Raw genomic sequence first — 144179 nt, 5'->3', positions numbered from 1 at the left:
CAGGGGGTGGGGGGATCAGGGGTAGAGGTGGGGCAGGCCAGAGCTGCCTGTCAGGGCAAAAGAGGCCTCCTCCCAGATGTGCAGCACTGAGTCTTCCAGCAGAGACATGCTGGAGCCGACTTCTTCCGCTAGTGGGGCCTGGGCTCTGTGTCCTGCAACAACACCACCCGAGCCCCTTCCTTTCTGCACATGGTAAACTCATTTCCTAGAGAATTACCGGGAAGGCACTCGGTATGGCCCTGCTGCTTTCAGGGGACGCTCGACATCCATAGACACGGGGCTCCTCCTAGATTTTGAGCGTTTTCTAATTGTGTAACCTTCAGTGAAGGAATTGCAAATGGAGAGGTTTGAGGGTTTATTTTTTTTTCTCATTTTTTTAAGGGCATGAGAAATAAGTGATGTAAAAGCAACTAAAGTCAGAGTTCCCCTCTGCCCCTACACACAGTGCTCTTCATCCAATTGCTTGGCAACTTTACAACATTTACAGTTTTGACAGATGTGACGGGCTGTGTTCTGAATAAAACGTTTTAGAAAGTGTTCTCGAGCTTCGAGGATGCAGTGAACATTAGTTACCCCCAAGTCCGAGAGCTTATAAAATATAGCAAGAAAGCCCTTAACCCATAAAATCCCTCCACTTATTTTTCTAAATGATAGCTATATTTTTATTTTAAAGCATTCATAATGCCAGCATAATGTCTCATTATATAGAGTTTTAACCACAAACATTTTGGAGAGATTTGCCACTAAGATAAACAAACAAGAGAAGCGTGTGTTCTGGCGAGCAGTTGGGAGCGGACGGGTGAATGGTTTTCATTTTCTCGGAGTGCAAGCTAAGGCAGCTCTGCCAAGTACAGGTTAAGCTCCTCCAGTTCTCACTTCCTGTACCCCCACTTGTCAATCACTTCCTGTCTGCCACGACAATCTCCATCATTAGAGCCTGGAATTTTTATCTCCTCCAACATGCCTCCCGTAGCTACTGTGAGTTTGAATTCTGATAAATTATTCACCATCTTTGAAAAGTAACCGAAAATTATAGCATCAACTTGAGCCACCTATATCTGGGGAAGATCGCCTTCCTCCTCCCTGTGTGTGCCCCAGAAGCTTCCAGGAGGCCAGCTTCTCCTGCGTTCTCCAGCGTCACGAGAAGGCCTCTGGCCAGCCCCAATTATCTTCTGGTGCACAGAGCGTAATTATTTGCTTCCTGTAAGCATGCGTAACAGAACTCTGAGTTTGGACGGCTTTCCATACGGTAATCCAATTCATCCATGCCGTCCTAACACGATTACAGGCACTGGCTATATCTTTGCTCTTCACCTGATAAGGCTGCGGCAGAGGCGCGGGATGGTCTGCGTCAACATCCCTCCTGGAGTATAGCTTCTGACAGCCCTGCTTCCAGCCCCTCCCTCCAGCCCTGCATTTTCATAGCAATGGGCTGCCTGCTGCCGCCTGCCCCTAACAGGCAGCACCACACAGCTTCAGTCCTTGAAAGAGCTGATGAGAATCTGAGCTGGTTAGGAGTGCTGCGGAAGTCACTGTGGGCCTGTGGCTTATTTTCCAACCCAGCTCTCCACTGGCCTGGTCTGGTCACCCTGTAGGCCTTACCCAGCCAGACCAGGCTGCCATAAATCTCTGCAGGCCTCTTCAGCCTAGAGCAGAGACGTAAACCCTAGGCCTGATGCTGGCCCTGACATTCTACTCACTGTGATACACACCATCAGCTTATACAAAGATGCGCCATGCCTGAGGCACAGTCCTGGGCACAGAAGAATGCACATAAAGTGGGCACTGTTCCTGGTGCCACCCCTCTAAATGAAAGAGTGGCACTGCGACTGTTAAACTGCTCTTCCTTTTCTGTTTATTTTCAGGAGTTTATTAAAAAAAAATGAAAGGATGAATGAACATGGTGAACTTTTTGCCTCTCTCCATTGGCATACCAGGGAATAAAACAGCCATTCACACCTGAGCCTGGCCGAGCCAAATGGGGCTCGTGCCAACCAGAATCAGAATCTTTGTAGCCATTCCATTCATCCAAAGTGCATTTTAATATTGCCAAATATCTAGGCAATATTTTCCCTTCTCTGAAGTCCCCATGTATTAAAATAGACCCAGAACCAAAGAGTGTCACAGCTTCCCAGCCAAGGCCAAGAGGAGAACTCCAGGGTTTCCAGGCCTGTTTGATGATAATTATATTCACTTTCAAGAAAACTGAGAAGGAAAAAATTAACAGCAAACTATGCTGTTCTTGCTGTATTATGCATACAGAATGACAATCCATCATTTCAGAAGTTATCAAACAGGTCTCCATTTTGCGGGTTATCCAAATGCTACTGAATAGAAAACCTTGGGTTCCCTAAATGATGTGTAATTAAAATTATTTTTAAAATCCTCCTTGACAGGCCGAGGCTTAGCCAAAATGTAAATGACATTAAAGAAGACAATGAATTTAATTTTATTTAATGTCCCTTTTTGCAGATCCTCATTTACATAGCATTTTTAACAAAAGCGTTGACCTTATAAACGCTGGCATTTGTACAGCTTCGCCGAGTTGGATTTAATCACGCTCGTGCAAGGCCATGAGGGAGGGAGCTTTAACTTCTCCGCTTGGAGATGGAGTAGGAATAAAAACATCGGGACTGGTCAAATGTTTATCCACCCTGCTTCTGAAAACAACCTGACAAGAAGATGTAAGGGGCTAGGGAATAACCCAGTGCTGTTTGTAAGGCTTGGTAATAATCATACATAATCGTTTGGAAATATAGCTAATAAAAAATATAATGAGTGTTCAGCAAAATCGGCATTAGGCCCAAATTACATGATATTAATACTTGAACAGGTGCAGAAAGGGGCTTTAAATGAGGTAAATGAATAAATTGTCCCAGAGCACAACTGTGTGTGCTGACAAAAAGTCAATCCCATGAATAATTCAACAAGCAGGACTGCCAGCAAAGGTCGGCTCTCTTTGACCTTTGTGACAGGAAGTGAAAGGAAACACTGTTGACTAAAAAAAGGAGAGAGAGGAGAGAGAGAAAGAGAAGGGAAGGAAAAAGAGAAAAAGAAAACCTCCAGTCCTTTCGGGCTACTGTTCTGCAATCACTTTAAAGGTGTAAACTTAAAACACACAGATGAATCAAAGCAAGGCTTTGGAGGGCTGGGAGGGAGCACAGAGCTAAAATCTCTGGTACTTACACCCTCGGACCAGAGACAGTGTGAAATCGCAGACAATGAGAGGTTAAGCAAATAATGTTTTTCTACAACCCAATGTCAATTATGTATAAAAATCTGAGGTCAGCTGAAAAGTATTTTCAGAGCCCACAGGGCTGAAATTCTGTAACAGCTGTTAAATATGAGAAAACTTCATGCACCCCCCCCCCAAAAAAAAAAAGAAAAAAAAGAAAAACTACAGCCATTCCAAACTCTGTATGGAAGAAAATAGGATAAACAGATGTCTGGCTCCCAGACAGGAAAGTAGGGACAGACTTGGAATGATAAGTCTCCCAAACTCTATAGACTAATGCCAGATTTATTGGGGAGGGGGCACTGCCTGCTGCAGAGATGCCAGCAAGCAGGACGCCAGAGACAGTGCCATCTGGAACCGCCCCGCAGAGCATGCTCTCAGCTGCACACAACCCACGGTGTGCAGCCAGTCCGAGTGGGCAGCCGCATTGCCCTGCTCCTGAGTCCTCCACAGGCTGCAACAGTTGGACCCTGTGTTTCAGTGCTCCCCAAGCGGAGGGAGGAAGGGGAGGGTAAAGTGATGTGCCTTCCCCAGGCATTTCCAGAGCTCCTGAGGAAACAGACCCGGATGGCACAGTCGAATAATGTGAGCCCAAGTGTGGTTTTGGTTTAGCAGCTACGCCGACATCCTGTAATCACTTGCAGCCCTTGGAATGTACGGGTGAAACAGGAGAGATTTATCTGCTCATATTTGGGATATGTGGACAATGGGTGTTCCTAATGAAGACCATCTGCTTTTGTGTTTTCCCAGAAAACATTATTTCATGAGGAACATAATATTCCTTTCCTCCTCAGCAATACCATAAAAATTCATGTATGTATATGTGAATATGTATGCATTTGCATACACACACTTGCATATGTGAGGTGCCTTGACTGTGCAGGGCCGTGTGTGTGCACACACGAGCATGCATGTGTGTGTGTGTGTGTGTGTGTGTTATGAGGAGGTAGGCCTGCCTCTTTGTAGTCAATTCAGTATATGCAGATATGTTCTTGTGGTTGCCTCTTACAGGCCATACCTTCAGAATGCTATATTCCTTCTCGACTTGGTAAGTTGCTATAGTATTTTAAATACATGGAACTATAAAAAACTATTTCTCCAACAGCGTTTTATGTGGGAAAAAACAGCTCACATAAGGAAAAGCTTTCTAATAAATGAAAAGATTTCTAATGGGAGACATCCTCCCTAACCCCCCTTACTCTGAAGTGTCTTCCATGCCATTTGTAAGTATCTAATACTTCTGAAAGATAACTAAACTAAATTGTGTAATTAATTGATTTAAGGCATCAGGGCCTATAGAATGTGATTACCCTGCCAGAGCAGGGAGCTTACTTCCCTGTTCTCATAACACACAAAGCAGTCTCAACATGTGGAAGAGGTTGGTGTGAGTTGGAGCAAATGTGGGTCCATTGATCTCAATTCAGGTTGGAATTATTGGTTTATATCCTCAGGACAAATATGCTTTATCTGGTCAGAACCTGCTAAATGTATACAAAGGCCATAAGAAGCCGGCGAAGCACACTATATAGAATTCTTAAGCCAACTAACCAAGTGAGGACAGGACTGTTGGAGACCTGTAAACTCACCGATCTGATGGGACATTTTATTCTGCAATACTCAAGAGGAAACCCAGGCTGAAACTCAACGGGAGCAACTGATTTTCAGAGGCAGTCCACAGCATACAGAAACGATCAACATTATGAAATTGAAGCACATCTCTGTTGCAAATGACCACACTGCTCCAAAGAGATTGCCTCCTGAAGATGAGTCTCTCTCTTTGATTAACACAAGCTGTCCTGGCAAACACTAAATTCATTTTTTTTTCCTCTTCTAGAAATATGCCTTAAACTGGAGATAGTGCCAATACCACAATCAGTTCACGGGGATTTACAGCAAGCAACAAAATACTAATAGTATTTTGTCATTACGAGTGACAGCTCTCTTAAGAACGCTAAAAATGTTCCCTGTATTTGTCAGAACATAAAACTATCCTTACCTTAAAATCCCTAACATGGAAGGTGATTAAAATTCCTATAAAATTGTCATATCTTTGAATTTAGAAGCAGAGCAGATTTTTCATCAATAATTAAGACCTCCGAAGCATTTATGCCAAGCGTAAATGGAGCTTCAATCCTCCTTATTCAAATAAACACGGTAAACCCATTAACCAAATGTTTTTACATTTTCCCCTTCCTCTTGTGCTTCTAGAATATCAATGATCATATACTTCTCTTAGGTTAAAAAGGTATGAGTGGTCCTTGCATACATTTTAATTAAACAAATATAAGAAAGACCCCCTCCGAGGAGAACTAAAAAGTAAATTTTGTAGATCGGAGGAAAGCACTACCCATCATGTGATTAAAAACTGAGTCTCAGATGTTATTCCCTATCAGTGTTCAATAAGTGATTGAACACTGAACAAACCCAAAGTGCTTTTGAAGGGGAAATCATTTTAGATGGGAGTCAAACCAACATGGCCCCTTCCACCATCATGGCATATTTTTTTTTAATTATGATTTAAAACCAAACCACATTTAAAATCTCCAAGTAGAGAGCAGAAGCATTTTCACAATCTTGCAGTAAAGGCTAATGCTTTTCGAGCATCTCCCACTCAGACAAGATTCCAATGGCTATTCCGTACACTTTGAGCCCCTCCAAAAATTAATAATAATAAAGTAAAATAAAATGAGTTCCATCTCAAGACAACAACCCAGAGCTGCATGACTTCCATAGCCACGACACCGAAACAAATATAATTACATTGATTTCTGTAGCTCCAGTTTCGTAAAGTGTTGAACTTGTTCTCAACTGCCTGACTGACGGCCACAACTGGTCAGCCCTATTTGATTACTAATAAGAGAGCTGTCCCTTCTGTCAGATACCAAACATTCTCCACTAAGCAAACAGCTATTCCAGCTAGTTAAACATTAGCAATGCTCCCCACTGGTGCCGCAGACTTCTTTAAGCTTAACTCGTGGGGTTTTCCGGGTTTAATTTTTCAGACCCTGGACAGCAAAGTTCATGATCAAAAGATAACTTTGTAAGGAAAGCTGCTGAAACTCAACCCCTCTTCAAAACAGTCTAACCCTCTGCCTCACAAAACTGGTGTCATATATACACGTCTAACATTTATTCGATTTGGGTACCAATTTCAAAATCTGCAGTCAATCACACACTGGGCCCCTTGCTGCTCCCCATTGTTGGGAAGAAAGAAATCTCCTCTCCTCCTCAGAATAGCCTGGGTGAGTCAGGAGCGGAGAGTGGCAGTGTTTCTGTTGTTTCCACTAAGGCAATGCCAAGTGCACATTAGCACCATTAGGACTAATGATTGGTATCTTAAAAGGATGCCACGTTGCCCAAGGAACATGATAAATGGCAAGATGAGGAACAGCAAACCTAAAGAATGCATATAGCTAATCTAGTTATGGAAATTAATGTTGGAAATGTAACCAGCATGTGTAATTAGTTTCAATTATAACAACTTTGGTTTGTTAGTTACATATTTGCTACTTGACATAAAACGACAGCCACAATTGGAAAAAAATTAGGAGACATTTTGCAACTAATTGAGAGCAGATTAAATTCATTCTACCACTGGGCGATGATTGCAAGAGCACCACCACCCACGCTTCAACTTCAACAACCATCCGAGGTAAAAATAATAATAATAACAATAATAATAATAATGCAGAAAATGAAATACTTGTTAACAAATTAGCAGAAAGCATTTTATGACATATCTCTGGGTTTAAAGCCAGAGACTCTCTAGGCATAAAGTGCTCCTCACAGTGAGAGCAGTGGCAGATGAAACTGCTTCCCTTGACAACTCGCAAGCAATTACTGAATCCCCACAGAGCAAGCCACCGGGTTTCCACGTCAACCCACCTGTGCACGCGGACAAATGGTGCAGTGCACAAGATGAGCCCAACAGCAGCCTCAAAGCTAAGGAGCCACTGGAAACCAAGCAAGGCAGAGAGTTTGGCTTGCTGCTACCATTTTGTTTGGAACATAAAGAAGTCATCCTTACCTGTCGATGATCACGGGGTCTGAGGGCGTCTCGTTCCGATTGCCACAACTCTTCTTGTCGCAGCACCGGCTGTGGGGCAATTGTAAACATGGCTTTTAGTGTTCATCCCAGCTTCCTCTGTCCGACTTGTAATTTTTTTTTTTCAAAGTCTGACAATGAAGCAGTAGGAGTCAAGAAAATAGTTTTCCTACTTAGGCAGCTTGACAAATTTCAGCCTAGTGAGTTAACACGCTCTTCAGCTAAACTTCTGTTGCAACTTCCTGCCAGAAGGAGCAGAGTTAAAAAACGCATCTATTAATACTAGCGGGGTAGCCAGAGCTCCTATACAAATTATGATGCTAAAATGCAGAAAACATGCTGTTGGTGTTTGTCTTTGCAGTGAACTGAGAAGGAAAGGCTGGAGGCTGGGGAATAGCTTTTCACAGCTTCGGCTTTTGTTTACCTCCAATTGTCAAGCTGTTATTTCTGGAAAAGATGCAAGATGCCACCTCTAACCAATATTTCTTTGGGGGCATTTATTAATTATAAGCACAAAAGCATGCATCAATCTATCACAAACGTCTATTGTCGCTTCTTTAAGCCCACCTTAACTCTGTTATTGAAACTTTAATTAAAGCAGAAACGAAACAAAAATGTTATGCTTCTCGCATTTTAAAAAAGCATACTTGTATAATGGTTACATGTCTAAATTAGCTAAATTAACACCATATGGTAGGCAAAGTATATAAAGCCTTTTAAAGCTGACAGCTAAAGTGATTAAAGAAAGTCTACAGTCTTCCACTTAGAGCTTAAATCACATCTGTGCGCTTTCGATGTTAATTGCTGTACATGCAGAAGTGGATAATAAAGAAATTCCACTTTATTGGTTGTAATTTATATTTATTACCTGATATGAGAAAAAGTCAGCTTTTGTATATTGGTGCTGTAACAATACCTCTGCTCAGAAGTGGCATTCAGGCAACAGGCAACCATAGCCGAGGAGAGTATGCCCCTCAGAGTACGGGGCCTGCTACTGTAGGCTGCAAGCCTGCACAACCTTTCCTTATTATTCCTTGCAACTATATTTCACATGCCACACATACAAAGTCAATGATGCGTTTTTATTCGCCATGTAGGGGCGAAACTCTTGTGGTAGTTAGAAAAAAAACAGGTGGGAAATTGCTCTTCTGACAGAGATCTCAAGTAACGGCACGCTATCTAACAACAATATGAACGATGCATCGCTGCTCTAGGGAAGAGGTTAACTGACAGAATCACAATCCAATTCTCACATACACGAGCTCTGTAATAAGTACAAAAGGCTTTCCTTTTTATCAATAACAGACAATTGTACGTCTCAGGATGCGAGCATTGGAGAAGGGAGTAGTCAAATAAGTCCCAGTGAACTCTGGTTCCTGCGCGAGGACAGATGCATCCCCTGGTCTGTTTTTTTTTTTTCCTTTCTCTCTTTCTATCCTTTTTACCTATATTACCACGACATGGTCAATATGTTAATCAGCTCGGCTGAGCAGCGGGTCGCACTGACCATCATCAGTGATGGGGAAATTAGGTAGGAAGCGGCTCTAGCCCAGCCTGGGGCCTCCGGTCTACTACGTTTCAATGGATGCCCTCTCTCCCGCAGTTGGGTGGGGTGGCCAGGCGCCTGCAAGTGCTGCCTGCATAGACTTGGCTGGCGCCGGGGCCGCCCGCCTCCCGGGGGCTCACCTGCACATGATCTCGTGGGTCAGCAGCACGCGGCACATCTCCGGGTTCTTGTCCTGGCCTTCATAAACGATGGCCTGCGTGGGGGACAAGCAGAGGCAGGGGTCACGCAGAGCCCGTGGCTTGGGCGCCAAACCACTACAGGCGCTGCAGGCCTCGCGGGTGGCAGGTGCACTGCCCCCGAGGGGAGGCGACAGACATAACAGGCCACCCTCCCACCCCACCACCCCAGGCACGGGGCCAGGCCTTAGAGGCCTCGCACTGCCCGCTTGCGGAGCTCTTCCCACCGGCGCACGTCCGACCTGGACTCCAGAGGGCTTCGGGGAAAGCTAAGGAGGACCGGCCAAGACCAGGGCTCAGCCTACGAGGGCGGGAGGACTCCCACCGGGCTCCTGGACCGTGGGCCACCGCCTTCTGTTGGGATCCTCCGGCCATTGTCTACACTAAGGCCCGATTCTCTGACGGAAGAAGCCAATCGCAGTACGTTTGGGACTACAGACGCCAAGAGGTCGCGAGGCGCAGAAGCAGCCCTCCTCCCTCCTCGAGCCGGGAGATGCTGCCCAGGCCGGGCTCCGGTCTCCAGCCCCGCGCCCTGCTCGCCGCCACCCCCACCCCCAGCCCGAGCGGAGGCCCGTGCGACTTTTGGCTGCGTGGCTCGGAGTCCCCGACCAGCGGGAAGTAGTGCACAGCAGCCGCACGTGTTCGCACCACGCCGGGGAGCTGGCGGCCCGCAGGAGGGCCCGGGCTCTGGGCGCTCCTGCCTGCGCGGCCACGTGCTCTTCGCCCGATGATATTTGGAAAGAAAGTGCTAATGGCCAATCTGGTGTTTATTTTCAAAGTGCTAACAATGATTTTTCTCGGGTAAAAAGGCAGTGTCTGCGCGCACGCTCGGGTGGGTTTTGAGCAGAGGCTCCACCAGATGGTGCGAAGCCCTAGGTGCGCTCACGCCGGCGCCCAGCCCGGCTCCACCGCCGGGAGCCGCGGCTAGGCCGCCCTCGCCGCCGCCGCCCGCCTCGCCCAAAGAAGAGGAGAAAAGGCCACTGGGGGAGGGGCGGGAGGCGGGGGGCCGCCAGCCTCAGGTTCCGGGCAGAAAATTCCTCCAAGGGGGAGGGCTGCCCTCTCGACAGTTCCCGCCCCCCCACACCCTGGAAATTACTTCCAACCTCCTCCGGCACTTTCCTGCACTTCCAGGCGGACAAAGCCCTTTCTGCTAGGCATCGGGATTGGCTTCCTGGGAAGAGGGAAGAGTCTCCGCCAGCCTCGGTCCGCGGCCTGGAGCTCTGCCCGCTCGGAACCACAGAAGTGGTGAGAGTCACCACAGGCCAACAAGCAGCCTCGGGCTGCTGGACTAGCGGCCTTGGCGACACCAGTACTTCTAAACGAATGACTTGTCCTCCGATGATCCCCGTATTTATATTTGATTTATTTTTTATTTTGTAGCACAAACAGAAATCCATAAACTGTCGGTTCAGCGCCATTGACTCTTTGATCAGTTACTGGGCTATTTCTTTACTTTTCCCCCCCATCCCCGTCAGTGAGGAGATTAAATGCCTCTGTTTTCTGCATCGTCTATACTGCAAGGTACCAGGCGAAACGAACAATAAAAGTGTACTTTAAACGAAGCCTCCTGCTTCACCCATACGTGTGGCACAGAAACTTAGCAGCGCCTGCAAAACCCTCCTAATTAGACTACAACGATTCCGCAAAACCTTCTGCCCGACATACAAAGAAAATAAAAGGCGCCTGACAAACAGCAGCCGAGTTTCAGAGCTTCTGTGAATCGGTGCAAGGCTGGCAAAAGGGTATACCACAGTCTGTAAAAAACAGGTTTACCTGCCAGATCTTTGCTCCGGGAGAAAAACCACACAGCTCTGCGGCTGCAGACATTAAAACCTCATGCTCTTGCTGCCTAGGTAAGGACAAACTTTTTCAAAGAGAAACAAAATGTGCAAACTGTGCTCAGAGAACGGGAGGCATGTGTGCCAGACTGCAGGAGGCTTGGAGGAAGGCTCTTTCCCAGTTGGTGCACAATTCTAAAAGTTAGCATCAAAAATGAAATGGCCACTTTCATTTCAAACTACAACGTGCTGCTTATAAGTATATTTTAATTTCTCAAGGAATCATTGCAGGATGTGTTTAATCTGGAAATTCCATATACAAACACCCAATGCTCTGTTTTAAGAAAGTGGAAACGACGTCCTTAAAACAATAACACATCACCCAAGTACAACATGAGCAGCCAAAGACTGAACACCGTCAAAAAGCAATAAGGCGCTTTTCTGCAGTTAATCACATTACTGATAGCCAATAGTTATCATCAGAAAAGTTGACCAAGACAGGTTAAATAATTTAATAAGGAACTGCTTGTAATTATGTTATTTATAAGGTATGACAGAGGCTGGGAGAGAGAGCAGAGCAGTGGATGGGTTTCGGTGACCCCTGGAGCTCAGACTCTGAATTATGGAGATGGGGGGCTGAGAGGTGAAGATGGACTAGAGGAGAACAAGGTGACTTTTCACCCCTGCACATTTAACTTTTAAATCCAAATGCACGTCTCCTGTTACTAGACCCTGACACTAGCAGGGAGGAGGGAAAATAACTAATCGAGCTTAACTCGAGGAGCTTTGGGACAGACTTAGTTGTCTCTGCAGGGGGGAGGGATCAGTGAAATTATTCTGAACCGAGAAAGAAACGTTTAAAAATAAACAAGGCGGTCTTGAAATTTTTCTGTCAAATATTAATTACCATAATTAATTAAGACAGAGTTTGATTCCAATCGCAAGTCATTTAATAAAGCATATATGTCCTGTTTTAATGACAGCATAAACTATTGTACCAACCGCTCCATTTATTCCAATAAATATGGAATTCTCATTAGCATGTCAAGGAAGCGAAATGAAAAACAAATACAGGAGATCCATTTGTCAGTCTGCTCTCTCAGCCCCAGGACAACCCCAGCTCAGCAGAAAGGAAAAAACAATGAGTACAGAGGCGTAAACTTTCTCACCTGCTTGGTCATTGAATCTATGAGGCGGACGTAGAGATCTTGCTCTGTTCTGACGCCTGTGGCAGGGGGAAAAAAGGACAAATTCTCAGCAAGATTTTAGCCTGAACCTCAGGAGGGACACCCGGGCCTCGGCAAGAGAGTATCTGGGACTACTGCCTCCACTGAGCAGCGAAGCTTTAAGGCGATCCCTACAAAATTGGAAGGGAGACAGAAAACCCCAGTCGCCTCTGACATTTTTCTTTTCTTAATTAAGAGTCTCGGGACTCTTAGGGTTTGCATTTGGAGGTGTAAGAAGTCTACCTGGCGGAGAGCAGGGCCTGCGTGCAGCTCTGGGTCCATATGGTCATTTATTTTTCGAAAAGAGAATGCACCTATGGAAACAGAGTCCAAACTCCTTCCAGCGCCTCTAGAGGGTTCTTCTCTTTCTAAACAGTGCACAGGAAGTAAGTTATGCTCGGTTTACAGAGCTACCCCCATCTCAATAATTAACATTAATTTGCAAAATTGAAAAAAGTCACTTAAAAGTGATGTTCTGCAGGAGCCCTTATCGATCCCCCTTTTACTTTCTACTTCAAGCCCCACCGGTTAATCATGTGAAGTGCCATCGACTTATCGATCGTTTATGTTTTGTTTTCCTTCTATGCCATGAGAAGATTTCGTGTTTACACCCATGTCATTTTAATCTCAAAATCTTTATGTCCTGGAACCATCGCGGGAAGGGAGAGCCAGCACACAGGGCCAGAGGGCAGTCAGCAGGCAGCGGTACTTACCATTGCTGTACAGTAGCTGCAGCTTATAGTGAATGCCATTGTTGGTTTTCTCGTTGTTCGGCTCCTAAAAGCAATGATAAATAATTGCATTTAGCGTGGCCGCATCAGGCGCGGTCACCGCGATCGGTCCCCCTCCAGGATCGAGGCCCCTCAGCCTCACACACTGCAGGCAGGATTCCTGGCTCGCAGCTACGCAGTGATGTCACTTTTCCTGCCGCAAGCCCAGCGTTCCCCTCGCCCCCAGTGAGTCCGAGGGCACAGAGAAGTTGCCCGGCCCTTGGCGGGGCCAGTGCAACCGCACGTGGTGGCGGGGTCGCCGGGCAGAGCACTCCCGTCGCCGAGGGAGGCTATCGGACCCCATGCGCAGGCACTGACTGCCCCCTACTCCTGGAGAGGGAGGGTGCGATCGCCAGTGTACACTTACTTTCTCTTTCTCCACAAAGTCCACAAAAGCGGTCCTTTCGATCTCCACCGGCTGCCCCTGCCTGTCGTAGAGCGCCAGCACGAAGTGGAAGAAATTGGATTTCCGGAGGTTGGAAGGCGGCTGCTTCTCGAAGTGCGCCCGCGCCAGCCCCACGCCGCTGCAGGAGGAAAGGGACAGCGGCCCGGTGAGCAGCGCGGCGCTGGCCGGAGGAGGGGGCCGGGCCGGGCCGGGGCCAGGGCGCGCGGGGGCGGCCGGTACGTACCTCTGGGCGGCCGTGTTGGCGTCCACCACGCCCGCCGTGTGCATCCACGAGCGCACCGGGTTCATGCCGCTGCCCAGCGGCTCTTCCTTCATGGTCGTCCCCCCGCGCGGAATATTCTCCTGAATCCCAAACATGAACACTGCTGGTGGCGGCCGCGGCTCCCGGCCGAAAGCGCGTCCGCAGTCGGCGGCGCTCGGGGCTCGGCGGCAGGAGGCTGCCCTGGCCGCCCTGGCCCTGCTTGGCGCCTGCGGTGCGGCCCGCCGCCGGCTTCAGCCCGTCCCGGGCAGGCGCGGCATACACCGGCGGCCGGGCGCTGCGGACGGCCGGGGACGCGGGCGGGCTACACCGGCGGCGGCGCGGCGCTTCGGAGGAGCAGGGCGCGGTGGACGCAGTGGCCGCGGCTGCGCTTGTTGTTGTTGTTGTTTGCAGACGCACTCAACGTGGTGTCATCCTAGCCAGGCGGCGTCCGCGGCTGCAGGACACTGCGGGATCGCCCGCTTCTGGCGCGGCCCGCCTGCTCCAAAGACAAATAAACGGGGCAGTGAGTGCCGCGGCGCAGTCCCGGGCGCAGGCGGGGCGCGGCGGGGCCTGGAGCGGCGCGCGCAGCGGACGGAGGCGCACAAAACTCAGCCCTCTCTCCCCGAGGAATGGACCCTTTCCCGGGAGCCAAAACTCGAAGCCCCCGGGAGCGGCGCTGTCAGAGGGTGACGTCGGGGGGCGGTGCCTGCGCCATATATGGGAGCGGCCGCCCCTCGCCGCGCCCCTCGCCGCCGCCTCCGCCGCGCTCGCCGACTGACTGCCTGACGGCGCCGCGAGCCGGCCCGAGCCCCGCGAGCCCTGCGAGCCCCGCCGCTGCCGAGCGCCACCGAGCGCCGCCACCGCCCCCGGCCACGCGCCACGGCTCCTCGAGCCCAGTCGCAGCCGAGGAAGTTACCTCCCGTCCCAATAAATCTCGCAAAGAAACGAGCGCAGCTAGCGCATAAGTGCTGCTTGGCCCGTTATACCTGCCCACAAGACCTGCCACACAGTCAAAACACCATGGGCCGGAGGAGGAGCGCCCCAAGTCGCCCATAAGCACACAATAAATGCCAGGGCAGCACTAGCCCTGGGGCGTCCCAAAGGGAACTGGAGGAAGAGGCTGGAAGGGCGTACGGGAGGGATTCCAGGAGAGGGAGGAACAACAACAGACTGGGGAAAGAGGGTGCCTAGACCCCCTCCTGTGGCTGCACACACCCTGCCGCCTCCAGGGCAAGAGGAGCAGCTCAGTATGATTTCTAGGCAGACCTAAGGCTGCTGCAGGGCCAATGTGCCCACATCTGAGCCCGGCTGGGTTTCCCATACTTGCTACCCAGGCAGAGCCTGCTGAATGCGGGGCCCGGGGTCCACGTCGGAGACAGGTTCCTTCAGATGCCCCCTCTCCCTCCGATGGCCAAGAGAGTTTCAGGCCCCTGGCCTGTCCTTGGGCGCGGCAGTGACAAAGAAGGCTGGGCCCACTCTGGGCTGAGGGAAAGAGCGCTTGGCTTCTCCGGCCACCCGGAGCTAGTGTCCAGCCTGTTACGCGCTCTGAGCAGTAGCCAGATCTCCCCAGCTCCAACCGCCTGAAAAGCAGAGCAGATGCGGTAGGCGCCAGGGACCCTGCCCTCTGCGCAGCCCGGCCTGGGTGAGCGCGCGTCTTGCGGCTCCCCGATCTGATTTCGAGGAACCAGAAGGGCAGCTGGGAATCCGGCAGCGGCCCTGATTCGGTTCCCAGACGCCCGACCCGCCCAAAGGAGAACTGTGCGACGAGGGACAGAAACCCAAGGGACGAACTGGAGATGTCCCAGGCTCTTTCCTGCCACGAGAAATAAGGCCCTTCTGGTTTTAAAAGAAGAAGAAAAAGAGAAAAGGTTTCTGGGCGCAAGTGTCGCAGGGCAGCCACTTCCCGCCGGGCCTGGGGTAGCTCTTCCTTTTTTGTGAATTGGTGGCGTGTGTACGTTAATATTTTAATTAATCGGGAAAATCGAAGTCCGATTTACGTTATCTGGGGAGCCCCCACACGCCACTTGGAAGGGGTGAGAGAAAAGATGTGCTGGAAAGCAATCTATTTTGCTGGTGTTGGGGGTTAATGACTATTGCCAAAGATAAGTGAATTATCAAAGCTGTTGCGCCAGTCCCATCTCAAAATCCATTACGGGGCCGGCCGTCTAATTAAATACGTAAGTATAATAAAATCATATTTTATGACTATTTGAGGGTAATGAGATTAGTCTTTAGAAGCGATCGCCACATATTAAAAATGCCACTGTCTATAGAATGTTAATAACCTTAAATCAAAGTGTATGGAAACTCCTCACGATAAATTAAAAGAAAATTTCTGTATTCCTAATAAGCCCGTCGTTTTCCACTCACAGCAGACCCCCATGCAAGAGGCAACACTTTTCTCCTGGAAAGACAACACAGAATAAAGTTGGTCATGGGTGGAGGGTGAGGTTGAGAGAAGCTTTGTCTCTGTGTGTTCCAAGGCTTGGGGGCTCACACAGGGTGATCGACAGGGCCAGCATCAATGACAGAATATGCTAAGTGCCTTTTTAGGCAGAGATGAAGTTGGGAAAGGGATACAATGCTTGCTTTGTAGCACACTTCCTAAAATGTCCAGCCTGAGCTGTAGGTGCCCGTCCTTGCGCTAAGGCAAGTGTCATGCTTAAAATCATTTACAGTATCTTTAATTCAGATTACACGCGCCAAGGCGATTTAAATCTGATTACCAAATTAGAAGGTTTAAAAACAAATCCTTCTAAATCTGATACTGTTGACTAAAGAGGGGGAGAGAAAGTTCCATAAGCCCATCACATAAGGTAACGATCCTGCCCCAGAAAGAAAGGGGGTTTTAAACCTTTTTGACAACAAATGCAGCTGCCCCGCTATTTTGGACGATATTAAGCGAAAATGAATGCAAATCTGTGTTCGGCAGCCATCTGGCCCGAAATGGGGGAATCAGCTGTCTCACAACAGGCTCGGAGGCTGAATCCATTTCAGCTCATTTTCTACATCATCTGGTCGCGCACCCAAAGCGTGGAAAATACGGTCTTTATCATTCACCAACTTTATCTTTTTTGTCACTCTACTGCTGGCTCTGAGCTGTGAGCACAAGGTCTCGCCGTCCAGGCAGGGTCTCCACCCTAGCCTGCTGCAGAGGAGCCTGGGTGGGCAGCCCCCACCCCGTGCCATCCCCAGATTTTCGATTTGATGGGCAGCGAGGGACAGAGCACCTAAGCCAGGCAGTGGGGGAGGGGCTGCCGGTCAAAATCCCCAGAGCCTTCCGAGGTGTTGGGAGCACCTCCCTCAGGAGCCCCGCCCCACACCTCGCAGTTTCTAGAAGACCTAAGAAGCCTGAGTCCAAGAGGAGAGCATCGGAGAACTGACTTGTACTTTGGAAGTTGTGCCGACCCGCGCCGGCCAGTGACCTAACCCATTCTCCCAGGCAGCTCCTAAGGGTCAGACGGGGGCGTCCAGGGACTCAGTTGGGAAGGACCCAACCTTTACCGTGGACCCTGCGGGCCGCGACTGCGGCAGCGATCACTCCGGGCCCCGAGCCCAACGCGATTTGCACGGGTGGCCCTAGAGCTGCCGCCGCGCCGCCGCCTCCTTGGAGGGTGGGAAGTATTCCTTTTGTGCGGATTTACGGGGAGAGGCTTCAATGAGCCCCCTCACATTTGCATTTAAATAGCAGCATCAAGCGCTTCGCGTGCCACACACCAGTGGGCTCCCAGATGTCAAGCCGGAGTCAGTCAGATGGCCAGTGCCCAGCTGTCCTCCCTACGTCGTGCCGGAGCAGGCAGTGACCTTAAAGAGACAGCGCTCACCGCCCCTAGAGCCCGGCTCCGGGTGCCGCTTGAAAGGCAGCTCTTGAGTCACACTGTCTTTTGGGCATCACCTGAAATCTGGAGAATGGTCCAACCTCCCAGGACCTGCATCCAGGCCCACTTGGTGCTGGCTGTCCTGGCCGCTGCGCTCCACTAGGTCCTCATCCCCTGCCCACCGGCGGTTCAGTGTGCACCAGGAAGACACGTCCCATACAACTCTATTTATTCCCTGCCCCCACTTCGGTGTGGGGCAGGACCTGGAAAGGGAGTTGCTGAGGGGGGAGGGGGAGGATGGCCTGGTTCTGGCCTCTGATCCACCCCCTTGAATTTTTCACCAAATTATATCCCAGGGCACTAGGGATACAGGGGACCAGGTGCGGCAGAGGCAGCACCTACCCAGTGCCCAGGGCGCCCTGTCTGTGCCCTCTCTTGCTCTACTAGCCGGCCAGGGTACCCACCAACCTCCCAACCATCCTTCCAAAAGCAATAAACTCAATTTCTAGAGTTGAGAAACCCCAGCCAGAAATTCCTGGAAGCAGAAGGCCCTGGAGTATCAGAGAGTACACAAGCTCCAAGAAGAGCGGCGCCTTCACCGGGTACAGGGCCACAGGCCCAAGCTACCTGGTTATAACTGGAGCCTTCGGTTTTTTGAAAGGGTGAGGAGCAACGAGCCCAAGTCCCGCGGTTTTGTGTCCACACCATCAGGGTTGAATTTCAGGAGCTGCCCACTGCCGTATCCTGCCCCAGGGCCGACTATGCAGTCGCTGGGCCTCCAGCCTTTCCCCAGCCTGGTGGGGTGGGGGTGGGGGGGTCAGGAGCTCATCTCAGGCAGAGTCTTGCAAAGAACTCCAAAAGGGAAAGCAGGGTTGGGGATAGGAGGCCAGAACGGCTGGAAGAGGAGCACCAAGAATATCTCTTGCACCATTGACAGGGTGGAACTGCCACCTGCATCGATCGACTCAAGCTGACTGCCTTGGGTAGGCTAGGCCTTGCAGCCCCTAACGGAGGCTGAAGTTCTACCGTATGGCACAGGGTCACTTTGGCTGGTAAACAGAGGAAGAAGACAAGCAAGGGCTCCTTACATGGGCCATTGCAACCTGTTTAACTAAACAGCAAGAGAAGCTGGCCCAGATTCGGTTCTTTCGGGAATCAGAGAATATTCCTTCGCCTCTCTTCAAGAAAAAAATGCAAGCCAATGGGCCTTTGGCAGTTGGAACCAAGGCCAGGCGGTGCACCCCGCCTGCCTTTGAAGGCAAATAACTGCGCGTCTAGTACCTGGCACATGGGGCACCACTTACACCTCTCCCCTGATCTAGAAGGCAGGGAGCCGGGTGGGGAGTTCATGAGAAAAAAAGCAAAAACTTGAGGGTCGTAGGCTCCTGTTTTCCGTGCCGCCTCCTCCCACAATATTTATTCCGCATAGCTAAGGTTCCCAAATCCCGACCCCGGGTACAGAAGATTTCTCCGAGTGAAAACGTGCAGGCGCCTCCGCAGGAGGCGACCAAGTTTAACAAACAGCGCCTCCTGGGGTGGGGAAAGCGGAGTGCTGCGCAGCTGAGAGGAGAGCCAGAGCGCCCACCCGCCTCGGGACTGGTGGCCCCTTCCGCCTCTGCTGGGGTCCCTGACTCCTGGGCATCCAGCGCACCTAGGCCTTAAAGAACTGATAATCTCGGGGACGTGTAGAAACCACCACGCGCGGGCTAGTCCTAATTGCTGCCCGTGTGCGTCTGCTTTCTGGAGCCACCCGGAGCAGGGCACCTGGCCTGCGCTGGGAGCTTCACGCACACTCCCAAGCTGGAGAGAAAGGTGTACTTCAAGTGATCCTGCGGGGGAGCGGCGGACATGACAATGAACTAGCTCAACCATCTCACTGGAAATTCCCAAGATTCTTCAAATGGGGCCGAAAAGAGCCGGTGTACGCCTGGGCTCCAGCAGCATGCGAAATGAGAAGGCAAACACTTGATTATTGTCTCTCTGTCCTTACTTTTTTCCCCCTGGCTCCTTCGGTCACTTTGGCTGACCCTACAGTTCAGAGTGAGCCCTGGGGGCTCTTCAGTCACACCGAGAATCCCAAATGAAACATGTGCAAGCTTGAGTTTCTCCCATCGCACCTTACAACCTTAAAGGTCGCCTCTCCGCAAAAAATGCTCTGGAGGAGCAACTGAGCTTTGAAAGACAGCTGGTGTGTGATGGGGTCTCTCAGACTCTAAAAGGAGCAGCGATTTAGCAACAAGCTGGGATTTCCCTAGCTCTGTTCAGCTGCGTCCTGAAGGCGGCCCTGCAGGATGCACCAGAATGAGCGCTTGGGTCCACGCTGCCCGCCAACTTACAAAGCAAACTTTCCCCAGAGAAGTTTCTGGATCGAACAGCAGCGTGCAAAGTGCGCCAATCAACACTTAAACAGAACCAAACTGTACAAACACGGATCGATCAGATAATTTCAGATATTATAATTGGCTTTAATTAAACACACTGCGTTCTAATTAACTCTGAAATTTTAGCATGCTTTGGGACACTGGTGTCTGATTTGATATTGTCAGTCCAGATGTCCTAATAAAATTGAATCCTCCACTCAAGACTTCAATACTCACTAAGAACAAAATGCAAATTAAATGTAAAACCTAAAGTATCGCCAAAGGTGTAATCAAGAAAGGTGTCTCAAAACTTTTTACTTTTTATTACGCAGTAGTTTAAAAATGCAGATTACATTCTAACAAGACGTCTCCAGAATGTCATAAATCTTAACGCCTTCCTGGACCTGGTGGGTGCCATGCGTGGCTGAAAGACCCAGACCCTCGAAGTTTGCTAATGGAATTCCTTATTGAAACACGGGTTTGTGAACAGGTTAAAGGCATTGGGGACAAGATGAGGGTAAACCCAGAAGGGTGGCCTTTGACAGTCATTGAGGACTTTCTCTTCCTGGACCCTCTCTCACTCCTAGCCTCACGCACCTGAACTCAGTAGTTACAGTAGTTACACAGCTACACAGCCACCCCAGGACGCAGTTGTGTGCCGTGGGGCTGAGTTAACCAGTGGGTGACCTAATCTGTCGCTGGGACGGCAAAGGATGAAGCAAATTGGGAGGAAAGAGAAAGCTCCCTGCCCCTGGGCAGATATAATCAAGCCCTCCACCTGGCCTGCACAAACGCTTTGGTCAGGGAGCTTCTGAGAGGGAGAGGGGTTGGACAGCGGGCAGCTGGCAGCAACAGGACTGTTCCTCCAGGAAAGCCAGGCGTGGGTCGGACAGCGCGCGCCGTATGTCTGTGGTGACACACGTTCTGTCATGACTAAGATTCTTTATCAACTCCGAGGGTCTGCTAAATTTTACAGACTAGGATGAGTCCAACTGAAAGGAAGCTATTCCCACATTAAACATGTGTATGTTTTCCATACTAATGGAGTCACTTAAAGCTGTTGCTAATTTAACTTTTTTAAAAGGCCACACTGATGTAATTTGCATTTTCTTTAGGATATTGAAATAAAGAGAAAACTGCTGGGCGGCGAGGCTGCCCAGGGCATAGCTAGGGGCCATGCAGAAATAAAAACAGATAAAGAAAAGAAGAAAGAAAGAAACCGACTTCTCTTCTAGACTATTAATAAGCAATTTGTCCCGCTGAAATTTACATTGCAAAGAGAAGAGCGCCCGCAGCCGCAGCGTCGGGGCCTGCACAGGCCGGGGCAGGGAACTCCGCCGCACTGGTGGGGGCAGCCTTTGGGCGACCGAAACCCCCTTCCCTGGCCCCCTTCCCTGGCGATCTACGCGCAGCTTTGAAGTTGGTGTCCTTGCTGCCAATCCACCGATCCCCCCCCCCCTCCCGCCCAAAACACGCGGTATCTCCAGGCCACTGTCAGCAGGGGCTGCTTTGGGGGAAAGAGGGAACTGGGACTTGGGACTAAACCAGCGCCCCCCCCACACACACACACACAACTGGAGCCACAGTGGGTGATGGGGAGGATGTCTCGGGGAATGTCTCTTTGCCCAGGGACCCTTGGACTTGCGGACCCCCATTCCCTACTACTCCTGCCCAGGCCTTAAACTAAAACGACGATAATAAGGATCATTTTGTTTTTCCAGCTTGGCTAAGCTGCGCCCTGGTTCAAGTGAACTGCTAGTGTGAAGCTGTGTCCCACCCCGCCCCCCCTCGTCACTGCCCCGCCCGCGCGCCGCCCGCTGGAGCGGTGGCAGGCGAGCCTAGCGTGGGGCCAGGGCGCCATCTATGGGCGCCGCACGGCTCAGGCCGCCGCCGCCCTCGCCTCAGAGCCGGCTCCACCTCCGCCGCCGACCCGCGCTCTCCCGCGCTTGCACCGCACCGCAAGGCCTGCCACTTATCACAATTATTCGACGCACCTGTGCCTTTTTGCTTATCAAACATTACTTGCGAGTGATGCCAAGTTCTATGCACTAGATTAAAACTTCCCAAATGAAGGCGCGCTCCTGCCTGCGATTTTTAGGCGCGAGATTAATAAAAGACACGAAATGTAAGGATAACACAATTTGATTTGTTAGTCTAACTCTGCGATTTGAGACTTGATGTCCCCAAAGACCAGGCGAGCTTTTCCCCTTTATTTATTTTTATTAAAACATCAATCTGCGCTGGAGCTGGGTGAACTCGGTTTCACCTGGAGAACATAAAATTCTCCATACCCGAGAAATAAGCACCTTTCATAAATCAATGGTATTCCTGACACATCGATCAATTTGGGGTTGTTAATCCGAAAGCAGGAGTTTTAATTGCTTCCCGCGCTCTCATCCAGGCACCGACACGCCCCCTCCTTTCCCCCGCCTCCCCCCAAGGTTCTTACTTTTGCTAGGGTTGGGGGTGGAACGGAGATCGAAAAATCCGGGTACTTCAGCTAAAGCCCCAGAAACCTCGATCTGCCTGCCACGGGGATCCTCCCTTGCCTTCCCAGGATCATGCCGAGAGGCCAAAGGGACCTGCCACCCAAGCCGCTAGGCATTCCCGCAGTCTTCGCCCGCGGCCACTGCGCTCCCGATCACCGCAAAAGTTCCCCGGGAGGCCAGGACCTCGCGCACCGGGGATCAGGCACCGCATCCAGTGCCCGTCGCCCGGCTGCACCGCATAACCCGCCCCTGAACCCTGCGGCCGGCCCTGGAGCTCAAGTCCCACCGCCGCGACGTGCGAAGTTCAACTTTGCGGGCGCCGAGGTCACAGTGGGGCCGAGCTGGGGCTGGAGGCCCCGACGGGATCGCGCGTGTCCGCGCGCTTACCCGAATGGTAGAGCCTCTCCTCCGACGGGCGTGGCGGGCTCCAGGGCCGTGAGGTGTCGGCGTTGCCTGCGGCAGCCTGGAGGTGTGCGGCTCCGCGCCTCCCCACGTTTCCACCTCCTGCCCTCCGGGAAGAGCCCACGGGCCCGGCCGCGGGAACGCAGTACGCACGCGCCGCGCTGCCTTCCACCGCGGGCGGTGGCGGCGACGCGGCGGGCGGGGGGCCGAGCAGGGCGCTAGGAGGTGCCTGAGGCGACCCTGCAGCCCGCCCGCTGAGGTGCCTCGGGGCCACAGCTGCGTCCGCGTTAGCCGCCTGGGGGACAGGCCTCGGGGGAGCCCCCGGGGCCACGCATGGGGCCCCTCTGCCTGGAGGACTCCTTGCGAAGACTGGAGCGGCTCCTTCATGCAGGGCCCTAAGGGCAGTAGTAACCCGCTGTGACCCAGAGAGTGCATCCGGCCTGGAGCAAGCACCAAGTGGGTGGACACTTCTGCACACGAGTCTGGAAGCGGATCCCAGGATCCGAGTTGCTAGAAGCTGTCGATGTAAATGCGTGCTCACTCTCCCTTGGGCAGAAGATGGGTCAGGGTCTCCTGTTCTCTTAGTGTAGGTGAAGACAGCTCCCAACCGTCTATTGCTAATTTAATGAGATGCACTCTACTGAGCTATTAGAGAGTCAAGAGGTTGTTCACAAAGAAAGCAAGACCAGGATTCCCCGGGAAGCCACCAGGAGGAAAAAAAAAAATACCTGGCCAGCTCCAAGGTAGTCCGGCTTCCAGGACAGCTTCTGCTGGCTAGGGCCTTAGCTGCCCTCTGGGGGCCAGACAACCCCACCACTCCCTCCTCCCTCCACCAATGATGTCACTCAGCAAAGGTGGAAACTTTATTAGACATCTGCAGCTCCATCTCCAAGAAAAGAGGTCCAGCATCCCTGACCTGAGGTTGGGTTGGAAGACAGCTAGACACTTGACTCCTCTTCCTCTCTCTAATGTATCCTTCGGCAGGAAATGGGAGCTAATTTCTGCCTGCTCCTTTCAACCAACCCTAAATTCAACACAGACCTCTGAATAAACAGTTTAGGGCACCCAGGTTGATCTTTAACGGAAGCTCACACTTGTTCCTTCATTGCTTTAACCCCCTGTTTTTGGTCCCCAGTCTTGTTCTCTAATCCTTATTTCAACCTTTTGTAGTGAAAGTTGTTGTGCTGAATCATGAGATCTTACTGGAAGAGAAAAGTTATTTTGGGCCATTTATTTAGTAAAAAGCACTCTAGAGAATGCAACCCAGAAAAGTGCTTTATTATGATAGCTTAGTGTAAGACGAGAACTAAATAACGAATATTTCCCCTTTGTCATCTTCACTTGGGAATCATTTTTTAATGCAAGCCAGCATGAAGCCATTTAGGCAATATACAATATTTTAAGACATAAAATTACCCATGTTCTTAATAGCAGCTAACATGCATTGACTGTTATGTGCCAAGCATCCAAGACAGACCCATGTTCTTAGGAAAGGTAAGGGGCGTGGCCTGCCACACTTCCTAGAGGTTGCGGCTCCAAGTCCATTATTTTGGGATCATAATGGCTCTGCCAGTGGCTTCAGAGGCCATGGGGAGAGTGCTTTCACTGTCTCCAAGTTTTAGGGTTTTTAAAAATATAAATTTATTTTTGGATTTGTGTGCGTGTGTGTATGTATGTGTTGGCATGTGTGTGCCATAGTATGCATATGGAGAGTAAAGGACAACTTGCCAGAGCCAATTGTTTCCATCTACATGAGGGTCCCAAGAATGGAACTCGGGTCATCAGTCAAGATTGATGACAAGAATTTTTACCCCTCTGAGGCATCTTGCTGGTCCCTCTAAACTTCTCTCCAAGAGTTTGATGAGATGGGACAGAATAACCAGGGAAACTCAGTTCCCCTCATGGTGAATTGGGGACATCTCCTTCCCCACCCTCCTCCTTCCTGCTTCTCCATAGCTAGCCTGGCCACCCCTCTGTTTAGTCTTTCCCACTCACCTCTCTTCGAGTCTGCAGTCCTTGGGCTCTTCTCCTATAAACTGACCCTACCCCATCTTTTTATCTTTGTCTTAGTGCCTAGAAAAGGAAACTAAGGCTATACTCTTGGCTGGTCCTCAAGTAATATTGCTTCCAACTAGCCTTGTGGACAGTAACCTCTGCTTGCTCTCCTCTCCCATACCCACCCCCCAAGAGGTATTAGTCACTTGGGCACATAAAGGAGGCCACAGATTCCTCTTCAAGTGCAAACAAGCACCAAGGTGTCTGTTAATCTAAACAAGAATAGTCAATCCCTGTAAACTGGACGCTATTGCCCCTCCTTCCTTGCTCAGGAATATTCAACTATGCCATGAAGCCCTGTGAGCTGTGGCAGTGTTGAAGAAGGGCTGTGCCCTCAAGGAGTTTGCGATTTAGAAGAGTCCTTGTTATTATACACAGATAAAGGAAAAGTGCTTTTGTATTACTAAAAACCTCAAAAGAACTGACAGCTTAAGCCAAATTCTCTTCGGCTTGTCAAAATCAATGTCCCTGTCATCTGTCATCATTCGAATGTGTATTCTTTGTCATTGGCCACTGTACCTAGAAACAGACACTCAAGATGTCAATATTCAAACTTGCTTCAATATTTGCCTAGAGCTCTATGCCCATGAGAAGCAAGTCTGCTGTAGCCACTTTCTCAGCATCAAGAATGTGATGAGCGAGAGGAGGTAAGGACCTTGTGCCCGGCAACAGCTCACAGAAGGCCAAAGACTTGGAGAAAACACCGGCACCCAGTCTGGAAATAAGAACTCCACGCCTGGGACTTTTAAGAAACAGTACTTGGGGAAGTATTTAGGCTCTCTGCAATGTGTCTCCTAGGAGGCCTGCCTTCAGGAGGTCTGGCCTAGTTGTCCCTCTCTAGACCTGTTGGCTCACACATGTGCGCTTCTGCAGAATAACTTGTTTGTATTAAAGCATGGAATTCAGTTTCTGAATGCACTTCTAGCCATTTTCAACCGCAGGCAAAATTAAACAGAATGCATCACAGACCTTGCCCCCATCCCTACCCACAGCGATGCTTATTGTTTGACCATCTTGCAACTACTTAACACACACAGTGTATACACACACACATACACACACACATGTATACACACACCCAATTTGTAAAGCCATTCACTGACCTATCAGAGACAACACTCTTAGAGAAAATTTACTCTCCCTCCCCCAGAAGCTGCCAACTGTCAATAGTTAGGCTCAGTTAGGCTTAGAGACCCATGGGCACCTCCCCTCTGCATGCTGGAATGTTGCCTGGATTGCTGTTGTGCAGGTCTTACGCAAGCAACTCCAGCTGCTGTGAGTTCATAACTGCATGGTCTTGTCATGTCCAGAAGATGTTGCTTCACTCTGGTCCTCCCTGACCTCTGATTTTTATAATCTTTTAGCTCTCTCTTCTTCTAAGGAGGGGTGATATCGATGTCACATTTGGCTTTGTCTGTCTGTTTGTGACAGGGTTTTGTGTAGCTAGCCTGCGATGGAGAATTCATGCCGTCAGGGGTGAGACTAAACTCCTAACCCTCCTGCTTCCACTTCCGGAGTGCTGGACTCACAGGCATGCACCACCATACTCGGGTTATACAGTGCTGGGGACCAAACCCAGGGCTTCCTGCATGCTAAGCAAATACTCTGCCAACTGAGCTCCAGCCTCATCCTGAAATGCCCATTTCTTGAGCGTAGCCATCAGCTCGAGACTCCCATTCCCCTTCAACTGGTACATTCTTTCCCACACAAGAAGGAAGTCCATCAGAGAGCAGCTTCTCTTGGCTTCTGGGGAGCTTGTTCTTTGGTCTAGAGATATACCTGTCTGCTTTGACCAGATAGACCCTCTATAGGCCCTCATAACGGTCCTCTCTGGGCCTGGAGGTTAGGAACTATTCCTCACCCGACTCTGAAACCTGCTCAGTTGGCCACCTGCCACTTCCCATGCACTTATAGAGGTGATCCTGCGGGCTCATTGGTAGCAGTCCAGCGCATCTTTCCAGTACATTCTGCCTGTAGTACACATTCTCTACAACCTCCTACAAAATGAAAGAGAGACGGCATGTGCCATCCCCAACTCTTGGTACTTTTCTGTTTGCAGGGTCTGTCTGAGGTGTCCTCAGAGATAAGAACAGAGGCAATAAGAGACTAGAAAGCTGATTTCCCAGCCTAGTGTCTTCCTTCCCAGACCAGAACAGAGGAAGGCTCTCCAGATTACAACACGATTAATAAAAACTCAGAGACAGATAGTGGGGTTCAATCTGAAGACCAGAAAAGCAAAGCAGCCAGTCACTGGCTCTTACCTCGACCTCAGTCCAAAAATGGTGATCCTGTCTCCAGGAAGCCTCAAAATGAGACTGAGACTAAGAGCTTTGTCTCCTTCCATCTTATAATCCTCTCTAGTTCTGGGATTAAGGGCATACAACACTACTGCCTGGTTTCAGTGGCAAGCTAGTTTGGCTACTGGTATTAAAGGGGTGTGTCATTGTGGCTACCGGGATTAAAGGTGTGTGCCATTGCTGCCTGGTCTTTAAGGCTGACCAATGTAGCTATTTTGCTTTTCTGATCCTCAGGCAAGCTTTATTGATTAAAATACAAATGAAATGCCACTATACCAGCCAGCCACAGAGATCCTACCTTTGCAAATTGGGACCACTGCTCCAAGTTCCTAGTCCTAGAACAAAAGAGAAGTAGAAGATGCCTGAGCAGAGGGTGTAGGCCAGAATGGGACCTACCTGGGACCCATCCCATTGTCACCTGTTCTACCTGTAGCATGGGAGTAAAAGAGGTGGGTGCAGCAAACCTCAGCAGAGTCTTCTAGTCTACCCAGATGTATAAGTGAGTCCATCTTGGAAAAAAATGTCCCCCAATCTCTGGGCTCAGTGTGTGTGTGTGTGTGTGTGTGTGTGTGTGTGTGTGTGTGTGTGTGTTTTGGGGGATATTAGGAAGCATCACCTTAACATAGACAGCTAATACAGACAACTTCACCATGGTCCCTTGGGAGTCTAGGATGCAAATGACCTAGCCGCACCAAGGGGTACAGGCTTAGACTCCTGACTAGGTGCTGACTGGCTAAGGCCTACCCTGTAAGACAGCTGACTAAGCACTTGTAAAGCCCACTGCTTGTAGCAAGGCAGCCCCACCTGGGCAGAGCTGACCTCTGGAGAGCATAGATGATGGCTGCGGCGTCACAAGCACACTGATGTCAAGGCAGGACATCCCAGTGTAAAAAAAACTCAGGAAGCCTGCAGGGTACTAGCTCTCCACTACACACCTGAACTGATAGAGCCCCTAGAGAGAGTGTGAGTCAGGAGGACAGGCAGGATATAAATGTGCTATTTTTAAGAACGAAGTTGTGTGTGCAACCAATTTGTATTGTCTTTTATTCCTTTAGTTAGTTTTAGACGGAATCTTATTGCTATGGAGCCAAGAAGGACTTTGAACTTCTGATTCTCCTCCTGCCTCCTTGTCCCAAATGTGTGTGCTGAGATTACAGGTGAGCACCACCTTGCCCAGTGTGCCAATATGCATTGTCTATAATTTAAAATAATTTAAAGAGAATCGCCAAACATGTAAAGGAGGCTTCCTGATGCTTTGGTAATCTGGAATTTTGGTAAGTTTACTTTACTTGGCAAAGACGCTCAGATACCCAAGATTGGGGAAACAAGCGGATTCCTAATCTTGAGTGCTAATGTGCTAACTGGAGTGGAAGAGTTAAGCATATTCTCCCCTCATCCCTGCATTTACACCAAGAACAAAGAAATTCTTGTGGCTGGTCCTCTAGGTGAGGAAGATGACTTTCCAGCCAAATGCACACACTGGATGGAACTTGGGAACAAAAGCGCCTTCTCATTGCTGTCTATGTGGCTGCTTTTCCAGTTTCTAGACCCTGGGCAACAGGGTAAGAAGAGAGGCCATGCAGCAGCTGACAGAAAAGGAATGCAGCAGTTGCAGTCCTGGAGACTGAGAAAACCCAAACCACAGAACTTCTGCACCAAGCATAGATCCCTGTCCAGGGCAGACATAGGACATGGAGGCCACCAGGAGAAGCATGTAAAGGTTAGTTGGGCTGTTCTTCAGGGCATGTTTACTGTGCAACTAGGTTTTGCTTTTCTGCTGCGAGTGTCTCCTCAGTTCAAAGCAATACATTTTCATATGTAAATGCTCCCAACAAGAAGGAAAGAAACGTACTGAAAAACATAAACCATAAATTCCTTGAATTTATTTTTAAAATTAAATTGATTTATTTGGGTGTAAGGGACTTAAGGACCATAATAGGCACAAGGAGGTCAGAGGACAACTTGCAGGAGTTGGTTCCCTCCTTCCACAATGTGGGCTCAAGGAACCAGACTCAGGTCACCAGACTTGGCAGCAAGCACCTTTACCCACTGAGCCATCTCTCTGGACCACTTCTTGCACTGAATGTTCAGATGATGAGAAACTCTGTATCCTTTTTCACTTTGTGAGTGATGTCACCAGTCCAAGCTTCATTTGAGGGATGATGCAGATGCTCACGTCTGAAAGATTTACATAGTACTGGCCGGTCACTCAGCCAGTTTCGATTCTGAAAAATGTCCCCAAGACTCCAGTCCCTATTTTGCTAAGAATGGACTTAGCATTCAGATTCTGCTTATTAATCAGCTGGCCTTAATATAGAGATATAGTCCTGGGTTCTTCAGATGTGTCTGTATAGTTTCAGGATTCTTATGGAGCAGAAAAGAAACGTAAGAGTGACAAGATACGGCCACAAAAAGGTCAAAAAGTCTCAAAATGTGAGAAGGGTTCCCCTGCCATTGCCAAAGGGGTTTCAGGTTGAATGTGAGGTTGGATAGGGAGCCAGGGCAGCCACAGAAAGCAGCTGGCTCACAGGCAGCAAGGAATGGGATTCTAATGCCATCAGGGTGAGGAGCTAAGGCTCTTGAAGTCTATCATGTATCTCCACCCTTCCTTAGCTCTGATCTGATCCTTTGCCCACCTTAAACATGAGGGTGATTGTTGGCGGAAGCCGCTTGTTCGTTCCCGACTGCCCAGACTCGAAATAACCACTCAGAAACTATGTTATTTGCAATACTGTTTGGCCAAAAGCTTATGCGTATTGCTTGCTAGCTCTTATATCTAGAATTAACCCATTTCCACTATTTTATATTTTACCACGAGGCTTGTGGCCTACCAGCAAGATTCCAGCTGGCATCTGGTGTCTTTCCCCTCTGGCAGCTACATGGTGTTTCACTGACTCTGCCTTCTTTCTCCCAGCATTCAATTTAGTTTTCCCTGCCTATCTCTGTTCTGCCCTGCTATAGGCCCAAAGCAGTATTTTTATTAATCAATAAAAGCAACACACACACAGAAGGACCTCCCACACCAGGTGATGTCACAACTTTCCCAAGTCTGATTGATGCACCATTCCAGGGTCTTGACCCTAAGAGTGGTTTAGAATGTAGGCTGTCCAGTGTCTTGGCAGTGGGGTGGTCTGGGGGATACTGTCCTCCAGAAAAACTCAGGGAAGCAGCTTGCATGGAACTTGTCCTCCTGCAGCAGGGAGATGGAGGGAAGTCTCCTAGGCCTCCACAGGGACAGCTGTAGAGGGAGAGCCTAGAAGGCAGACCTGAGCTTCTGGTTGAGCCCCTCCCTCTGACCGTATCCTGAGTAAGGCATGTTTCTCCCCTGGGGCAGTCCAACCTTTCACATTGGTGTCTTCTACTAATGCTGACCCCTTGGGCTTTGGTTTCCTTACCTATAAGATGGGGTGATAGTAGCTACCACATCAGGTTCTTGCACATCAGAGGCTCAGTGCATGCTCAGTGCTGGTTGGCATCCTGCTGTCCATCGCTATTTTGTTGTCATGGTTACCTTGGTCTGCTGCTGCTCCTCTCTTAAGCTGCGTAGTGGGATGGTTGTTGTCTTCATGTTTTTGTTTTGTTAGATCCCTCTCTGCAGCTGTCCCCTTCCTTACTCTATCCCAAGGGACACCATTTAAGTCTATGTTGTAAGCAACAGAAAACCAACTCAAACTGGCTTAGGCAAAGAAAGAGAATTTTTGTAGACTCATGCATCAGAAAGCTAACATCAGAAAGACTACAGCCAGAAGGGACTTAAACAATTTCATCAACAGCCTGTCTGTATCCTTTGGGGGTATCTACCTTATCCTCAGGCTTAACCAAGTGGCCAGGCAGCTCTAAACAATCCCTCGTGGTACCCAAGTGACTGTTATAGCATCAAAGCACACACTCTCATTCCTCGCTGCGCAAGAAAAGTGGGGCATGACTCCTCTGACAGTTTCCATGTAAGGAAGAAGGGAGAGGACATTTTCCTCTTATCCAGAAGACTTATCCCTTAAGACTAATGCTCAGAGCTAGGCCTGTGGTGGTGCACACCTTTAATCCCAGCACTCAGGAGGTAGAGATGGATCTCTGTGAGTTCCAGGATAGCCATGACTACACAGAGAAACCTTTTCTTGAAAAAACAAACAAAGGAAGGAAAGAGGGGAGGAGGGAGGGAGGGAGGGAGGGAGGGAGGGAGGGAGGGAGGGAGGGAAGGAAGGAAGGAAGGAAGGAAGGAAGAAAGAAAGAAAGAAAGAAAGAAAGAAAGAAAGAAAGAAAGAAAGAAAACCTGAGCCTCAGAGAGCTGTGAACTCCTACAGAAACAACAAGGACCTGAGGGTACCACTTCACCAAGGGACATATAGTCAGGACCATTGCAGAAGATACAGCTGGTGAGGACTACACTGTCCTCATCTCCAGGGTTGCTGCTTATTGCTCTTGAAGTAGTTATATAAAATGGTTGTCCCTCAAAGGATAGATGGTTTCCTTGACAGGTCAGCGCTTGTGGAGAAGTGGCCTAGTGGAGAATCATCCCCAAACAAAAGGATTTGGACAACAAGATGCATCCTCGTAGCAGGTCACCCTACAAAAGGGAAAAGATCGTAAAATAGGAGACCCAGATGTTTGCCTCAGCCTTCTTCTAATAATGTAACTCAGCTATTTAATTTCTCCACAGGAGCTACTGCCAGAGGCTTTTAGTCTTCTCCTAGGAGACACACTTCCCTGTGTCTGGATGCTCAGGTCTCTTCATAGAGGGATACACATCTGTGGGTGGACCATTAAGATGGAGCATCCCTTTTCTACAGATTTTTCTCCTACCTCGACTTAATGCCAAAGTCTCTAGGGCCAAATTTTAGCCAAGAGTAGGGCCCCCAGGTGGAACAAGCCTATCTATATTCCTTACCACAGGCAGGGTGGAGTCTGGAAGCAAATGCTCACTCTACTGCGTGAACAGGAACCTTCTGTTTTTAGCTGTGGAATTTTTTGAGAATATTTTTGTTCATAGCAACTCATGCTGCTTACCAGCTCAGATGCTGAAACTGAGGACTTCCTTGGACCATAAAATTTTGCCTCAAAAGACCTCCATGGACCACAGGCATTGAGAAGGACCCTCGATCTATGATGTCATAAGCCCTGCTGTTTAAGGAAAAGGCTCCTGAGGAATCTATCAGGGTTCAGGTGGGGATTTGTGTTTATTCTAAATTATACCTTATTTTAGTTTCTAAAAAATGTAGGGCTAGAGATAACTCAGCAGATAAGAGCATGTGTTGTTGCTCTGGTAGAAGACCCAGGTTTAATTTCTAGCACCCATGCATTCAACCATGGTTCGCAACAATTCACAACTTGAGTTCCAGGTGATCTGATGTGCTCTTCTGACTTTTGCAGAGCCCCAGGCAAACACATGGTACACAGACATGTATACAGGTACATAGCCAAAACAGTATATACATTTCTAAAAAAATCTTTCAAAGCTACAGAGAAACCACAAAATGAAATCTTTAAAATTGTGGTGACTTGAGAGAAAATGGCCCCCAGAGGGAGTGGTACCATTAGGAGGTCTAGCCTTGTTGGAGGAGGTATGTCAATGTGGGGGCGTGCTTTGAGGTCTCTTTTGCTCAAGCTTCCCTCAGTCTGACTTTCAGTTGACTTTCTGTTGCCTGCAAGATGTAGCAATCTCAGCTCCAGCAACACGTCTGCCTGCATACCACCATGTTCCCTATCATGATGGTAACGGACTGGACCTCTGAAACCATGAGTTAGCCATCCTAATTAAATATTTTTTATAAGAGGTGCCAAGGCTACGGTTTCTCTGCACATCAAAAAAAGCCTCAACTAAAGCCAAAAATTTTTGTGGGAATTATAGGAAATAATATAGGAAATAATAGCAGATTCATTGATTTTATGGGCTTTCTTATAACCTAGATATAGAGCCAAAGGTCAACACAGTTCATTAAAAAGGCAAAACAGGCTGATGAGATGGCTCAACATGTGAGGGCACTTGCCATCATGTTTGTCGACCTATGTTTGGTCAACAGAACTCCCATATGAAAGGGGAGAACCAACTCCTGAAAGTTGTCCTTTGACCTCTGCTCACCATAGCATACCGGTGCCAGCACTGACACACACCACACAGTAATAATCACTAAATTAAAGGAAATGAAAACAACTAAAAGTATGCTCTAACACAAGGAGGTGTCTAATAAAAATAGAGTAGTTAGACAATAAGTGCTGGAATACAGCCAAATACCACGGTGGCCTCCCCATATGTGATGGCTAGGAGCCAAGAGATGAGCCTAGGCATTTACCCTTGAGGGATATTAGCACCCAGCTGAAGAGGCTGAATGGAGGATCAGAAGGTATGCTGTCACTCAGCAGAAATGTGGTAGCGCCTCATCCCATAGTGCCAATGGGGTTACTCACCCATCCTTGCTAGTGGGCAACCAGATATCCCATGCTACCTGGCAGCAATGACCCAAACAATGCTTCAACAGAAGCAAGACAATGTTTCAGACCAACTAGAACCGAAAATTCAAAGAAGATGGAAACCTAAATATAATACGCAAAACACCCAGGTCTCAATCAAAGGTTGCTCATCATACCAAGAACCAAGATGGTTTCAAAGAGAATAGAACATTACAACAAACATATGCTAACAACCAGGTAGGGATGGAACTGACTATGTAGACCAGGTTAGCCACTAGTAGGCTATATCACCTAGAAGCTTTCAAGCCAGCTGTCAACCAACAATTGAAACTGATGGGGAAAAAAAATGAAAGTCTCAAGAAAGAAAGAGAAGATATAAGGAAGACACACATAGAAGTTTTAGAAATAAATAATAACATGATTTAAACTTAAAAGCATAACAGCAGAATGAAGTAGCTGGAAGAAAGAATTGAAAAACAAGGATAAGAAGGAGGAGGAAGGAGAAAAGAAATTAGTTTAAAATAGAAAAAAATAGGAGTTTAAAAGTGAACAGAGTCAAGCATGGTGGTGCACGCTTTTGATCACAGCATTCAGGAAGCAGAGGCAAGTCTATCTCTGTGAGTTCAAGGCCAGCCTAGTCTGCACGTGAGTTCCAGGCCAGTCAAGGATACACAGCAAGACCTTGCTTCAAAATAAAAGACAAATGAGCAAACAAAAAAGTGAGAGTCTGAGGTACAGGTGAGATTTTAAGAAGAGCTGTTCTCACTAAAGAGTCAAGAGTGTGTACTGGGTGTGGTGTAGAGAGATAAGAGGAAAGCTAAAATGCACTCAGCAAAGTGATGGATAAACATTATCCAAATCTGGCAAAATGCATAAGCTGCAGAATCAAGCATCTGGGCAAACAGGTTTCAGAAATCCACAACAATATACATTCAATCCACCCTGGAAGCTAAGGAACAAGGGGAATATTCTGGAAGCAGGAGCAGAGGAGTTGCCTTACTTGCATGAGAAAAGAGATCTATGGTTGTGGAATTCTCATCAGAAACCACGGGACCCTCAAGGAGCTGGCACAAAACACTTCAAGTGCTGGGAAAATGAGCTGTCAACCAAGTCCCATACACAGGTTAAAAACTGTTCCTCAGTATCCAGGGAGCAATTGAGACATTTTCTGATGAATACTGGGAAAAACTGCTGCCTGAAATTGTACCTGAAAACAAGTTCTCTAAACTCAAAAGAAATAAAGAAAGAAGGGACACTAGGAGAAACAAAGAACCCAATAATTAACTCAAAATGGAATTCCAAAGAAGTATTTGCAACGGTGTGACTCCGGCAGTATGCAGGGCCACTGGCAGTGGGACCAGGATCTAACTCTAACACATGAACTGTGGAGCCCACTCTTGATGGAGAGACACCTTGCTCAGCCCAGGCACAAGGTTGGAGTAGGGGTTTGGTCCTGCCTCAGCAAGGTGATGGGACAGACTTAGTTGACTTCCCAGGGGAGGCCACTCTGAGGAGTGGGTTGGGATGGGGTGGGAAGAAGGGGGAGCAGAAGGAGTAGAGGGAGGGGAAACTGGGATTGAGATGTAAGATAAATACATAAATAAATAAAATTAATTATAAAAAATGTTCAAATAACCATAGGAAAGCAGAGCAACAAGAGAGAAATAAAAAGCAGAAAGAATAAATAAAACCCAGTGTCTTAGTTACTTCCTTCTTGCTCTGATGAAATACCATGGAAGAAAAAAGGAACTTAAGGAAGAGTTTATATTGGCTTACAGATCTAAGGGACTGAAGTCCATAATGACACACAAGTCTCATTTCTTTTCATCAGCACATGGGAAGAAGAAATTGTGAGAAAGCACAAGGGGCAGCATCAGGAAGTTGGTGAAGCTCTGACCTCTCAAACCCTGCCCTCAGGGACACACTTCCTTCAGCAAGACTCTGCCTCCTAAGATCTTCCCTAGCCACTCTAAACAGTGCCATCAAATGAAAGCTAAATGCTAAAATTCATGAACCTATAAGAGACATTTCTCATTCAAACCATAAGAAGCAACATATCAAACCCACATTAAAATGTTAATATTCTTACTGGGCGGTGGTGGTGCACGCCTTTAATCCCAGCACTCAAGAGGCAGAGGCAGGCGGATCTCTGTGAGTTTGAGGCCAGCCTGGTCTACAAGAGCTAGTTCCAGGACAGGTCCCAAAGCTACAGAGAAACCCTGTCTCGAAAAATTAAAAAAAAAAAAAAAAAAGTTAATATTCTGAATCTGCCAATAAAAACAAAACAGTGGAATGGGTTTTTTGTTTTTTGATAACTCAACTATATGTTTTGTTTAAGAAACACACTTCAGCCAGGTATGATGGATGTGTGTTTTTAATCCCGGCACTCAGGAGGCTGAAGAAGAATCGTATGAGTTCAAGGCAGCTAAGTCTACGTAGCAAGCTCCAGGCTAGCCAAAGGCTTCATGGGGAGACACTATCTCCAACAAAACAAAACAAAGAAACTGTTTTCATATACAGTAATATAGGCAGGCCGAAAGTAGAAAGACTGAAAAAGAGAACTCATTCAGACATCAATTAAAAGAAAGGATTAGCTATATTAATATAATATGAAAGTAGAATTTGGAACAAAGATAATTACCAGGAACAGAAATGAGTCATAACAAGGTTAAGTGTTGTCTCCTAAAAGCACAAAACTGTGAATGAAATACATGAAGCAAAAACTGAAAGGAAAAACAAAAACAGTATATCTAGCAGTACAACTGAAGATTTCAATGCATTTTTGGCAGAATAATCAGAAAATCAGCACAGGCAGAGAACTCAACACACCATCACCAACAATTTGATGCTACCAGGACCTGACTGATATTTACAGAACCTTCCAATTAATAATAACATTAGACACATTCTTTCCAAGGATCTATGAAAGATCCCAGTGTAGACAAAAAAATCTAGACCATGGGACAGAGCTCAACAAAGAAGTAAAGTCATGCAGAGGGTGTTCTCTAACCGCAGTAGAGCTAAACTCACAGATTTGCTTTGTTCTTTGTGAAACGGGGATTTGTCGTATGACTGAGGTTTGAGAATATTATGATCCTCCTGCATCAGCTGCTGAAGAAACTGGTATTACCGCTATATACCACCATGCTCAGCTTTCCACTTGTGTTCAGTAACAGAAAAGCCCCCAACACTTGGAAGCATTGCAGGATGATTCTACCACCTTATGACTCCAAGAGAAGAGTGAGGGAATAAGCCACAAACATACTCCATGCTACTGCGCTCGGAGACACAAGTAAGGCAGGGTTAAGGGGCAAACCTAACATTTAATGTGTGCATTAGAAATATACTGGGCAAAGTGGATTTTCACAAGACCAAACATAAGACTTAAGTCATCATCCTTTATGCAGAACTTGGTACAAAACACATATAGGCATATAAGCAAAATATTAACAAACAAAAAACTGAGAATAATACAGAGGAGGCCAGTGAGGTGCTTCGGCAGGTAAAGGTGCTTCATCTCCCAGTCCTATGTGGTAGAAGGAGAGAACCAACTCCTGCAAGTTGCCCTTTTATCTCGTGTGTGTATACACACAATAAATAAATAAATGCAATAAAGCTATTTAAAATGAAAAAAAGCAGAAGAGTAAATCTTGGGGATTCAGGGTTAGTCAGAGTTCTTTAATCTGACAAAAAAGCAAACTAATATATAAATAAATATATATGTGTGTGTATGTTTGTGTGTGTACTTATATGTACACATATATACTTAGATATACGTGTGTGTGTGTGTGTGTGTGTGTAAAGCCTCAAAAAAGAAAACTCTTGCTTTTCCAAAAGCCCTGAGAAATTGCCAAGCAGAGGAGATAAGCTGCAGACCAGGGATAAGGAGTTGCTGGCTGGCACACTGCAGATGTCTCAAACTCAACAGTAGCAGAAGAAAGTCGTCTCACACGAAGCTGGGCAGAAAATGTAGAAAGATGCTTCCATGACAGACACAGCCTGATGAACCACATGCGAGGATGTAAAATACCATCATCACTACTGAGACTCAAAGTCATAAGGGACGCCACCACACCTGTCTGAATCGTAAGGTATGGAACTGCGAGGACATATTCCCACCTCCTGTAGGTGAGAATATTAGATGATATGGCCACTCTGAGAAAATGGCTTATTTTGGTCATTTGTTGCTTGTTTTATGAAGATCTTATACAGCTCAAGCTAGCCTCTAAATCCACATGTTGTTAAGGGTGACCTTGAACTGGTCCGTCCACTTCCACCTTACAAATGCTGACATTGCAAGCATGCACTGCTGTACCCAGCTAGGAAAATGGGTTTTTTTAGAGTTATAAGCATTTTTTATTTTATTTTTTATTGATTTTTATTGACCTCTACATTTTTCTCTGCTCCCCTCCCTGCCTCTCCCCTCCTCTTCAACCCTCTCCCAAGGTCCCCATGCTTCCAATTTACTCAGGAGATCTTGTCTTTTTCTACTAACCATGTAGATTAGATCCATGTATGTCTCTCTTAGGGTTCTCACTGTTGTCTAGGTTCTCTGGGATTCTGATTTGTGGGCTGGTTTTCTTTGCTTTATGTTTAAAAAACACTTATGAGTGAGTACATGTGATCATTGTCTTTTAACAGTTGAACATGTGTTGCCTATACAACCTGCAACTGCACATCGGAGTATTTGTCCCTGAGAAGTGACATCTATGTCAACACAAAACTGACAGACAAACGCTGCTATCATGTTGATGGGAACATTTAAACCAAGCCTGGGTGAGTCTCCAGTCAGTTAGACCCAATGAGGAGACACCAGAGTATGACACATTGGATAGGTTGTTTTATTGTTGCTTGCTATTTTATTTTCATGCCAGGAATCCAACCAAGGGCTTTCACATGCTGGAGAATGAACCACTGAGGAACATCCACAGTCCTTTGTTTTTTGTGACAAGGTCTCATTCTGTAGGCTAACTAAGCTGGCCTCCAACCCAAGGCCTCCTGCCTCCACTGTCAAAATGCTATAGTCCATGTATGGACCACCACATCCAGCCCTATAAATAAGCATAATACATTACAGTACGCACAGATACTATAATTTGCAATATTCTTGAAGGGACCAGATTATAGGAATGTGTAGTTTTGCTAGTTAATTTTGTATTGCTGTGGTAAAATACCGTGATCAAAACAGCTTTTAAAAAGAAAGATTATTTGGGGTACGCTTCCAGAGGCTCAGTGGATAAGGCATTTGCCATACAAGGGTGAGTACCTGAGTCCAGATCAGCATCAGCAGCGAACACAGCCAGGCAGTACCTGTAATCCCAGCACTTGGAAGGCAGAGACCATGGATCCAGGGGGCAATATGGGTAGCTAAGCCGACCAGTTTCGGCAATCTCCAGATTCAGGCAGAAATCCTACCCCCAATAAAGAGGAAAGTAATTGAGAAAGACCCCGATGTCGACTTCAGGCCTCCACATGCATATGCACACATAAGCACATGCATTCATATATGCGTTCATACCACATATATACATATATGGATGAAAAAATACAAAAAGTGCCAATGGCTGTTGATGCTGATGACAGGTGTAATTTCTTCCTGAACCTTACACTGTGGACATCATTGTCATCCCGTTACAGAGGAAGAGAGTGGGGCTTCATGAAGACAGCGCTCTCAGGGTCACAATTCATGACACTGGACTGGGATCCTAAAACTGGAATTCTAACTCTAAGCCCCATTTAGCCTCTACTGATCTTCAGTGGAGGGGAGCCCCTTCCCCGGCCATCCTCTGGCCCTTGCTACAACCTTTCTTGGTCTCTGCGCTTGAGGATCTCGGAGCCTCCTCTGTTCCCATCCATACATCTCAGCATTTGCACAGGACAAGCTCTCCTCCTGGAACAGGATCTGGCTGCAGAGAGTATGTTCCTGGGAGCACCTGACGCCTGAACTGAGTCCTCAAGGTGAGAGGTGAGGGAGACCAGCGTCAGAAGGCTTCACACCGCACCATACGACCCCATGTCCCTGGATGCCCAGAGCAGATGCGTCTGTGGAGATGGAGAGCCAGTTGGTGACTACCTGGGTTGGGGATGGCAGAGGCAGGCAAGGGCTGAACTTGGCAATGAGGAAACCGCCGGAACTGGCAGTGCGGGTGGCCGTCTGCTGTGTGAACTAACTGCTACCTGCGCATGTGATAAAAGGGGTCAATTTTGTATTATTTCACCGGAAACACCAACGAATATGGAGCAACGACAGAAAGCGAAGTAGTTACTTGTGGAGAAGGCTGAGGTAGTCAGTAGCCCCAGGCCTTTCAGTCCCTGGGACATCCCTGAACGTCCAGAGTTACTGTTTCACCCTTGGGATCACACTGCAAACCCAAACCTCCCTGTCAGAGCTGAGCCTGGGAACCTGTCCACAGGGAATGCTGGGCCAGGTCTCCTGAGGTCATAATGTGGAGCCAGGTGGATTTCAGAATTCCTCAGCCTTCTTTGAGATGAACCAACTCCTAGGCCAGAAAAGACAAGTCCAGCATGAAAGGATCGAGGATCAAGGGCAGAAGGTCAACTGTTCCCACCTTGCACCAAGCCAGTGAGCTATTGGCCCCCTCATGTGTGTGGGGACTTAAAAATATTTCACCCCAAGTTGATAGTCATGAACCTGAACTGGGACCATGAGAGTGCTGAGTCTGTCTGAGAGCTTCATCCTTTCTATGCGGGAGATGCCAAGGCAAGGAAAGAGGCCAGCTGTGGAGGCTGTCCTGCTGGGGATGCTGGCACTGCCAACCCTTGGCTCGGGCTCTCTCACCCAGGCTGAGTTCCGAGGTTGAGGACAGCCTCCAGGCACCTGTGCAGGAGACTGAGCCAGGCAGTTCAGCTATCTGCAGAAACAGCACTTGGGGCTTAACCTCTGCAGAAGTGTCCAGGAACCTCTTTCTGGATGCCTTGTGGCTAGGCTGGGAAGCTGTGAGGTAAGGTATCCAACCCACACCCACAATCCAGCCAGGCAATGGGAAGACTTGCCAGAGGGAGTCCTTCCAGGAGAAAAGGAAAAGGGAAAGGACATACAGGTCTTAGCAGCCCCAAGAGTCACCCAAAAGCCCCATCAGAGATAGTGCAAGTGCCAAGCAGCTAGCCACAATAACACAAGCGGTAGGAGCTCTGTCTATCTGTCCCTGGTTCATGCAATTTCAGCGGACAAATGTACAGCCACCAGACACCCCTGCAAACCAATCCAGCGAGAGCTCACTCTGTGTTGACAGTCTCCACGTCTCAGAGGAGACCTCAGGAGCTCAGGCCCAGAGGCTTGGAAAAATTGTCAGATGTGGTGATACTCGGGGTCTGCTCTGTAAAGAGAGTCCACAGAAACTGGCAGGGACACATGTCCCAGGATTGCTGCACTCAGCTCCCAGCACTAGCCAGTGACAGGAGCCATGTCGGGTCTGAGTCATGGCTTCCCCCTTGTCCTAGCTTCACCTTGCTGCGGTGTAAAACACCCTAACCAAAGTCAACGTAGAGGAGCAAAGAGTCTCTTTGGCTTACACTTTCATCATTGTGGAAAGTCAGGGCAGGACCCTGAAGCAGTAATGCTGCTTGATGGCCCACTCACTCCCAGGGTCATGCTTAGTTTGTTTTCTTTTCTCTTTTTTAACGGAATTCCTCATTGATTCTTTGGGAACTTCACATCATGCCCCCTAATCCCACTCATCTCTGTTAGCCCCTGCACCATGCTCCCCGCCACAATTAGTTAGAACAAAAAACACCTCACTCCCTCCTCTATCTTTCCAACACCGCTTTGCTCATCTTAGGGGCTTCGGGAGCTGTGGTGTGTCTGGCAGTATACGTTTTTGTCCAAAAACTCCACCCACAAAACGTTCGTGGCAATGAGTCATTGGTCTGGTTCAAGGCTGCTGGCACAGCATCATTTCTTGACCCTCACCAAACTCCTCTCGGATATACTGCTTTTGTCCCGAGTCATGGAGATCATGCAATTATCATTCCACAGGACCAATCACTTCATGCACTCCAGCAGGTCAGAGATCAAATAGACGTTAAGGTGGGCCACACCAAGACCCAGGATGTGGGTCTGGGTGGTAGCTGAGCTGGTCAGTCCTCTGGGACCACCCCCTCAGGCAAGGGGTAGAGCCAGCGCTCCCATGCCCATGTTGAAGGGTGGGAGCATCTCTCCCACATGTGTGGAGGGAACAAGGGCAGCTCTCCCACGGGTGGGGGTGAGGTCATCTCTCCTGCTGCAGTGTCCAGTGAGAAACAGGGCCAGCTATCCCAGGGCCAGTGAGGGGTGGGGCTGGCTCAGTAGGGCTCTCAGATTTCAGCATACATCGCTCTTACGACCCCCTGGGGTAACAAGGGCCATGGACATCATCACAGACCTCAGCTGTAGCAGGAACATGGACACAGTCATGCCCTCTGCGGCAGCTCAGGCTCAGATGTCACCATGGCCCCAGGTGGCAGGGTAGGTCACTCAGATTGACATGGTCCCCATGGCAATGTGGCCCTCGGACACCAACATGGACCCAGGTGATGGCCCAGAATCCACAGACCCCAACTTGGACCCTGGCTGCAGTAGAGTTACAGATGCAGACATGCCCCTTGACAGCAGTCCTGGCTTGGGCAACACTGCGGTCCCAGGTGACCGTGCAGGCCTCTCAGATCAGCATTCCTTATTTTCATATACGGCTGGTTTTCTTATATTTCCTAGGGATTGCACTACACACAGTAGGCTGCTTCCTCACGCATCTGTCAGCAATCCAGACGTGCCAACAGGCCAACCCGGTCTAAGCAAGTCCCGGGTCGGGGTATTCCTCCCGCACGACTGTAGGCTGTGTCAAGCTGACAATTAAAGCTAATGATAATACTACCAGGCCAGGTGGGGTGATACTGGCACAGTGCCTACCAGCTATAGATCTTGGCTTCCTGTGGAGACCCTTCCAATGTCTCCGCTGGACGTATTACGTATTGTAGGCCTGATGTCCTTGTTCTGAACTCTTCTAGTGGTGTGGGCTTTGTTAGCTGATCATGCAGAGATGGTGCGTTTTTAGAACTCAGGGTGACTGATATCTGGGGGTGAATGTGTTTGGCATGGAAGGAGGGGTTCTGATGTGGAAGGGCAGGCTCTCTGTCACAGAAGGTGGTCTATGTAGATATCAAGGTCAAGTTGCTTGGGCCTGAGTACACTCTGCTCACCATAAACACTAGTAGCCCCTCTTCACCTTGCCTGGGGGCAGCCATATTGCCATTCCCCCAGTATGAGTATATTTGTCCTGCATAGGCACCATTACAACATAACTCTACTTAGATGCCAGGCCCACCCAAATTTATTGGTTTTGCAAGACTCTGATTCCCCCTTCTGAAATGAGACTTTCTTGGCATCAGCTTGATGGAATTTTAAGACGTCAATATTTTAGGCAAAACTTCTGGAAACATGATAGAAAGAAAGAAGAAAGAAAAAACCTACCCCAAATCAGATCACTGCTATAGAACATATGTCCAGTCAAAGAATTGATTGTGGTTTGGGGAATCTAAGTTTCTGTGTGTATGTGTTCATGTGTGTGCTGGAGGCCAGAGGTCCATCTCTACTGCCATTCCTTGGGAGCTTGCTGTTTGACATAAGGTCTCTCGTTGGCACCTGGGCTCACCAGTGAGTCCCAGGGATCCTCCTGTTTGCATCTCCCCACTGCTGGGATTCAGAGCTCCGGCCACCAAGCCTGGCTTTGTACTTGGTGCCTGGGGTCAAACACATCCTCCTGCTTCACTGGCTGAGCATCTCCCCAGCCCTGGATGAAAGTTACTTTTGTGTCTTTCTAGTCAGTTGCTTGTTTTTTTCTTTGTTTTTTGAGACAAGGTCACATTATATAGCCCTGGCTGGCCTGGGGCTCTCTATGTAGATAAGGCTAGCCTTGAACTCTGCCTCCCAACTACTGAAATTAAAGGCATGCATCATCATGCCTGGCTTTCTGCCAGTTTTTGTTTGTTTGTTTGTTTGTTTTTTCTTGGTTTTTTTTTTTTGGTTTTTTTTTTTTTTTTTTTTTTGAGGACATACTCCAATAAATCCAGGAAGGGGAGGAAAAGAGACACAGGGTCCAGAAAGCAGCCATGTTATCATGAGCTCAGTATGAAAAAGGATTCTAGTTTGAAGGACTGGGAGGGTGACCTGTACCCATCAGCACTTAGAATAGCAGAGTGAAGAAACTGGCTTCCTACCTCCTATCAATGTGAAAGAACAAAGTATACTAATAAAGTCAGGAGGAGCAAAGAGCTTAGAAGAGTACCCAGCACGCACATGAAACATCCCCTTCCTGGGCAGGGAAAGGAAAAATGCAGATGGTCCTTTATGATTTATGATAGTTTGACTTATGGTTCCTCATCGTTATAGCTTTTGGCAGAGACTGTACTTTGAATTTTGACCTTTCTGGATTTAAAATGGAAGGTAGATACTTTGCTGTGATGTTGGACAGTGGCTGATAGCTGCCTACTGCCCAGCCAGCCATTTGACCGTGAAAACCACTAGTGTGTTACAGCTTATTGTGTTGCCAGTGATTTTTTTTCTCAAGCATAAGTCATTTTATTTTTCTGGTATAAAAACCCTATATGGTAGCTACAGCTAGAGCCTGGATTCACAGAGCAGGGACTCTGGTGTGATTTTTCATAAGATGGTCAGTGAATTACAAATAGGGAAATTTGGAGAATTTGGTCTCTTTCCAGAGGTTGGGGATCTTTGAGATGGAATCAGGGTAGTCTTGGTGAAGTTGGCCAGGGCGGCAGTGCAGCCCCTGGCTGATGTGGAGCACTCAGTCATCAGTACCGGGTAGCAGCAACAGTTTCTTGTGCATAGGAACAAAAAATGATTCCAGCTCCTCTGCAACCAGGGAGAGGCTCACAAGCACAGAGCCACTGGGGCAGTTACCTTGCAGGGGATGGTGTGAGGCTTCCCAACCTTGTACCCTTAGTCCCCTCCCCACACAGGGACAATGGAAAGCTTGGCCAAGATGATGTCCCCTTAGATGGCAGTGGCTACCACCTTAGAGTACTTAACACAAAGACAAATGTAACTATTGTAGTGCCCAATAGCAACAAAAGCCTTAAACCCAGATCGCTGGCCAGGCTGAGTCCGCTCCTATACTGGCATGATCTTTAGAACCTCATCCTTAAAAGATGCTCCCAAGAGAAAGACAATGATTTCAAATTCTTTGATGGGCAGGGAGAACAGGCAGGTTTCCTCAGGGACTTGATCTTCACGTCTTTGACCATGTGACTCAGCTCGGTGACAGGGATTCTTGGTCCTCTGCTTTACCTCCGCTAGCCCCACAGCCTCAGTTTCCCGAGCCACAGCCTAGCCACTGCCTAGACCACCCCCACAACTACAACCCTTGAGACCGCAGCCGTATCCTCGGTGGAAGCCACTACAGCCCCCAAGCCCTCCGCTCCACGAGTGCCCCCACCATTTGGTGTTTTCCCAAGGAAGGAAAAGCCAGCAATTTGTTTTTGGTGTTGTGTTTTGTGTTTTTATACCCCAACACATATGAATACATGAAATGTTCGACACTTTATTTGCAAAATGGTCTTTATGTTATGTGTTTTTGCCAACCGTGGGCTAATGTGAGTACTGTCAATTCAGGCTAGGCTTGGCTAGCATATTTGGTACTCCTGATAATTCGTGTCCACCTTACAGGAGCTGGAATCGGCCTTCGAGTACACCGTGAGGGCTTACTTAGATGAGGTGAGCCTCTGGGCATATCTACGACTTCTGTGCTCAGGTTAAGGTGGGAAGGCTCATCCTAGAGGATGGTGATGTCATTTCCTGGGCTTGGGTCCTGGCTCCAGATGCCTCTTGCCTCCGTGCCCTCCCTGTCATGGTTATACCCTGGAACTGGGGATCAGAATAAACACTCTCTTCCTTTAAGATGCTCTTGCTGCGATATTTCATCACAGCAACAAAATAAATAACCAATATAGTCTGTTAAATACACACAGTAGCAAATGCATGCTTGACTTGTAATATTTATAATCTACAATGAGGGCTTGCTTGCCTATATAACCCCGTAGAAAAGAGTAGCATCTGTGTTTTTAATATCATAATAAGAGTTTGCCGGTTGTGGAATTACAGGCAGTTTCAGGGGTGATGAAGTGACAGGTTCAGAAGGGAGAGCAAGACACACCTTCTCTGGTCCTTATATTTTGTAGCTCACCCTCTCTTCTTCCACTTGTTTTTTTCTTTAGGTTCTATCACTGCTCGATAGACTGCATCTTTCATCTGCTCATTTTTGTCCACTTTTTGGCTCCTCCAAACAGGAGAGCAAGCCCCGTGAGCCCAGGGTGTTGTGTTGTGTTTAGTGCTATGCAGGGTGTTGCGTGTTGCAGCTGCCCACCATTAGAATAAATGAGCTCTGGGCCAAGAGGAAGGAGAGAGTACAGCCTTGGCCCACCCAAGAGTACAGCTCTGAGCTCAGGCCTCACTTTGTCCCCTGATCCACTGCTGGCCAAGCAGAAATGGAGGTGTCTGCACCCGATTCCAAGCCATTAAGGAAAGCTGGAAGAGCTAAAAATAATACAACTAACGCAATTAAAGGGATGATGGGGGAAGTGGGAATGACTTGACTTCTCTTTCATCCTGGGACATGGAGTAAAGATTGTCTAAAATTGGTCAATCCTGAAGCAGCAGTAAAAGCATTTTATTTAGAAATATGGTAGCTACAACAAGTTCTGAAAATATAAACCATTAAAATGGTCTCTCCCGAGAGCTGGGCGCGGGACGGGCAATGGTCCTTTTTCATTTAATATCAGTCTACATTGCCTTAATATTTTTACTTTGTGTGTTTATTACTTTATAATTTTAAAAATGTGGGGGGAAAGCCATGTCTGCAGACTTCAATATCTTTGTTTCCTGTAAAAATGTCTTCACTTATTTATGATTTAGTATTATGCCACTGGACTTTATAGAGGGTCAATATAAAAAATGGCCATCCGAAGAGCACATCTGTATTGTTTGAAAACTACAATAAAAGGCATTCATGCCCATTATGTCCCCTAATGTCCCCTAGATGAGGATTCATGCTGCAGACTTCCAGAACTTCACACCTGAAGAAAGTTTGCCTCGACAGGGGAAAAATATCTACTATGAGGATGAAGGACAAAGGGTTGACTTCTTCCTACAAACTTTATCAAGTTAGTAAAAAAAAAAAAAAGAAAACCTCTAAATATTCCAATGGAGAAGAGGGAATCTCTCACCAAAGAAGAAAACTAAAACAGCTAAATAAAACACGTGATTAATCTTCTTACTTCTAGCAATAAATAAATATAAATAACCGTGCAGGGGAAAAGAAACAAACAGACAATTGTGATGGGTAGAAAAGATGTGGGCCCTGCAGAGGCTCTGGAGATGGAGATGCCACCTTCCATTGGCCAACTGGATAACATGACCAAATTGTGTGTGTGTGTGTACACCTGTGCATATCTATCCAGAGGTCAAAGGAGGATGTTACATGTCATTCTCTATCATTCTCCATGCTATTTTTTGAGACAGGGTCTCTGTACCGAGAGGTTTTGTGTGTCAACTTGACACAAGCAGGAGTCATCAGAGGAAGGAGCCCCAGTTGAGAGAATACCTTGATGAGATCCAGCTGGAAGTCATTTTCTCATTTAGTGATCCATGTGTGAGGGCCCATGATGGGTGGTACCATCCTGGGGCTGCTAGTCCTGGGTTCTATAAGAAAGCAGGCTGAACAAGCCATGATAAGCAAATCAGGAAACAGCATCCCTCCATGGCCTCTTCATCAGCTCCTGCCTCCAGGTTCCTGCCCTCTTTGAGTTCCTGACCTGACTTCTTCAGTGATGAACAGCGATGCTGAAGTGTAAACCAAACAAACCCTTTCCTCCCCAACTTACTTTTTGGTCATAGTGTTTCATCGCAACAATAGAAACTCTAACTAAGACAGTCTCTCACTGACCCTGAATCTCTCCGTTATAGCTGGATTGGTTGGCTAGTGGGATCTGCCTGTCTCTCTCCCCCAGTGCTAGGATTACAGGCACACAAAGCTACAACTGGCTTTAAAATGGGTCCTGGAGATTCGAACTCAGATCCTCTTACTTTCATGGTAAATGCTCTTAACCACCAAGCCATCTCTCTAGAGCCCTCAAAACTTTTTTTTAAAGATCCCTGTGAAAGACTGGGTGTACGCTTGCCTCAGTGGGCATACACAGCATGCACCTTGCCAAGCAGAAGTTCATATCTACGTGTTCTGTTTTATTTTTGAGATGGGTGTTACTATGAATCCCTGGTTGGTCTGGAACTTGTTATGTAGACTAGCCTCGAAATCATAGATATCCACCTGCCTCTGCCTCCTTCCCAAGTGCTGAGATAAAGGCATGTATCACCATGCCTGGCCTATCCATGCGGGGTTTTTTTAAAAGCAGGTCAGTGGGTTCATGGCTCAGAGTTTAGGCATTTTGAAAACCAAAGGACTTTGCAAACTCATTTAACGTTTAACATGTGTGAGTTAGGATTACTATACGTGATCATGGGACTTTAGCTGAAGAAAGGTCCTTAGAGGGCGAGAAGTATGAATAGGTCCCTGGGTTGTAGACAGGAAGTGGGCAGCAGTGACCTCAGGCTGGGCAGTGGCACTCTGGCCTGGGCACCCTGACCAAGACCTCAGGGGTAAGCAGAAGTGCCGAGAAAGATTCTCTCTGACTCTTACTGACCCTGGACCTGTGCTGGACCATGGAAATCCCCGAAATAGGGAGACAAACATGACCATTGAGTCTCCTAGGCAGAGACAAGTGGCTCCAGAGCACACCGGCAAAGAGGGGCTGGCACAGAGAGCCAGGGTGTGGGTATATGACACGGCGTGGACTGGAGGATCTCACGTGGGCACTGTGAGAAAGCACCTTTCTGTTCATAGGTTCACTTCCTGAGACTTCTCATTCTGAGTCTAGGACAATAGCTCCCCACTCTCCAGGGAGACTCCTGATTTCATTCCACAGGGTAGCGGGGGGGGGGGGGGTAGGGGTTCGAGGGTGGGGTCTGACTAGAGCTAAAGAGCTTGGTTGTGTAGATGAGGGGACATTTGTCTCCCTCTCCTTGTACTAGATAGTGTGTTTTTCAAACTCCTGCCCACCTCTAAGTGTGACCTTGATTGAAGACAGGAACTTAGAATATCTAGTCACTGACCTTTAGATTTACTGTCATAGGTTGGAATGCACGCTGATCCAATGATTCTCCTTTTCAGAGAACACGACACACACAGACACACCTAGGAAAAATGTCTTGTGACGGCAGAGGGAAAGACTGGAGGATGAGTTCAAGCGAAGAATGCTGGGAAACTCCAGCAAAGTCTAGAACTTGGAAGAGTAACCAGTTAAGATTCAAACATAAGAGCCCACATAGAGAACAAGGCCTCCCCTTTGAGTTTGGACTTCTGGCTTGCAGAACTGGGAGCAACAACTTTATATTTAGGGACACTCCCTCACATGTGATTTCACGTACATACGGTCAACCCTGATTTGAAGATATTAGGTGGGAAATCATGGAAACAAACCATTCTAAGTTCTAAATTGCACACCATTATCAGCAGTGTGATGAAATCTCCTTGGTTTCCCACTCTCTCTGATTTGGGGTACAAATCATCTCCCTGTCTTGAGTATCCACTCTGTATGTAATACCAGCCCATTAGTCACTTAGCAACTGCCAAGGTTTATTAGATCTATTGTTCCAGAGACATAAGATTTTATTTTATGTCATAATGGCTTCCATCTTTTAAAAAATTACCAAAATGTATTTGTATAATTGCTCTATTTCATTATTTCTTATTATTAATCTCTTGCTATGCCTAATCTGTAAGTTAAAGACCATAGGTATGCTTGTAGAGAAAATAGCAAAATGCACATGGAACTTGGTATCCTCATCCTCTGTGGAGCTTGGGTAAGGGGCTCAACCATGTTAAAATACATTAAAACCTCCCATGCATTGTCTTTTGTCACAAAGCCCAGAAAATGAATTTACTTTTCCAACAATCTTAGGACAGACAGAGCTCCCCCTAATGTGTCTGTCTTGGGGTCTGCAGAGGAAAGAAGGGGAAGTCAGATCACAGAGGGAAGGGATCTCTAAGGTGCCTACCAGAGAGTGGCCCTGCCACTTCCACATAGGGCTAGTGCCTTGGTGCTGGATATCCCAGCTGACAACAGGCTACAGGAGACTAAGTCTGCCTTAGCGTTGATCACAGCTGGAACAAAGAGGGCTCTGCTGTGAAGAGACACCAAGGCCACAGCAACTCTTACAAGGGGAAGCATTTAATTGGGGCTTGCTTACAGTTTCAGAGGTTTAGCACATTGTCATCATGGAGGGGAGCATGGTGGCATGCAGGCAAACATAGTGCTGGAGAAGTAGCCTACAGCTCTACATTTGCATCCACAGGCAGCAGGAGGAGAGCCACTGGGCCTGGCTTGGGCTTTTGAAACCTCAATGTCCACCCCCAGGGACACACTTCCTCCAACAAAACCACACCTCCTAGTCCTTCCAAATAGTACCACTTCCTAAGTATCTAAATATATGAGCCTATGGGGGCCATTCTTATTCAAACCACCACAGGCCTCATGTCTCCTGAAGTCTACTTTCTGAAGGGGACTGCATCAAAGCGGGATGCATCACAGGAAGGACCCCATTCTCTGAGCTGGCTGCTAAAGTGAGCAGAGGTAGCATACAACACAAGCCACAGAGGCTCCTCCCTAGGAATTTTATACCAGAGGTGGCCAAAATGCTAACTGTAGCATGAAAGGTAGTTTGGCCCTGTCTAAACAAAGTCATCAAGTGAGCAGGTGTCGCAATGTCATTATGGCTCATCTGATATCCAGGGAGGCCAGAAGATGCCCAGCAACTTTCCAGGCTTTGATGTGGCCATGCCCCTTTGACCTTTGCCATGGCAATGTCTCTTTGACATGAAATGTCACTTTGGTCTTTGCCAGGCCCTATGAGAGCCACCTGTCACTCTCGGGTAGAGGGATTTAGGGCCATCATTCAGCCCCTTTGCTTTCCACTCCACTTGGCGAAATAAGCAAGAACAACTGGGTTATTCTTGGCCACAGTTTGGGAAACTCTATCACTACTTAACCCATGCAAACAGCAGAAGCAACCCAACACTTACCAGTGGAGAATTTAGGGCAGAATCACAACTGCATGCATCAAAGCCAAGCAGGTGCATCACTACCATGACGATAGGGAGAGGTGACCCTTCAGAGCTGTTGTATAGCAGCTATGCTGTGTGGAGAAGGACGCGGGATAGTCATCACCTCCCAGTTTTCCAGAAATGCCAGACAGGCAGATTGTCCACGCTATCTGATCACTGAGCCGGCAGAATGACACACAGGGAGGTAACTCAGTGTAGCAAAGGTAATGGTGTACATAGAGGGGCTACCAGGAGGCCTGGAGAAACAGGGGTTCCATCTGCGTTTCCTGGCAATGCAGGTGCCCCAAACCACGGGAACATATGATCCCACCAAGTCCACAATTCAGACTGGAAAATGCAGGAGAAAAATGTATCTGTTTGCATAGACATGACTACAATAACCATGCGGTATATCCAGTTAATAGAAAACAACTCAGTCATAGAAAGAAAAAAAAAGGGCTGATGTATGTCACAACATGGATGAACCCTGCAGGCAATCTGCCAGGTATCTCAAGCCTCATTCCAGTAAGTGATGCTGTCCCAAGGGAATAAGATGGAGAGTGATAGATAGATAGAACAGGACACCCACCATCATCCTCTGGTCTCTGCAAAGGTATTTACAGACTTGTGCACCTGCACACATAAGTGTGTATTCAACACACAAACACACGCGCGCGCACACACGCACAGAAGATAGGACCACATGGGCTAGTTCAGTGAACAAACTCGGTGCCTGTGATCTGATGGCTAGATCTCTATCTTGCACGTGGCAGCAGCTACACAGATGAACATCTTCACCCACCCACCCACCTGTACACATTCTGGATGGCATCGCAGCCAGTTTTCTGTTTGTTTGTTTTTGTTGTTGTTGTTGTTTTGGGCAAGCTGTTATTGGACTATGCATCAATACGATGGTTCTGAAAGTGTCTGGGATGAACCTCAATAAGGATCCTTGGGAGATCAGGGGACAAAGCACCGTCTCCTTCAGCAGAGTGTTTAGGCACCAGCTCTGTGGCATGGGCTCAGCATTACCATGCATGGAGGATCCTGCCGGCTGGGGGTGGTGGTGATTGGAATAAAGATGTCCTCCATAGACTCATAGATTTGAATGCTCGGAGTGTCAGATATGGTCTTGTCAGAGAAGTGCCACTGGGGATGGGCTTTAAGGTTTCAAAAGCCCATGCTATTCTCAGTTAGTCCTCTTAACTCTCTACTTCCTGCCTGTAGATCAAATGTGAGCTCTCAGCTTCTGCTCCAGCACCGTGTCTACCTGCCTGTTCCACACTACCCATGACAATGGTCACGGACCCACCCTGTGAAACCATAAGCCCTGTAAGCTCTTTTTTCTATAGGTTGCCTTAGTCATGGTGTTTTGTCACGGCAACAGAAAAATAACCAAGGGAGCATCATGCATCATGGGAAATTAACAGTACACACTGTGCTAAGCAATTTGAGTTCCAAGGTGTGGGGCTAGGGTGGGTATCAGACTTGCGGGGTCATAACCTTGTTTTTGCCAGTCTCCTTCACACTGGGCTCTGAGAAAGGCTTGCCAGCAGCTAGGAGAGTGCAGTGAGAACACAGTCTCGTAGTTGAGACGAGGTCTGGTGTCCTAAGGCCACTCGACACACACTCTGTCTGGAGCTGGGCTTCTCTCCACTGCTTTTACCTTTGATCTGGAGTTTGAGATGAAAAACACATTTCTGGCTTATTTAGGAACACGGCTAGCCCAAAGTAAAGGTAGGACCCCAAGTTCTCCTTTGGAGAACCCCACAGGTTGATGAATAGACTAGCCAGGGACATCAGTAAGGAAAGCTTCCAGAGCAGCCCCAGACAGGAAAGAACTGAGCCTCAGCAATAGTGGAGCTGATGATAAGGATGGTGGTGGTACCACATCAGCTCTCTGATGTGACTGGTATGAGCCAGCAGGCGTCCTGAAATGCTATTGGGACTGTCACCCAGAGTAGTTGCTGGGAACACAGAAGAGCCAGGCACAGTCATCAAAATTCCTAAAATGAGGACACTGTGACAGGGGGACTTCTTGGCCTTCGGGAAAGACAGAGGGCTCAGAGCCAGGGCAGTGATGCTCGGTGATCATAGACCTGAAGTATTAAGGGAGAAGATTCTGGTCCAGGAACACTTGTGCCTCTGCTCAGTCAGCCAGCTGCCACAAGCATCAGGGCACCAAGCATCCAGAAAGTCTCTTCCACCTCTGTGGGCCATCAAGAGCAATAATAATAATAATAATAATAATAATAATGCCCCATTCAGTAATAGTGAGAAGTGCCCATGGGAAAGATCCTGTCCACATCTCTAAAACCAGACTAGAGCACACTTGGGCTACAACTCAGCTTGGGGGTTGGTTTGCAGAAGCCACACAGCCAGCCACAAGCCTGAGCTGTTTCCTGGAAGATAATTATTTTATACTTATCAAAATAAGTGGTTCACTGGAAGGCTCTTATTTTATACCCAATTTCAGGTTTTTCCTATTATGTGGTGTGTTCTTAGATGGGAGTGGAAGCATTGCTTTTCAAAAGCAAAAATCCTGTGGGTAACCTCGGCTTTACCCTCATGGGCCTCAATTGTGTGCAGCTCCCATGTTCTGGTCATGACCCCAGCCACCCTGAGTCCAAGGGGCTGGACAGATGTGCTAGGGAGGAGGAGGTACCAAGTGTGGGGGAGAGCCATTGTGTCCTACCTCGTCCAGACATTGCTCTGTGTCCCTCTGCTGGCCCTTAGTCTCCCAGGGGTCTGCAAGGCCACTGAAAACCTGCTGGTCAGTGCTAAGTGGTCCCACTCCCCTCCTTGGAAGCAAGTTGTTCTTCCTTGCAGGTTCACTTGGAGTCTCTCAAACTTGATGACAGCCATCAGGAATTTAGAGCAAAGGAGCCTGTGGCCTGACAGGGCCTGCACTGGAGTGGGGGTGGGGGAGCAGCATTGATTGATAGTTGATAGTCCCTTGCCCTCTGACCTGTCATCCACCACTATAGAAGGGTTTGGGGTCTGGGGCCCTGGCATCTAAGACAGTCATCTACAGGAGCCCCAGGGGCACTGGGACACTGGCATCTAAGACAGTCATTTACAGGAGTCCCAGGGGCAGTCTTCAGAGCAAAACAGGAAAGAATTTAGGAACCGGGCAGTTTCAAAGACCAGAATAATAAATCCAACCGAAATGTGAGCTATTGATTTAGCATCACCTGAGAGGGGGTCTAGATGGCCCATAGAAACATGTTTCCAGTTTAAATACTCCTAATGCATATGCCAGTTTTAACTGATTTCCCCCACATACCTCTAAGTCTCTCCTTTAGACCACAGTGTGTGGCTGTCTGTCATGTGGCAAATAGGGTTGGAGGCACGCCATCACCACTTTCCAGATAAGCCTTCCAGCTAGGCTGTGATTAGCCTGTATTTTCCCATGCTGGGTCCCAGGGCCTGGGCAGTTCCAAGAGGTGGGAGATGGCCGGATCAAAGAGCATTCCTCTTTTTTTTTTATATATATTTTTTATTCCTTTTTACTTAAAATTTCCAACTGCTCCCCGTTTCCCATTTCCCTCCCCCTCCTCCCACATATTGCCCCCTCCCCCCTCTCCCCTCCCCCTATCCCCACTCCACTTCTCCTCCCCCTAGTCCACTCCCCCTCCCTCTCGATATTGAAGAGCAGTCCAAATTCCCTGCTCTACAGGAAGACCAAGGTCCTCCCACTTCTATCTAGGTCCAGGAAGGTGAGCATCCAAACAGGCTACGCTCCCACAAAGCCAGTTCATGTATTAGGATCGAAACCTAGTGCCATTGTCCTTGGCTTTTCATCAGCCTTCATTGTCCGCCTTGTTCAGAGAGTCCAGTTTCAACCCATGCTTATTCAGTCCCAGTCCAGCTGGCCTTGGAGAGCTCCCAATAGATCAGTTCCACTGTCACAGTGGGTGGGTGCACGCCTCGTGGTCCTGATTTCCTTGCTCATGTTCTCCCTCCTTCTGCTCCTCATTTGGACCTTAAGAGCTCAGACGGTTGATCCAAATTGGGTCTCTGTCTCTCTCTCGATCCATCGCCAGATGAAAGTTCCTGTGCCATTCTCCTTGGCCTCTCGTCAGCTCTCATTGTCCACCACATTCAGAGAGTCCGGTTTTATCCCATGTTTTTCTCAGTAGCAGTCCAGCTGGCCTTGGTGAGCTCCCAATAGATCGGCCCCCCTGTCTCATTGGTTGGGTGCACCCCTCATGGTCCTGACTTCCTTGTTCATGTTCTCTCTCCTTCTGCTCCTCATTATAACCTTGGGAGCTCAGTCCGGTGCTCCAGTGTGGGTCTCTGTCTCTATCTCCATCCATCGCTAGATGAAGGTTCTATGGCGATATGCAAGATATTCATCAGTATGATTATAGGATAGGTTCATTTCAGGTTCCCTATCCTCAGGTGCCCCAATGAACTAACTGGGGACATTGCCCTGGGCTTCTGGTAGCCATTCCAGGTTCAAGTCTCTTGCCAACCCTTAGGTGGCTCCCTTAACTAAGGTATGAGTTTCCCTGCTCCCCCATCCAACCTTCCTTTACCCCCAATCACCCCGATTCCCCCAGTTCCCCTCATCCTCTCCTTCACACTTTTCTCTCCCCATCTCCCCTCATCCCCATCCCACCCCACCCCCCAGGATTCCCATTTTTTGCCCATCAATCTTGTCTATTTCCCATAGCTGGGAGGATATCTATATGTTTTTCCTTGGGTTTACCCTCTTGTTTAGCTTCTTTAGGATCACAAATTATAGACTCAGTGGCCCCTATCCATGGCTAGAAACCAATTATGAGTGAGTACATCCCATGATCTTCTTTTTGGGTCTGGGTTACCTCACTCAGGATCGTATTTTCTATTTCCATCCATTTGCATGCAAAATTCGAGAAGTCATTGTTTTTTACCGCAGAGTAGTACTCTAATGTATATATATTCCACACTTTCTTCATCCATTCTTCTATTGAATTAAGGGCAACATTGAATAAATGGGACCTCCTGAAACTGAGAAGCTTCTGTAAAGCAAAGGACACTGTCATTAAGACAAAAAGGCAGCCTACTGACTGGGAGAAGATCTTCACCAACCCCGCTACAGACAAAGGTCTGATCTCCAAAATATATAAAGAACTCAAGAAACTAGACTCTAAAAGGATAATTAACCCAATTAAAAAATGGGGCACTGAACTGAACAGAGAATTCTCATCAGAAGAAGTTAAAATGGCCAAAAGATACTTAAGGTCATGTTCAACCTCCTTAGCGATCAGAGAAATGCAAATCAAAACAACTTTGAGATATCATCTTACACCTGTCAGAATGGCTAAAATCAAAAACACCAAGGATAGCCTTTGCTGGAGAGGTTGTGGAGAAAGGGGTACCCTCATCCATTGCTGGTGGGACTGCAAACTTGTGCAACCACTTTGGAAAGCAGTGTGGCGGTTTCTCAGAAAAATTGGGATCAACCTACCCCTGGACCTAGCAATAGCACTCTTGGGAATATACCCAAGAGATGCCCTAGCATATGACAAGAGCATTCCTCTTTGAACAGGGCAGCTTTTCCCAGTGCCGCCTGAGACTGGTGCTCGGCTTGGAGTCATCTGTAGATTTAATTTTTATAATAATTTAACCTCTCCTTTTCTGGGGGAAAACAAGCCCAGAGCAATGAAATGAGCTATCTAAAATCTCCTGGCAGCAGCAGCATTGGCAGCGAAGCATCCCTGTCACCTTGTCTGAGCCAGAGACTGCTCTGAACTTCTCTCCTATTCACCCACTTAACCCTACAACAAATCATGGTGCTATCTACATTCTGTAAAGGGGGAAAATAAAGCATTTAGATACATCTACTTATAAAATAAACCACAAAGAGCACATGATCGTGTCCCACGAAGCACCATATACACCATAACGTATAGAAACCCATTGAATATTGTGGTGGTTTGCATGAGAATGGCCTACCTAGGTTCATATATTTGAATGCTTAGTCACCAGGGAGTGGAACTATGTGAAAGGATTATAAGGGAAAGGAGGTGTGGTCTTGTTGTAGTAGTTGTGGCCTTGTTATTGGAGGAAATGTGTTACTGGGCATGGGTTTTGAGCGCTCTCTCTCTCTCTCTCTCTCTCTGTGTGTGTGTGTGTGTGTGTGTCTCCCTCCCCCTCCCTCCCGTGGATCAGAACGTACTCCTAGCTATACTCCAGTGCCATTGTGTTGCCATACTCCCCACCATGGACTAACCCTCTGAAACTGAAAGAACCCCCCACCCCCAGTTAAATGTTTTCTTTCATCAGAGTTGCCTTGGTCATAGCATCTTTTCACAGCAATAGAACCATTACTAAGACAGAAGTTGGTACCAGAGAGTAGAGAATTGCTGTGACAGGTCTGTCCATACTGTTTGTTGACACAATGTGGACTTCGGGGCTTTGAGTTAGGAAAGCAGCTGAATAGTTTAAGTAGGACTTAGTGGGCCACAGTAGTGGAAGCATGAAGAACAGTGATGCCCAGAGCAATGTAAATTATGATGGCCCAGTTCAAGAAGTTTCAGAGGGGAAGAATATCAATAAGTGGTCTAGAGACTAGTCTTGTAATATTTTGGCAAATATGACTGCTTTCTGCCCTGACGTGGGACGTCCCTCTGTATGCTGTGAACTATTGGCTAATGAAGAAGCTGCTTTGGCCTATGGCAGGGCAGAATAAAGCCAGGTGCAAAATCCGAACAGAGATAGAGAGAGCATAGGCGGAGCCAAAGAGATGCCATGTAGCTGTGGAAGGAGAAAGACACCTGAACCTTACTGATAGGCCACAGCCTTGTGGTGACACATAAAATTAATCGAAATGGTTTAATTTAAGATGTAAGAGCTAGCTAGAAATATGCCTGAACCATTGGCCAAACAGTGTTGTAATTAATATAGTTTCTGTGTGATTATTTGGGTCTGGGCAGCCAAAAATGAACACACAGTCTCTGGTTACACTGCCCTTGTCCTAGAAATCTGCCTGAGGCTAAACTGAAAATTTCTGGGTTAATGGAGTTAGTGGAGGAGATTTCAAGACAGTCCAGAATCAACTCCATCATACAGTGATTAGAGATCACGCTTATGGAGATCTACAAGGAAGAGACGCAAGCTACACAAGGAATAACACAAAATGTGCAGTGTGAAGAGAAAAGGAGCACCAGGAAGCATGTGCTCAAGGAGGTAAAATGTTTCAAAGAAAAGCCTGGTGCTAAATGAAATAAAGGAAGCAGTGATCTCAGGGCAGGACCCCACCCAGCTAAGTGTCCAGCTAGTGAACGGGATTAAAGGAATGCTTAAGGAGCGAAGGAAAACACCAGCAACAGAAAGCTGAGGCAAACGTAACTGAAAGAGAGACCAAGATCCAGTCCCATCAAGCAGCAGAACTTGGCAACCTCAGCCATGTGGTTATGGTTTAGAGTCAAGAACATAAGAAACGGGCTGTGGAATCTCTCTCCACAGCTAAGAAAAGCAGCTGAGGCCAGAAGAGATGGAGGAGCCTGCTACTCAAGGATGGCACTGAAGTATAGAGCCAAGTCTCTTTCAGGATCAAGGTTCTGCCTTGAACCTTATGGATATTTCAGTAAATGCACACCAGTGCTTCCGGAAGGCTTCCTTGCTTCAGGAACTCTCAGTGTGGTTGACAAACATCTAAGCAGATTTTTTATTAAGTGTGCTCTCAACAGCACTAGAAAACAAGAGTGGCGTCACCTATGTTGGGTCTTAGCTCTAAGTTCATCAGTACACAGCTGTCTTGTAAAGGGGGGGCAAAGTTAATCCTGTTACATAATCAAAATGCTGAAGCTCCTCAGAAACTCATCCCAGAAGAGCTGACTGCAGCTGGTGGCCACCCTACAGGACACATGGCCAGCCAGCTACAGGACAGGGGTCAGCAAACTTTGCATGTATAGGGCATAGGTCTTTGCAACAACCACTCAGCTCTATCTATGGAAACACCATAACTAAATATCAACAGTCATATCCCAGCAGGGATAGGCAAGACCTGAGCAGTGGGCTAGCATTTGCCAGGCCCTCCGATGGGTGTTTACATGTCTGACGTCACCAGTACTTCAAGACTAGTTCAAGCCAATAAATCCTCCCCGTGTCTTTGCTTTAGCTGTGATCATAACCCCCGTTAGGACAGTCACCATTTTGACCTCCAGTCCTGGCTTAGGAGGCGAGGCAGCTTTCTTCAGTCCTCTTGCTGACTGCTGGTTCCTGTGTGTGTCCCACCCTCCCTCTCCCCTTTAGTTTTCTTATCTGTGTTTCTGTTTGTTTAGCAACATTGCAAAGCATGTGGGATATGAGGTCACCTTCCACAGGGACCCGCTCTGTCTGCTCATGCACTTGGAACTCTCAACAAGGACATAAGGCCAATTGTCAGATAGTTGAGGGCAAGCTGGCAAACAGGTGGAAAGGCCCTATAAGCACAGGGCTTCCTGGGTCTAGAGAAAGACTTTGTGCTTTACTACCTGGTCACAAAGCCCCTCAGGCCCGTGACAGTTTCAGGTGGGAGCAGCAGCCGAGTGCTTGAAACCCAGCAAGTGTAAGTCTGAGGGTTCCAGCGCTGGCTGAACTCCAGGCCAGGCCTTTGCCCAGTCCTGCAAAGGGAATCAGCCTCAAATGACAGCTCATGGCTTCCAAGTGCCATTCCCTGGCCAAAGGGTCACTTTAGCACCCAGCTTCTTTAACTGTGGGTCATGACCCACGCAGGAGCTTTGTAACTGAACGTGGAGCTGCAAAGCTTTGACAGCGGCCAAAGGTTTCAGGCAATGACCAAAACCTAATTCAAAACCAAGCATGGGAGGAATCTGGGATATTTCTGGCTGTGCTCGCCCGTGCACTGTTGTGTTTTTATTGCACATACGAAGTGTCCTGCTGTTACAGAGCAGAACACAAGGGCTCTTGTCGTTTCCTGTCTTTCGGCATGTGGCATCAAGTCTCTCTGCCTTTGAATTGTGCGTTAGAAGATTTGATTTTTGAAATTACTGTTTTACTCACTGACTGGGGCTTCATAAAAAAAAATTAAAATCATTAGAACTAATTTTGGCTTGGGATGAGGACAGACTTTCCTAAGCACACCTTTGCTGTATTCAGCTGTGTCCTTGCCCTGCAATAAAATACTCTGGAAAAAAGCGACCTACAGGAGAATGAGTTTACTGTAGCTCATGGTTCTAGCTTACAGTCCATCATGGTAGGAAGCCAGGGTAGCAGAAAGTTCAAGCAGCTACTCGTACCATCACAGCCACGGTCGGAAGGGGAGAGCGATGAATTGGTGCAACAGGATAGTACTTGCCTAGACTTCCCCACTCTTTTTTTTTTTTTTTTTTTTTTTTTGGTAAGGTTTGTTTTTATTTTGTATGTATGCATGAGTGCCTTCATGGAGTGGAGGCAAGATGAGAAAGGATCAAGGAGAGTTCAGGATGCCAGGAGGACCTGGTCTCATGTGAGACCCATGTCCTCTTGTTGGTTGCTCACTGGGATGTTTAATTTATGATGAGGGCAGCATGTTTGGCTCTTGGCCTCCCTAGAAAATGCCTCCTTGGCCTAGGAGGCAACCTCTTGTGTTTCTTTGAGTTTCTCTCTGTTTTTGGGATATAGAACCAGCCTGCCTCCCATGTCAAAGCACTTTTGAATTCTCCTTCCCATAGCTGGGATGCATGACCACACCCCCTGTAAAGTATTCTCTGCCACCATTACAAGGGATATTCTCACGGAATGATTTAGAAAGGGCTACCGTGGTGACGTGGTATGGCAAGTGCTCCAAGTCTTCAGAACTCTCTTTAGATGGAGATGTTCCCCCTAGCAGCCAGCCCCCAAGATGCTGCGCATGGGATACTAGTGTTCGGCTTTGGCTCAGAGCTCTCTGAGGTGTCAGGAGAAGAGGAACAGATAATTCGGGCACTCTACCAGGAAGGACCATAACAACCTCTGCATAAAATGTACAAAGGAACAGGGGACAGGGAGCCTGCAGCATGAAGCCATTTTCTTGTGGGTTCAATGATAGCTAGGCCTGTTGGTGAAATGAAGGTAGAGAGAGCTGGGGACTGATCGAGAGAAGTGAGTAATCTAACAACCAGGTCCATGGGGCTTCTTCTCCTTCCAGTTCTCTGGTATTGAAGATGTGGACACTTCCCTGAATTTGTGGCCAAACTTAACAACAGAATCCACAGTTGCAGTGGAAGAAGGCCCGGCACCTCATACCATGTAGAACCCCCATCATGTATCTGTATGCCCTAGCCAGCTGGCGATAGGGTCACATATACAGGTCATGGTGTTGGGATGAACAAGGCACACCGCTGTCCCTCCCACAGCCTCATCTTTTGGGGATAAATACAGAGTTGCCTGGAACAACAGACAGGGCTTGAGAGAGAATCAACACTGGAGTCTTCAGGGGTGGGGGTTGGAGAGATGGCTCAGTGGTTAAGAGCACTTGCTGCTCGTCCAGAGAACCTGGGCTCAATTCCCAGCATCCACATGGTAGTTCACAACCATCTATTAACTCCAGTTCCAAGGGATCTAGTGCCCTTTTCTGGCCTCCTTTAACAACAGGCTCACACATGATGCACAAACATACATTCATATACATAAAATACACATAAAATAAATATTAAAAACCAAGTTGAGGTCAGGGTTAATGCTGTGACTTCATTAGCTTCAGCTTTGACTCCTGGGATCGTCCTTCTCTGAGGGTGTTCTAGACCCTGGCACAGGCAGGGACCATGCCTATCCTGGCAACAGTAGCCCTAACCTGTGTGACTGGAACATTCTACAAAAGCTTCTATTACTATACATTTGCCCAGCCACTGAAGGTCCTGGGGATGCCACATGCAAAGCTCAACCTGCACAATTACTTTCAGATGCCTCAGTAGGAGGCCCTGGCATGGGAGCTCCTGAACATGGAGCTCAGGCCTTCTCCAGCTGCCTGTCCTGAGCAAGGGAATTGCCTCTAGGATGCCTGAATCTTAGGGGATATGATGGTTTGAATGAGATATCCTCTATAGTCTTGGGCACTTGAATACTTGGTTCCTGGTTGATGGTACTGAGGAAAAGGCTGAGGAGGTATGGCCTTGCTGAAGGAAGGAAGTATATCACTGGGTGTGCGTGGGCTTCATTTAAAGAGCTCAGTTCACTCTCTCTGCTTCCTGCTTGCTGTTTAAGGTGTAAATTCTCAGACTCCTGCTTCGGCTACCTGTTGCCTCCACTCCATCATCACATACTCTAACCCTCTGAAACCATAAGCCCAAATAAATTACTTCTTCTATAAGTGGCTTTGGTCCTGTTGTTTTAATCATAGAAGTCATAGAAAAACAACTAATACAGGGAAAACTGTATCTAACAAGGTAACACATGCCAGGCACTGTTCGCTTGAAGACCCAGGATGCCGATGGGGACTTTTCCTTTGGTTATAGACTTCATTTGTCTCCCAGAGTCAGTGTCACAACTGCATTTCCTGGGGCAAGATTAGCAGGTTCAAAGGATCACCTTCCACCCTCCAAGTACATCTCTTGAACAAGCTGAGAAGCTGTTCCAGCATCCCTGCCTACTGGTGAGAGTGGAGCTGAGGATGGCAGGGTCTGCCTCAGGTAGCTCTACCTGGCCTGGGAAAGGACCACAGAAGGAAGGCAAGGACAGTACTCTGGATGGGGTAACCCAGTGTGCAAGATCAGTGTCTATGACTTGGGCCAGATGTAATGCAGGTGTGTAACTGGAAGTTTCTCTCCTGCCCACCAGTTCCCGAATGACCACTCTAAGGCTTAATGTTAATTACAAACTGTTTGGCCTATTAGCTCAGGCTTATTATTAACTAGCTCTTACAACTCAAATTAACACATTTCTATTATTCTATATTTTACCATGAGGCTCATGGCTTGTTACCTCACATCTTTCTTCTCTGGTGGCTGCTGGCATCTCCCAGACTCCACCTTCTTTTTCCCTTTATCTTTTTTTTTAAAGATTTTTTTTAAACTTTATATAATTTTATGTATGAGTACTCCACATGTACACCTGAGCCATCTCTCCAGCCCTTTCCCTTTATCTTTGCTTGGATTTCCTACATGGCTCTATTCTGCCTGGCTATTGACAAATTAGCTTCTTTATTAACCAATGGCAATAAAACATATTCACAGCATACAGAAGGGCATCTTACATCATCTCCCCTTTTCTGTCTAATTAATAATGATGCAGGATTCTGTGAATATGTTTTATGCCATTGGTTAATAAAAAAGTTGCTTTAGCCCATGGAAGGGCAGAATATATCTAGGCAGAAAATCCAAACAGATACAGGGAGAAAGAAGGCAGAGTGAGGAAAACCCAGCAGCCACCAGAGAAACAAAATGTGAGGTAATGCCATGGCTGCATGGCAATACATAGGTTAATAGAAATCAGTTAATTTAAGATGTAAAAGCCAGCTGGTAATAAGCCTGAACCATTGGCCAAACAGCAATTTGTAATTAATATTAAGCCCCTGGGTGTTTATTCAGGAACTGGAGGTCAGGAGAGAAACCTCCAGTTACTAAGGTATAAGTTCTGATGTGAAGTCCTCAGCTCCAGTAGTACTGACCGGCACTGCAGGCACAGCTCTCACACAGCCTGCAGAGTCATGTAACCCAGGCTGGCCTTGGTTTTAGTGACCCTCCTATCTCTGCCTCTCCTCTCCAATGCTGAGATTATAGACATGTGCCAGCATCCCTGGCATTGACTTTGTATGTGTGTATATGTATAGCCATGGATACACATGTTTTGGTTTTGGTTTTGGTCTGTTCATTTGTTTGAGACAGGGTCTTTCATTGACATGGAACTCTTTGAGCCCCAGAGATATACCTGTGTCTGCCTCCCTTGTACTGAGAATTACAAGCACATGTTGCCATATGCAGGCTCTAGGGGTTAAATTCAGGTCCTCATGCTTGCACAGCAAGCATTTTACCAACCAAACTGGCTTCCCCAGATCCCGGATACTAACTTTTAATTACATCCATTGTAATAATCCTTGTGAACTGAAATTGGAGGAAATTTTCCCATTGTGTGGCAAATAAATGTATTATTTTACAGTCCTGTGGATCATCATTCCAAGCTAGGTCTTATCAAGTGCACATTAAGGTACGAACAAGGCTATATTTTCTAGAATCCCATCCTTTGACTCTTTCGACTACCTGTCTTCCTTGACTTGGCCACTTCCCCTATCCTGCAGGATAGTGATGGCCAGTGGGGATCCCTTCATGTTAGAGTCCTCTGGCCACCATATCTCCTTTCTCTTTCACTTTAACAGATGTTGCTGAAGACATCACTGCCCCCCCAAAAATCCAAGATGGCATGTCACCCTAAAGTCGGATGGTTAGCAGCTTTAATTCTGTCTACAATCTTAAGTCCCTTTGCCATATTAGGCAACATACAGGCCCAGGGATTAGGATGTGGCTAACTTGGGGGGGGGGGCTTATTCTGTCTTCCGAGGAGGTTTTTCTGGCTATCATATTGTTATTGATCTCCAGCTTAATTCCACTTTTATTAGACTACACCTTGTGCATTATCCCAGCCCCACACATTCATTACCATTTTCTGTGTGGCCCAGCATGTGGGTTCTGCCTCAAAGAATCCCCTCCACACCGTTAGAGGGAAGTGAACCTGACAGTGTAAGAACTAGTTAGCTCACCGTGATGGTGCGTCACCTCCCCTGTGCATATCACATCACTGAAATGTTTTTAAGATCTCCGAGCTGGCAGAACTAGACAGTCCTTTTTTCTTTTCTCGGGTACATTCATATCTATTACTCTGCCTTCCTGATAAACGGACCCTCTTGTCTTCATGAAGTGTCCTTCTTCATCTCTTTTAATGTCTGGGTCGTGGTGTGTGTGCTGTCCGATATTCGTGTAGCCATTCCAAATACCCACAGCAATCATTTCTGCTTCACATGCAAAACATCAGACTTAGAGTCATAATCACAGCCAGGTCTCCAGCTTCCAGGTTTTTGCTTGTTCTTGTGGTGAAACACCTATGATACAGATTTTACTCCCTTTGCCATTTGGGGGAATGGGGCTGAATTGAGGCAGGGTCTTGTGTAGCTCAGGTTGGCCCTGAATTTACTCTGTAGCCAAGGTTTGCTTGAGCTCCTGACCTTCCCGAGTGGTGGAAGTACAGAAGTGCACCCCGTACCCAACCAGCCTCACGGTTTCTAGATGCATAGCCCAGCGGTTTCAACTCCCTTTACATTGCTGTGCAAGTAATCTCAAGAATGCCTTCATGGTACAAAGCTGAGAGTCTCCACACACCAGAAAATAACCGCTGAGCTGGGTGTGGTGCACGTGCCTACAGTCCCAGCACTCAGAAAGCAGAGAGGGGAAGACTGTTGTCAGTTCCAAGTCAGTCAGGGCTGCATTTGCTATGTTCTGTCTCCAAAATGTAATGCCATATTTCTCCATTCCCCCAGCCCTGGCAGACAAGATTCTACTGCCTGACTGTAGCTGCCTGTCTGTGGCAGCTGCCTTTGGGGAAGTGATATCATTTGGCACCTGTCCTTCTGTGACTGGCTTGTCCCACTCTGTATAGCAGCCTCCAGCTTCACTTGCCTTGCTTGTGGCATGTGCCGTGTTCTCCTTCCTTACAAAGACAGACCACTTTTGTTGTGTTGGTTTGAATGAGAAATGCACCCCATTAGCATATTTGGTCCCCAGTTGGTGGCACTGTTTGGGGAGGTTTAGGAGGTTTGCTCTTGCTGGAGGAATTACATCACCAGGGGTGGGCTTTGAGACTTTAAATTCTCAAACTACTTCCAGTTCGCTGTCTCTGCTCCATGCTTGTGGTTTAAGGTGTGAGCTCTTAGCTTCCTGTTCCTGCCACCATGCTTGCTCTTGCTCTATGCCTCCTTGCCATGGTGGACTCTCATCCCCCAAAACCAGTAAGACACAGTAAACTCCTGACATAAGTGGTCTTGGTCTCAGGGTCTGCTCACAGTGACAGGAAAGGAACCAATACAGCATTTTACCTCTGCCTCCTCTGCTCACCAGCTCAGCTGTCAGCAGGCATGAGGGTCCCTCCCACCTCCTGGCCACTGTGAGCAATGCTACTTTGAGGCTTTGCTTTCAGTTCTTTTGGAGAAATACTCAGAGCTGCTAGATTTAATGGTAGTTCTGTGTTTGATTTTTAATGAACTACCACGCTATTTTCCACAGAGGCTGTGCCATTTAACATTTTTACTGGCAGCGTCTAAGGCTTCCAGCATCTCCAAATCCTTGCCCAAGACTTCTCCTCCACCCCTCCGTCCTTTGCCTCTCCCTACTTCCCTTCTTTCCCAGTAGCCATTTTAATGGTTGTGAGATATAGTTCTTGCCCCCATCCATCTGTTTCTTTTCTATTGCTGTGATAACCCACCATAGAATTTAATTTGGCTTATGGTTTCAGAAGGTTAGAATCCAGGGTGATGGAGCAAAGGCAGGGTGGCAGGAACAGCTTAGAATTCACATCTTGATGCACAAGCAGGAAGCAGAAAGAAAGATCACAGTGGGACTGGTGTGAGTCTTTTGAAGTCTCAACACCTGCTCCTAGTGACTCATCTCCTCCAACAATGTTACTCCTCTTACTCCTGCCCAAAGAGCTTCAACATTTGGGGGTCAATAACTCAAGTATATGAACTTATTGGGGCCATTGCCCCCTTTTATTAGCATATATTAATTATAAAAAATGGATTTTATAAAAAATATATAAATGGATTTTATCATTGGCCTTTCATTTGTGTTAACCTCTGCCTTTGAATTATTGAGCTTTGAACTTCCCACTAACATTTAACATGAATATTGATACAGTTGAACAGGCTATGCTAATTTATTAATGTTTTATTTCCTTCCTTGTGTTCTTTATTGTCTGCCAAATTTTGGAATACTTTGATACTTGTAAGTTTTCCAGTCTATTGTGTTTCAGCCATTCCTTTCTCTCTGACACTATATTGGTGGCTGCTTAGGAGTCAAAATATACACAACATATCTCTCATGTCAGTTAATGTTGTGCCATTTTCTATCTGACTGTGCCCTGCCCATTCTCCATGCCTACTCCATAATCTGTGTCTGATTTGTAATAGACCTCACAAGATAACATGATACATTTTTTTTACATAAATGGTCTTTTATATTTCAAAGAAATAAAGACATGAAAAGCTCTCTCATTTTCACACACCTTCCCAGACCTGACAGCCTTCGCTACTTCTTAAAACTTGGAAATTACAAAAGAATAAACTTCCCTCCCAGGAGCTTCCTTCAGTGTTTTTCACAAATGGCAATACATTGGCTCAGCATTCTCTCATCTCAAGCTTGCCTTCATCCCAGAAGGATGCTACTCTGGATTCTGAACTTTGAAGTCAGCAGATGTCCTTTCAGGATTTAAGGACGTGGTCCCACTGCCTTGTGGCTTCCACAGTTTTGGCGAGAAGTCTGTAGTCACCGCTGTTTTCAGCTGTATGGAATATGTCTGTTTTTCCTGGGTGCTTTAAAGACTTCCCACACTTCTATACGATACCTCAAGCACCAGCCTGCATCACAGTTCAGATAGCAGTATGTATAGCTAAAGGTCAGTTGGAGCTGGGGTAGAGTTTGGTCTTGGTCCAGGGTTTGTAGCTCTGATTTGCAGCAGGAACTGACCTGGCTGTGTCTACGTGCTTGATTCTGCTGCCCAAATGTCTTTTCATCTGTCACAGCTGGAAGGACTTTGACCAGGAAGATGGACTATGAGAGAAGAAAGACTTTGAAAGAGGTTGAAGAATTCAGGGCCAACTCTAGACAGCTATGGGCAAACTCACCCCGTGAGGCCGCCAGGGAAGCTGTAGTAACACACACTCATCTAGGCGGTGAGCCACCTGAGGTAACCACGGTGCTCGGAAGCTGGGACATCCTTCAAGGTCCGTGTAGAGGTTTCCCATTTGGTTTGCAGATGGCCATTTTCCTGCTGTGTCCTCAGAACATCATCCCTGGGTTTTATTCTCTGTTGTAGCACCTTTTCTAAAAATAATGCTTTCATTCATACTGAATTGGGGCTCCCTCTGCTAATTTCATTTAACCTTTATGGCCTGCAAAGGCCTCATCTCAAAACGGTCACAATCTGATTAATATGGGACTTTCACAGGAAATCTAGGGGAACACAGTTCCAGCCCACAATTCTGTCACCAACTCTAGGACAGAAGAGCTGCCCCATGATTTGTATTACAGAAGTCAGGCGGCGGCTCCTCAGGCTTGGCCACTGGCTATCTATCACAGTATCCTCCCTACAACCCATGTTGTGGCATCTCTTTTGCATATAGGGAATTAATCTCAAATTACTCAGCTAGTGAATGACTGGACCTTTCTCATGCTGAGTGTTTCCTCCACAGTGTCTATCATTTGGTAGCTCAGGCTTAACATTTTTAGATTTTTTTTCAAAAAATTACATTTGTTATTTATTATTATGGGTGTGAACGTATGTACACATCCATGCTAAGGTGTGCACCGGGGAGGGCGGAGGACAACTTGTAGGAAGTGATTCTTTCCATCCGCCATGTGGGTTCTGAGTTTAGAACTCAGGTCCTCAGTCTTGGTGGTAAAACACTTTACTTACTGAGTCATCTGACTGGCACTAAGATCAACTTTGCTTTTTCTCCAGGTTGATTCTGCAGACAGGCCCAACTTCTCATGGTGTAGCCCAGGTTGCTGTAAATGATGCTTTTAACATAGAGGTTGGAGAGATAGTTCCGAGGATAAGAGCACTGGCTGCTCTTCCCGATGTCCTGAGTTCAGTTCCCAGCAACCACATGGTGACTCACAGCCATCTATAATGAGATCTGGTGCCTTCTTCCAGCATGCAGACATACATGTAGGCAAAACAGTGTATACATAATAAATAAATCTTAAAAATAAACAACAGAAACACATTTTCTCCCCGTTTCAGAGACTGAGAATGTTACAAGTGCTTCATATGCAGGTTCTGGGGAGGTCACCTCTGCTTCTGGCCTGCAGTTGCTGCTTTCTTGATGCTGGATGGTGGAGAGGCAGCGAGTGAGCTTCTAATGCCACTTCTACCGACAGATCTCCTTACCTTGTCAAGGCCAACCCTAGTAACATCAACTGACCTTAATTACCTCCAGCTAGGCCCCGCCTCCAACACCGTTCCTCTGGGCAACTAAGGCTCCAATATGCGAATCTGGGTGATGCAGTTTAATTCATTAAAGGCTCTTTTTTTTTCTCTTACCCTGCATTGAGGAAACTGAGGCTCAGGAAGAGGCAGGCACTGAGTTTTAGAGAATAGAATGGCTACTCGCCTCTCCTATGCAAGGGCTGTTGCCAGAAGACTGGTTTGGGGTATTGAGCCATGGTCTTCTAAGCTGCTCACACGCTCGGTGCCTCCCACCTCAAGACACTGATACACCCATGTCAGGACAGCAGCTGCAGTGACCGGAGTGTCCAGGGGTTCTAGAGTGGTACACCAGAGGCTTGGTGCTCCTGCCACTCTCAACAGCCCGACCCAGACGCAGCCCCTTTTCAGGTCTCCCAGGCACCCAGTGCCTGACCATTTTCAGGCATTCTGAGACAATCACCTCTATGGGCCGCTGAAGAACTGCATGGCTTCTGAGTGTCCTGAGATTGAGGGAGAAGCCTGGTGGTCCTGTGGCAGTCTCCTATACAGTGTCCCCACTGCGATGCATGAGCAAGACAAGCAGCAGCCCATTGACAAGCTCATGGCCTGGGCTGCTTTCTCTTTAGCAGGGTCTGTAGACTGTAGCTTGGCCTGCCCTGGGTCTGCAGTGTCTCCTCCTCGTGTCTCCTCCCTCCGTGCTGAAATAAAATCCTCTATAGTTATGTGAAGGAGTGCTGGATCTTTTGAAATGCAGACACAGGGATGAGGTGATGCCTGCAAGAGGCCAAACTAGAACATTCTAGAAAGTTAGGCTTTCAGGTTAGGGTACAGATGGTATCAAAGAGAGTCCCTGTCATCGCCAGACTCAGAGATGGAGCCATGAGGCCAAAGTGATGATCTCAGCACAGGGGCAGGTGGGTGAGCAGAGAGGATTCATGCTACTCAAAATCTCCAGTGTGAGAGGTGATTTGGTGACAGCTCCATGCTAAGGGACATTTGAGCCGAGCACTACTTCCTCCCCCAACTGCATAAGCCATGGCTCGCCTCATCACTCTGTTTCTCACTGCACCCCCATATTGTGAGGGAATTGGGCTTCAGCTCCTGGGAGAAATGGCTGAGACAGAGGTGCCTTTTGTAAGGTGTGCACCCTCCTGGAAGAATAGAGGGACCCATGAGCGTCTTGGCATCAGGTAACTGTAGCTCGGCATGTAGCAAAGGGTATAGTCACAATAGGAAGATGTGCAATTACAGGGACAAAAATACCCCAAGGAAATCAACACGGGACTTATTAATATAGGACCCATAGGTGACAACTGTCAGACAATCGGTCAACAAGGGGCCTCGTGTCTGCGTGATCCCAGCTAACCCGTCATGATCTTTATGAAGTGTCCTTCTGGGGGGTCCGGATCTTCAAATACGAGGGGAGACCCTTCCCTTTTATTAGCAGCTAAGCTCTTTATATACTTTTACTATATTGAGGCAGGTTAGAAGTCTAAGCTTTATTGTCTTATGTTATTGGAAATCCAGATTCCGGCAGGCTTCTCCCTCAGGTCAAGCTTTGTCTGCGAATATATTCTCATTTTTTCCATGTACAGAGACCGTCTGGAGAGGGGCAGGAAAGATTATGACTGTAATATACTTAAATCCAATTTATTTGCCTGACCAGAAACTTCCACCCTCCGCAATTGCTTCCAACCCAAGATGCTGTCTTTGATTCTTTCACGATAGGGGGAAATGTGCGTGGGTGACTTACAGCAGGTTCAGGTACCCAGTGCACTGTGCCCACTGTGGCTGGGACAGAGGGTGACAGGCAGGAGTGAGAGTTTCCATTTAGACTTTTCCATTTGCTCCTGACGCCACAATTGTCTCCTGGAAGAGAAATAGGATAACTGAGGGTCAGCTCTTGTCTCTAGAAAGTTCTTTGCCTGCCTGGTCCCTGTTGTGGCCACTTACCTGCCTCGTTTGATTCAGGCATTTCTTTATCAGTGATCATCCCGCCCCTGTGTGGTGTTGGCCTGGGCCAGGGTGGCTCTGGCCTCACATTGTGGGCTTTACAAGATTGTGCTGACGTTGACTTCAGGCCTTGCCTCTGGATGCGAGCTCACTGCCCTGCTTTGGGAGGAATGATTTTGGAGATTATTTTCTGAGTTGGTGTTTGTTCATTTTAAATGATGGGCTGCAAAGGCACCAGCTGGACAGATGGAGAGGTGTGGGCAGGGCTGCCTGAAGAGTGCCCAGCGGTGCCCAGATCCTTCTGGCCTGTATCCTGGCCAAGAGATGTCTGGTATCAGCCGTGGCCTTGGACTGTGCAGCTTAATCCAGACCTTGGACTGAATTTAGGATTATAACAGACAGCCTTCCTGATTGTTATCTATGGGCCACTTCAGTGTAATAGGATGCATACATTAAGTGCCGACTGTGTACACCCTTCCTTGCTTTTCTAGAAGGAGATGAAACAGAAAAAGCAACTAGCCATATATAAAGAAGTGGTGGGCTCTGAACCTGGAACAGGGGCGTGGGGTCCTGGGTAGGGTCCTGGTTGCAGGGAAACAGGGTCACAGAGATGCTGTGTAATATGACCAACTCAACCTCCCACATCACAAGAAACCCTCAACTTCAGACAAAATGGGACAAGTGCCCTCTATAAGAGCCAGATATTGGCATGGACCTGGCATTCATGATGTTCTGGGTACCTGAGCCCAACAAAACTGAGCCAAGAGGCTAGGTACAGACCCCAAGCTAGAGTCATATCACAGGGAATTTTGATCTGAGATTATAAAGGCTGAAAAGCCCCCAGGTCTCTGAGCGAGAGGTCCTAGCATGAGCATAGGGTCAATCCTGCTCACATTGTTAGGCCTGACACTCAGGGAGCCAACGGAGAGGTCTCAGTCGGAATCAAAAGGTGGAAGGGCAGGAGCATCTGTGAGTGAGGTTGGAGAGATGGACATCCCAGTTTAGGAAGAGAGCAAAGGTTCCCTTCCTCTGCCATTCTGTACTACTCAGGGTCTTAGTAAACTGGATGATACCTGTCTTCATTGGAAGGTGGACCTGCTTAGATGACTGATCCAAATATCTCTTCAAGGAACATTTATCCCCCCACCCCCACCCAACACAAATAATATTTCCCAAGCTTCCCGGACAGCTTTTAGCCCAGTCTGGTTGACAGAAAGTTCACCATCATGAGTCATCTCGGTCCCTGGCTCTGTCCCCTCCTCTGTATGCGACAGATAATAGAGATGGATCCCTACTCCTGGAAATTTTTGCCCTCCCCATGGGACTTTGGAGACCTCTAAAGAAAGCATGATGGGGGATCAGAGATATCCTATTGCCTGGGAGTCTAGAGAGCCTCACTTGTAGGTGTGGTGAACTGCACAGCGTAGCACAAGGCTGGGAATGAGAAACTGGTCTGCCTGGGAAGCTCCAATTGCTTACTTTTTAGTCTGTGAGGACCCAGGACAGGGTCCTTGTCCCCTGACATGCTCCCTCTCTTGGGGTAAGCACAAGCGGGAAACAGGGAGTTGGACCAGGCAAGTTGGACTTAGTGCTATTTTTCTCGTCAAGGGAGCATGTCATCACAAAGCTTGAGGCCTTTGGTTGCCACCCTCAGTCCTATTGGGCTGAAATACTCTGTCCTAGGAGTAACTAAACAGTTCAGAAAGGGCCCTAGAATTGTACTATAGTACCTGCTAATCTCTGTGCAAAGACAGGACAGCTCCATTTCCCAGCCTGGCATGGAAAGCTGGGGAAAGGGGTTGTGCTATTTAGATCTTTCTAAGGGAAAGGCCACAACAAGGCTCCTCTTACAGAAAAGTGTAGGAAGTGCCAGGCAGTGGTCGTGCACGCCTTTAATCCCAGCACTTGGAAGGCAGAGGCAGGTAGATCTCTGTGAGTTCAAGACCAGCCTGGTCTACAAGAGCTAGTTCTAGGACAGGCTCCAAAGCTGCAAGAAAAACCCTGTCTCCTCGAAAAACCAAAAAAAAAAAAAGAAGAAGTGGGTCATTTGTGTTTCAGCATTCCTTTCTCCCTCCAGGTTGAGTAAGCCTCTCCTCCATTTGACCTCATTCTGTGTGATGGCTTGAATGAGAAAGGCCTCCATAGGCTCATATACTTGAATACTTGGTCTCCAGCTGGTAGAACTGTTTGGGAAGGATTAGGAGGTGTGGCCTTGTTGAAGGTGTGTCACTGGGGAGAGGCTTTGAACTATCAAAAGACTCTAGTGATTTTGATTTAACTCTTTCTGCCTCCTGTTCATGGATTGAGACATGAGTCCCCATGTGCTTCTCCAACTGCCTGGCATCATGCCCTCACTCTGCCATCATGGACTCTAACCCTCTGGAACTGTAAGCCCAACTCTTTCTTTTATAAATTACTTCGGTTGAAGTGTTTTAGCATAGCAATAGAAAAGTAACTATGACACCTGCCTGTCTCTGGATGACCAAGCACCTTGCTCAGCAGACTAGAATGAAGTAAGCAGGGAGGTGGTCCACAGGCCCACTTGGGAGGGGCAGCAATGACCATAGATGGGTATGTGGAATTGTGTTGGCCTCCTTGGCAGCCCTGGACATGAGCTAGCCTGAAAACGGAAGATTTAGTCTTGCTGAGGTCCTCACTGCTGTCCTGTACCCCTGAAAACTTTGATGCATGGAATCATTGTCCTTCCACCCAAGACTCCATGAGATTAACTTTGCTATTATAGAGGCCAGGCTGACTTCATGCCAAAGATGAACTGCAAAGTGGCAAGCACCTCGCTTCCAACACTGTGGATCTGAATCAGGCACCCCCTGCAAACATTATAGTTACCACCGATGGTGCCCCCAAAAGAGAAGTCAGTGGCCCCTTGGGTAGGTCTGGGGAATAAGGCAGAAGGTGTCTCTGAGCTTAAGCCTGAGCTCAGAATCAACACTTAGTAGGGCAGCAGATGGAGCAGACACCACTTTTCAAGCGCTGGGATTTCACCAGCCATGGTGGCAGACACCTTGTTTTCCAGCTCTTAGAGGGTAGAGTGCCATGAGTTTGAGGCCAGCCTGTTCTATATAACAGTTCATAGGCCAGCCAGGGCTATACAGTAAGACCCTGTCTCAAAAACAAAAAGGAAAAAATAATGGGGATTTTTGCCATTCTGTCTGTTTTGTGTCGATGAACAGCAGCAGAGAATCTGCTAACATCTTTATCTCTAGTATCTATGCTTTCCAAAATTTTGCCACCTTAACAGTAAGCTGTTCAAATTCTGTTGATTTTATTTGAATTTTAGCCTAAGAGGTTTAACAACTTCTGATTTAACATCATCAACCAAAAAAAAAAAAAAAAAAAAAAAACAACAACCTAAGAGCAACACAGATTATCTCTCAATAGGATTCCGGTCACATGGACTACAGTGTATCTGTTTAATGTAATAATACATGGTTCACAATAACTAACTACTTCTAAGGCAGTAGTGGAAAAACTGCAGGACATTGTTTATAATTTTAACAGGTTGTGTGAATACTCATGCACAAACATCCATGCACTCACTTCTACATCCAAAGATGTATATACATGTACGTGCACAACCACGGACATATAACACACATGAAACCATATGCACACACTCATAAATGGACACAAATACAAATAATGTCTATAAAGGCAGACATATGCATATATACGTGAGTGTACACACACATGCACGTACTCAGGTATACACCCATGCACACATCCGTAGGCTGACTGCCACAGGCATACAGAGGGGAGATGTGAGCTGTGTCTATCTGTGTGGGGGTGGCTGGTGCCTTTTGGCTTCCAGGGCTGGATTACAGTCTGTACTAAGGACAACCAGCTTGTAGATGGAAAGATAATTTTGCAAATGTTAAGTGCTTTGGCACAATACAGACATCGTTAAATCACCCAGTTAAGAAAATGTGTTAGACAACAAAAACCCTGCTGATTTATTACATTCATGTTCCCAGAAGAGTTCATGGACAGATCTATGCAGGTGAGTTCCTTCAGCCTGCTTTTCTGGAAGGAACCACGCTCGACCTATCGGGAAGCTTTCAAAAATTCTCTTTGCCCTTGATAGCCAGGTGACGTTTGAACCCTGAAAACAGTAGAAATCTCACCCTTGTAGCTCTGTCTATCCACGCCTCATTCTGAGACCAGAGCTACTCATTCACCTGCTGTCTTCAGCGTGCCCCCGACACTTCTGAAAACCTACTTGATGCCAACAAGAGCAGAAGAACAACTCCTGGAGGGGATGGGTAGCATGGCTTATGAGTAAACCAAACTGGTGATAGGCTTATGCTAAGGAGCCATTGATATTTGTTGTTGTTACATGTGGTAACTATGTCAAACATCCTTATCTGTTGAAGACACATACTGAAGTCTAATGACTCTTTGCAATGAGTACTTACAAATAAAGACGCATGGACAAAGGGGTTTACTGTGTGACTCACTCTGTCACACTACAGTTTCCATGACGAGATTTTTAAAGTTTTTCCCTTTTTTTTCCTTTTTTTTTTCTTAAATTTTGTTTTAATTTGGGGAGGTGAAGTACAGGGGTTGAGAGAAGATGCAAAGGGACAGTGAAATGAATGGATGAAGATACTGATGTAAAGGACACATGGAATAAATAAAAAGAAGGTTGAAAAAGAATGGATCAAAACAATAGTGTGGATTTGCCTTTACACAATCCAGGGGAAAATCTAGGAAGGAAAGGGAACAGGGCAGCAGAAGGCCCACAAGAAGCTGTGCAAGGTGGTCACAGCTCACTTTCCTAGTTGCTCAACATATATTTTTATTTTTTGTATTTTTATTTATTCAGGGATGAAGGGTGATGGGAGTGGGTGCATGCACACGACAGTGTGCACGTGGAAGTCAGAGCACAGCTTGCAGGAGCTGGTTCTCTTCTTCCACTGTGTGGGTCATGAGAATAAGACCCAGGTCCCAGCCTTGCTGGCAAGTGCCTTTACTTGCTGAGCCATCTTGCTGGCCCCCAGTTTTAAGTGTGTTTGGATTTTCAAAGCATCTACTGACCGTGAGTTGTTTTTATTTTTCAAAATAGTGATGGTTAGGAGTTGAAATTTTTAAAATAAATTATCAACATTTAGAATATACTGATAGTTTTAGAAACTCTAAGAAAATTGTTAAAATCTTAAAGCTAATTTAAATTAGAGGAATTATCTGACACAAAACATAGCAACTCCAAAACTCCTCCCCAAGGCCATCCACAAACAACCAAAACTGAGAACCTCCTAAAACCCCCACTACTAAGACTGGCATGCCTCCTGTTTGGCAGTGGGCACCCTACCACCTGTATCGCTTTGCTCCGTGGCTCCTCAGTGAATGCTGCACTAAGACAGGAATCACAAAGTCTCTCCACACAGTCCTGTTGACTTATGTTGAAGGAGCGGCAGCGGGCCGCTTCCCGCCACCTGGCTCCCGCACGGCTAGCTTTATACCCGAAATAATTACACAGAAACTGTATTCTTTTGAACACTGTCTGGCCCATTAGTTCCAGCCTCTTATTGGCTAGCTCTTACATATTGATATAACCCATTTCTAATATTCTGTGTAGCACCACGAGCTGGCTTACCAGGAAATATCTTAACCTGCGTCTGTCTGGAGTGGGAGAATCATGGCGACTCATTGACTCAGCTTCTTTCTCCCAGCATTTTGTTCTGTCTACTCCGCCTACCTAAATTCTACCCTATCAGAGGCCAAGCAGTTTCTTTATTAATTAACCAATGAAAGCAACAGATAGAAAAAGATGACCCTCCTACATCAGACTTAGGTACCCCTTCTTTCACCACAAATCCAGAACATGCCTAGATCAAGAAAAGAATTAAATGTACCCACAGGGGCTGGAGAGATGGCTCAGCAGTTAAGAGCACTGGCTGCTCTTCCAAAGGACCCAGGTTCAATTCCCAGCACCCACATGGCAGCTTATAACTGTCTGTAATTCCCATTCCAGGGGGATCCAATATCCTCATACAGAGTATATATAGGCAAAACACGAGTGCACATTAAATAAATAAATACATATTTAAAAAAAAGAAAAAGAAAAAAGAAATGTACCCACAATCACATTCCCACACACCACGCCATGACCTGAGTCCGGCAGCCCACTGCAACCCCAAACTCCCAAACTTAATCCTAACATGACTTGGTCTTTCAGAAGTTTCCATATCTCCACACATACGTCCTAGAGGTGTTCATAACTCTTCTTTGAAGAACAAGGGTGTCTATTCAACCTAGGGTAGAGCTAGGTGGCTTTCTAATTTCTATGTGACCTTGACAGAATCCACACGTCTTTCCAATCTGTGGCACTGAGGGGGCAGGGAGAAGGAAAAGCGAAGGGGAGCGATGGGTAGACAGGATAGATGGGGCAGCTGGGGCCAGCGGGAGAACAAGACACAGAGAGGGAGAACTCCAGCTTGGGACGGAGCTGACATCTGGCCTAGGTGGCACCTTGAATGAGGACATGACTGAGAAATCACCACAGGGGCTACAGCAGACGGAGATAGAGAGGAGGCTGAGAGGGCAGGTGGGCTCTTCCAGACGGAAGGACTGAGCTATCATGGCTCAGAACCAGGTCACTCATGATGGGAGGGCGACAAGACTGCCACAGAGACTGGAAAAAGGATGTGATGCTTTCCGGGGTTGGAAAGAATGTTAAAGGCCACAGTGACACCTCCATCTCTGATGCTGAGTGTCCCCACCATCTCCCCGCCTCCTCTTTCCTCCCTTTCACTTCTCCCTGCCAGGTAGATGGGCCAGGTCCTGAAGATGGAGCTCTGCCTAGGGAAAGGGAGGGGCTTCCCTGGGCTCAGCTGCTTGCTGGGCTCCTGCTAAGTCTGGGCAAGGCCTTGCTCAGGGCTGCAAATTGTACCCAGCTGCAGAGTCACAAATGCAGGGAAGTGAATTCTTTGGCTCCTAAAATCCAACTTGGCTGTGAATGGAAGGCCACATCCTTGCTGCCAGACAGAACACAGGGTCCTAAAGCAGAAAGCCGGGTCAGATCCCGCCTTCCCTCCAACCACTGGCTGCCTCAAAATATCACCGGTGCTTCTAGAGGTGTGTCTTGGCTTCCAGGGAGGGATTCTCCGTGCAAAGGTCGAGGCCAATGCTGCCAACAGAAATGCCTTAGCAGATACTATTAAGAGGGTCCAGTGGGGAAAGCTCTGACTGCGGAATCCGCATGACCCCAGTTCAATCCCCAGGTCCCTTGTGTGTGGAAGGAGAGAACCAACTCACCAAGTTGTCCTCTGACCTCAGCACGCTTGCTGTGCTACACACACATCCATGCACAGACATATCACACACACACACACACACAATTTTTAAAAGAAAGAAATGCCTTAGTGCTGCGTTCCATCACAGAGTAAGGTGTTCTGTGTCCCAGAAGTGTTTGCTTCTCCAGCAGCTCATTCAAAGCAGATTTCAAAACATAAATGCAGCCAAGAGGGCGTCAGGTGGCCACAGCATGACCAGTCACACAACAGGATATGTGGCTCAGAAACCACATCTAGGCCTAGTCCTCTAGGCATGAATCCAGTGCAAATGCTGCACCGGGGTGGAGCTGCACTCATCCCCAGTCCTATCCTTTCCCCACTGAGGCAGCCAAGTGTTTAGACACAGAGAGCCACAGACTAGATTCCGGTAGTGCATTTCCTAGCTTCTGACCACACTCTCTCTGTGGCAGAACCGGTCACAAGGGAAGGTCCTGGGGTGTGCTGAAGACGTCCCTTCTTCCCTCAGGTCTGGCACCCTTGGATTTCTTGCCACTACCACAAAGCTCACCTTGGAGACTACACCCCTGGGGACCTGCTTGGGAAGCACCAGCCGCAGGTCGTCACACAGAAGGCAGTCATCGGTGGATCTCATTGCAATTCATTTTAATTACGTGTGACATAAAAAGACCACCTACAGACGAGACGATGCCGCCGTAAGAGTCCCAAGGTTGCTGTGGGGAGTACTTCATAACTGAAGTGTGTTCTCCCCAAGGAGTTGAACCACCATTTGATTTAATTTTTAATTTTTACATTTTAATCAAAAATAGATCAAATGGTGGTGGTCTCTCCAGGGAAGTATACTTCAGATAAGAAACCGGCCACGCTCCTCTTAAATATGTAAAGCTGCCATCTCCCCGTGAGTCATGAGGGTGGTGATGCCTCTGCCAGCCAGCCCCCACTGCAACTGGGCTTCCAGTTTCTGAGGAGGGACACCCTTACACCCTGTGCTGCACCTGTTGCAGCCCCTCCCCTGTCACATGGACCAATGCAGCTCAGCAGGGCAGCCTAACTGGGAAATGGCTGCTATGTGATCCAAGCTGGATGCCTTACCCTACCAGCCGGGGGGATGTCTGAATCTCCCTTTCAGGTGTGTGTGCTGGGGGTAAGGGTACCTGCAGCAGACACTTTGTGACATTGTATGTTGTAATAACCATCACAAGGAAAGGTATGCATATTTTATCCAGGTGCCTGCACAGGACTGATGTCTTCAGTCCACTGTGTCACCTGGCTGTCACACCACAGCTCTGAGGTTTACCTAACCTCCTTCTAATGCTCATATGGATCCTAGGAGCTGCCACCCATACTATATATGTGCTCTTAGAGGGCAAAGCGTGCATCCTGCAGCTTCTTGGGACCTCCTGCTATCATCGTGAAGTGGGACTAGCAGAGCTCCCATGGCACTGTGGTGAGGAGGAAGAGAGTCCACGGAGGGAAGACCGTGCAAGCACTGGCTTCAGGTGACAAGTGTCAGCATGTGCCCTTTAGTTCATGTTGCCTTTAAGAATGAGGTGGTGGCACATGCCTTTAATTCCAGCACTTGAGAGGCAAAGGCAGGTAGGTCTCTGTGAGGCCAGCCTGATCTACAGAGTGAGTTACAGGACAGCCAGGGCTGCACATAGAATTCCTGTCTCAAAAAAAAAAAAAAAGAAAGAAAGAAAGAAAGAAGGAAGGAAGGAAGGAAGGAAGGAAGGAAGGAAGGAAGAAAGAAAGAAAGAAAGAAAGAAAGAAAGAAAGAAAGAAAGAAAGGGAAAGAAAGAGGGAAAGGGAAGGAAAGGAAAGAGAAAAGCGGCCCATGCCCTCACTCTCCCTTGGCATCTGAGTGGGGCACTGGAGGGTCTATGGGGAAGGCTGAGTGCTTGATGGGAAGGCACTGGACCCTGGCATGGGGCTGAGGAAGGTAAGTTCTGCCCAGCCCCGAGACAGGCTTTCTTACATTACATGCTCAAGCCAAGGATGACGTATCCCCCACCTGTAGTCAGCACCCCAACTCAGTCCCAGGAAAAGCACATGGTACTTTGCAGAGAACATGTGCTTCCTTTCTGCAGGCCAGAGCTAGCAGAGTGGCCCTGTCAAAGCTGCCCAAAGACAAATGGAGTACTCACGCTGTCAGTTCCGCTCTTGTTCTAGTTGTCTTCAGCTTGTCTCGGCATTTCCCGACTCCCCCTACTGGCAGGGTAGGTAAATGACATGGAAGCAGGTGCCGCTTCCCCCCAGATCCAGCATCCTTGGGCACTTGCCTGGACACCTACCCTCTTCCCAGGTGTGTGAGGCAGTTCCCCAGAGGCACGAGGCTCCACACCAAAACATTAGAACTTCCTCATCTTACATAATGGGAGCTATACACCTACACCACCCCACGGCCTGCCCTAGCCCTTGGCAGCTATCATTCTACACCCTGCCTCTCCAAACTCAATCCTTTTAGATTCTACATATGCCCAAGAGCATACAGCATTCACCTGAGTGGCTTCCTTTGCTTAGCATAATGTTACACAGGTATATTGTTGAAATGGCAGGACGAACTTCAACACAGAGGACAAATTACAAAAGGTAGAAAGGCTGACCTTGCCAGGAAGTGAAATCAAGAAAACTGGATGTGCCCATGTAAATGAAGACACTGGACCATTACCATACCTTTAAAAAGAGAGAGAGACGGAAATACAAAGACAGAGAGAGAGAAAGAGAGGGAGAGAGAGAGAGAGAGAGAGAGAGAGAGAGAGAGAGAGAGAGAATTGAGATGAACTGCAGGCATAAACGAGGGACCCTTAACCTCTCTCTGCACAAAAATGAAAACAGGACTCAGGACATTGCTCTTGGCAATGACACCAGAGGCATCAAGTCCCAAAGCACTGTAACATGATTAATAAAAACCCAGAGCCTGGTATTAGGGTTCAACCTAAAAGTTCAGAAAAGCAAAACAGTCAATCCCTGGCTCTTACCTCAGTCCAAAATAGCCATCCTGCCTCCAGGAATCCTCAGAATGAGACTGTGTGAGAGCTATCTCCTCCCGTCTTATATTCTTCTCTAGTGTTGGGATTAAAGGCATGTACCATGACCACCCAGTTTCTATGGCAAACTAGTGTGGCTACTGGGATTAAAGATATGTGTCATTACTGTATGGTCTGTAAGGCTGAGCAGTGGGCTGTTTTACTCTCTGATCTTCAGGCAAGCTTCATTTATTAAAATACAAGTGAACTATCACTACAAAGCCCAGGCAAATCATACAAGTGAAATGCTCCCACCAGTAACGGAAACAAGGAATGCAAAGGACACCCAGATGCAGAGATATAAAATTGGACTCAAAAACTTAAACAGGACCAGCAAGATGGTTGCGAGGGTAGAAGTTCTTGCTGAGCAAGTCTAAGTTCAATCTCTGGAGCCCATGTAAAAAGGAAAGGAGAAAAGGCCCCCCAGAGTTGGAGTGGGAAGTCCTGCTGTATATGTGTTGCTTTTATTGGTTAATGAATAAAGAAGCTGCTTTCAGTCAATGGCTTAACAGAATATACCCAGGCTGGAAGAGATATATCTAGAGAGAGTAGGTGGAGTCAAGGAGACACCATGGAGCTGCCAGAGGAGAAAGATGTGAGCCTCTAGCCAGAGCCTTGCTAGTAGGCCATGAGCCTTGTGGTAAAATATAAAACAATAGAAATGGGTTAATTTAAGAGATAAGAGTGAACGGGAAATATGCATAAGCTATTGATCAAACAGTATTACAAATAATACAGTTTCTGTGTGATTATTTTGGGAGTCTGGGCAGTTGGAAACGAACAAGCAGGCCTCCAACAACAGATTAGCATGCCAACATGGGGCTGACTACATCCACGTAAAAGCTGAGGAAGCTCTGAAAGGAATTCTAGACACACACACACACAAAAAAAAAAAAAACAAAAAACAAAAAACAACAAAAAAAAATGTTTAGCTGCATTCTTTTTTTCAGCTGGCATCATGTTGCAGCTCCCTTAAGAGAGGTCTTCCTGATTCAGCAGTAGCAGAAAAAACCCAAATGGTTTCAAAACGGCAGCTTCCTGGTCCATGCTGTCAGCACAAACTCTGGCTCTTTCAGGAGGCTGAGCACTTGAATGGGGTTTGTGAGCAGTGTGTTATAAACTGCTTAATGGTGTGATAAAGACCTGCTGCATACCTGGAACGGGGGTGGTGTGCATGGTTGCAGAGGCAGTGCACAGACCTCTGCCATGTTGGACTGGGCAGAGCCAAAAGGCAAAGCAGCCTTGGTTGTAGCTACGCTTGCTTAATATTAAAAAAAACAAAAACAAAAACAAAAACAAAAAACAAAAACAAAAAAACAAAAACAAACAAACAAACAACAACAACAAAACACCTGGTCAGAAAATAACTATAGATGTGCATGCAATAAAGAGAAATCCAGATGGAAAGACCTCTAAATGGGTCACCGTGTCAGATAAATATATGTAGGCTTGGGAAAAAGAAGAAAAAGAATACAGAGAGGTATAAAAAGAAGTAAATGTTTTTTTAAAAAAATAAAACAAAATCTTTAAAGAGACAGAGTAAACTTGTAGAAAAAGTAATAGAGTATGAAAAATAAGCCACATGAAGATGGAAAATATACAGAGAATCTGGATTATGTATATTATTGTGTTTTCTTTAAATTTTTTGACTGTGAATGAGCTAAGTACATAGGCATTTCATTGTATGGGCTACTAAGCTAAACCAGCATATATATTTTAAAGGCATTTTGACTTCAGAATTTGGGTCTAAGGATTTGTTGCTTTGAAAAAAAGGTTCTTCTTTTGTTTCCACAGAAGATGAGAACCTGTGGATTGCTTCCAGACTAATGTGGTTTGATGGACCAAGAGCCCCTGAAAGGTAGCTCTAAATTTACTTTAAACACCCCTAAAATTACTTTGCCCAACAAAAGAGCAGGAAGCAGTTTGGAGAGAACTAAGCTCAAATTTCCTAAATATTGTTTATAAATGTTTCTTTACATTTAAAGGGGATATGCTATAGATATTTGCATTGGTACGGAACTTGGTTTATTGATACAAATTTAAGATCAATTTTGTTATGTGTATATTTCTGCTCTTGATTAAGGTATTGTGTTTGTGCAGCTCATTTAAAAATGCAATGTATAATTAAGAAATGCAGGTTAATAGATAATCATCTATAATAGTCAAACATCTAGTCATGTTAGTTAGGTTTTCTAGATATATAGAGATATATTTCAGTTAGATAGGTATTCCACAAATCTTTCAGAGACCTTCAGAGTATGGCATTTAAAATGTTTTAATAACTTAGGACGTTTCATAACAATGAGACACATCTGCTCCTGGCTGCACCAATCTACTTCAAGAGGAAAATGGGCATTGAAGAGACTCCTCATGGTGTTTGTTAGCCATTTGGGCAAGAAATTGCTCTTGCCTGAAGTGTTTGACTGAACTTGCAGGACCCACAGAAAAATGACTGCTGAAGCTGCCTAAAGAAGGTGAGACAGTTCTTTGGGGTTCCTGCTTCATGAAAGAGTCTACCAGACATTCTGCAGAACACAGAAGAAAGTGACTGACAAACTGCCAATATAGGTGGAACTGTCTTTGAAATTTCCTGCTTCATGGAAAAGTCTGCCAGATACTATGGGCCAGCAGTCTAAATATGGGTACCTGCATTAACAAAGAACTTTGGGTGACTGTCCAGGCAGCAAGATGTCTCTGTCAATTCTAGAGTTTAGAAAGTTGCTTACAATGCACTTCCTGTGCCATGCCATGTATGCACACATGAGCAAGCATGCATACATATGTACATACACACAGACTAAAAGAATTATATTATATTCTTCTGGGGTCTTTGATGGAGTTGAAGAATAGATAGATATAATTATCCTTAGTTATGATAAAAGATAAAGTAGATATAAATATTGTACCTGTAATTCTTGCTTGATACCTGTTTAGTTATATGTAATTTTTCTATGTTAAAGTTAAAACCTTCCTTTTTATTTAAACAGAAAAGGGGAAATGGTGTGGGAAGTCCTTCTGTATATGTGTTGCTTTTATTGGTTAATGAATAAAGAAGCTGTTTTCAGTCAATGGCTTAGCAGAATATAGCCAGGCTGGAAGAGATATATCTAGAGAGAGTAGGCAGAGTCAAGGAGATGCCATGGAGCCACAAGAGGAAAAAGACACGAGCTGCCAGACAGAATCTTGCTGGTAGGGAAAGATTTACCGTGAGCCTCATGGTAAAATATAAAATAATAGAAATGGGTCAATTTAAAAGATAAGAGTGAGGTAGAAATATGCACAAGCCATTGGCCAAACAATATTACAAATAATATAGCTTCTGTGTGGTTATTTCGGGAGTATGGGCAGCTGGGAACAAACAAACAGGCCTTCTACTACACAGAGTTCACCTTTGACCTCCACACAATGCCATGCCATGTATGCACACGTGAGCAAGCATGCACGCACATGTACATACACACAGATTAAAAGAATTAAATAGCTATTTCCCCCGATTTATTTGGATGCCATGGGCCATCAGTGGTCATCATTAATTTTGGGGGATTGGAAATGAGATTCCTAATCCTTAGATTAAGTTCTTTCTGCTAATTCAAATTACTTATGAAAGGATTTGCCAAGAATATTGGGAAATTCAAGAAATTCACAGCAACATCAACTCGAGTTTTTGAAAATGATCATGCTAGAGCTGGGGAGATGGCACAGTGTGCTAAGGGGTTGTTGAGCAAGCATGAGGACCCGGGTTCCCATCTCCAGCCTCCATGTAAAAGCTAGGAATGGCAGCACATGTCTGTAACCTAAGTGTGTGGGGAGTAAAGATCCCGGGGGTCTCGGGCCAGCCAGTCTAGCTAATAGAGCAAGCTCCAGGTTCAGTGACCTCCTGAGGAATGATACCTGAGCTTGACCCCCGAGTCACCACACGCAAGCAGGCACACATGCATACACACATGCAAGCAGGTACACACGCAGGCAGGCACACATGCATACACACATGCAAGCAGGTACACATGCATACACACACGCAGGCAGGCACACATGCATACACACATGCAACCAGGCACACATGCATACACACATGCAAGCAGGCACACACACATACACATAAAGGACATGGAAACAACGGTGTTTTAGAAGGTGAAGCAGTTTGAACGGTGTTAACATGCCCCTCTCTGCTAAGGAGTTAACATGCTTGAACTTTCTGGTGTGGCTTCGAAATAGTTGGTTTAGACATTGTCATCAATTTACTTTAAGATGTTTAAAGATTTGTGTACTTTGATATTTTTATCCTAATGCAAAACCTAATGGTGACAGATTAAAGGGACAAAAAAACCTTATCTAATGACACACATAAAAATTGCCCAGTGTTTCCTTGGGTGGAAGGAAACGCCTTTTTCCTCTTCTTGACAGGGAAACAATGAGGAAGCACTGGGAAGAGATAATCCCATTTCAAGCTCTTCGTGGGGTGCCTGGAAACCCAGTTTAGTGCAATCTGTGTAGGTTCTGCCTGTGGGCTCATGGGTTGTGCTTAGTACCTGCAGTGCTGACAGGTGGTCAGGTGGGGAGAGCCAGCTGTAGGTGAGGACAGCTGACCTGGCCACCCCCAGCCGGCTGCACGGCCCATCTCCAGGGACGTCCAGGGGCTGAAGAAGGATCTCCACACCTCTCTGCCATGTCCAGCCATGTCCATAGGCAGCAGCCCCCCCCCCCTCAAGGCTGCCCAGGACAGGGCTGGTCAAGGGAGACCTGCTGTAAATGGAAATTTCCGCTGATTTTTAAGATGACATTGGCCTCTTTTGCCTTGGAAGATAGCTGTAGCTGACATTCAGTGGTATGTGCTCCAGTGTCTTTAGTGTCCCCAGCTGAGCTTGCCATAGGAGTTGCTTGAGTTTCCCTAAGCTCTTCTGTGCTGCTTTTTGGCCACACAAGCCGCAGTCATAACCTGCCATCATGATGAAACTCACAAGGGCTAGTTAAAAAGAAAAAAAATTGAGGTAACTCCCAAAACATGGCTCCTCCCCCAAAGGAGATGATGATGATGGAGATGATGGAGATGGTGGAGATGATGATGATGATGATGATGATGATGATGATGATGGAGATGATGATGATGATGGTGGAGATGGTGGAGATGGTGGAGATGATGGAGATGGTGGAGAAGATGGAGATGGTGGAGATGATGATGATGATGATGATGATGATGATGATGATGATGATGATAGAGATGGTGGAGATGGTGGAGATGGTGGAGATGATGGAGATGGTGGAGATGGTGGAGATGATGATGATGATGGAGATGATGGAGGTGATGGAGATGGTGGAGATGATGATGATGATGATGATGATGGAGATGATGGAGGTGATGGAGATGGTGGAGATGATGATGATGGAGATGATGGAGATGGTGGAGATGATGGAGATGGTGGAGGTGATGGAGATGATGATGGTGGTGGAGATGGTGGAGATGGTGGAGATGATGATGATGATTGAGATGGTGGAGATGGTGGAGATGATGATGATGATGGAGATGGTGGAGATGATGATGATGATGGAGATGATGGAGATGGTGGAGATGATGGAGATGATGGAGATGGTGGAGATGGTGGCAGTGGAGAAGAGGCTGTCACCCCTCAGAAGCAAAGGCAGGAAGGCTGCCCCAGCTCCAACAAAACTAGTAGTTTCACAAACAAAAAAAAGGTTAGAATTGCCACACAAGCAAAAGCATCGGTAGCAAACCTTGTTTAAAAAAGGGAAGCTCTCCCAGCGCTTGGGAGGCAGAGGCAGGTGGATCTCTGTGAGTTCGAGACCAGCCTGGTCTACAAGAGCTAGTTCCAGGACAGGCTCCAAAACCACAGAGAAACCCTGTCTCAAAAAACCAAAAAAAAACAAAAGGCGGGGGGGGGGAGCTGTCACTCTAGAACCGTAAGAGTGCCAAAAAGGACGACAGTGATGAGGGTAAGGACGGTGACGATGACAACAATGAGACGATGGATGGTGACAAAGAGGATTCGTCTGAGCAGCCAGTTGTGAGAGCAGTGTGAAACCAGGGAAAGCAGCAGAGGAGGGAGGATGCAGGTGAGGATGATGAAGAGAATGATGAGGAGACAGGTCATTCTGAAGACGATGCTATGGAGATCACACTGGCCAAAGGGGAGAGAGAGCTCCTGCGAAAGCTGTTTCCGTGAAAGCCAAGAGTGTGACCAGGAGGATGAAGATGATGATGAAGAGGAGGAGGAAGACAGGAGCCTGTGAAGGCAGCAACTGGAAAACAGAAAAGAAAAGGAAATGACCAAACAGAAAGAAGCTCCTGAAGAAACAGAAAGTGGAAGGCTGGGAACCAATTTTTCAACCTGTTCGCTGAAACTTTAATCCCAGCAAACCTGCAGCTGAATGAAAAGTTGCCACCAGTAGACTTTTTGCTAAAACTGACCTTGCTGTTATAGATGCCAGAACTGGTACAAATAGGAAATTCAGTTACATGGATTTTAAGTCTGCTAAAGACTCAGAAAAGACCTTGGAGCTCACTGTTTTTTTTTTTTAAAGTTTGGCAATAAAATTAAACTAGAAAAACAAAAAGAGACACTAAGAAAGCTCGAGTTGCACGAACACTTTTAGTCAAAAACCCATCTTTCAGTATCACTGAGGATGAAGTGTTGGAAGACGCCATGGAGATGATTGGTCAGCAAGGGTGGGACAAGTAAAGGGATCACTCCCAAGTTCAACGCAGAAGCTGATGCAGAGAGAACCTGAATCAAAGCAGCGGGCAGAGGCTGATGGGCGATCTGTTTCACTCTCCTACACTGGAGAGAGAACAAAGGCAAGAGAGAGCTGGAAAGAAAAGCACTTGGAGTGAAACAAAACTTTGGATTTAACCTTCCTACAGCACGACAGAGGAACCACTCTAGGAAGTATTTGAGAAAGCAACTTTTATCAGTGTGCCCCAGAATCCAAATGGCATATCTAAAGGGCATGCATTTATAGAATTTGCTTCATTTGAAGATGCTAAAGCTTTAAACTCCTGAAGAAAATGGAGACTGGGGGCAGAATGATCAGGCTGGAATCACAAGGATCCAAAGTCAGCCATCCAAAACTCCGTGAAAGGACTGTTGGAGGAAAGCACTGGAGAGATCTTAAGAGAATCGTTTGAGAGCTCTATTCGCGCAAGAATAGTCATTGGTCAGGAGACTGGGTCTCCCAAAGGGTTTGGGTTTATAGACTTCAACAGTGAAGAAGATACCAAAGTTGCCAAGGAAGCCATAGGAGATGGTGAGATTGATGGAAACAAAGTTACCTTGTAGTGGGCCAAGCCTACTGGTAAAGGTGGTTTTAATGGGAGAAAGGGGCGGATTCGGTGGCAGAGGTCAGGGAGGCTTTGGAGGTAGAGGAGGCTTCTGAGTTGCCAGAGGAGGACCAGAGATGTCAAGCCACAAGCACAGAGAACAAAGTTTGAAATATTTCTTCTATTCCCGCCTTTACCTCTTCATTTGAAAGATTTCCTGAGGACATTTCAAGACAATAAGTAACAGACAGTCATGTCATCTAACTTGGAATCTATGTCAATAACATCTCAAGAGAGACACTGTGCTGATTTTGACTGGATATTCATATAAACTTGTTTGTTTTTACGGTTTTTGAGACAGGGTTTTTCTGTGTAGCCCTGGCTGTCCTGGGTGTCTTATTTGTTCTATATACAGACCAGGCTGGCCTCAAACTAAGAGATTCACCTTCCTCTGCCATCCAAGTGCTGGAATTAAAGAGATGCACCACCACCACATGGCTGAGTCATTTAACTTTTTAAAGAAGAGAGATAGAGGGCTGGAGAGATGACTTAGAGTTTAAGAGCACTGACTGCTCTTCCAGAGGTCCTGAGTTCAATTCCCAGCAACCACATGGTGGCTCACAACCATCAATAATGAAATCTGGTATCCTCTTCTGGCATGCAGGCATACATGGAAGGAATGTTGTATACATAATAAATAAATAAATCTAAAAACAAATGCAGCCTTAGTATAAGAAGTAATTGTAAAAAAAGAAGAAGAGAGATAGAGCTAGCCACTATACATTTTGAATGTATAGTTTTGTCCCGTGTATAAGATTATCTTCTTCCCATACACACACACAATCTGATAATATGAAGAACACTTAACGGGTAGCATTTTGTTAGGACCAAAAAGAGCTGCTTCAGACCACTGACAGCAATCGCCAATTGGGTGGGCTTGTTATCCCATTCTTCTACAATGAACATGTATTTTTTATAACCATACAAAGACCATTTAAAACAAGATGTTACCCAAATGCTCCCTGTCCCTATACCTTCCCAGCTCTGTGGTGTATAGGGGAGAAGCTAGGTCCAAGAATCAGCAGTCATAGTCATGAAGAGGGAGGACGACAGAGCTGAGCAAGGGGCCTCAAGGTGGGAACTCATCTGTAAGTGGCAGGGTTAGCCGCAAGATCCATAGCCAGTTACACTACTCTCCCAAGGACGTCACAGGCACAGGCAGATTCCTCCTGGAACAATAAGCTGTCAATGGGGGAAGCATCAAGACAGACTTCAGAGACCCCGTGGCAAGATGCCAAGAAAGCACGTGTGCCACCCAGTTCCATCACACGGTGTTCATGCTCTAAACAGTCTGAGAACTCCAGGCAGCTGAGATGAAACTTCTTGTTCCACAAGCTAGACAGCCTCACCTCACCCCCAGCTCTCTTTCCTTTGTAAGCTTCTCTGGCCTTGGCTTTCTCAGCAGAAAAGGCCTGCTCTGGACCTGGACTGGCTGTGCGGCAGGGGCAACGGCTGTCACAGGAGACTGACTCCTCAGGCCCTCTCAGTGCATTCTCTTCAATGCTGGTGGAAAATCCCGTGTGCCACCACCACAACACAGATGAGGAGAAAAAGGCTCTAAGACTTCCGTAGGCTAGAGAGAGGGCTCATGGAGAAAGGTGCTTGCTGCCAAGCCTGACCTGAGTTTGATCTCCAGGTCCCACAGGACAGGAGAAAACTGGCTCCTGCACTGACTTCCACAAATACTCCGGACACACACGACACACACACACATATCACACACCACCACACACACGCACACACACTACACACATCACACCATACACCACCACACATACACAACACATACACCACCACACACATCACACCATATACCACACACACATATGCATACCAATACACCCACACCACATCACACCAAACTACATACCACACACAAATGCACATACCACACACACATATCACATACCACCACACATACACACACCACGACATACATTACACATACACAATACATACATACCACACACATACACACACATTATACCACATATACTACACACACCACCACACTACACACCACACACATATGCATATACCACACACACAAACACATACTACATACCATCACACATACACCACACTACACACACACATTACTACACACACCACACTCCACACATACCATGCATACACACATGCACATACCACACACATACACCACACTACACACCACACACACATCACACACCACCACATGCACCACACATATACACACCACACACCATCACACATACATACACATACCATACACACACATACCAGATACACTAAATGTAATTTAAAAAAATTTAAGGTGGTTCTTTAAGGTCACTCATGACATTTTCAGTAGTCAAAAGACAGAATCAGAGTCCTCTGAACTCTAACATGGAGTAGGGATGTTTCTCACGGGGAGGAAGATGTCAGAGGGTCTGCTGGGTTCACGGAAATGCTTGGGGAAACCGTGTGATTCTCAAGCACCAGAACACCTGGCACAAAGACAAGGCCATCCCTTTCCAGGAGTTAGGGTTAGGGTTCACAGGTGCAAGGAAAGTGGGAACTTAGGAGTTTTACATTTGTTCATAAAAATTAACATCATTTTTTTGAGGAAACTAAAGCTCTTCAAAAACAAGACAAACTACAACAAAACCCTGACATTTTGAGGCCACACACCACAACCTGTCTCTCACAGTCTTGGCTGTCATCTCCAAGCCCAGCCATGAGCAGTCTGGCATCGCCCCAGGGCTAAAGGCCATTCCTGCCATGTCGGAGCATCTCCCTCACAAACAGCGCCACACTAGTTCCAGGAGCTTGGCTTCCCCTGTTCTCGTTCTGCAGTGTGGGCCTCACATGACCACACGCCAGGGTTAGCACGGACTGGGCTCTTCCATGTGTTCCTAACAGGGAGCACAAGCCTTGTAAAGAACATAACGGACACACAGCAGAAGGGCTGCGGCGCCTCCAGCTTCTAGCCATTTCTTTAGGACCCAGCGAACAGGACGGCTCATGAAGCATCCTGATCCAGGGAAAACAAGGCTAGTGTCCAGAGTTACAAAACACACTGAAACCCAACAGCTGTCCACAATTCCATTTTAATATCAATGGGGTTCTGTCCCTCATAACTAAAGTTGGAGAATTACATGGCTTGATGGGTATTAACAATTAGCAAAATTCACTTCAAGATTATAGAGCATTTAAATATAAAAATAAGTTTTTTAATTAAAAACAGCCCCGGTTATGTCCAGAACAGCCCCAAAGTCCAAAGGCAGCGAGATCTCCAGCTGTGCCTTATGATTACATGAGTTACAAGACTCCAAAACCCCTGGGCATCTTGATATGGAATTGGTTGACTTCTAGATGATTTCCTCTTCAGCAGAACACATTAGAAAAAAGGCTGCAACGAGCCACCACACTCTGGATGTTCCGGCCTTCTGCAGAGGGAGTGGGATTGCCTAAGAGGCAAACAACCCCTGTAGGAAGCTCTGGCTGTCATCTGAACAGGCGGGCTCCCAGGTCAGCTGGAAGGAATTTGCCCTGGTCATCAGGTGGACACCCAGGTCAGCTGGAAGGGATTTGCCCTGGTCGTCAGGTGGACATCCAGGTCAGCTGGAAGGGATTTGCCCTGGTCATCAGTTGGACACCCAGGTCAGCTGGAAGGGATCTGCACTGGCTGTTGCATGAGGGTTCAAACACAACTGGAATCTTCCTTCTTCCTGTTTGCATCTTCTAATGATTCGCGGTATGGTTAAAATGGCCCTGCAATGGTGAGAGAAGATACTGTGAGTATCGATTCACCCTATACTCATTAACAGGCTTCAGCTACGTAGTCACCAACACAGAGGACACCATTTATAATAACTGGGCTAAGACAGGTGAGACAGCACACGCCTGCCAGCACATGTAAAGCTATGACAGGCACACTGCCAGCATAGGCCACATAATAAGTCCCAGGCCAGTCTGGGTTTAAGAGTGAGATCCTGTCCCAAAAATAAGATAATAATAAATATACCAATAGGAGAGGGGGAGAGGGAGAGAGAGAGAGAGAGAGAGAGAGAGAGAGAGAGAGAGAGAGAGACATACACACTAGGCTAGCTCTTATGTGCTACCTCTCAAGCACTGGGAATGCAGGGAGGGACACTGGTACTGGTTTGTACTTGTCATGACTTCTAAGGCACAACTTACAGATGTATTAACATGTACTGCACTGTAATTAAGGTAAAATATTTCTAAAGCTGCCTAGTCATATAGAATATTCTTAACAAATGTTACATTCTTTATTACTTGGAGAAAAAGGATGAAATATCATTCAGTTACCCATAAAATAAAATTTTAAAATGCACTGTCAAAATACTGAATCGGGATTCAAAGCCACAGGAGTGTGGCTTGATCCTCATGTGGACATCTGGAAGTAGCCCAGGATCACAATGGTCCCTATCAGGGTCCCTCACACACCCTCCTGGAGCAGGCCTCTTTCCATATCCCCACAAAAGTAGTTGGGAGAATGAGATGGTTGAGGACGACAGTGGGCATGTGCCATACTGCTGTGCAGCGAGAGTTCCCCTCAACATCCAAGAGTCTCTGTCACACTTGGCTATGGGCACTGACACACAGTAGTGTGCTTTCTGGGCACAGGCTAAGGAGGGGTGGGCATCCCTGCCTATAAGGTCCACACCAAGACACTAATGGGTTCCCCGAGGAGCTGAGGTCCCAGAATGTTGGTGGTCAGGAAATGAGGGGATGACAATTCAGTCAAGGCTTTTCTCCATCCTCCAGAAAGCAAGTGCTGCCAATGGGAAAGACTCAGACATTGCTTGGAGAAGACTGGGAGGTGGCCAGGGACCCATTTTATACCAATGGCTCATGGCTCACCCGGGCCATGAGAACAAAGTGCTATGAAAGTCAGGACTGCACATGTGTCTACCTTAGGATGCAGAAGACATCCCAGGCAGTGAGAACAATGTTGAGGTCAGAATGTTCTAGAACCAGAAACACGAGCCTGGTGTGCATGTGGCACACAGGCAAGACTGGATGATCTGTCTAGAAGGTCAAGCTCATTGAGGTCATGAGGACATTATAAATCATGATGGGAAAAGATAGAGAGTTCACTCAAGAACATGTAATAGCATGTGTGAGGACATATGAAAACATATGAGAACGTGACATAAAGAATATATGCAAACATATAACATGCAAAATTATAGAAGATCATATAAACAAAGATGAAAACAAGGTCATTGAAGAATATAAGTACATACATCATCATAGAAGATAATCATAAGCACAAACAATAACATACAATATCATAGAAAAACATCTAAAGAACATCATAGGATATACAGGATCATAAAAAACAAACAATAACAGCACAGAATAAGCTCATAGAACATCATATATGATCATAAAAGAACATATAAGAACACACAAGAGCATCATATAAGCACATGCAAGATCATAGGTGAATATATAAAAACATACACAAACATGAAATCATATAACATGGAAGAATGTCATATAAAAAACATATAAGATCATAGGAGAACATCTAAGATTATACAAACACATACAAGACCATAAAGAATATCCTATAAGAACATCCAGGATCATAGACAATCATATGAGAATAAACGAGATTATAGAACATACAGGCCGTGTTCCCACGGTCCTGTACACACTGAAGACAGGCTGCAGGCAGAATGCATAGACTCAGGGACCAAGACAGGTCATCAATGTGAGCGCAGTGACCCGCAGTCTTCAGAACTGTCCATTCAGACTTCCCTCACGCTATCCCTAATCTCCACTTATGAGCTCACTCCTGATTTCTTTTTCCCTCTTTTAAATACTGTTGTTTATTGAAACAGGGTTTCATATAAATTATTCTGGCCTCCAGCTCCACATGTAGCCAAGGCCGTCCTCAAACTCCTGGCCCTTCTGCCTCTAAACTCCAAGCGCTACAATTACAGGTAGGTGTCACCATGTCCAGTTTTGCCTCCTGAGTTTCCACATTTGTCCCAGCTTGTCAGTGTCTTTCAGGTCACATGGCCTGATCTGCACAGGGACAGTCTAGGGTGGGGAGGGGCTGAAGCCCTGAGATTCTGGGACTCACAAATGACATACACATAACACCAGGGGCATGTCTGATAGGGATGCTCTGCTCCCTGGGTCCTAGCTTTGGTGAAGTCAAGGGCTTTAAGCAGGGTTTGCTGTGTCTTGGCAGTGCGTCTTACCACAAAGAAACAGGAAGCCTGCTGCTGTGGACTGTTACTTTAACTACGTAAGGGTGCGTTCTATTTGTTACGCTGCATTTGTCAAACTAGGTAAAGATGCGTTGCTTTGCCTGCCTAAGGCCAGTGACTGGGCTAATGAAAACCTCAACGGCCAATAGGCAGTAGAGAGAAAGGCAGGGATGGCAGGCAAAGAGAGTAAGTAGGAGGAGGAATCCAGGTTCAAGAGAGGAGAGGGAGAGAATGTGGGAGAAAGGGGAGACATCTAGGGCCAGTCGGTCACCCGCAAGCCAGACGTGGAGGAAGAAGTGAAAGTGGGACCCACAGACTGAAAGGTAAAAAGCCCCGAGGCAAAATGTAGATGAACAGAAACGGGTTAAGTTATAAGAGCTAGCGGGACAAGCACAAGATAAGGATGAGCATTCATAACTAATATTCAGTTGTCGCGTCATGATTTGGGCTGGCCAGTGGCCCCAAAGAAACCCTGCTACAGCCTATTTCTCTTGGTAAGACTTACATAGAGAAAGAAGCTAAAGCAACAGCGAAAAATAAACCAAAATTCCAGTCTATTCTCACTAAGCAAGTAAGAAAGATAGTTTTGAAGGATATTTATTTTGTATGTATGTATGTGCACATATGTGCAAGCCATGATGTGTATGTGGAAGTCTGAGGACAGCTTTGGGGAGCTGGTTCTCTCCATACATTTATGTGGGTCTTGAGATGAACTCAGGTCATCAGAACTGACAGCTGGCTCCTTTACCTGTTGAACCATCTCAAGGGCCTCATGTTCTTATTTGCTTCTAGAATTGGGATAGAAATGGACCCATGCCCAGGGGTTTCCAGCTGTACTCACTGCCGGACGCCTTCCTAGTGCTTCCTCAGGGACAGAATCTATCCATCAAGAATTCTAGTTCCAGCAAAACAACTTTCGAAACTGACTTAGGAATTAAGACATTCTTAGACAAGCAAACATAGACAATCCCCTGCAGGATGCCTATTGAAATACTGGCATCCACAAAGGATGATGACAGTAACCACCTGCACAATTAAGAACATGGATGGGGCTTCTTTTTCTAAATTACTGTTAGTGAATATGACTCTATGGTTTTGCATATTCGTCTACTCCGCCATCTTGCTTAGTAGTTTATCTGCAGGCTTTCTTGGATATTTTATGTAGACAGATTATGTATATAATCTGAAAACAACAACAATGCAAATGTTTCTGTTTTTCCTTCCCAATTCTTCTACTCACTGTTTCTTTGTTCTTGTCTTACTATACCGGCTGGAAACTCTAGTACACTGAGCAAGAACAGGCACAGCAAGAGTCCTTGTCCGCCTCCTCAACAATGGAAACAATTCCATGAAGTACAGTGTTCAGCTTCTAGCAGGATAAACTCTGATCGTGGCTTGCTAAATAAGTTATCAGTTTCGTTTTGGTTATTTGGTGTGTGTGTGTGTGTGTGTGTGTGTGTGTGTGTGTGTGTGTTTAAGCCAGAGTCTTGCTATATTGTTCTGGCTGGCCTGGAACTCCTATGTGGCCATGATCTCTAATTCACCACCATCCTCCTGGCTCAGCCTACCTAGCACTAAGGAGTAAAGGAATGAGCTACCACATACAGCTCTGAAATTACTATAAACACGACCTAGATCTATTAGGGGAATGAAATGAGCACTTTTTTTTTTTCATTTTTCGAATGTTAAATCATCCAAGTGTCCTTTCACACTGGGCATCGTGAACCAGAGGCACAACAACAAAACTACCTGATAACTTTCTTGGTTTTTACCACTGTTCTAGCCTGTGTGTGTTCCCTTCCAGAATCGACGCTGGTGACCAAGTATCAGCAGCCACTTGCTCAGAAGCTGCAGGCTCCTGAACTCAGCAAAGTCGTCACTGTAGGGGAGCAGTGTTCAGGCTCTAAATATCTGGGCTGAAAAGGCTAGGACATTTTCTGCACACACTATCAGCATCCACACATGGACCAAATGAGAAGGTTTTGCCATCTTTCCTCTGAGTCTCACTCCCAGGGAGAAGACGTTATCATTTTCTCCATGGGTCTAAGGCTCTAGGATCCTTGACATTCCTGTGCCCATGGCAATAACACATTCACTCAGGGCTCCCTTAGAACTCTGAGGGTTAATGAGAGGGCTTCCTCTGCTCCCCACATTTCATGGACCTTGCTTATAATCTCCCACCCTTCACAGACCTGCCTTATAACCCACATCCTTCATGATCTACATTATAATCCCTAACCCTTCACAGATCCTCTTCTCTTTATTCTGTAGCTCCTGCAGCCTCATTATGGCTCACTTAATTGGTCTCAGTCAACAAAGAGCATTCCCATGGACAAGCTGACTACAGAAAAGTCAGCTGTTCAACGACAGGCCAGCATAAGGCCATTTGTGGAACGAAAGGGAATCTGCTGCTAACGGACCTCAACCATTCTGTCTGGGTGTGCAAGAGAGGGCAGTGCGGAGCAGGGAAGGCAGGCGCCTGACAGCTGTGGGTCAGGCACCTGTGCGCCACAGAAGCACACTATTCCCACACTCATGCCAGTCCTGAGAGCAGCTGATAAGAGGGAGGCTGAGAGAGGATGGTCTGGAGCAATGACAGATAGATAGATAGATGATAGATAGATAGATAGATAGATAGATAGATAGATAGATAGATAGATAGATATGACACAAGGTGAACTGTGACGATTATAATAGGGAAATTGTCAGCAATTGTTCAGGTCTATAATCCTAGCACTCAGAGGCTGAGGTCAGTCCAGGCTAACAGATAAGGTCAAGGCCAGCTCATGCTATATAATAAGACTATGGCAAGCAGAGAAAAGAGAGGACCCATGCCAGCACTACTGAGCTGGAAACCACTATAAGAATGAACTAGAATAGAACAGATGGAAGGACTGGAGTGCAAATGTACAGAGTGAGACTGGGGACATACTGAGAAAAGGTTCATGCATTCATGAGAACAACTCAGTGACTAACATGACAGAAGACTGGGAGACAGCGTGACAGATAAAGCACTAGCATGTATGCATGAGGACTTCAGTTCCAATCCCCAGAATCCATGGAAAAGACGAGCAGTCATGGTAGCCCACTGGTTATCCTTGTACTTGAGAGGTAGAGATAGGGGATCCCTGGGGCAAGATGGATAGCTAGACTAGCCAGAATTAGTGAGCTCCAGTTTCAGAGGGGAGACCTTGCCTCACTAAATAAGTGAAAAATTACCAAGGAAAACACTCAGTGTCAAGTTTGGGTTTACTACACACACACACACACACACACACACACACACACACACACATACATATGTATGCCCATACTCATGCAAGTACACAACATACATATAAATACATACACATGCAAATAAACAAATAAAAGCCAGTTGAAGAGCAAGGAACTCATGCTCCACAGAGACAGCTCTGCCTAGGATTCAGAGCAGGAAGCATCAGTGAGATCAGAAGACTACAGTCAGAAACATACAAGAGGCTCAGTTCACACAGCAGCTGTGGGGAAAAGCCACCAGTCAAGCTGAGAGGCACACCCAGATGGGGCTGCTGTTAAGGATTGCACATGAACCACACTGACATAGACTCTGCAGCCCTCAGAGGCAGGGGAGTCATTGGAGTCAGGCTGGGAGTGAGCTGGCAGGAAAGCCCTCCGGTGCATGTGGGCAGCGGCTCTGAAGAAGCCTGAGTGTAATAAAGTCCTCTGAAGTTTGCAGTCGCTGCCCGTCAGTGATTTGCTGCTAAGTAGTGCTCCCTGGGATCCTGCATCTCTAAAAATACTATTTGCTTTTTATTTAACACTGAACCTTTTGATGTTTTAGAATATAAAAATAGTAAGTGTCTTATTATTTTAAAAGCTTAGGAGAGAAACTAGCCGTATTATTAGGAAAAGAAGATATACGCAGCATAGTCTGTTCAAATATCAAGAGGTGTGACTTTTCAAATTCACATTTCAATCTTTATTTACATAAGACTTTTAGAAATAGTGGGTGTAAATATTAAACCGCCCAAGCCTGGGTAAAATTTTATTGAGAATAACTACAAATAAAGGGAAACTGATTTTTTAAAGTCAGTTTCTGAAATTTAGATGAAAAGAATATTGAGCATTAACCAAAAAAATGATATTTACATATCAATGTAGGTTTTCTGCTCATAGATTCATTTCCTATGAAACTAAAGGAGGCAAGCTTGGGGAATTACAAAGGAAGGGAAAACCCTAAGCAAACAGGTACTGTTGTTCAAACAGAATATTAGCCAAAATGATCCAATCAGGCGCTTGAGCTAATTCTTTTTTTTCTCCCTTTAAGCCACTCGTGCCAGAACACAACCTCTCAAAGTGTAAGGAATTCACGCTACTTCCAAATGCGCCTCCAATAGACAGGAGGAGTTGAAAGCTATATCCCAAGGATAAGGGGTTGGGGCATGAAAGAACCAGTCAGTCACAACCAGAGAGGTTATTTGACTACAATGGGGCCACAGTTCTCAAAAAGTATGACTTAGCTGTATCCTCGGGTATATCTGGCAGTCATGGGAATCAACCTAAATACACTGTACTCAGATGACGGCATTTTGAATGTGAGCACTATTCAGAAATACAGCACACATCCGACAGTGACGCTTTGCACACCGAGAACAGAGAGTAGCAAAGCACACTCCCCTGGAGGAGGTACGACACTGACGTTGGCTTTTGTATGGGTCTGATGACTTCAGCTACTCAGGTTGGTGCGGATGGCAGCTGCCAGAGCATCAGGTCTGTCTAAGACAGTCAGTGTCTGCCACTGCAGAACCCAGCAGCCAGTCCTGTGTCAGCTGAAGATGTGTGTAAGTTACGGACTCAATCTTTTGCTCATCAGGAACAGCAATTCACTTCTCTGAGGATCTTTGGGGGGCAATCTCCGACACTCAGACTCAGGCACATGCTCATCTGCCTGGTTTCTATGTGGAATTTAAATACAGGTCTATTTTATTACAATATTGAGAGTTCAAATTTAAAATAAAAAAACCCAAGAATTATAGAGGTTATCAAAAACATATTAACTTGTTCTTAGAGTAAGTTCAAAATTAATAACAAAGGCATTATTATGCTAATATATGCTTTATGATATTCCGCCCTACAGCGGGAGGCTGAAAATTGACTGGCGGTCTTTGGCCTCCCTTTATTTTGAACTGATGGTGTGAGCACTGTTTCCTTTAGAAATCTACAATTTATGTAAAGTTTATGGAATCACACTAGAAAAGTTTAAACACATGAGGAAAACCCAATGCTGACTCGTGTTGAGATAATTTAAATAAGGCCATGCTTCTTCCCTAAGACGACCTTCAAGGTCTGTCCTTTAGACAAGTAGAGGGTCAACTTCTTTTCAAGGCCACACATGCACATGTGTGCGCACACACACACAAATACTGCTTTGTAGTGGGGATTTTACATCTCTTTGTGATTTCTAGTTCTAAATTTGAAGCTGGAATATTTTTTTACTTCAACAGAATGCTAAAAAAGAAAGTTCAAATCAGCCTTCAGTTTTATTCATGTATCTCATTCCTTACATATATGATTGCAGATTTTATTAACTGTTCTACAGATCTGATGCTGAAGAACTCTAGTATTTCTGTCTCAGTGAGATCACACTTACAGACTCCCCCGCAATACATCTCAGGCAAGGCTGGGCTGAGCTCCTTCCGCCGTTCTGCAGACTCTATTAAATGAACCACAGACATACGTGCATCAGCACAGGGAAACCACGGTTTTATTAAACGAATTCTATGGGCTCGCAGTGGGTTTGGTGGAAAGAGGAAGCACATACCACTGAGCTCGGCCTCTCCTGGCCACACTCTGGTCGCGGTGCAGGCGGGCCTCGTGGCCATGGCTCCTGGTCGTCTGTGCTCCAGGACAGCAGGGCACAGGTGCTTACCATGTGACTGCTGTACTCATGGCCACCAGCTTCTGACCTCCTGCATGCCCGTTTCTGAAACACAAAATTTCACTTCAGATGACCTCAGAAAACATACAACACTCTGCCTGAATTTATTTTCAGAAAACTTCGGCTCCCGACATAGACCCCTGTGGAGTGGGAAAGTCTGATAGAACGCGTGGGGATGACTTTCAGAACTAACAGCCATCACTTACCTTAACCTTGTTAGTTCAAGTGCTGCCTGTAGTTACCCGGCTTGATAGATTTAAAATAGTCATTTTAAACAATTTTGGCTGAAATTCCTGTAATAAACTATTGTGGCTGGTTTATTGAAAATGTACCAAACCTATAAATTCTGTTCAAGGAACTACTTATATGCTTCAACACATCTTCCTTAGCATCGAGTTGCATTCTTTCTTAACACAGTATGCATGGCTCACTTGTGAATAATTCTCTTACTGGCATGGAAGAACAAATTACTTTTATTGATCTCAGAGTCTGCACACACAGCCTGTAACCAGGTAATAGGGGAAAGTTAACATTTGGCTTCTACATCCACATGAGCTAAAGAAGGTTAATTACGAAAATAGTCCTTCAATACTTCAGAAGAAAGTAATGTCCTAATGCTCCAAGGCACATTCCTAGAGCCATCCTGTCCTGGACAAGAGTCAGGAGGAATTCTGTAAACACTCACCAATCTTCCCTCAGCCCAGGGCCAGCATGTCCCTCTGGTGGCCACCCAGATGGGCCTGCTTCTGGACACCTGCCAAGCCAGGAAACATTTGCTGCATGGCTCCAGCTGCATGGCTCTAATTGCATGGCTCCAGCTGCATGGCTCCAACTGCATGGCTCCAGCTGCATGGCTGCAACTGCATGGCTCCAGCTGCATGGCTCCAACTGCATGGCTCCAGCTGCATGGCTCTAACTGCATGGCTCCAGCTGCATGGCTCCAGCTGCATGGCTCTAACTGCATGGCTCTAACTGCATGGCTCCAACTGCATGGCTCCAGCTGCATGGCTCTAATTGCATGTCTCCAACTGCATCTACACTCAGTTGTAAATCAATGTCCTTGCCAAGGCAGACTTTCCCCACCTGTATTTGTTATCTAGGGTATCATTTATTTAATAATTCCTAATTTGCTCTTAAAATTTATTTATTCATTGAAAGTTTCAAGTATATAGTGTGTTTTAATCATCACCATCTGTATCAATTATTTTTTTTTTCTGTGATAAAACACCACGGACCAAAGCAACTCACAGAAGACTTTATTTGGGGCCAGGCAGTGGTGGCACACACCTTTAATCCCAGCACTTGGGGGACAGAGGAAAGTGGATCACTGTGTCTTCAAGGTCAGCCTGGTCTACAAGAGCTAGTTCCACGACAGGTTCCAAAGCTACAGAGAAACCCTGTCTCAAAAGAACCCAAAAAACAAAAAAAACCAGAAGACTTTATTTGGGCTTACAATTCCAGGGGGTGAGAGGCAAAAAGGATGATGGTGTGAGCCAGAAACTTGGAGTACACTTTATTTTTCAAGACAGTGTGGGGTCTAATGTCAAACTCACAGAGATCCACCTGCTTCTGCCTCCTAAGTGCTAGAATTAAAGACATGCGCCATCATACCCAGATTCCACATTGTTTACCACAAGCATAAACCTTAAAATGATGTGTCTTTAAATTCTCAAAGCCTGTCCCCAGGGACACATCTCCTACAACAAGGCCATTCTTTCCAATCCTTCCCAAGAAGTTCTACCAGCTGAGGACCAGGTATTCACACTTAGGAGCCTCCAGGGAGCACTTCTCATTTTAACTATCACATTCCTCTTCTTGGCCCCCATAAGCCTGTGGTCATATTATAATGCAAAACGCATTTAGTGCAACTTCAAAAGTTCCCAAAGGCTTTCATTCCCATCCCTGTTTAAAAGTCCAATGTCTCTTTTGAGGCTAAAGACAAGCTCCTAACTGTAACCCCCTGTAATATTAAAAAGCAAATGAGATACTTTCAGCATACAAGGGCACAGAATAGACATTACCACTCCAAAAGGGGGGAATATGGCCCTAGTCAAAAGCAAGACAGAAACCCAGAAGGGCAATCTCCAAATGCTCTAGTTACATGCCTGGAGTTAAAGGGCTTTGATAGCGCCACCCCTCCAGCGTTGCTGTCTGGAGCACCAGCTCTCATCCTTCTACCACTTCTCCCACCAAAACCCTTCTTCTCTCCATGAAGTCTCCCGCCAGTTTCCAGGCCTTTGAGGGTGTATGTGTGCACATTTTCACTTGATTTATTTAGGGTTGTTTGCATGCGCATGGGAAGTTATTTACTGGTGCATAGACTACTTGTCAGTGGGACAAAAGCAAAACCTCACCCCCAACTCCTACAGCCACCATTAACTGCCAATAGTCCCATCAGAGAGTCGGGTTTGTTGAAACATAGTGGGTTTATTCAACGAGGAGACATTTCTCCATGGGTACCTGGGATTAAGTACTAGATTTACCATGGGCATTTCCAGAAACTAACCTAATCCAGAAAACCCTCATAAGTGTGCCTGAAGGTTTGTCTGATTCCACATCCTGTCAAATTGACAAACAACACTAACCATCAAGTACCAAGGCAAAAAGTCAAAACAAGAGCAGGAGACAGAGCACGAGCAAGGAACTCAGGACCGCGAGGGGTGCCCCCACACACTGAGACAATGGGGATGTTCTATCAGGAACTCACCAAGGCCAGCTGGCCTGGGTCTGAAAAAGCATGGGATAAAACCGGACTTGCTGAACATAATGGACAGTGAGGACTACTGAGAACTCAAGTACAATGGCAATGGGGTTTTGATCCTACTGCACATACTGGCTTTGTGGGAGCCTAGGCAGTTTGGATGCTCACCTTACTAGACCTGGATGGAGGAGGGTGGTCCTTGGACTTCCCACAGGGCAGGGAACCTGGATTACTCTTAGGGATGATGAGGCAGGGGGACTTGATGGGGGAGGGGGAGGGAAATGGGAGGTGGTGGCGGGGAGAAGGCAGAAATCTTTAATAAATAAATAAATAAATAAAAAGGCAAAACAAGAAGAGACATGGCCTCTCCCATCATATTAAGGAAATCATACTATGACCAGGACAACATCTGCAGAATAGAAAGACAGGCTCAACACCAGGAAATTCATGACCACCATCCGTGTTAGTTTTCACGAGGAAATAGTAACACGATTATCTCCAGAGAGACTCAAACTAGTTTGAAATGTAAACATCATTCAGGACAAATCAAAAACAAACAAAGAACACTAAACTAAAATAGGAAGCAAATGTGTTGTGTTTTCCTTTTTGTGTTAATCGACGTTTTATTGATGTGCCTGTGTGAGTTCTGGTGCACCGCACGCTTGCAGCTGCCCAGAGACCCCTGATGGTGGCAGCACAGGCAGCCGGGAGCTGCTGAGAGGAAGGTTAGAGGCACACACCACCACACCTGCTGGCTCAAAGAACTTAACATGCTTTTTTTGCAGTGGGAGAAGGATGCTTGTTTTTTCAAAAAATAAAGTCTTGCGTGGCTAGCCCTGGACTTGCTATGTAGCCAAGGATGGCTTTGAACTGATCTCCCTGCCTCTGCCCCAGTAGTACTAAGGATACACATAAGTGCCCCGTGCCAGCTCAGAACACTCTTCAGGGCACAAACTACAGAAGAACTAATTCTAAAGGTCTCCTATTCTTAGATAAGATGATTTGAGACTACAAAGACAAGAGTTCTCCCTAAGTTAATTTGAAAATTCTACTTAATCCTAGCAAAAATACTAACAAGCTATTGATATTTCATGAGTAACATGAATAGCTACTAAAGAGCACATGGGGGATAAAAAGGTCGGAAGAACACTGGGGAAGGAAAACACTCTGGGCACTAAAGCACACCATGACTGTATAATGATAGTGAGTGGGGACTTGTGCAAAAATTGGCAAGTAAACAATGACAGCCTTGGTAAGAAATTACCAACAGGGGCACTACTGTCTTCAGGGTAACCAACAGCTGTTTAATTAGACTGAGTCCCACTCAATAGGAGAGGATTCATTTTTGGTACTGTAAACCTAGCCAGCTAGAGGCTAAAGAGGGTATTTAAGAGTATTTTAAATGGCCTAGCATAACCTCTGGTCATGTTTCTGGATTTGAAATGTCCCAAATTATGAAAATGTTTTACAAGTAAACATAATTCTCCCCATATAAAAACTCTTCTTAAATCACTTCGTTGCACAACACACAGCACAGGAAACAAACGGAGGCTGGCATATTACGTGAATCTGTTTCCAGCCTTTGTGGACCCTCAACCTAGAACGGCTGGCCTTTCTAGACTTATCCCCTAAAGGACAGCTGTGGAATCCCCACCATTTCATTCAACTGATTAGTGATGGCCCAGAGTTGCCTTTCAACCATGAGTCCACATTGACCTGTCCAGCAGGACACAGTAGACCCACGGTGATGTATGTGGTCCCGCCCCACGGCTCTCCAGCCCTTCTACTTCGAGCATGCAACCCCTTGCCAGCACACCGGGAAAGCACACTAATTCTAGCTTTCTGCAAACTTGGAGAACAAAGCAATGTTTATCTCTCCTTAAATTCTAATCTATGTATCAGAAAGCCTTATGTCCTTTCAATTGTTCTCAAATGCTTTCCCTGGGGGGCGGGGAAAAATTCTCTTTATCTGCCTCTGTTTTCACTCATGCCCCAAAGAGGAATAAATAAATCTAGCAACTATACGTGCATTTCAAAAACAAAAGCAAATAGACCAATTCCACAGAGTTCAAATTCCAGAAAACTCTCCAAATTATATGGAAAGTTGTCACCCAAATCACTGGGTTATAAATGGGCTCTTCAAAAATTCATTTATTTTATGCATATGAGTGGGTTTTTTTCTGCATGTATGTGCACCATTTGTGTCCCTCGTGCCTGGAGAGTTCAAAGAGGGCTTCAAATCCCCTGAAACTAGAGTTAAGATGGGTGACAGGAACTGAATCTGGGTCCTCTGCAAGAACAAGGGCCTTAACCACTGAGCCAGCTGTCAAGCCACTGCCTTCATCTTAAAGACAAGATTTTGCTATGCATCCTCTGCCGGCATAAACTCAGAGCAATCCTCCTGCTTTAGCCTCTAAGTGATGGGCTATAGATAAATGCCAGCACACCTGATTACAATGTAAGTTATCTGGATAACTGGGTAGCTAATTGGAAAAAGAAAAAAAAAACTAACAAAGCCTTTATCTCCTTCTTCTCTCTCTCTTTTTGGTTTTGGTTTTTTTAAAGATAGGGTCTCACTATGTACATCTTGCTGTCCTGGAACTCACCATATAGATCAGACTGGCCTCCAACTCACTTAGAACTACCAGCCTCTGCCTCCCAAGCGATGGGATTAAAAGTAACTACTACACCTGGCTTTGATGTCATATTTAAAAATAAATCAATGGGGCCAGAGAGATTATTGGCTAAGAGCACTGGCTGCTCTTCCAGAGGAACCAAGTTCAATTCCTAGCACCCACAAGGCAGTTCACCACCATCTGCAGCTCCAGGGGATCCTACACCCTCTTCTGACCTCTGTATCAGATAAGCACAGGGTGTACATACATACATACATACATACAGGCAAGGAAAATAGCAAACATAAAAAACACCCGAGTGACTAGCTCCATAACCACAGGAAAGGGAAATGTTTTCTAACTGAAACTCAAACCAGAAGACATAAAAAGCAACACTGACGCATCTGACTACATATAAACAAGAAGATCTTTAGAACAAAGCAAAACAAGCCTACAGTTAGGTAACAAAGTCCTGTCAGCCCAGCAGTAGGAGGCCAAGGCAGGAGGATCAACCGGAGTTCAACTCAGAGTACAGCCTGTGCTACAGAGTAAGACCCTGTCTCAAAAACTTAAAACAAGGGATGGGGAGATGGCTCAGCAGTTTAGACCACTGTCTGCTCTTCCAGAGGACCTGGGCTTGCTTCTGTAACTTCAGTTCCAGTGGATCCAATGCACTCTTGTGACCTCTACAGGCACCACAGAGACATGTAGGCAAACCACCCACACACAAAATAAAAATTAGTAGCTCTGAAGGAAAAAAAAGACTAAAGGAAGTCTTTAACTTCCAAGAAGTTAAAGATACCTGAAAAAAAAAAAAAGAAGAAGAAGAAAATATCTGGAGTATGTGCTACAAAGGCTCATGACCCTCATATATGAAACTCGTAAAAGCTGAGGAGCAAGCTGCTCATGCATAGTGGTGTATACCTGCAATCCCAGCTGCTGGGAGGTAGAGGCAGGAGGGTCAGGAGTCAAGGCCGGTTTAGCTTGCATTAGAGGAGGCATATTGCAAAAATCCAAAAGCCAAGAAAAACCAAAAATTAGTGGCATCACCCCCATGAACAAAAGACAGATGCTGTTGAGAAGCCATCACACAGCAGTTGTGACAGAGTGCTCAGTTAAATACACCCATTTCAGCGACTTCTCTGTCAAGCTTATTAGATGACAAAATGCCTGGGGCATTAGTGGGCGTGTCTTTGGAGGTGTCTGTGATGGTATTCCCAGAGAGGATTAGCTGAGGGGGTGATACCATTCTAAGAGCTGCGGTCCTGGACTGAAGAAAAAGGGAAAAGGGAAAAGTGGGCTGAGCACCAGGATTCACCCCTGCTTCCTGTGAACACAGCAATAAGAACAGTTACTAATATATTCATATTTAGAAAAATGCAAATGAAGCTAATATCAAGAAATCATCTGTCATTCATCAGCCTGGAACAACTTTTCAAATGTGACATGGCCCTATAGACAACAAGCATCTCCTATGATGCTGGAAGGAAGAGGTGAGAAAATATGGTGAAGCTATAGGGTCCCAGAAGTTCTACCTCTAACCGCCCCCACCCCAGCTACCCAAAGACACATCTCTGGTACTGGAACGACTGCTGCCCACTCCTAGCTTCTCATGGGTCTGACGTGAAGGTACCAAGACATAAAAATGAGTGTGCATGCATGTCTACAGTATGACATGGAGGTAAGGAGACACACAGATGAGTGAGCATGTATGTCTACAGTATGACATGGAGGTAAGGAAACACAGATGAGTGAGCATGCATGTCTACAGTATGACATGGAGGCAGGAGACACACAGGTGAGTGTATGCATGGATGCGCCCCAGATGGTTTACAGCATCCAAGAGCAAGGAGCTCAATATTCACCGTGCCCAACACTACCATTTTGGTTTCTAAATGCTATTCAGGAAGGAGCAGAGAAAACACAAGAGAAGCCTAAATGTTTTTTTTATAAAAGTGTTATTTACACTTATTTACATTTATTTTTCTATTTTGAGGAGTGCAAATACCATGGCACACATGTGGAAGTCTGAGTGCAATTCACAGGAGCAGCCCTCTTTGTAGGCTCCTATAGTGATATTTTATCTGTGTTTTAATAAAGCTTGCCTGAAGATCGGAGTGCAGAGCTAAGCCACTAGAGCAGGGAGTAGTGGCACACACCTTTAATCCCAGGACTCAAGGCCACTCTGGGCTACAGGAGGTTGAATCTGTCTAAAAAGAGAAACAGAACTCACACAAAGGTGTTCCCAGCACTCAGGAGCCACAGACCTTTAATCCCAGCACTAGGGAGGTAGAGACAACTAGACGAGCTTCGTCAAAAGATGCTAGAACCTGTGGTGGGGGGGGAGGGGGTTCAATGAGTAGCACAATTAGGCTGGCTCAAATAATGACCCTCCCATCTCAGTCTCCTAGAACATTGGGAGTGCATGTGTGTGCCACCAGACCCAGCTGCAAAAGGGTTTTCTAATGAAAACCATCCCGGGAGCATGTTGCCAGTGGCATACATCCATGAGTCTAGAAACACTGACTTCACCCAAATTGTCTTCCGTAATTGCAAGCCATCAAATCCAAATTTTCCTTTCTGACCAACCTGAAATGGGCACAGCCCCTCCTGTTGGTCATCACCATCCTCTCAATGTTCCAAGGTTATCCTTGGATAATTCCAAGCAAGCATCTCTGCACTCTCTTGCTCTGGTCTGAGACTATTCCTTGGCGTCTTTCCACTCTGGATCACGTTCTAAATGGTCTGTGTTCCATTTAAAACAAACCCCACAAAATACTTTCACTACCATACAACCACGGAAGGAGAAGGAGCAGAGCCCACACGCTGTGGTTTGGCCATTATGTTTCTACAGAAGACACTGTCAGTGACTACACCACACAGCAGGCCCAAGCCAAGTGTGCCTTCTCCATGTTTCCACACAAAACAACTCCTACTGCTGGTCTTAAGTCTCATCGTCATTCTCTTCCTTTTTTAATTTAACTATAGGCTTTCTAACACATACTCATTAAATTCGATTTCCATTTTGTCTTCTACTTTTTATTTATTTTTGTGTATATGCACCTGGGAGTATCCATAAAGACATATGTACATGTCTGCGGAGGGCCAACTCTGGGTACTATTTCTCAGAAACACTCTTCACTTTATTTTTTTGAGATAGGGTCTCTCAATTGGCTTGGAGCTTATCCATTCGCCTAGCTTGAGGAAGCTCTGGGACTATCTCTGCATTCCCAACACTAGGACTACAAGCACATGCCACCACCCCCAGATTTTTCATGAGAGTTCCGGGAACTGAGATCAGTTCGTCACGTTTGCAAGGCAAGCGCTTTGCCATCTCCCACCTCCATGTCATAGTCTAACCTAACAAACTATTTTCAACTCTTACTCTGCTATGTCTATTTCCTCCAGGATTTTGCAAGCCTTCTGCATTGTTTGACAAAAGCTTTAAGAGGACAAGATCAAGGCCCGAATCTCTGGTTGTTTTGGGACCTGCTCAATTTTTACACCGAGAAAGATACACAGTGTGTGATGGCTGGAACGAGGATGTCCCCATAGATTCCGACATCTGAGTACTTGGTCCCCCGTTGGTGGTGCTGTCTGGAAAGGTAGGAGGTCTGGCCTTGCTGGGAGTATGTCACTGGGTTCAAGCTTTGAAAGTTTAAAGACTCAATCACTTCCTGTTCACCCTCTGCTTCATGCCCGCCACTCAAGATACAAGTTCTTTGCTTCCTGCTCTTGCCACTTGCTGCCATGCCTCTCTACCATGATGGACCCTATTCCTCTAGAACTATAAGCTAAAAAGCCCCTTCTTTTCCTTAAGTTTCTTTGGCCATGGTATGTAATCACAGCAACAGAAAGTTAATACACTGTGTCTTTAAGATCAGGTTGCTGGCAGCTCTCAGTACTCTGGGCTAGTGTGGGACCATTACTATTCCTCACGCTATCTGCATACACGTTTTCATTTCTATGTTAGTAGCATACTCAGCAGCAATAGCATGTCCCTTGGTCTTCTTTCAGTAACTGGACTTACTAGAAATGTGAACTAGAACTTAGATTTCACCAGCAAAAGTCAGGGTACAACAGCTTGTGTGTGGCAAAGCTTCAGCTACAGAAAGGCAGCAGACTTGTGAACCCCCACAGTGATGAGCCAACATTCTTTAGGTGACTCAGGTGGTGGTCCAGGTCCTTGATTCCTGGTGCAGGAGAAAAGGAAAAGCCTACTCTGATACCACGGTGGGCGGGTATCCTCTGGGGCGTGAGGCCATGATGTATGTGGCGACCCTCAGTCATCAGACTGGATTAAATGACTCTCTATTGTTTATGAACAACTCATCACAAGTGACACTGGTCCACAGGCTCGTGTGGCCAACAGTCCAGTTGCCAAAGCCTGCCTTGAGCCTTAGGACACCAGCTGCCGCTGGGGCACCAACGCTGGCCCTGCTAGAGCTGAGCACTTTATTCTCTCTGCTCCCTTCCGGAGAGATCTGTCAGCTTTCGTGAAGGCAGATGAAGATTTACCACCAAACTAAAAAGACACTTCACTATATAAACAAAATTAAAATCCCAAGTAGACACGAAGACCCCATTACTTAACAGTAATTGAAGCAGATCAAGTGAACAGCGGCCTCGTCGGAGCACGGCTGAATCTGGGGCTGAGCTGAGCAGACACTTCTTCAGACAAGGCACGAATTAAAATAAAAGTCATGATCCTGCTGCCTCAATGATGGGACAAAGTTGGGACAGGCCTCAGAATGTCCAGCTGCCCTCCCTGAGGAGGAAGGGTCACTTCTGTGTTGGTATGGATACTTCCTTTATTGGAAGTGATGGGCCCAAATGACCTTAATGAATGAAGAGTCCAGAGGGAGGAGGGGGTTAAGACTTAGCAATTTGCCAGAAATGAGATTCAAAAGCATAGCTTCTGTGCTGACAAGATGAGCCCTTTCAAAAACCAGATGGGACATGACCCTGGTACTCCTGGAAAGGCAACAGGAACTGAGGATCCAGGAGCCCGCACAGCGGCTCCTTTGTGGGGATGCTTCTGGATAACGGAGCACTTTTCAAAGTCCGCCTTCCTACTCTAAATGCTAGAAGAGTGGATTGAATGCAAAATGAGAGCAGTCCTTTGAACTATCCAATGGGAGAGCACTGCATAGTCTCTGTTGTCACACTCTTGACCATCACACCCCCCGCTGCAGCACTTACACTGCACGTGTTAGTGTGACTCAGCGAGAGTGACATAGGCGTAGTATAAACCAGAAAACCAAACCAGGCGTGGTGGTGCGCGTCTTCAATCCTGGGACCTCAGAGGCAGAGACAGAGGCAGAGGCAGAGACAGGTAGTCTCCTGTGAGTTCAAGGCTGGCTTGGTTTACACAGTAAGGTGCTGTCTCAAAAAAGAAATTGATTAAAATTAAAATTAAAAAATTAGAAAACCAGGAAGAGTCATTAGCGACCATTAATGCACTGATGCTAAGTCCACAAGAAAACATATTTTAAATAAAAATGAACACAAAAGAAATAACTTAATCTTCCAGGCATGGGGTATACACATGTATCCCAGCATTAGGGAGGGAAGGCAGGAAGATCCCAAGTCGAGACCAGCCTGGGCAACACAGTGACATATCATCAAAATAATAATGATAATAACACAGAATAGCAATAGTGGTCTGATCCTCCACTTTGAAAGTATTTTGAGCGGTTTTATTATCAGCCTTATCCTGGAGCCGATAAGCCCTCTGCATGTACACGCTGGTCACATCCTGCTACAGGAAGCATAGCGGATAGTTTCCCGAGCTTCGCTCCACTCTGTCTGCCATAATAGAGAAGTTTCCTTGTGCCACAGTTGGATGGCCATCAGTCTGCACAGGGAGCGGGACCTCCAGGAATGGAGATTAATAAGGCTCTACAGATTGCCATTTAGAGTGAAAGCATGGTTTCCATCGAGCAAAGACTCCTTCCTGATGACATTGTCATTTGGAAAATGACCTTGAACTCTTGAGAGATTTGCTTCCCACAGCACAATGAAATCTGGCTGAATATCAAGCAGAAAGGGGCCGGAAGTTAGGACTCTGACTCTCACTCTTGGTCTGAATCTTCCAAGGACATAAGCGGCTCTCATCAGAGGACCCTGACATCCTGATGCTGCAGCCTCATTCAGCCACGAGCATTATTCCACAGACTCTCAACTGAGTAGGCAAGATCTTCCAGTATTGCCCAGCTCAGTCCACTTGGCAAAGAGATGGTGAGTTCCATCAGTGAGCCAAGGGCAAAGTAACAGCTAAACCGATGCTAGAATAGATGTCACCTTGAGGAAGCGATGGACAAGAGTGCGAGGCAATGTATCCCTCCACTTCTAATAAAAAAGGAGTAGGGAGGCGACTGGAGAGATGGCTCAGCAATTAAGAGCACTTGCTGCTCTTCAGAGGACCCCTGCCAGCCACTCACAGCTGCAGCTTCAAGGGATCTAAAGCCTCTGGCCTCTGCAGGCACCTGCACATACCCGCATGTAGACACACACACACACCTACACATAATTAAAAATAATAAACATAAATCTTTTTTTCAAAAAAGGGGATAGGTAGATAAAGGAGGATCACCACAAGTTTGAGGCCAGCCTGGGCTACATAGGAAGACACCAACTCAAAACACCAAAAAACAGAAAAGAAGGACACAGGCTTTTCCTCAGCTGCCAAGATGCTCTATCCTTGCAGGATCTGAGATTATACTGTGGGGAGGCCCCCCTTTTATGACTAGCCTCCCCCCTGCCCCCGCCCCGCATGCCTGGCAGCCCATATCACACTGTCTCCAAGCTTGCCTGAACTATTCTGTCATTATTTGCATGGGTGATGAGGTGACCATCTCCAAGGACAACACTCATGTCCTCACTAAAGCGCTGTTACAAACTTGGACCTAATGGGCCTGGCCCAACAGCTGTGCGGCACTGGAGGGACATCCTGCAGTCTTGTCACTGCTGCCCAGCTGAAAGGAGGTCAGAAACGAATGAAGCGTCTGAGGGGTCAGGTGCAGCTCAGACCTCTCCTGCTGCACGTTCAATGAAAAGCCGGACTTGGGGGTGGCAGTAGGGAGGACAAATGTACTCAGTGGACTTGCTGATGATTAGATTTAGGCTTTTGTGAGTTTACCCAGGACACAAGAAGCCTAAGTCACATTTGGATTATGACATTAAAGATAAATTTTCCACAGTGTTAGAGATAGAACTCTATCACTGAACCACGTCTCTAGCCCAACTCTAAAGAACTTAAAGACAGCGAGTACGTACATCTACTGACAGCGAGCAGAACCCAATAACCACCCCCTGGACACCCACAAAATGGCATTTCACCTCTTCTCCACATCACAGAGGAAGGTAAGGAGTTCACTTGAGTCTTGGAATGAGAAACATGAAGCACAAAGGTCTTGGCTGATTTGCCCGATGCCTGTGATTGACAGATAGAGGCTTTCACTGTCCTTTCCAACTAGCTGCAGACAGAGCTAAAAAATTCAACTGATAGGGGCTGGAGAGATGGCTCAGGTGTTAAGAGCATTGCCTGCTCTTCCAAAGGTCCTGAGTTCAATTCCCAGCAACCACATGGTAGCTCACAACCATCTGTAATGGGGGTCTGGTGCCCTCTTCTGGCCTGCAGGCACACACGCAGACAGAATATTGTATACATAATAAATAAATATATAAAAAAAGAATTCAACTGATGGAACTCAAAAACGAAACAATGTGTGGAAGAGATGGCAAAGCCTAATAGAACCTTAGCATACAATTATCCCTATCAAGAGAATACACCATCGGTATAAGGATAAACATGCAGATGGATGGAAGGATATTAAAAGCTGAGAAATAAGCCATCATGTCTATTACATTACATTCAAACCATTACAGTCAAGTATGGTTTGACAACGTTGTCTGCAGGAGACCCACCCCCACAACAGCAACGGCTTCCTCGAACCCTGGATTAGTTACAAACCACACCCAAACACCTGTTTTCACAGAGAGATCCTTTATTAAGTGGGAAGAAAAGTTAAAGTGGCTGCTTCCTGACTTGGGCAGAAGACCAGCAGCAAATAACTTTGCAGCTGTAAGTTTTAAGAGGAGAAGAAGGGGACGTCTGTGTTAGAATGTTAGAGGTGGTGGGAGAGGAGATAGAGGACCAGGGAGTAGAAGGGGACACAGGTATTTGTCCTGGAGGGACAAAGGACAGTCCCTAGACAGAGAGGAGACAAACTTGGCCCATAGGCATAGGGGACTTAGAAAGGTAAAATGGGAAGCCCTATGCTAGGATGAGGTGTTTAATTTTTATTGGGCATGTTAATTAGGTGAGCCAAAGGGGGCTTTTGATTGCTGGACTTTAATACTTTTTTTAAAATATTTATTTATTTATTTATTTATTTATTTATTTATTTATTTAGTATACAATGTTCTGTCTGTGTGTGTGCCTGCAGGTCAGAAGAGGGCACCAGACCTCATTACAGATGGTTGTGAGCCACCATGTGGTTGCTGGGAATTGAACTCAGGACCTTTGGAAGAGCAGGCAATGCTCTTAACCGCTGAGCCAGCTCTCCAGCCTCCTAATACTTTGATAGCTAGACCTTGATAGTTAGACCTTGGCGGTCAGCCTCAGGGAAAGGAAGGTGGAATAAGGGAACAGACCTTGGTGGTTGGCCAGCTTTAGGAATGTAATCTCATAGCTTTCAGCACGGCAGAGGGAAGGTGGGAAAAGGGCAAGGCCTGCCACAGCCACCTGCTCTAATGAGCTAGTGTCCCTTCACTGCGGAGGCAGACACAGTCTTTAGGGGAAAAGGGTGCTCTGAAGATTCCCTTTCAAATGTAAAAAGATAGACTGAGGACCTGTTACTTGTCATATAAACCAACCCAATACAGATCAGATAAGAATGACTAGTAAAGCCAGGTATGCAGCAGGAACTGGTAATCCTAGCAACTAAAAGGCTGAAGCAGGAAGACCTTGAGTTCAGTGCCAGCCTGGGACAGACTTTACATCAATCAATCAATCACACAAACAAACAAACAAACAAACAAACTGGGTCTTCACAGGTGGCTCAGAGGTTAAGAGCACTTGGGGCTCTAATAGAGTACTGGGGTATGGAGTCTTAAATAAGAATGGTCCCTGTCAGCTCATCTATTTGAAGGCTGAGTCATCAGGAAGTAGCACTATTAGAAGGTGTGTACTTGTCGGGGTAGGTGTGGCCTTACTAGAGGAAGTGCCACTGGGGGTGAGTTTTGAGGTTTCGAGGCCCTACACCAGGCCCAGCAGCTCCCTCTCTCCTTGTGACCTGATGATCAGGATACAGACTGCTCAGCTACTTCTCCAGTACTATGCCTGCCTCCATGCTACTCCAATGCTTCTCACCATGATGATAACTGACTTAACCTCTGAAACTGTAAGCCAGCCCCAATTAAATGTTTTGTTTTGTTTTTATAAGAGTTGTTGTGGTCATGGTGTCTCTTCACAGCAACAGAACATGGACACCAGGTTTGATTCGCAGCACCCACATGGAGGCTCACAATCGAAGGAACCAGGACCAATGGTTTCTGTCCAGGAGCCAGTTTGCTAAGACCATTGCCCCACATTACCCCACTATCCTATGTTGACTCAGATTGGGCTTCAACCAGACCCTCAGGAAGTACATCCAGTCTGTCTGGTAGCCCATCAGAGTCCCGCCCGGCAGGAACTGCTCTTGCTACTTCCAATCAGACAGACCCCTGACACAACAGCCAGACAGCTGACACCACATCCACATTTGCCAACCAGATGTCATGAGCCAACCATAAAGTGATTCCTGTACCAGTAAGGGTCTATACCCAATCACTTCAAAGTACACTTCAGTCGCACTTCCCTTAAGCAGGCTTAAAAGGGATCACTCTACTTTCCCCTGTAGTGGACACCATTTTGGGTGGACCCCAACATGCTAGTTTTTCTGTCCTGAGAATAAAGCTGCTCTCTGCAATTGCTTTTCAGGTGCCTTCTGGTCATTTGGAGTGACCTAAGGACCCTATTGCCACTATCTGTAACTCCAGTTCTGGGGATCCAATGTCCTCTTCTGTCTTCTGACCTCAGCAGATACCAGGCATGTTCAGGGTACACAGACATACATGCAAAAAGGTTGGAGGGAGGCAGGGGCAGCAGACCAGAGTCCTGACAGAGATTAGACCATAATTTCACTTCACTAGAATGGGACAGAGCTGAGCAAGCAGGTCTCATGAAAACCACAATTTATGAGTGACCATCAACAAGCACCCCAACAAGCCCTTCTGCTTAATCAGCAAATTTCAGCAAGCACCCCCAAAAGCCCTCTGCTAGCTCGGCAGATGTCCCCCCCCCCCCGACTTCTGCAGGCTAACAATAGCTTTCCCTACCCTGCCGCTGGAAGGTCCCTAACCACCAGGACCTTCCACCAATCAGCCCCCATACTAATCTTTCCACCACCAATCAACCCCAGGTTACTCCCTCCTCTCTGGAATTCCCCTAACTCTGCTTAAAAGAAGCTTGTGACCTTCTTTGGGGGTTGCTCTTTTGCCACCCCAATGCTAAAATCAATAAAACACTCTTGCTATTGCATACATGGTTGTTGGTCTTCTTTGAGGGCTTTTCTCAGATCCTAACACACGCAGGCAAAACACTGCTAAATAGAAAATAAAAATAAATCCTTTTTTAAAGTTAACTTAATAATATGTAAATTAAGCTTTTTCTTTAATGAACAAAAGACTTAAATAGGCTATTTACAAAAAAAAAAGGATCTGAGGACACAATATCAAATCTCTCTAAATTCTCATTCTTACACTCCTACATCAGCGCAGCTCTCAGATCTCAGCAGAGAAATGTCTGCACAGCAGATGCTGGGTAACATGGAAACTCACAGCTGGTTGAAGTTCAGCCACAGATGGGGCATGCCTGCCCACCAAGGCTAAATTTAGGGTCACTGTGGGAAAAGGGCAGAAAGATTATCAGAGCCAAGGGTCCAGGAAGACCAGAGTGAGACAGAGCCTTCTGGACACGACAGGGCCACTGTACTCAAGAGCTCACAGCGGCTGTTGGTGCCCGCACCCCAGCCAGCCAGTCAACAGTTTAGCATGGCATAAGAAGGGGTTCATGAATCCCTAGCCCTACCTGAGGACACTTGATGGTTTCTGGGAGTGTAAGAGTCAGGTTATCAGGGGCTGCACACTTACAGAAAACTGACACCACATTCATCCAACAACATGGTCTTGAGCACTCTAAGAGAACTCAGAAGAAGCAAGGTGCAGTCCAGATAAGGAAACAGATCACACAACTATGATAGCTTTCTGCTTGGGTTTGGTTTCCCCGAGACATAGTATTACTCTGCAGCTCAGGCTGGCCTTGAACTCATAGTGATCCTTCTGCCTCAGCCTCCCAACTGCTGGAATCACGGGTTGCTTTTTCTCTTTTTTCATTGGTGTGCATGAATTGTACAAAATACTGCATTTTGTTATGACACACCTGAATTCTAGTTTTTCCTAAATAAATGATGCTTTGGAAACACCAGCGATCTGATATTCTTCTAAGCCTCCTTCACTTCTTTGCAGTTAAACACGTGTGCTCTCCAAGTCAGACAGACCAGGCGGTGTTTCCAGAACACCTACTGTGTACCTCTTCCTGGTGCTGAGCACCTGATAACCAAAGAAGTCAACCCACAGTCCTTCCAGGGTGGCTGCTGAGTATGGCAGTCAGGCAGGAAGTCCCCAGCCGGGCAAAATGTCTTCCTAGGGACTGTCAGCTCCCCTCCACTTTTCCGTGCATCTCTAATTAAAAAAAAAAAAAATCTGGCCCAGCTGGAAAGGACTGATACTCTGTGTAGCTGTAGGCTAACACTTAGGTCAGGGTCACAACCAAAGGCGAACTGCTGGCCGGTTCCTTTCACCAAGGAGGAGCAGGACCAAACACAACTAAACCAAGTCAGGCACTGCACTCAGCTCAGCAGATTCTAAGAGAAAAAAAACGTGGGGGCGATGGCTTGGTAGCTTGTTTCTTGAGGAGTGGGCTAGAATGACTGAGGAAGGAAATCTTAATAACCACCAAAGGGCAAAGCGAAGGGTTTTGTTGGAGGGCCCTGCCTCATCAACGGGCGCTCATTAGGGTTCCACTGGGGACCGCACTCAGCAGACGAGCTATCAAATCTGCATCTAACGGAGTGAAACGGGCAGATTCAGCTCTCCATCTTCGTACTTTTAAGTTAGACCCCTTAGGGTTTCTGGGATGGTGTTAAAGCCATCAATACGTTTAAGTGGTTTTGCTGACAAGGACTACTGGCTTTATTGGATGATTTCCCAAGTGCTAGCATAGGTAGGTCTTGAAGTTACCCACCGATAGAACAGAGGGATAAAAAACCAGTTCCACCCTCTTACCCACCTACCCACCCACCCACCCTCTCCAGTTTTTTAAACCGGTTCATAACAGTAAGAATTGATAAACGCGGCAGACTGACGCTTTCTGGTTTGTTCACATCAAAGCCTGTGAACCTGCAGCAAAAGTACTCCAGATTGGAACTCAAAATTACCTGTCCTCTCAACATCCTCGAGTCTGTTATCTCTGGACCAAGAGCCTGGCCTGCCTGAGGGTGTCCATGAAAGCAATGGCTGGTCTGCCTGGACACAACACATCACACTGCTGCCTTTGCCCACAGAATTCACAGAGGGGAGACCACAGCAAGGGTACAGGGTCACTAAGGCTGACTTGGCCAGACTAGGGAGTCAAGTCAGGCCTCGGGGGTTTTGGGTTGGCTGTGAAGCAGCTGCTGCTGAACTTTTTTTTTCTAAGATAATCTTTAAAATATTCTCAGTCAAAACAAGGTAGAAAACACTTAAGATTGGCTAGTCTTAACTCCGTGCTTTTAGCAGAAGAGGTGACTTTTTCGATCTACACTACATTTGGGCACCCCTGACAACAGAGCCAGTCAGAATGCTACAGACTCAGGGCACAGGTGGGCTGGGCTTCAGGTTCAGGTAAGGAACAAGGCAGACAGATGTCTCAATGGTGGTCTTGGTGATCAGATGGTGACGAAAGTTCCAGATGTGCTGTTGCCAGCAGCATGCAGCCCAACAACTCACAACAGGGTCCCTGGCCCCAGCATCCCTTGTATCTGTTCCTTCAGCCTCCACGGGTGCACACAGCCGGGTGCACACAGCCAGGTGCACACAGCCATGTGCACCTATGCTTTATCTTTCATCTTTGCACTTCAGTCTCCATATTGGCTTCTTCATCCACCTGGACCCCATGGCTCAAGGGTTTGAAGAAGCAAGCTCTGCGGCTGAAAGCTCTTAGTGTTTTTACATTTATTTATTTATGTTATTTCGTGTGTGTGTGTGTGTGTGTGTGTGTGTGTGTTGTACCACTTGCTTGCCTGGTGGTCACTGGGGCCAGGAGAGGGCATCATAGACTATGGAACTGGAGGTACAGGCAGTTATGAGCTGACATGTGGATGCTGGGAATCTTCTGGAACAACAGTCAATGTTCTTAACCACTGTACCATCTCTCGGCAGCCCAGCTCAAACTTTTAAAAAGTCCTTCAAACTCAACTTTACTGGGTACCTCTGTGTTGTGTAGTCATTTCCTGTGAATTGAAAACATATCCTCCTGGATGGAAGCTCATTTTAGAAAGCTAAGAAAATAGGAAGCTCAATTTTGTAGGACTCGGTAAGCTCAGAAAGTTACAAGATGCACGAGGTCCCTCCCCGAGTTTACACAAGCAGCAAACAATTGCTAGGGACATGGGACTCTGTGGGCGGCCTGCTTGCCTTTCAGGGAGTTACGGGGATGCAGGTCTCACAAGTCACCATCACGCTGGGGTGAGCTTTTCTGAGGCAGATGTCACCATGCTTCTTGTCCTTTTCAGTGTTCTGTTGCTGTGAATAGACACCATGACCATGGCCACTCTTATAAAAGAAAGTATTTAACTTGGGGCTTGCTTACAGTTTCAGAGGTTTAGTCCAGTTGCTAAGAGCTACATAGTGATTCACAGAGAGAGAGAGAGAGATTTGGCTTGGCATGGGCTTTTGAAACCTCAAAGCACATCAAGACACACTTCCTCCAATGAGGTCACACCTCCTAATCCTTCTAATCCATTCAAATAGTGCCACTCCCTGGTAACTAAGCATTTGGATATATGAGCCTATGGGGGCCATTCTTATTCAAACCACCACACCTCTAATTGACAATATATGACTAATAAAAAATTACTAGGTATAATGGTTTGTATACTAAGTGTCCCCCAGAGTTTCATGAACTGAAGGCTTGATCCCAATGCAGCAATGTTCCAAGGTGGGGTCGCAGAAGTGACGGGTGTTTACCACTTTGGCGGCAGAGGGACCTGGGAGAATGGAGCCCATAAATGAGGGGAACTAAAGTCTCATACAGCAGGCAACTTTCCTCGGAGTATCAGACAATGTATACTCTGAAGGCTAAGAAGAGTCAAGTGAGTAATGTTCGTGAGAATTCAAGCTGTATAAAACCACAAAGAAAAGCCACACATGGCAAAAGCGTATTTCTCCACAGAGGCATGTAAAGGAGAACAGCAGCAAGCAATAACGAGTCGTCTGAAGGAAACACATTCCCACCCGCTACACCTGGGAGGAGCGGGAAGACACACGCCAAGAACAATTCCGTGTTTTGAAGAAACTGAAGTCACGGGCTGCAGAGAAGGCTCAACAGTTAAGAGCACTGACTGGCTGCTCTTCTAGAAGCACTGGGTTCAATTCCCAGGACCCATATGGCAGGCAGCTCACAACTGTCTGTAAGTCCTGCTCCAGGGGATCTAACACCTTCACACAGACATATTCAGACAAAACACCAGTGTACATAACATACAAATAAACAAATCTGTAAAAAGTCACAAGACTCTCGCTTTGTTTTCTCACGAGCACTCAGAATTCTCTTCACGTGACTCGGTTCTTGGATCGTGTTCTGATAGATGGGCAGCGAGGGTGTTAACCTCACTAATGGAATCATAACCTCATTGCCTAATAAGAGGCATGGTGTACCTTTTAAAGCATATACCTCGTCCTTAATCCCGTCCTCTCTATCCATCCACCTTTCTTCTCTCTCTGCCGGCGGTGCTGTGGGGTGAGAAGCCTCACTCCCCAACATGATATTCTGCTCGTCCATAGGCTCACAGTACTGGGCCAAAACAAACGCTTGTAATTTGAAAATTAGAAGAGAACACTCCAAGGGTTCCTATAACTGCACAAGCTCAAAATGTTAGACATAGGATATGTGTGTGTGCAGGCTCCAAATTAAAGGTTACAATTGCTGAGATGAAAACCGCACTAGATACGATTAGTAGCAAATTAGACACTTTCAAAGAAAAGGCTGTTCAGCTTAAAAACAACCAGAGAAGTTATCGGAAACTGAAACAAAAGATATCTTTCACTGGGTCTAGAATTCTAAATAAATAGAATTCTATCATTGATAAAACGCTACTGCTCCGGCAGGACTATTTCCAATGTGAAGTCACAGCACTCTGTTTCTGTCTCTGGCTGCAGGAGCACACACCAGATGTGAGCCTGTTCTACCTTGACTGGAGGTTCGTGAGTTTGAGCTTATTTTTGTTCCCTCAAAGTTCTTGACAACAGGTGTGGCTACTACAAATGAGAGAGTCTGACGTAGGGTATGGTTAATTAGTATTTTGAGTATAGAGGTGGATTTGCTCCAGATCGGAGAATTCAAGTCTATTCCTTATATCATGTTAATGAACTCTGTTGCCTCCCTTTTGGAGTGAAGTCTATAAGCGTGTGGAAGAATAAATGAGGTGAATTCAGTATTCACCGAATGTCCCTCCCAATGCTGTTCTGTTTCTGTCTCTTATTTCTCTTATATCTCCGTTCCTTTTGCTTAATAATTCTAATCCTCATGCGCCTACCCTGGAATGTACGAGTTTTGTCAAAGTTGGTTTTCGACATCTGGCTACTTTTACATTTTTCTATCAGAACCCATGAGCAATTTTCTCATTAGCTGTTTCTGCCATAGTTTTCTCCATGATATTGTACTTGGAATTACTGAGATTCTTTGGTGTCTGGGGTTACCAATGCCATCAAATTTGAGACACCTAGCTATATCTAGTGGTATGGGTCTGTAATCCTAGTTACTTGGAAAACTAAAGCAGGAGCATCGCAAGTTCAAAGTCTGCCTTGGCTAACGAACAAGTCAGATTTAATTTATTTTATGTGGATGAGTGGTCTGCTTGCATATATGTATGTGTGCCTGGTGCCGGCAGAAGTCAGAAGAGGGTGTTGCATCTCCTGGAACTGGAGTTATAGATGGTTGTGAACCACCACATGGGAATCAAACCAGGGTCCTCTGGAAAAGCTAATGAACAAATTAAAGGTCAGTGTAGGTAAAGTAGTGAGATCCTGTCTCAAAAAGAAAGCTAAGGATGTAGCTTAGCAACAGAACTCTTGTCTATCGCATGTGAGACCCTGTATATGATCCCTAGCGTCATAACACACACACAAACACACACACACACACAGACAGAGAGAGAGAGAGAGAGAGAGAGAGAGAGAGAGAGAGAGAGAGAGAGAGAAATACTTTGATAAACAATAGTAGAAAATAATTATCACCAGCAGACCTGGCGTCCTCTAAAATTCCTAAAGTAACCTAGGGATACAACTCAGTGGTAGAGTTCTTGCCTAATATGTACAATGCCTTGGGTTATATTTCCTAAAACTGAAAAAAAATTAAGAAGAAATATTAAAAGGAGCTACAGGCATAGGATATTTCTGCTCAGTATTAGGGCACCAAGGATGCACAAATCTCTGGGTCCAATCACCAACACACAAATGCAAAGCAACCCCTTGACCCTCAACATTCCAGAAGGTTAAAAGAAGAATCAAACTACAATGGAACTCCGTGTGTAAATCTATGTTCTCTTGGTTCTTGCTATGGAAACACCTTTAAAGCATAATGGTTTAAACAGAAGTCTATGGAATGACACCTTCAACAAGCAGATCTCCTTTGACCCGGACAGCTCAGCAGGGTAAATAAGTAAGCAGTCTGAGTAAGGCTTGCGTGAGTGAAACAGTAACAGCGCAGTGCAGAATGGTGGTTTCAGAGTCAGTCGCTCAGAGTAGATGTAGGACTGCAACAGAGAACAGACTCGAGAGGAAAGACAAGGGAGTTCCTTCACTATGAAGTGGTTGGCTATAGCCTGACAAAGTTACATACTAGATCAGGAGCAAACAGCAAAGTCGAAACTAAGTAACCAATGAGGGAAATAGCACACAATCAAAAAATATAGATCCCATTAAACCTAACAAGGAGGAAAACAGGAAAGATGAGCAATGAGTGGCTAAACAGAAAACAAGCAGTAAGCCCCAAGCCTTTAATCCCAGCACTGCAGAAGCAGAAGCAGCATTAGAAATCTAAGGTCATCCAGGGCTGCATCCCGAATCGAAGGTCAGCCTAAGGTATATGAGATTCTACCTCAAAAAGCAAACAACAAAAATCCCTTGAGAGGCAAAGCCAGGGAGATCACTTTAAGTTTGAGGTCAAGCTGGTCTCCATAGTGAATTCCAGGCCAACCAGGGCTATGTGGTAAGATCTTGCCTCCAAAAAAGGTGAAGGGTTTTAATTGTATCAATAGTCATGGGACAAGATTTCCACAGTCAGATCCAATTAGGGTTTAAAAAAAAAAGACTCAATTATGGTATGCAAGAAACTCACTTCAACCAGTTGTTACAACACATACCTTTAATCCCAGCACTTGGGCTGAAGAAGTGGGTGGATCACTGTAAATAAGCCAGGCTGGACTATGAAGTGAGTTCCAGGACAGCCAGGGCTATGCAGAAGGTTCCTCTCTCTCAAAAACAAAACAAAAAACAACAACAACAACAAAAAAAAAACCAGCAGAGCATACAACCACATTTGAGGTCATGAATTTAGAGTAAGCCATTTTCATAAATTTGAGAGGATCCAAGTCATAGTGGAATTAAATTGGAACCACAGATTCAAAGCCAACTTGTATCAAACTAAAATTTTACACAAGGGTGCTATGGGATAATGCTCTTGTACATTATAAAGATTTGTCACTCATATTGGTTTAATAAAACACTGATAGGTCAGTAGCCAGGGAGGCAGTATAGGTGAGGCAACCAGACTAGGAGAGTCAGTCACCAGCCAGATGCAGAGGAAGCAAAATGAGACTGCCTTACAGAGAAAAGGTACCCAGCCACATGGCTAAACATAGACAAGAATTATAGGTGAATTTAAGTCTTAAGAGCTAGTTAGTAATAAGCCTGAGCATAGGTCAAACAGTTTATAATTAATATAAGCCTCTCTGTGTTTATTTGGGACTGAACGGCTGTTGAACTGGCAGAACAAAACTTCTGTCTACACAGCAGGGTGTAGAGAAGAATGACCTAGGGGTGTTACTCAGTGGTAGAACACCTGCCTAACACACCAAGGCTCTGGGGTCAATCCTCAGCACAGCAGAACTCTGGCTGACCTGTCTGAAGGAATTAAAAGGCAGATCCTAAAATTAAATATGGGAACGAGGGACCCAGAAGAGTGGACATAACCTACAAAAAGCACAAACTTTGAGAATTGCTTTACAGATCTCAACACTGACTTTAAGTATCTCTGCAAAGCACAACTTTAATGTCAAAAGAAATAAGAAATGGTTTATTCTGAGTGACTCCGGAACAAAGGCTCTGAATGATGCGTCCCATTGTGGAAGCAGAGACAGTCGTGATAACCTAAGGCATTTACTGGGCACACTGGTGCATCAGGTAGCAGGCATATTATAACCTAGGAAATAAGTCTATCGTATAGCCTTCTTTCTTTGGGCTTGTGAAAGTGAAGAGTCTCCTAAATTAATACATTCCAAAGGCTTTAGTCTAATAGCCGCAAGAATGGGTGATATAGAAGAGGATGATGAACATCTGTAAGTGACTAGAGACAGCTGGAGAATCTTGGTTCTCAACCTATAAGACCTGCAACACTGCAACTTTCCATAGTCACAGAAGTTCAATCTGTAGAACCTTTAGCATGGGTGGGTGTGGCCTTTTCAGGGACCTCCCATTCACACCACAGTACTTACTGTACTGTGCGAGCACAAAGGTGAATATACGGACCAACTGAAAGTCCAGGAAAACCCTCCCATTTAAAAAGGAACTGATTTCCACCCGGGCTGCAAAGGTGATTACTGGGAAGAAAAGAAGCTGTTCTACAAAGGGAGCTGAGAACTTAGTACTTACAAAATAACCCAGTCATTTTAAACCTGCTCTGTGCTGTGCTGTTGGACATGGAACACAGATCCAAACACAGAAGTTGAAACTAACTTTCTTATAAGAAAATACAAAGGTTCAGATAGGAAGTATGACCTCATTGCATTTTGATATATATTTCCCGAGCAGAGATGAGCTATCTCCATATACTTCCTGGCCGTTTGTCTGTCGTTTCTGGAGAATGATTACCACATCTTCTGCCCAAACCTGGGTCCTCCGCAAGAGCAGCAGCAAATGCTCTTAACCACTGATCTATCTCTCCAGGCCCCTTCTTCACACATTCTTACAGAAGTTCCTTATCAGATTCACGGTTACAGAAATCCTCTCCCACTCTGATTGACCCCTTAGTGCATACTAAGCCCTTGCTTTACCACTGAGCCACCCCACCCCTACCCTAGCCATTCTTGCTTCACTGTAGAAACAAAACAAACAAACCTCGAAGCTGCCTGCAGGTGGGAATGGTGGCTGTGTCTATAAACCCAGCACTGGGGAGACAAAGGAAGAAGCAATGAGAGTACAAAACCAGCCTGGGCTACAAAGAAAGTTCCAGACCACCGAGGAATACATAGAAAGGCCTTGTCTCAAAACAAAACCACAAGTAAAAGTAACACTGCTGTGCTAACTGGAAAGACATATCAATATGCACAAGCCTACAGCACGGGGGGGGGGGGGAGTGGCAGGAAGAAAAATAAAATGCTGGAGCCAGTTTTAAGGGTGCATGCCTGTAATACCAGCTCTGGGAGGAGGCAGCAGGATAGGAAGGCAAGGTCATTGGGGCTGCATAAAAGTCCAGCACTGGAGGCCAGCCTGAACTGGAGAAGGCTCTGTCTCAGAACAATAGAGGCAATAACTGAAGGTGAGAACTGAGGAAGAATTGCTCAGTTGCGTGGAGAAGCAGAAGCGAGCACAATTCCGCTAAGAGATTGCCTTCTTCAAACTTCTGTTCCACAATGAGGCGCAAGGCGAAGCCATAAGCTTACTTAACACATTGAGTGAGTTGATTTTTTGTTTTGTTTTCGTTTTGTTCGGACTTGGGTTTTTATTTATTTATTTATTTATTTATTTGGTTGTAATTCAATTTGTGCAGGTCCCTAGTGAGATCTCTCACTAGGTAGAGGTGATGCAATAGGCTGGGCTCCTGAGCAGTTTGTGACACAGAGGCCTTCACCTACCCTCCACTGTTTACTTTCCCCTTGCCCTCTCCCAAGGTTTGGGGGTGGAGTTAGACGCCTGCGACAGACTGACTCTGAGCACCTGGGCTTTCACACTGATCCTCCATTAACAGACATGGCAGAAATGGAGATATTCTGAGAAATGCAACTCTTAATCTGACTATCAGATTATTCAAACAACGGACCCCAAAGAAATGAGTATTTCCCTAAGAATCTCATGCTGGGAGAAGGAAAGAGACCCAGACCAAGGGAGAAGGTGTCTCAGGGATAGAGATTTCACACAGTTCTAACCTGTCAGACTACCTCACAAGACGACAATGATGAACCAATGTTGGCCGGGCCACACTTTTGACACGGACTGCTTAGATATTTTTGGCGCTCTAGTTCACCTTTACTCTCACTTGAGAATTCCAAAGTCAAATTTGGCTTGGTTCCCTGGATCCCTTTGTCTCTCTTCCAATGCAGCTGCAATAAATAATTTTCTGCTTTCTAGTTTTAACTTGGCTCTTTCAATTTGCTTATTGAGAATGGTGGCTAGATCGGACTTATGGCACAGGTTGTGACTCATAAATTCCATAACACGGTATTACGGTTTGGCCAAGGAGCACACGACTAGGCATCTGTGCGCAAGCGCAGTTGGAGGGGCGGGACAGTCTTCTGCCTGGCCCCGCCCCCGGCCCCGCCTCGGGCTTCCGCCGCCCAGCCAGCCCGCGTTCGGAAAGGCCACGCCTTAGCCGCCCGCGCGCCAGATTGGGCGCCGCCTCCCTCGGCTCGCGCCCCGCCCGGAGCTTACCGCGTCCCCTGCGGCCGGCAGCTCCTCGATCCTTCGTCGTCTCCATCGGCCCGGCGCCAAGCTGTCCATGCGGTTTTGCGTGCCGCCTCTCAGGCCACCCGGAGGCGGGACCACCTTACCACGTGCCTGAAGAAGCCAATGAGGAGATGCGGGGCGTAGCCTGCGGGACACAGATTGTGCCCCACCGATGGCTGCAGGCAGGAGTAGCCGAAACCCGAGTCGCCTACGTCCCTAAGTACGGGGACTCTTTCACCCGCCACAGGTTGACGCCTGGCTCTCACTGGCTTGTATTCGGTTCACAGAGTCAATTCCAAAGGTCGTTTGTTCAGTATCTACAACTTTTGCAACCCTTGTTCCGCGGGATGCGCGCCCGCCTTTTCTCCCTTGTGATTGGTTACTGAGTCTTTATAGATGGAGCCTCAGACCAATCGGCATGGCTAAAGCTACGCTGGGCGGTGCCCCGAGAGTTGAGGTCCGAAAGCTGCAAGGTTAGTTTTGCTCCGTGATGCGAGAAAACGGGAATTTTCGTCTCGACCTTGCGGGCAGCGCCCTGTAGTTTTTTTCTGACTTGTCGTGAGCAGGCCCGGGGAGCAGGAACGGCCACAGGCATCGGGGTTGGGGTGCGGCTCCAAGCCCCGGCTATGCGGAAGACTTCACACAGACTTCTTGAAGACTAGGCCAGGGTTCCTGCAGCACCTTGTCCAGCCTCTTCCTCCCTCTGGGCTCCACCACAAAGTTCTGAACTGTTCTGTAAAGGTTCCCAGCCCCCTGTGCTTTATTGACGAATGAAAATAGGGTCAGTACTTTGGCAGTGATTGGTTAGCAGTGAGCACGTGAGCTAGTTTGAATCAGTGAGAAGTAGAGAAGGTTGATTGAAGCAGAGTTCTAGGAGATAGGATGTGGGGTGCCTTTTCCCAGTTCTTGTTCAGTGTTAGTTTCAGGGAGTGGTGACAGCATTCACATCACCAGGAGGACCGCTAGTGGCAATGTTTGTGCAAAGTGGGTTTTAACAACACGTTTTCTGAGCTGCGTCGCCCCTGGCTATACTCCACACTTCTCTTTTGAGGCACTCTGACTTTACTACAGGAAATCATTATGAGTGCATGAAGCTTTCCTTAGGTTGCTGTTGCAGGATCTCCAGGTGGCTCCTTTACCTCTGTTCCTTGTAAGAGACAACAATAGGTACTGATAGGGGACTGGGAGATGTTTACCCATTTTAACAAACTTTGCAGGCTGGGCGTGGTGGCTTGTGCCTCTAATCCCAGCACTAGGGAGGCAGAGCCAGGTGGATCTCTGTGAGTTCAAGGCCAGCCTGGTCTATGTAGAGAGTTCCAGGATAGCCAGGGCTGCACGGAAAGACCTCAAAAATAAAATAAAATAAAATAAAAATAAAAAAGTTAAAATAATAATAAAGCCAAGCCCTCACTAGATCTGATGTCACTCCTCAGTGTTCCTAGCCGGACACTGACACTGCTTATGCACAATCTTGTGTCACACGTCCTTCCCACCAGCTGTGGTTTAGGAATTCAGAATCTTGAATTTCTTAAAGAGGCTGGGCAATGTTTCTCTGGTGTTGGAGTTCTTGCCTACTGTAGTAATCAGCATTCTCTAAAGGAACAGAATAGTTAGAAGGGAATTTTAAAGGGGAGAAAGGGAGGCAGAGGACTGGGAGTTCAAAGGTCATCATCCCAGTGAGTTGGAGGCTCATCTGAACTACTAGAAACTGTCTCAACAACAAAACACAGGGCTGGGCTTGTGGTGTACACCTTTAACCCCAGCATTTGGGGTGCAGAGACAGGCAGATCTCTTCTTCTGCATAGGGAATTCCAGCCAGCCAGAATTATTACATAGAAAGACACAATTTCGAAAAACAGAACAAAATTCATGGGCTGGAGAGATGACTTATTGGTTAAGAGTATCATGCAGAGTGCATGAGTTCAGTTCCCAGCACCTATGTCAGCTGACTCACAACTCCTATAACTCCAGCTCCTGGGGATCCAGTGTCTTGGGCCAGCACTCACATACACACCCCCTCAAAAAATGTAGAGTTAAGAACAATAAAAATAAACCTTTATATTTAAAAGGAAGAAAGCAGCAACAACGAGAGAATGCCAAATTGTTTAAGATTCCCTTTCTCTTTTTTATTTTTTATTTATTCTTTGTGTCTTTCACATCATGCCTCCCAATTCCACCCATCTCCCTCCCCATCTCAAAATAAAACAAAATAAAATTTTAAGAGAAAAAGAGGAGGGGGAGGAAGAAGGGGGAAATCTTGTCATGGAAGCTACAGTATGACACAGTGAGTCACACAGTAAGCATCTTTTTCCATATATTTTTACTGGGCCCTCACTGGGACTCTTCCTGGACATTCCACTGCTGCCCTGTGTTGTAGAGATCTTGCAGCCCTGGGTCCACAGGACTGACTCCATCTCCAGCCCCCACCCCTGTGCTCCAGAAGGTCACGGATGGGGTGGATGTTGGAGTCTGCCAACACATAACCCTGGTTCTGGGTCTGAGTGCTTGCAGGGTTGGTCAGCACACCAGCTCCCCCCTGTCTTTGCTACCAGGGTGGTATCTCCAGGACTGCCCTGACTAGTTAACCCCTTGCATCAGTGAGCAAGAGGTGGAGTTTGTTCTCCAGTTTTTACATCCTCTGGGTTGGTTCTCCCACACCACACCTTAAGGGTCAGCTCTACTATGTTACCCAGGTAGGGTGTTGGGGCTACTCTCCCAAGTGCTGCAGCTTATGAGTGGCAAGGCCTCAGGTGTTGATGGGAGGGAGGGCATCTCTCCCGTACCCATTTCTTCACAAGACAGCGGAGCAGTGGGAGGAGCACTCCCATGCTCACAGCTTCTGGAACTGACTCCCCACACCTCCACCAACAGGGTTAACTCTCTTGAACTGCCCAGGTGAGGTACAGGGCCTGCTCTCCCAAGTGTTACAGATGGTGGCGGGGAGAGCAAGAACAGCTTTCCCAATCTTGTGACCTCAGGACCAGTTTGCCCACCTGTCTCAGGTGTTGATGCGGGTGGGGGACGGCAGACATCTCTCCCCAGCCCATGCTGCCTCAAGACTCAAGATCCCTTTCTTATAGGAGTGTGAATGAAATCTCATCAGCTCAGAGCAATCTGACTCCCTGCTGACCTCTCAGAGGGTCAGGTCTTACAAATAAGTGACGTAAGTGTCTCGGGTCCTGGACTCTTTTAGGAACAGCTCCATTTTGAGCCTGCTTTCTTTTCTTTACAAGATGCTTGCCAGGTATTGGTGGCAAACACCTTTAATCCCAGCACTTGGGAGGCAGAGACAGGTGGATCTCTGTGAGTTTGAGGTCAGCCTGGTATACAGAGCGAGGACAGGCTCCAAAGCTACAGAGAAACCCTGTCTTGAAAAACCAAAAGAAAAAAAAATGCTTGAGCCAACTCTGAAACCATATCCCCCTCCATACTCCATACACTAGCTACAACAGCGGGTTTATGTAGAAAGGCTGGAGATGTTGCTCGGCGATTGCACAGGTTTGGTCCCCAGTGCTGTTAAAAAGAAAAGAAGATGGACTTCAGCTCAGATAGTTACAAAACACTGGTCATCTTAGAACTGAGTGCGAGACGTGTATTAGAGCTCTCCTATTACTTAGTTAAACTCTCTCTTAAACTTTTGTGTTTGGTGTTGGTGTAGGCTCCAGAGCTACAGAGAAACCCTGTCTCAAAAAAAAAAAAAACAAAATAACAAAAAACAAAACTTGCTCCCACTGCCACCCACATTTCTACTGTCTTTGTAAGTTAAGTTAGTGCGTGTGCTTGGCTTGGAACAGGGCCTCACTGTGGAGTCCTAGCTGGCCTCAAACTCACAGTGATCCTCCTGTTCTCTACCTCGTTAAGTCTAGAAATTAGTTGTACACCATCATGCCAGGCTCTCTGTAAGTCTGACCAGACTTGGTACCTGACATAGTGGAGTCAAGAGTATCTGGATCTTTGTAGTGGCTCCTCTGGGTACGAATGCCTTTGAGATCATCCGCGCTGTAATGTGTGTTGACACTCCCTCCTTCCTGAGGCAGAACCACACTGCAGGTCAATTACACGGCGTGTATGCTTTCATCCATTACTGGGTACCTGGCTTGCTTCCATGTTTTCTTTTTTTCCATTTTGTGGGAAAATGCCACTAGAAACATGGGTGCCCCCTGCTTCAGTTACCTGATGTATAGTTCTAGAAAAAAAAACAAAAACTGCTGACTCATGAGTAACTGATCTTTCTTTCTTTTGGAAAGACAATTTTTGGTTGTGGCTACAGTGTTTTCTGTTCCCACCAACCACGCATGAAAGTTTCCATTTCTTCATTTGTCATCTAACACTTGGCACTCTTGCAGGCAGCCACCCTAAAGGTTGTAATGCTAGATCCAAATGGTTTTCCTTTCATTCCCTAATAACTAACGAAGCTGATCATCTCATGTGCTTACTGGATATCTTCTTTGGAAAAATATCTATCCATCCAAGGTCTTTGTTTTCATTTAAATTTCTATGTCTGAATGTTTGCAAATGTATTTATTATTATTATTATTATTATTATTATTATTATTATTATTATATGTGTATGAATTGGGTGAGTGTCCCCACAAATGTGTGGAAGTCAGAGGACTACTTTCAGTATTCGCTTCTCTACTTCTTCTTCTTCTTTTTTTTTTTTTTTTTTTTTTTGGTTTTTCGAGACAGGGTTTCACTGTGGCTTTGGAGCCTGTTCTGGAACTAGCTCTGTAGACCAGGCTGGTCTCGAACTCACAGAGATTAAAGGCGTGTGCCACCACCGCCCGACCTCGCTTCTCTACTTCTGCCATGGCTGCTGGGAATCCAGTTCAGGTCAGCAGTCTTAGACAGCAACTACTTTCACCCACTGAGACATCTTGCTGGTGTGTGTGTGTGTGTGTGTGTGAGCACACACGTGTGAAAACTCTTGGATACAGCTCTCTTGCAGAGTTACCCCAAACTCCAATGACTTTTTTTTTTTTTTTCGAGCCAGGGTTTGGAGCCTGTCCTGGAAAAAGCTCTGTAGACCAGGCTGGTCTCGAACTCACAGAGATCCGCCTGCCTCTGCCTCCCGAGTGCTGGGATTAAAGGCGTGCGCCACCATCGCCCGGCTCCAATGACTTTTTTGGAAAAAGGGTTGCCACCTCGGCCCTTCCTACTGCGAGGCGAAAGTTAACATGTTTATTGTCTACTAGCATGGAGTCTGACTTGCGGTGGGCATTTAACAATGTTCTCACCCTTTCTCCTCTCTCAGTTCTTCTTTGGTGTTCAGTATAAAGTTATTTTACCTTGGAGCTTCCAGTTTCTAGAGATATGACAGTGACACCATATTTCCTGAGAATGTCTCCCTTCTCTACTCCGCACCTGATCTTCTCAATCATTTTTTACATTTTTAATTGAATGTCCCTTCCTCAGAGGAGCTGTCTATGTCTGACTACCTGACCTAAAGCAGCCACCCTGGTCCTCTGAGTGGCCCCATCTCAGCTCTCTGATACTGGTCATCGTGCAGTAGTTTTCCTATTTAATGATTGAGGGTCCTGGGTCCTTAATCCCCACTCTCCAGACTGATTGTTTCCCATTGGCCAGGGCCAGGTACCCAGTAGGCACTCAGGAAGGAGCTCTCCCAAATGAATGCTTTGTTACTCATTTTGGATCTTTAACTTACTATGTTTGCACGTGACACTTCAGGACTGTTTAGATTTAAACAACAGCAAACAAGCAAACAAACAAACAAACAAAAAAAAAAAACCAAAACATGCACCCCTGTAATTTTAGCACTAGAAAGTGGAGGGGGGAGGGAGAAATCAGCAATCCAAGGTCATTGTCTGCTATGCAGTGAATCTGAGACCAGACTGTGTCTCTAAAAGAAAGGAAGAAGAGGTGGGAAGGGGAAAAGGAAGGAGCTGAGGCACAGAGGTGTGATGCCCAGGCCTGCAGAAGGATCAAGTAACACATCAGATTGTAAACTATACCCTTTCCTACTTCCTGCTGTTCTGTGGGCTTCCAGGCTGAGGTGAGCCTCTTTACTGAGCTGCAGGTCCTAGCTGTGGTCCCAGAGCAGGAATGACTTCTCCACTGGGAATTTTCCTCTCTGCCCTGCTCCCTGTTCCTCCCTCACAACCAGGAGCCCCTGCATGCCGGCTCCACTTCACTCTGTGGGTTTTATCTTTTGGCCCGCTCTTTGTATCATATGCATCCATGTGGCTCAGATACTGCTAGAATATTAAGTGAGAAGACATGGCATTGCCTGAGCTGGTCTTTATTACTGCATCTTATAGGCACACGTTCTGTCAAAAGTTGCCAAATGGACTGGTTGGGATGCACTCTGGTGGCCTCACACTTTGGATTCCGTTCCAGCCTAGTCTATGGTTCTTTTCTCCCAGTGCAAAATCTTTCCATCCCAGAGGGTTAGATCTGAAGCTGTGCTTCTAAATCAGCCATATTCTTGTGCTGAGGAAGGGCACGGCTTTCTTCCTGTACCATTTTAGGTTACCCCCCCCCCCAGACAGCATCTCACAAGGCAGCCTAGCTTGAATTTAGGTAATCCTCCTGCCTCAATCTCTAAAGAGCTAGACCTCTTCCTGTGAGCCTTCTGTCTTGTCTTTTGTTTCAGTTTGTCTCCCTATTGCTGTGATAAAACAACATGACCAAAATCAACTTAGGGGAGGATAGGGTTTTTTTTTTTTCTTTCAGCTTACACTCCCACCTCCACAGCAGGTTCTCAAGGCAAAACCCTGGAGGCAGCAACTGAAGCAGAGACTATGGAGGAATACTGCTTACTGGCTTGCTCCTTTGGCTTCCTCAGCCTGCTTTGCTGTCCAAGTCAGGACCACCTGCCCAGTGGTGGCATTGCTCACAGTGTGCTGGGTCCTCCCACATCAATTCTTAATCAAGAAAATGCCCCCTCATCTGATAGAGGCAATTCCTCGGCTGAGAGTCTCCCTTCCCAGATGATTCTAGCTTGTGTCAAGTTGACAAACCACTATCCAGCACAGCTTTGAAGCTATTTTCACTTCTGGCAAGACTCCATACAATGTTTGCTCGCGCTCCTCATGACCCAGGAACACTTCATCACAGCCAGACCTCAGAAAAACCAACAGCCCACGGCGTTTCCGTGCTCTTGAAGACCTTGGCGAGTTAGCGCATTCCCTAAAATATTTCCTGATTTTGTAAATGTGCTTGGCAAGGTGACCCCCAAACCGTTCAAATTTAACGTCTGGAAAACTCTATGACCTGTGCAAACTGGAGATGCATGGGCGCGTATAAGGTGTGTGAGGTGTGCTATGTCTGCTCCACAGCCTCACAGTAGACACTCACTACACACAGGAAGCGAGCCTTCCGCGGCTTGTCACCGCATGTTTTCTCCACGGGTGCTGTCAAAAAGCAAGACTCTCAATCAGTCATTAAATGTGTCTTCCAAAATCGATAGCTTATTTTGAGTGGACCGCATTAATTATATCTCGTTTTAACCTAGCCCTGCTTTTAATCACTGGGTGACATTTGTCAAATGCCACATGCCCGTGCACTTTCCGGGTTAGATTTGGTTTCAGGAATAGATGGGAACTTTAGCCCAAGGTTTTATATTTTGTCCTAAATTTTTTTTTTTCACTTGCAAGGATCTGAAGTCACATTAGTTATGTTGGATAATGCATTTTGGGCGTGCATTTTCATATAAATTATGGGGTGTTTTTGCCTTTCGGCTCTCTCAACATAGGAAAGGAAAAGCTCTAGCATGTGGAAATATGGCTGATGCTGTGCTCGCATGTGGGTTGGAAATAATAAGGATTATAAATGACTCACTAGGTATAGAAAATAAGGGGAGAAGACTTATTGAGGGGAAGTAAAGAGCTTGCTCTCTTTATGCACAGCTGAGAGGAGGCACCATGAAAGATATATTGCTATTCACCTTCCTTTTATTTCTAAGGGATGTTTTATTAACCCGCTTTTATCAATCAAAATAAATTGATTGCCAGAGAATGCAGTATTTCCTGACTGTTTTGAAATTATAAAGCAAAATCAAAGACGTGCAACGCCACATTCCGCATCTCAGATAACTAAGAAAGAGATGAGCCTTTCCTGAAGAGATTGCTAAATAATGCTAAAGACCGCAAGCCTCTTTTAAAACAGAACATTTCGTTTAAGGGTAAGGCTGGGCCTCAAGATTCCCCGAGACTCCCACCTCTCCCAGCTGTGCTGGTGACCAGGTGTGCCAGACATTGTTAGTTAATATTTATATCCCATCGTAAAAGGACATACTTCTGTAGGATAAATACAATTATACCCAATAATAACGACTCTGGATAGGGAATGGTAATAGAATAACCCAGTTCTCAAGGAGAGAAGACTGGGTGACAGGGGATACATCTGTGACTCACTGCCCCAAGGGGGCGCCTGGTCTTTGTGGTGTCACTCTGGTGCAGGCGTAGTGATTTACAGGATGGAGAATTCAGGAAATAAAGATTTCCGTCAAATTGGTGCGATTTCTTTTGGCCTATTCGTCCAGGAAGATAGAGAATTTGGGACAAAGAAACAAAGCTGGGAGACTGAAGAGATGGCTCTCAGCATTAAGAACCTGTACTGCTCTTGCAGAGGACCTGGTCCCAGCACTCACATCAAATGGATTACAATTGTCTGTAACTCCGGCTCCAGGAGAATCTGATGCCTCCGGCCTCTAAGGGCACTGAAGTCATGTGTATATACCCCCACACATACACATAACTAAAAAACACTGAGCTAGAGAGCCAACTCAGTGGTTAAGAGTGCTGGCTGCTCTTCCAGAGAATCTAATTTTGATTCTCGGCATCTATATAGAGGTTCACAATCCTCTGTAACTCCAATCCCAGAAAAATCTGACTCTGTCTTCTGAGGACACCGGGCAGGCTTATGGTGCACAGGCAGCCCATGCACGAAAAACACCCATACATAAAATAAATCTTAAAAACACAAAAGACATAGTTACTCGTCAAAATTGAATGATGGGCGCTCACGGGGTTGGGAGTATAGCTGAGTGGTAGAGTACTTGTCTCTTAGTGTGCTCAGAGCCCTGGTTTCTATCTCCAAAACAAAACTGTCTAGAAGATGGGGCCAGATGCAGCTCTGGTGGGGAAGAGAGGAGCTGAGCAGCAGGCTCCTGAAGCCCTCAAGGCTGCAGGCAGCTCTGAGCCTCTTGCTGTCCACTGCTAGGGCAACTGCTGCCTGCTCAAAGCCAGACTTCTAATGGATGTGATGATCAGAGAAGCAATCACTGTCCTGGCTCTAGACACTGCAGAGAGCTGGACACTGCTCTGACCCTCAGTTTTGTGTGGGAAAACACCACCTCTCTGGGCTCCCTGCCCACCTGTCTCTAAGACTGGAAAGGTAGCTATTGTTAATAGTGACAGCGATGTGTTTGATTGAAACATTTCTTGGGTTAAACAAAACCCTATTCCTAAGCAAGTCTCCCACTCGCACCTCAGAGCCACCTCGGAGTGTGTAGCTGTCAGGAAATAAGCAACTTTGTCTTGAGAATGTGAGACTATTACATAGCAATTCATTTATTTAGACATACTCCAGGGCTATTAGAGACTGCATCTTCTTAAAATTCCCATCTCCTCCCTTCCTCTCTTGCTGGGCTTTGTGGGGCTCCCCCATTTTTTGTAACCTCAGTTGACTTCAAACTCACTACGTGATGGAGGTTGGCCTTGAACTCCTGACCCTCCTGCCTCTTCCTTTTGAATGGGATTAGAAGGGTTTAATGAGCCTTTTCTCTCATTAAAGAGGAAAGTGCTTTGTATTTTATGTGTCTGAGTAGAGGCAGTTGTAGGCAGGAGTGCTGGGACGTGAACACAGGTCTTCTAAAGAGCAGCAGGAGCTCCCCACCCACCCACACATCTTTTCAGCCCTTATCCTCTTTGCTTTTTTTTTTTTTTTTTTTTTTTTTAGAAAAGGCCTCATGTTACCTGCCCTGGCCTCAAACTGCTGACCCTCCTACCTCCTCCACCTGACAGCTGCTGGGGTCACAGGCCTGGGCTATCTTGCCTGGTGCTTGTTTTTTTGCATTCTTGCAGAAGGAACTTTGTCAGTAGTGGTTTTCCAGAACAAAACCATCCTGGCTATTTAAATCCAGGGTGAAGCTCCAGTCTAGAGAGCTTCCCATGGGCATGCTTTGCGGGTGGGGCAGGTCCAAACACCTCCCAGATCACCTAACGGGATGCTTGCCCAGGTCATCTGACAACATGGCCTCCCTGAGCATCCACACTTTCTTCAGCCCATGCTGCCCTGTTGCAGAGGCCACGGAGTTGCATGATGAGGACTAAGGACCACACATTCCTGCCCACTCTGTCCACCAGATTCCTCGGGAGCTCAGGATGAGTAGGAGTTCAGATGACAGTGATTAAAAGTAGCAAATGATCAGTATTCCTTGAGCTTGGTGGCACAAGCCTGAAATGCTATGTGTTCAGTGCCATTTTGGCAACTTGGTAAGGCCTATCTCACAGGGTTAATATGGCTAGATTTGTAGCTCAGCGATGGAGTATTTGCCTAGGATGCTAAAGCCCTGGGTTCCAGCACTAGGACTGAAAAAGGAAGTCATTGTTTCTCTTCTTGTACCCAAGAGAAATGCCTCTTGTATGTTAGAGAGGAAGCCCTTATGAGTGTAGTGGATCTTTAAGGAATATGGCAATGATGCTGAGGTCATGGACTTAATTCAGTCTCAGCAGGTCTGGTTTCCAGGCTAGGACAGCATCTGCTACATAGAGAATCATGTAGCGTGTGTGCGAGTGTCCACGCATGTGTGCATATGTGTGTGTGTATTCCTCATAAATATCTTTCCTGAATCCTTCTGCTAATAGGAGGGGGCTAGAACCTCTTAGACTTGTAGGAATTACTTCTGGCTTTACAGGCTGTGTTAGTTTGTGTTTTGCTGTTATTTTTGTTGTTATGATAAATACCTGACCAAAAAGAATCCAAACAAAAAAGATTTCTTTTGTCTCTCTTTTTCAGGGGTTGAACTTTGTGATCTGCTGGGGCCATTGCATTGAGGCCTGTGATCACTGTGAGGCCTGTGGGGAGGTAGTGCATTATGGTAGGGACAGGGGCACGGCAGAGCGTAGCAGCTCACCTTGTAGCAGCCAGGAAGCAGAAAGATAGAGGCAGAAAGGGACCAGGAATAAGGTATGTCTTTCCAGGGCACGTCCCCACTGAACACTCCCCCTTCTAGGCGCCATGTCTCAATAATGCATCATCTATGGGATCCATGCAGGAGTTATTCCAACCAATTCCCAAAGCCCATGAACAGGCAACTAATCACATCTCCAGCAATGTAGTTTTTGGGAAACTTCTGACTCAAACCATAACACAAGCTATTGCCTGTGATGCAGGCAGGTTCACCTATGTCCTTAGTTTCATAGAAATGAAACAAAAATTGCAGCTAGCACACATCTTTAATTCCAGAATTTGGGAGACAGCGGCAGGGAGACTTCTATGAGTTTCAAGTCAGGCCACTCTAAACAGTGAGTTCCAAGAAAGTCAGGGCTATATAGTGAGATTCAGTCTAAAAGAAAGAAAGAAAGAAAGGAAGGAAGGAAGGAAGGAAGGAAGGAAGGAAGGAAGGAAGAAAGAAGACAGACAAAGAAGAACAGAACATTAGCTCTCAAAGGACTCGGAGAATACATTGTACACTGTTTATATGGGAAACATGATTCAGGAAAGACAGGATACACAGCTGCATCTAAAGACTTCTACATGCTCAGGCCAATGTGGTGTCCTGAACCACGTGTCTGGAGTGGTTCCTCAGGCATGGACTCCTGAAAGGTAGTTATATGTGCAGAAATGTGCGTGTCAGTGATTGTGCAAAGAGTTCTTCCTTCTCTTGCATACCCCTCCCATCCCTCTGCCAGCAATGCTTTTGAATGCATAGCCCAAACCTGGCGACACTTATAAAATCTCAAGTACATAGCTGATTGGAATAAGAAGAGTCAGTGAAGGTATTCAAGCTTTGTAGGTCAAAACAAAACAAAACAAAACCAAAAAAATAGCAGGACATAGAGCAAGAATCAACAGAGCCCTGGAGCGGTTTGTGTTCATTCTTCTGGGCTCTCTAAGTTGACTTAGAGAATCCCAGTCAATGAAGGCATTCTCCAGTCCAAAGAGAAGGCTGATGTCACCTACTGCTTGGAAACTGACTCTACCCCACCCAGCTCCTCCTGGGCCTGGGTAGAAAGGGGAGATGAGGATTCAGGCTGGGGACAGAGGAACTGTACACCGTTAAAAAACAAGTTTAAAATGGTTTTAACTGAAGAATTTGTGGAAACAGCAGCAGCTGAGTTAAGATGGTTGAGCTGCGTGCTCACTGATGGATTCTTTCTGAGCTGGCCTTTGGGGATCTGATCATTCAGTCCTCACCATAACAGCTCGACTGTTCAACCCACGCTCCTGGTGGAGGATACGCCTGCTCATCCTGCCCGTTTTTACCTTCTTAGGGGAAAGCAGATTATGTGACGGCGGCAGACAGCACCCGCTCCTGAAAAGAAATGGAACACATTTTATTGGCACAGCCAAGATGAAGTATGTCTTGAAATCTGTTTTACAAATAAACTCGCACATAAATTGTCCATTCGCTGCTCGGAAGCCTTTTTTTTTTTTCGTTTGTTTGCGTTTGAGGAGCTGTCAGAGGTCCCTAATAAACACTGAGTCTTATTTAGTTTACTGGATATGTAATTCTTCTTTTCTTTGGAAATAATTATTTTTCAAGCAAGTGCAGCAGAAATATAACCAATAAACATCTAGCTATGACAGCATAAACAACCTTTATAGCAAGCCTATACATCGAGCGCTCCAATAAAAGCACCTCTGGTAAGAAGGGAGTGAGGAAATTGGCTGTCTTGTCCCTGGATGGAGCTCCTCCTCCTCCTGAGGGTCCAGAGGACTGCTCATATCCAATTTCTACTTCTGTACTACAGAAATGGCTATCAGAGTGGCGGGCAAACAGTCCAACTGCCAGAGCGGCCATGGGTGAAGGAGAAGGAGTCTGGCCTCATGGTTGGACCAGTGTCCAATGTATCTACATGATTTGGTGAAACCTGTTTCCCAAGATCCATTATGGGGTAAAATTCCAGGACTCTCTGGAGGGGCCATAGGAGGACCTCAGCCTCTGGGCACCCTCATTATTAGCTCAGGCAAGCTGTCACGCACGGTATGGACGTACTTTCACATGAACAAGGATGGCTTCTTTAGGAGACCCACCACCTCAGGATTCTGCTCAGGGCTGGATCAACCTGGTCCTCACCTTTCCAGGACACTGCAAGAGGGAGACTTGTTTCAGGTCCTTCCCAGCTAAGAGCCCAAACTGTGTGGGCAGCATGGGCGGGGGAGGGGGTGTGCGAGGATGTGCGGGGAGGGCCAAGTGGGTTCCAGACTCCTCCTGGGAGCTGCGAGTTGCCAGTCCTCAGCAGACTTGCAGGGCTCATTGGGGCTCATTTATGCTTTTATGGGAGCTCAGAAGATGTTAGCGCAGCTTGAGAACTGAAATTAAAATATGTATCCTTCAGGTGCAAATCCTGTACTAACAGCTTTACCGCTGCTCGGCAGGGGGGCTCCATTAATCTCTCACCAGTGAAATTCCTAAGGAAATTAATTCCCTCCAGTTGGGGTTATTCTCAACTGGTCTTTGGGGGGCAGAGTAATTGGAATTTAAGAGGCTCTCTTAAAAGAAGGGAAACCTTGGCCATTTTACTTGAGTGGCAGCCCTTTTCAGCACCATGTTTTCTCCTCCCCCAGCTCCCCCCAACATCTCTTGACGCCTCTCCCTTCTCTAAGTAGGGTTTACGGATTTCTGCCCACAGGAGGGAACTGGACTTTCCGGCTTCATTTCAGCTGACCAGGTATGGTCCTCTGCAGAATGGCATGTTTGTGACCTCATAGTCCTGGCACGGTACATACATGCTGAGTAAGATTTGGCCTTGGCAATGCATGACAAATCATTAAAAGCTTGTGGTTAAAATATTCCCTTGGCTGTTTAGGAGCACTAACTATCAGCTGTCATTGTCCAGCCCAGGAAAAATAATATGTCCCTACCCCCACAAGTTTGTAGCACAGTTGAGGGCTGGGAGCTAGCTAACTCAGTCGGTAAGGTTCTTCGTGTTTGCCTTGTAAACAGGAGGACCTATGCTCCACTCCCAGAACCCACTTGACTAAAGCTGGGTAATGGGCTAGTAATCCCAGAGCTGGGGATCAGGATGGGGAGACAGGCATCATGATCCTGGGGCTCATTGACCCTCCAGCCTAGCCCACTTGGAGAGTCCCAGGTCATTGAGACTTTGTGTCAAAACACAAGGTGGACAGCTCTTGGGGGGCTTCATACAAGATCGTCTCCTGGCCCCACATGACTGTGTGCATACTTCTACCTTCCATAGCTGACTAGTAGACATGAGATGGAGTTTCTTGGCTGCCTCCTCATTGGAGTTTTCTCCCTCTTAGGCAACAAATGACCAGCTCCCTGGCCAGCATCCCAGGTCCCGTTCCTGTGCTCCAGAAGTGCTTCACAGTGTCTCTGGGGGCAGCTTCACTGTCTCCTCTTCAGAAGGTTTAGAAGCAGCTGCTGTGCTGGGGCTGCTCCTGGCCAGGCAAACCCAACACACAGCACAGGGTGGCATCTCCTTAGAGGACACTGAAGGTTTAGGTGTCATTGGCTCTCAGGTGGAAATCCCAGCTCCTAAGAAGGCATCAGATATCAGCGAGAGATGCTTGTAGTGGACATCAGCCCATGTCAGTGCCCAGAATGACCCTACAGGGACACGGGTCCAAAGCAGCCCCAATCTCTTGCCTTCCTTTCCCCCTTAGATCTGGAGCATTCGCCTGCATAGAGGAAAGCCAAGTGCTTTAGTCAAGGTTATTATTGCTGTGCCGGAACACCATAACAAAGCAACCTGGGGGAGAATGGGTTTATTTACCTCACAGTTCAACATCACTGTTCATTACTGAAGGAAGTCAGGGTAGGAATTTAGACGACAGGAACCTGGAGGCAGGAGCTGATGCAAAGGGCATGGAAGGGTGCTGCTTACTGGCTTGTTGTTGTCATGATTTGCTCAGCCTGCTTTCTTATAGAACCCAGGACCCCCAGTCAGTCCAGGGATGGTACCATCCACATTGGACCCTCCCCCATCAATCAGAAATTAAAAAAATGATCTACAGGCTTGCCTACAGCTCAGTGTTACAGAGGCATTTTCTCAATTGATGTTCCTTCCTCTCAAATGATGTTAGCATAGGTCAAGTCGACATAAAACTAGCCAGCACACTAAATGTGGGTTTTTCTGAACAGACCCAAACCACTGAATCTGGAAGCGGCCAGAGTTTTCTAAAGGCTGTCAGAAGGAAAGGGTTTGACTTCCCAGAACAGCAAGATGAGGGGTTTGCAGTGGTTAAAAGGGGGATCCTGGCATTGTCGTCACTGCTGTCAGTGGCAGCTATAGTGACAAATGGGGTGCGAGCAGTGAACACTTATACTCTGTCATTTCGGGGATCCTGAGGGAGAAACATGCACCCCGTGTAACTGCTCTGAGAGGCAGAAAGGTTCTACCCTCAGCATGAATCCATATACGGCTGGGTTCACTAGCTCCCAGAATGCAGCTTGGCCCATCCCAAGCTTACTAGTCTTAGATGCTGAAGTCAGAGCATTTTCTAGGTGTGAAGTCACCTGCTGTCCCTTAGGCTTACCAATATTAGCAGTGGTAACGGCGGAAAGGGCAGCTGAAGAGTTCCCAGGACATTTCCTGCTCTTTCTCCCAAAACGGTGAGCCTGTCTGCAGCTGGTATATGCCACTTTCCGCAAATGTCATTTAGAGTGAAAAATTAGAATTTGTAAAACTGGGGGCTGGAGAGATGGCTCAGGTGTTAAGAGCATTGCCTGCTCTTCCAAAGGTCCTGAGTTCAATTCCCAGCAACCACATGGTGGCTCACAACCATCTGTAATGAGGTCTGGTGCCCTCTTCTGGCCTGCAGGCATACACACAGACAGAACACTGTATACGTAATGAGTAAATAAATAAATATTTTTTAAAAAAAGAATTTGTAAAACTGCTAGATGGAAAAATGGGTAACTCCTTAAAACAAAACAAAGCAAAACTCTATGAAACATCTCTTCCTTGAGTTACAGTTTTCTGATTTCGTGTGACAGAGGCAGTCTGAGCTCTTCGGAGACAGGCAGAAAGAAGCACGCACAGTGGTATAGAGGTTCTCAAGCTTCCTAACGCTGTGGCCCTTTAATACGGTTCTTCATGGCTAGGTGACCCCCAACCAGAAACTTATTTTGTTGCTGCTTCATAACTGTATTTTTTTTTAACTGTTACAAATCGTACTATGTGATACTCAGAAGATCTTGTATTTGACCCCAAAGAGGTCATGGCCCACAGGTGGAGAACCTCTGGATTAGATGATAAAGCCCCCCCCGCCCCCATTAGCACCCCTGCTCTCATTCCGCTAGCATGCTTTCACACTTTAGGGGAACTTTTTGGAGACCCTTTTTTATGCTATATTCAGCTTTATAATTCAATGCTTAAAAACACCAATCAGAACAGGTATTTGACTTTTCATTCTTTTATTAAGGCAGGGTTTCACACTAAAACCCAGGCTCCCTGGAGCTTACGGTGTAGCCCAAGCTGACCTCAAACTCTTGAACCTCCTGTCTTAGGCTCCAGGGAGCTGGGATTCCTGGCCTGCCAGCCCCCTCCTGTCTCTGCAATATGGTTTTCTCCTTCGTAGTGCATTTTACCTCCCAAGAGTTCTTTGCAGGTTTTGTTGTCAGCCACCTAACTGTTTAATGCTGTAGATTCAGACACATTTACTAGGAAAAGAAAAATGTTGGGTCTGGGGGCACATATCTGGAATCCCAGTACTTAGGAGGTGGAGGCAGGAGAATCAGGAGATCACAGCACAGCAAACCTTGGCTACACAGCAACTTGGAGGCCATTCTGGGTTACTTGAGAACATATTTCAGTAGCAATGGTAATACATTTATTATCAACTAGGCAGTGTGGTATTTACAAAAAAATTCTAACATTTGTGAGGAAGAGGACCAGGAGTTCAAGGTCAGCTTTGCCTACACAGTGAGTTGACCACAGAACTTGTTTGAAAATAAATTCAGGGCAGAGGGCAGGATACAGAGATACTGTGTGTACTGTCTCTCAGTGGTAAAACTTTGTAACCCTGTAATACAATGTTATAAGCAGATGTTAATGTCTGTGTGTGGCCAAGTGTTTTCTTGAGGTTTCTGTGGCTTTACTGGCACGTGAAACAGGGTTTCTTTGTGTAGCCCTGGCTGTCCTGGAACTTCCTTTTAGAACAGGCTGTTCTCGAACTCACCGAGAGCTACCTGCCTCTGCCTCCTGAGTGCTACCACCACCTGGCTTATGTTTAT

General features: G+C 46.5%; 2 protein-coding genes and 1 pseudogene across 4 annotated transcripts in view; 1 reads left to right on the top strand and 2 right to left on the bottom strand.

Moving 5' to 3' along the window:
* Positions 1 to 14050, bottom strand: part of Ebf3 (EBF transcription factor 3) — a 117355-nt gene extending 103305 nt beyond the window's left edge. For all 3 annotated transcript variants that reach the window (XM_057777740.1, XM_057777738.1, XM_057777739.1), the window contains exons 1-6: positions 13427 to 14050; positions 13165 to 13321; positions 12741 to 12804; positions 11971 to 12026; positions 8967 to 9040; positions 7263 to 7331 (exon numbers count right to left, since the gene is read on the bottom strand). In XM_057777740.1, the coding sequence (XP_057633723.1) occupies positions 7263 to 7331; positions 8967 to 9040; positions 11971 to 12026; positions 12741 to 12804; positions 13165 to 13321; positions 13427 to 13560 (554 nt within the window). In that variant the 5' untranslated portion in view covers positions 13561 to 14050. The remainder of the gene's footprint in view (positions 1 to 7262; positions 7332 to 8966; positions 9041 to 11970; positions 12027 to 12740; positions 12805 to 13164; positions 13322 to 13426) is intronic.
* Positions 14051 to 41633: 27583 nt separating this feature from the next.
* On the top strand, positions 41634 to 88158 carry LOC130879893 (nucleolin-like; annotated as a pseudogene).
* Positions 88159 to 91164: 3006 nt separating this feature from the next.
* C8H10orf143 (chromosome 8 C10orf143 homolog) lies at positions 91165 to 126960 on the bottom strand. Its single transcript, XM_057779408.1, has 4 exons — positions 126776 to 126960; positions 100115 to 100276; positions 99944 to 100006; positions 91165 to 91837 (listed from the first exon to the last, which is right to left on the bottom strand). The coding sequence occupies exons 1-4, from the start codon at positions 126842 to 126844 to the stop codon at positions 91808 to 91810; spliced, it is 324 nt and encodes a 107-aa protein (XP_057635391.1). The 5' UTR covers positions 126845 to 126960; the 3' UTR covers positions 91165 to 91807.
* Between the last annotated feature and the right edge of the window lie 17219 nt (positions 126961 to 144179).

Source organism: Chionomys nivalis, chromosome 8 (assembly GCF_950005125.1).
Source record: "Chionomys nivalis chromosome 8, mChiNiv1.1, whole genome shotgun sequence".
Lineage (NCBI taxonomy): Eukaryota > Metazoa > Chordata > Mammalia > Rodentia > Cricetidae > Chionomys > Chionomys nivalis.
The sequence above is the reverse complement of the archived record's forward strand: the minus strand, read 5'-3'. Positions and strand labels throughout refer to the sequence as shown.

Bases quoted from the DNA above. Each gene is read 5' to 3' on its own strand.
- C8H10orf143 (XM_057779408.1), bottom strand. From the start codon at position 126,844: ATGGACAGCTTGGCGCCGGGCCGATGGAGACGACGAAGGATCGAGGAG. The intron at 100,277-126,775 runs GTAAGCTCCGGG...TTTGTGTTTCAG, and splicing joins TGCCGGCCGCAGGGGACGCG to AAACGGGCATGCAGGAGGTC. The intron at 100,007-100,114 runs GTATGTGCTTCC...TTCATTTAATAG, and splicing joins AGGAGAGGCCGAGCTCAGTG to AGTCTGCAGAACGGCGGAAG.